The sequence below is a fragment of the Pseudopipra pipra genome, chromosome 1 (assembly GCF_036250125.1).
Source record: "Pseudopipra pipra isolate bDixPip1 chromosome 1, bDixPip1.hap1, whole genome shotgun sequence".
Lineage (NCBI taxonomy): Eukaryota > Metazoa > Chordata > Aves > Passeriformes > Pipridae > Pseudopipra > Pseudopipra pipra.
In genome coordinates this window covers 9,448,776-9,592,954 of record NC_087549.1, presented here as the reverse complement: position 1 = coordinate 9,592,954, position 144,179 = coordinate 9,448,776, and the positions used below count along the sequence as shown (strand labels likewise).

Here is a 144,179-nt window from a genome sequence, read left to right as displayed (position 1 = left end):
CCCAGCAGAGCTGTCTGAGGGTCATGCCTATCTTACTCTATTGACGACAGGTGGGCACTAAATGTGCAGATGGTCATGTTAGGTGGACTGAATTACATCCATACTTCTGACTTCAGAAGGCAATTTTCAATGGATGTGACAGTAAGGTTATTGAAATCCGCTTTATTGACTTACCTTGGCTCTGTACCAGAGCGAACAGGAGCTAAGAGCATGAAGAAGGATGCTTATCTTCTGTGAAACCTGTATCCTTCCCCGCCTTCATTGGTTATTGAAGGGGTCTAAAGATGCTCCTAAATGAGACACTTCACTTGAACGACTGAAATGAGGGAGCCTAAATCTTTGCCTTCCTGATGTTCTCTGCAGTTATTTTTTTGCAGCACTTGGATATGTCGTCTGCACGAATTCTACAGAACACATTCTGATCACAATCCTAGCTCTTTGCCTGCTTTTACAGATACATTCTCCCACTGCAAGCTGAAAGAGCACAGGCAACCATCAGGAATGTCACTCAAACTCACACCTTAAAGCTCCAAGTGTATTTTCTTCTTTATTCTCCTCCTTCAACTCACATTTAATCTTTTCCTCTCCTCTGACATTTTCTAAGTCTATGAATCATGAAGTTCCCATGCCTTACTCCTTCCCACTCTCTCCTTTACCATGCCTATAGGAGTTTGTATTAAAGATTGCAGCCCTGTTGTACTGTGGTCTGAGCCACGAGAGAGTCATAAGTCATGTTCTGTATAAAATACTCCCCTTTCCTAGAATTCACTCCCACTTTCTGCATTTGTTTGCAGAGAATCTTCTTTGGGAAGGTAGAAATAATTTTCCTTTTGTCCATACTGACTTAATACCGTGGTTGATAAAACCTACTAATTTCCTTTCTTCCTTTTAATAATATACCACATCTGGACCAAAGCAAGTTTCACCAAGAGGAAAGCTATCTTTCTGAAGCAGCTGAGAATACCCTGCACAGCATATCTGCCTTTACGTGTGACTTGCTTTATCAACTTTGTTCAACAGGAACAGGATGACTTCATCCTAAGGATGTTTTTGGGTACTTTTTTTTGTCTTGTTTGGGGATGAAAGCATAGTCTAATTACAAGCAATGATGAATTCTACCCAAAAAATATCCTTTATCCAAAGTTTATGTGAACAGACCTGGTCTTTGGGGGTTTTGTATTTGTCTACCATGGCTCCAACGCTCATCTCCAAAATAAAAGCCTCATCTGGAACCGTCATGTACTAAAAAGGAATTTGACATTCCCATATACTTTAACACAGGTTGTACAGGATGAGGATACACTGTTCACTGACATTGTCATCTCACGCATCTCTCCACTGCACAGCCTGCATGGATCCAAATTATTAAGCTGAAAACCTTTGAGGATATTTCCCTGAAGGATATCTGTGTGTGAAATCCATTTCCCTGCTGCAGACTCATCACTGGAATCAGCAATGCCTTCCCATCCTGTTTTCCAGAGGCAAACTATGGTCTCTCCACCATCCCACTCCACAAACCTGGGACATTGCCAAGGGTATCTGCAGCCAAAGGAGGGGAATGCAGTTTCCTACCACAAGAAACTGAGCTGCCTGTGCAGATGTTTAGTGTGTACTCTTCTCTGCAGATGGGGGTATTCACATCAGAAGAACTGATGTGAACTTTCATCTACAAGTCTCAGATATACTGGTCTGAGAAGCATGGGGAAATGCAGGCCAGAAGCAAACACCCTGGCGTTGGACACAGCTTTGTGTTACTCCAGTGCTCACACTGCTTGCTACTTACACCATCCTGTATATGCCATTTCAAGGATTGCCTTAAAACTAATGCTAAAACATTATAGAACAAGAGTAACATGGAGAATATAATTCATGCATGCACTAGAGAAGCTTAATTCCACAGCCCGAGATATAAGACACCAACAGTGGTTTGCTTGCAGTGCAAGTTACCAGCAACACCTTCTACAGCAAGGCTAAGGTACAAATTCCTGTGACGTGCTCCACAATTCAGCCTCTTCCTCTTTAAAAGCAATCATAAAGGTAAACAGTGCTCCCACTCTTTGCAGCACATATTCCTGTATTTCAATTTAAATTCACTCACTGAGATGATTGACTGCTTCTTTTAGTCATACACTATGTCTATGAGTTCATGTGACACCTGTAGCTTATAAAGTAACACTTTCCAAGCTGCTGTGACATTCATCTGTTTGATGAGTGCAAAAAACCTCTGTTCGTTTATTCATAAAAGTCTCAGTTTGGGGCTCCAAACTTCTGGTCACAATTACTCACAAAAAGCACATCAAGAAGTCAGGGAGAGTCCAGACTGATCTCTAGTTTAGCAAATCAGATAGAAATGGAAATTTTTTCTTTTCAGGTGTCCAAATCAGGTGTTCTCACCTTTTATACATATACAGTCTCATGCCATAAGACAACCTTTCTGAAAATATTAATAAACACTTTAGATCGTATATGGGTATAACTGAGACCAACACTTGTTGCCTTCTGCTCAGATTTTAGACCTTAAAAACAAGGAACAAATGTCCCAAAGCAGCCCAGCTAAGTTTAGTGAAGGTTCATTAATTAGATACTTTATGCCCATTGAACCAAATTTTCAGAAGCATACATAAAGATGAATTGCCAACAAAGAAATTTTTTAGAAATCCTTACAATTTGGGCTTGTGTAATCACTCTTTCTTGCAGAGCACATACTTAATTCACATTCCAGTGCCCTCTCATGCTGAGGAACCAGAACTCCTTTGAGTATCTCATTTTTTTTCTGTTAATTTTGCATCATGCCTCAAGTTTTAGATAGTCAATCCTCACTATCACACCCTGCTGACTCTCACTTCTATACATGGAGAGTAGATGTAAAATTTTTCTGAAGCATAAAAATTGTCCTTCTGCATAGAATTTGTCCTTCTACCATCATACCCCATCCTCTTCCCACCAGCCCTGGATGCAAACGACCATGCAAATAATTAATACACTTGCCTCCCTTTTGGTTGACTGGTAAAATGGAATCAGACAAATGAATTTTTGGTCCCCATTGATCTTTCAGTACACTGTGTTATGACAGGGTGTGAGGTGACATGTCAGATAATGTATAGTGTCACACTCCCCAACTATTTGATGCCATTTAATGTAATGCATCCTGGCATGTCGTGATGGGATGACACGAAATGAGAAAGAAGCCAAACTGGAAATACCAATTACCCACTCTTAACCCTGAGGCAGTGGGGGAAAAATATGCCTGTGTCTGGGTGACCCTTGCTCTGCTTATTGCCTAAGCTTCATAATTCAGGGAGTTTGTTTCGGGTACTCCTCAGTTCGAGGTCATTACCATTCAGATGGTCAAAGTGTCTGTAACCCTCCACTTCATTGGAAACCCAGGAGAAGCAGCAGAGAAATCAACAGAAAAAATGTAAATCGCAGTTCCCAGAGTGTCAAGTTGAGCTGATATTTTGTGTCTAATGAGCTGCAAAGTCACAAGAGTATAAGGAATAAAGACAAGGCAGGAGAGAGCAGGGAGAACGGAGAGTGTGCTGGCAGATGAGTCAAAGATCAGGCTTGCATCCAAAGACTGCACAGACAGACAGGGTTGAGGCCTCTGAGCTGTCTAGCAGAGTGGAAACAAGCAGGACATAGGAGTAACACAGACAGTTCTGTTGCAGGTCAGCCTTGGAGAATGTTACTCTCCCAGCCTACCCTGAGGAGGTCACCATCACTTTTTTCTCCATCGGAAGTCAACTCTCCTCTGTTCTACCAATAACCTGTTTGGGTATTTGCTGCCTAAACTGGTCTCCTCAAAAGGTCTGAGTCCAAGCATTGCTCCCTGTTTGACGATTCAAACTCAGAGTGAGGGTACACTTTCCCACATGGGTATTTTGGCAGAGTGGAGGGAAAGCCAACACCCCAGCAGACAGGCAGAGGTGATCCCATGGGATCCCATGTCTCTCTGCTGTACCACAACACCCCCTATGGCCAGCATGAATTAAAGTGCCAAAATACTCCTGGCTAGTGGCACAAATAGGTCTATACAGAGTGACGGTTTCATAACAGCTGAGCTTAATACAACAGACAAGGCAGAAGTCAGCCAGGTTTCAGCAGTATTTCTTCTCAAAATCACCTTTCAACTTCACATCTTCTTGCACCCTCACTACATAGTTCTAAAAGCAAACATTTCCATCCACCTGATTTTAAAATCCCAAGATTTCAAATACATCATACCAGGAATGAGTTCAAATCAAGGAGACAGTTTTCACTTGATTAAAATCTAGAGTACCTCATTTCATAAGTCTGTATGAGGCTGTCCTCTCCAAATATTCATCTGCCAATCTCAATGGTTAGTCCTTTCTCATCACAGCAGTGTTTTTTGCCCCCATAACTAGTTCTTGTAACCCTCCCAGTAACTGTGCAGTCCTAATGCCTGTTTATTCAAGCATCAGTGTGAATATCTACATATGGTTGCATATGCCTTGCTGCTATTGGATCATCACTTTCCCAAAACCCACTATAATGGGTTGGCTGAAGACACTTGATTCTTCAGATTTTTAAATGGCATTAAAAGAACTCAAACGTTTTGGTGTGATACAAAACACTTGTCATACAAATCCTGCCCTCATCAGGTACTGGGTTGAAACCCCTAAAAGAAAATTTCTATTTGTGAACTTATTCATAATACTCTTTTAAAAAAAAATCCTTACCAGAATTCAAACCAAAATTATGTCATAAATATATGAAACATGCATTCTAAATATCTGTCAAAGGCTCCCTTGGTCTGCTCCCAAGCAGGTTTGTAGCACTGTGGAAACAAACTGATGGTCTATTTTCATTAATTTTTTCTATGATTGAAGAAACATTATCCTACCTATTGCAAAATATTTTAAGGATATTGTGAGAAAGATGGGGAAATGTTCCAGAGTGCTTTCTGATAGACACAACAATGAGCACATCTTCTTATAGCATTTAACAGCTAACAACTATGAATATGATATGATGAGTCATAGCTACACTGGACTTAAGTAGGGACTAACAAATTCCACATTGTTCACAAAATTGGGAGACTCCTTATGGGAAAGCTGAAGGAAATACAGTTTTACTGAAGGAAGAGTTAATTTTGTTGGGCTGTATACTATAGTTTGTTTTATCTACTTCATTTGAACTTCTTTTTTAAATATAAGCCCCCTGTTCGTAAAAGAGAAAAAGCTCAGCCAGTCTCCAACAGAGTGACAAAACTGAAAAAATTGTAAAATCATACCATGTAACTGCCAGAAGAAAAGTGCTAAAAGGATGCAATCAAGTTCCAAAGGATGGAATACTGGAAAAAAAAAAAAAAGAAAAAAAGAAAAATCAAACATCCGAAACTGTTACACCAAATCAGTGTGGCAACTGCAGGGTTTAAGTGAGGTCTCTGTGTGAGGTCCTAAACAAATGATTGTGAGCAGGAATTCAGACATGAAACACTCTGTTCAGACAGACACACGATAAGCCCCGTGTGTGACACGGCTCAAAGCTGTAGAATTTTTCAGACTTGATGATGACAGGGTGGTTTTTTTTGAAACACACTGTATTCAACACCTATTCAATCCTTGAGACAGTCCTAACAAAATCAAAATACATTTAGAATCACAATGGAGGCTAATGGAGAAACTAGGAAATTGATTGGGCAGCCTTGGGGTAATCAGCAAGATTCACCTTCATCCAAAATTAAGAGTATGGAGTTGAACTGGTCCTTCCGGCCTCCAGTAAGCCATATCTCTGCAGCAAATGATAAACAACTTCATTCAACACTGTCTCATTTCTGACTCCTCATCCCGTAGTCCATCTGCAAAAAACACGAGCATAGCCCAAGCAATCAGTGGAGAATTGTTTTTCTGTTCAAGAATGGGTGTATCAGTAGAAATGTGGATATATTAGCATATACACACATGACCAAGTCTCTATAAATAGAATATATAGGTGAAACAAGCCTCATCTACTTCCCAATGCATGTTTAATATATTTATGAGTATTTCTAGTTCATTTTTCCTTTTGACTCCAGATCTGCCTGTGCTGCAATCCTCCTACAGTTTAAGTAGCTTGTGTTCAATACTTAAATTTCACACTTTGTGGGCTATAAAAAATACAGTTAAACCTTAAAGGACAGCCTCCATAAGAACAAGAATAGTCATAAAGATTCCACAGGAGCCTCTCAATTGCCTTAATTCCTTACTTTATTGCAGAAAAACTTCGCATGTTTGAGTCATTCCAACCTCAACAAATTGCAAACTGCAGGTAAACAAAATGCTTAAACCATTTGGACAGTGACCAAAATCTCAATCCAGTCAATGATTACATGTCTGTTAGAGAAGTGTTGGTGCACTCTGAAACTAAAACTCTGCCATTTCGAAGGTCAAGCATAAAAGCAAAGAAAAGGCATTTGCTGGTTAGTTGATGAACCCATAAGCATTATAATATGGCAATTATTCTTATGAGCATTTTTGTTCCTTGAAAACTCTTTCCTCTATTGTTCAGCACTTCATTAATTGACATAGAAAAGATCCATCAACATCCAGCTCAAAAAACTAATACTGGACTCTGCAGTAACACTTCCTACAGGAGTTATACTGAACTTTGCTCACAGAGTATCTTGTGCATTTAGTGGGAAGGAGATGCCAAATGTGGTCTCAATGCCTGTGGCCAGAATGACTCTTACCAGAGCACGACACCCGTGTGTTTGTGTTTGTGATAGCACTGCCCCTGGGGCTTCAGCAGCAAGGAACAGACAAGTTAGAGTAGGAGACCCACAGTCTAATCCAAGGCCTTTTCCAGTCTGTAGTTTTGTGTCACTAATCCAATATCTACTTCCAAGTTTTCTGTTCGTAGAACAGAAAGGTTTGTATTTCTTTTAAACCAACTAATATTCCTCATGGTTTAAATCAGGAGCACCTTTAGCAGGTATTATGTCAGCCATTCACCAGACATTACAGCTGAAAGGGTCTAAGACACTTGGTTAGGAAAATCTAATCCCAAAGTTTATATTTCTTTCTAACTAGGCTCCTTAAATATATAAGGCTTAGGATAATGATATCTTCAGTCAGACAATCCTTCACCAATAGCTTGAAGGTGTCAATGAACATCAACGGAATGTGGCAAAGGAATGGCAACCTCAGAGATGCTGCAGAGTTTTTCTGGATACCAGTAGCTGAGTAGGGGAACAATGCTTATTAATGACAGCAAGGTCAATGTGCAGAAATTTGTTTTAGATACAAAGAATCCATACAAATGGTACCTCTCATGCCCACCGATAGACAAGCACATAAGAAACTAGATTTCTTAAGTTCTACTGCTCACAGTGCTTCCTTCTCTGCATCAGACAGTAGACAATACTTAGACCAAGAGCCAAACTCTGTTTCTTAACCCAAAGCAGAACATCTCCCTTTACAACTAAATTTTTTAAATAGAGGAAAAACAACATCAAGATGATAAGGCCCTTATTCACACTGACAAGCAGCTGTTAAGACATGACTTTATGTGACATTGCAGCTCATTCACATCTGACTGAAGGGAACAGTGCATCCTCTGGAATAAGGTACTACTCTATACTCAGTCAGGTATCAGGTGCTAACCCATAAACTATGCCATCACCATCATGAGGTTTATACAGGCATAAATTTAAAGTAGTTCTAAATGAAGTCTTGTGCACTGTAGTCATCAGACTTGATAATTCCTGTATTACTTGCCATTAGGAGCATTTTTATTTCAGAACAGTAAACAAACAGTCTTTATCTAGCTAATCATCACCGAAAGAACAAATTATCCAATCCAAATTAAGAAACAGTAGACACAAAATATTATTATTCAAGGCAAGATTTCTATAGGTAATCCCACCTGAATAATTAGCAGCGCCATCTCTGTCCCTCAGGGTATATATGGGGGTATATGTATCACCCTCTGACCACCCATTTTGCAAAACTAATAACTTGGTCAAGTAATACACTGGCAGAAGTTGAGGGGCTCTGGGAAAAATGGTGGAACACCAAGTCAAAAAGAACATTCAATACTCTGATAAGATTCCCTAATTATAGCCTCCTGAGAGAATGGTCTTTCTTACACTTGCAAAGGGCTTGGGGTACTAAGTTACTTCAATACTCCTTATAGAGACATATCTGATGACAGGTTCTGTTGTTGGATTGTTGCTTTTACTTTCACTGAAACATTGGGAGCCAGTCTGGGAAATGATTCTGTAATATTCCAGGAAGAAATGCAAGAAAAGGAGAATCTTCCTTTTATCCCCTGTAAAGCAATTCACAAATTGTGTCACAGAGGATTAAGTCCTGAAGTCCTGGAGACCTGTGGTCAGCCTCGAGAGGCATTTTCCCAGCTGAGAAGTGCTGTCTGTCCCTTTCAGCTCACCTGCGACCTTCCTCTATACAGAGATTTTGGGAGCATTTTGAGAAGTCAGAAAAAGTGTTCTGCTTCTCAGCTGACATAAAATGTAATCGAAGTATGCCAGGAAAAGCCCAGGAAAAACAGCTGAAAGAAACTATGACCCAGTGGAGCAAAAATCCAAACAGATCAGCCATGCAGTTTTCCTCACTTTAAGGCACCTGCAGAGGAAAGATTTGGCAGAGAGGGTGTGACTAGGAGTTTTCCTATACAATGAACCTCCTGATACACTCAAGAAAAAAATAATCACATGAGGGTACAGGGATCCTCTGAAGCACACCGAGTTCGAGTGAGAAAGGATAAAAAAATCAAATATTAAAAAAAAAAAAAAATCTTTGTTTTAAACCAATCCTTTCAGTATGAGCTAAGAACTAGCATGGTGTTTTGTTCTGTTTATTTGTACATCAGTAGGTCATAGACATCTCCAAGAACAAGGTTCTTTGTGTTAGTTTCCTCACATTGTGAGAGATACTACCTGTCAAAAAATCTTTCTAAATAGACATGACAAATATGGGGAGAAAGCATAATACTGAGGAGTGAAAAAGAAATTAAACTAAACATGCCCCAGGACACTGCAGAAATCTCTATCAAGATACTCATTATCAATGATCCTAGCTCCTTGGTCACAGTCACTAGCAAATACAGGAATCACCTGACCTCACACATTAACCACATGTGTGAGGTCCCTAACTACAACTCAATCTCATAGTCCTGTAATGCTTGTAAAAATGGAAGGTAAAGTACATTACAGAGCACTTTAAAAAATCTGATTTTTTTTGATTATGAACATTTAAAAAAAAAAATTAAGAAAAGCTGCCACTTAGTTCTAATAAAACCCATTTTAGTATGTTCTCAGACATCTTCTTAATTCCTCATCCTAAGATTCCTGATTTCCTTTGACTATGGGCCTTTAACTTCTCACAATTTATTCCTGCTTACTCCAAACACTTCTGTCCCTTACCTAAAGCCTGAGGAATCTGTTCACCTTTTTCAGGTGACTGGTGCCAATGCAGTGTCAAGACTGGCTTGTCTGAAGAAAGCAAGCAGAATTACACCCTTGAAATACACTTTTCAAAAGACAATAAGAGATCATGATGAGGACATCCAAGTATTGGAACAGGCCCCTCAGAGAGGTTATGCTCTCTCCAGTCTTAGAGGATTTGAAAGCCTGATGGGATGAAGCTCCAATCTCACAGCTGACCCTTCTTTGAGTAGGAGGTTGGGCAAAAAATGTTCTGAGGTCCTTTCCAACCTGGATATATTCCATGATCTCATGATCTTACTGTGCGAGACAGATTCTCAGCAGCATGGGAAGTGGATTCTTAATTTAAAGATGTTCCAAATTCTGTAATATGATTCAGTTTAAATTGTGTCTCACTAGAAGAAACAGAAATAACAGTATCTCTCCAGTCTACATGGATTTGATATTAAACACAAAAAAGTAATTTGTGTCATCAATACCAGCAGTGGTTTTTCCAACAGCAGTCAGAAAGGCTAAACACTTTCTAACATTGACCTCAAGTCTATAATTGTCGCTAGAAAATCTGATAGCACTGTGATAAATGAGTTATTGAAACCTGATCTCCTGGCCCATCCTGAATCTTGTGCTCCCCTCTCTGTCTATCTGCTATAACAACTCACACCACCCAGCAGAACCACTGGAAGCAAAGTTCTTTGCACTGTGCATGTGTCCAAGCATACAGGCCTCAGACAATTTGCTGAATAAACTTGAACTGCAAAACACATGATCAATAGGGACCCAGTTGCATCTTCTCAATGAGCAGTCAGGGCTGGGCAAGGCGCCAGGATACAAACCCATAGCAGAAGGTAGCATTGGTGTCTTACCTTACATAATGTCATGTGGGGCAGACCGACTTTGTCCTCTCTCTATATTTTTAAAAAACACCTATTATAAAGGGTCTTACTTTTTAACTAGGAATACTCATTAATATTCAACACATCCCAGGAGCACTTAGAAGTTCTTAATCTGCAAAATTATTTTTCTTGCTTGTTACTGGAAGTCTACAAGTTATATTTGTTCAGATTGCAGCATATTATTTGACTCTGAACACTTTGATTCTGTTGTGACTGTCTTCCCAAAATTATATGCCCCAGTTGCATGGCATGTTTGATTGATTCAGTATTTGCTAGATGGCGTGCTATGAGCTGTGACACAAGAGTTTATAGCATATACTCTGGTTGGGTTCATTACTTACACTGTTGGTTTGAGACTTCAGAACTGACTCAGATCCTTCCACAAAACTTTGATTTCAGTTTGCTGAAATGTGAAACTGTCATCCTTTCCACTGGCACAGTTTAATCTGATGCTGCTGTATAATCATTCTGCAGCACGTTAAAAGAGAGAACATGGGCTACCACTGTGACAGCCTTAAGGTTTTACCACTTCACAGAAGCCAGTAGCCCTATCTGGTATTAGTATCACCAAGGACTTGGCACACACAGTTGAGAAACAGTGGCTTCACTGGTTATCACTGATCAGCTGAATGGTGGAGACTGTCCAGATGAGTGCTTATCTCCAGGTATGTGGAAGTATAATGCAACTTTAATGGTCTTTATCAAAGTTTAAGATAAAAGACTTGACCTCATCATCAGGTCAAAAGCTTATGCTCTGAGGGTTGTGGAGAGCTACATCAGCCCAGTCCCTACGCTCTGTAAGTTTGATTGCCACATCTCTGTTGCATGTTTGAGCCTTAGGTATGCTTGATTTAAGCTGATTGACACCATTTTCTGAGATCCCCATGCAATGCGGAGATCGAGACCTCCACAACTTCTAGCACACCTGTTAAAACAAAAAAAACCAAAACACACCAACAGCAAAGGAACCTGTAAATATATCTGAAGAAAAACCTGGGACATTCCAATAAAATCATATTGTGCAACTACTTAAAACTAATGACGGTATACAGTCAAGGATCTGCAAAAAGTGTAACAGTAATTAGAGCCACCGCTCCCCTGAGCACCAGAAAACACATCAGATACGCAGCAACAGTTATGTAATAGGGAGCAATAATTTCCGGCAATTTCCACATCAGCATATTATATAATGAACACATTGATGTGGAGCAGACCAACGACCAAGCCACAGGAGGATGGAACATTGGCAAGAAGATTTATAACTCTTAAAAAAAAAAAAAAAAAGCGGAGGAAAGAAAAAAAAAAGATATCAGCTCCAGTGCCATGCTTTATCAACTGGGAATCTTCCAGGAACTCTACAAACTTCGTGCAACATAGTTCCACAGAGCTTCCAGAAGGATGCTGAATGGGTACAAGTGCCTCTATTTTGTATCTCTGTAAAGTAAAGGCAGGATGAGAAGTTGTAAGGAAATAGAATGAGACTGTGGGAATTTGGATTCCCATGTTGGTCCAAACAGAAATACACAACAAGAAACTAGGAAAACTACTTAAGGCCAAAATAGGTATTTTTAAAAAATCGTTGTCCAAACAAAACTTTAAGTACACTCTAGCTGGACATTTTTGATTTTATGCGAAGTCAGTGTGAAATTTTTCATGAATCTTTGAAATAAAAAAACCCTGGCGCCTCTTGAATCTGGTACTGGTGATTAGCCCTGGAGAATATATGTGTGCTTTGTGTTATATTAATGTGTAAGCTTGTGCTTAGACCTTTCTGAAAACTAGAGTTGCTAATATTATCTTCTCATGCATTTTCCTGTTTAGAAGCTTTCTGGAACAAAGACAGTCAGTAACCTACATTTTATTGGCTGACAGAGTCTCTTGGGAGGCACTCCTGAACAACAAAGGAGCCCAGGAAGGCTGGAAATTTTTCAAGAAGGAAATTTTACAGGAGCAGGAGTAGGTCAACCCCATGTGCCAAAAGATGAGCCAGCAGGGAAGACTGGCCTGACTTAACAGATAGTTTTGTCTGGAACTTAGGAAAAATAGAGAGTTTATGACCTTTGGAAGAAGGGCAGGCATCTCAAGAGAACTACAAGGATGTCATGAGGTTATGCAGAGAGAAAATTAGAAGGGCTAAAGTCCAGTTAGAACTTAATCTGTCTACTACCATATAAGACAACAAAAATATTTCTATAAATACATTAACAAGAAAAAGAAAGTGAAAAAGAACCTCCATCCTTTATTGAATGAGGGGGGAAACACAGTAACAAAGGATAAGGCTGAGGTACTTAACACCTTCTTTGCCTCTGTTTTTAAGACTAATATCAGTTGTTCTTGGGCTACCCAGCCACCTGAGTTGGAAGACAGGGACAGAGAGAAGAATGAATCCCCCATAATCCAAGGGAAATGGTCAGTGGCCTGCTATAGCACTTAGGCACCCACAGGTCTATGGGGCCAGAGGGGATCCACCCGAGGTTACTGGGGGAGCTGGTGGAAGAGCTCACCAAGCAACTCTCCATCATTTACCAGCAGTCCTGGCTAACTGTGGAGGCCCCAGTCGACTGGAGGTCATCAAGAAGGGCTGGAAGGAGGACCCAGGGAACTACAATTCTGTCAGCCTGACCTCAGTGCCTGAGAACGTTATAGAGCAGATGACCTTGAGTGTCATCATGCAGGACAACTAGGGGATAAGGTCCAACCAGCATGAGGTTATGAAAGGTACGTCCAGCTTGACCAACCTGTTCTCCTTCTATAACAAGGTGACCAGCTTGGAGGATAAGGGAAAAGCTGGACATGTCTACCTGGACTTTACTAAAGCCTTTGACACCATTTTCCACAGCATTCTCCTGGAGAAACTGGCTTCCCATACTTGGAAAGGTGTGCTCTTTGTTGCATAAAATCTGGCTGGATTGTCAGGCCCAGAGAGTGGTAGTGAATGGAGTTAAATCCAGCTGGTGGCTGGTCACACGTGGTGTTCTCCAGGGCTTAGTATTGGGGGCAATTCTATTTAATATCTTTATCAATGATCTGGATGAGGGGATTGAGGGCACCCTCAGTCAGTTTACAGACAACACTAAGTTGGGTGGGAGTGCTCTGCAGAAGGATCTGGACAGGCTGGATCAATGGGCCAAGGCCAATGGTATGAGGTTCAACAAGGCCAAATGCCAGGTCCTGCACTTGGGTCACAACAACCCCTGCAGTACCACAGGCTCCGGGCAGAGTGGCTGCAGAGCTGCCGGTGGAACATGAGCCAGCGTGTGCCCAGGTGGCCATGAAAACCAATGGCTTCCTGGCTTGTATCAGGAACAGTGTGACCAGAAGGACCAGTGCAGTGATTATCCCTCTTTACTCGGCACTGGTGAGGCCACATCTCAAGTCCTGTGTTCAGTTTTGGGCCCCTCACTTCAAGAAAGACATTGAGGTGCTGGAGTGTGTCCACAGAAGGGCAACGGAGCTGGGGAAGAGGGTCTGGAGCACAAGTCTTATGAAGATCACCTGAGGGAGCTGGGATTGTTTAGCCTGGAGAAAAGAGGCTGAGGGGAGACCTTATCATGCTACAACCACATGAAAGGAGGTTGTAGTGAGGTGGAGGATCGATCTCTTCTCCCAGGCAACAAGCATCAGAACCAGAGGAAATGGCCTCAGGTTGTGCCAGGATTGTTTAGATTGGACATTAGGAAAAATTTTTCACCCACAGTGTAATCAAACATAGGAACAGGCTCCTCAGGGATTGAGTCACCATCTCTGGAGGGATTTAAAAGATGTGCAGATCTGGCATTTAGGGATAGGTTTAGTGGTGAACTTGGTAGTGTTGAGTTAACAGTTGGACTAGTGATCTGAAAGGTATTTTACGCTCTAAACAATTCTATATTCATTCCATGCTTAAAACAAACTAACAAAGTAATAACAATACTATGAAAAATTACTAATAATATAATAATGAAGCAATATTAAAAAGTAATCTTAAAAGGGACAAACTCAACTATGCTTATGCTCCAGCTCAGGCCATCACAACTTTCCTAAGGTGAAAGAAGGCTTGATTTAAAACAAGATTAAGGTTCATATATATTCCCTTAACTGTCTGGGATAGGAACACTTCTCAGGACATACCATAGGAAGCCACAATCTTTGTAACCTCAGTCTTGTATAAAGTACAGTTTACTGTGACTGATTAACACATTCAAGGGTCACAGTACTTCGTCTGGGAAAATCAGTGGAAGTTTTGCACAAACATCAGCAAGAAAGCACCTGTGGCCCAAGTAAAAAACCATCATTAGCCCTGCGGGTTTTTTTTTCCAGCAGTGAAGTCCACAGTCATGGCATGATGAGCAGAAATATCAACATATTACTATCTATTCAGAAATGGAAGCATTGGGTTTGACAAGTGACAGACTGAATGCAACAAAGTTCTTGATTCTGGCAGACAGTTTCTTTCCAGAGTCCCAAAGGTTATGTAGAATAGGAGACAAATGTTTTTATATTCAGTCTGCAGAGTCAGGACTCCAGGGAAATTGTTTTGCTTTACTTTAAAGTCTTTGGAACATTACATTTTACAGACATGGAATCACATCTGGTTCCACACTTCTAAGATATTTACAGGTGATCCGACCTCTTTCTGGCCTCATTAGACTCACCAAATAATTGCAAGCAAACAATTAGACCCCTCTGAAGGAGAAAATCATCCAGACTGTGCAAGTAGGATGCACTCTTAATTGGCAAATCCATGCACCACTGAGTATTGCTTGGCTCATTGCTGCTGTGTGATTTAACGCAGTAGTCTGCACTTCCCCCTGTGTCTGATAGTAACGTGACAAGGGATTTTAAAATGTATGCGTCTGGGAAACATAATAAAGTAAAAATACTGGGGAGAAACCAAGGGAGCAGCTGTATATTTATAGTAGGTTTTGAACAAACAGTGCCAAATCACAGTTCTACCAAAGTTTGAAGTTGGGGAGAAAGTGCTGTAAAGGGGGATTTGGATAAAAGTACATGGCAAAACAGTAACAACCTGTGGATGCTTGGACTCACTGAAAATCATAGAATTATAGAGTGGTTTGGGTTTTTTTGGGGGGGACTTTTAAAGGTCATTTAGTCCTACCTCCCCGCCGTGGACAGGGACATCTTCCACTAGATTAGGTTGCTCAAAGCCCCGTACAACAAGTCTTTAAATAATTCCAGGGAAATAAAACCTAAGTGTCTCCAATAGAGAACCTAAAATAGAGGAATACAAAAACTGAATCTCCTTGAAGAAAAACACAGATAGTTCATTGGCTGAAAGTTGACATGGCCACAAGGATTTGCACAAAAAGGTGAAATCCAGGGACTTGTAAGTGTTCCAGTTTAAGCCAGTAATGTTTTTATAGTCGTGTTTCACTCCCATGTCATACATAGCTCAGGAGGTGATATCAAAGGCAGCACTGTGCCAGTTCTTGATTTCTTCATTTTTTCTGACCTCCAAAGCATCCATCACATTTCTCGAAGGAACAAGAAAGAGCTTAAAGAAGTGACACCTGAGCAGTCAAGAAGCACTCTATGAAAGTAAGTGTTGGCAGTGCCTCTCCTCTCACTATGATTCATGGCCATATTGACCAAGGGAAGAATCTGCTCAAATTATTTCAATTATCCAAACTTTCTCCCTCTTCTAAGAATTTTTCATCTGTTCATTAAACAGGCCTTGGTGGCAGTGCCTGAACAAAATGCTTAGTGTGATAGAGTAGTAAATTATTTTTCCTCTGGCACAAATGTTGATTTAAAAAGTTTTTTACAGTGGGCTCACATTTCAGAAGTGATCCAAAAGAAAAAAAATAGATCGTGTTTTGTGGGAACTAAAGGCACAGGGAATACTCTGGGAAAATCTAGTTATACTATTGTGCAATATGAGTTTACACTTTTTTTTTTTTAAGTGCTCATGTACAAGTTGCACATGTTGCACTTGGTTTTTTAGGTGTTTTGAGATGTCTCTAGAAAATGAAGCTCAGCTATTTAAGGAACAAACGTACCTTTAACTTTTCCCCCAAGTAATTAACAAAGAATGTTGATTACCCACAAAACTGGCGCAACAAAACTGCATTTAATTTCTGCCCCCAGAAACACTACAGTGGGTGAAGGAGATCAATTTCCACAATCAAGACACATCAAGGTCTCTGTTGAAAATACAAGCAATGCTGCTAATGTAGCTCCACAGGACTGTTGTACCCTAGAGTGAAAACAAGTGTGATCACTGAAAGGTGAGCAAACTCCACCATCTCATTCCACTTTCCATGAGAAAATTTGACCACTGCCTGGAAGGGATTAGTGCAGGTTGGAAATAAAGAGATATCCATCAAATTCTAGTCCTTTGTGTCAGCTTGCTCAGGAGTCACCTGTGAGATGGCAGGGACATCTCTGCACTTATGGACACCAGCATCAACCAGGAGCAGTTCTCCAGGAGGATCAGCAGTCCAGTGTTGCAAAAAAGAATGGAAACCTGAGCAATCTGAGGTCATTGTAACAAAGCTCTTGAATGCCCTGGAGTGTACATCCCCACATATCTCAAAATTTCCTTCCACTCTCATTGGCACAAAGGAAGTCAACAGTAAGATTCTGGGCAGCCCACACCCAGCGCTTGGAGTTTCAACAGCTTCTAGCTTGGAGCAATAGGAAGATAGAAAAAGCTTTCTCTGTTTCACATGGATAGGAGGATGAGGAACACTTAATCCAAGGCAAGATCCTGTGTCCTATCTTGGACAGCAGCCAGAAGCTGTAGTCTCAGAAGACACCAGGAGAACCAAACTGGTCCATGGATGTGGATTAACATGATCTTCCACTTTCTCACAGCAACTGCACTGCAAATCATACCCCATATCCCTAGAGCAGCGTGACTTGTTCTTGAGTCAACCTCACCTTTTTTTCCTGATATTATTTCTAATTTTTCAGGGGATTTGGAGCAGAGTTAATAATGTGTTTTATTTTCTCTTTTTTCAAAGAAAAATATCCAAATATCACTGAAGTCAGAAGGAGGTTTTAGCCCTTTATGGAATCTGGACAGCAAGCAACAGAGAAAAGCTCTATTTCAGGGGAGATCCAGCAGACACTTAGTGACAGTGATCAATGGGTCCCAAAGCAGAGAAGAGGGAAGACTGGGAACATTGATCTCATTTGGCATGCAGACAGCATCTCCAGTTCCCTGCATGTCCAGCTCAGTGGCAGAGCGATGAGTAAAGGTCGCCCTGGTGACCCCAGTCTGGGTAATGTCCCCATATGGTGCACTGACACACAGACCCATACAATGAGCTGTCAGAGGACAAAGGACTGGACACTTCTTCACATTCAAATTGCACTGTCAAAAACTCAAGACAGAAACATATATTTTCTGTCTTAAATCACACTGCTCAGCAGATACTGAAAAAAGTGGGTGCTTGGAAGGCTTTTCAGAGTCTTCTTTCAGCAAAACAACAAGGAACTCTGAACCAACTCCTCCATTAAAAAAATCATAGCTGATACAGTAAGATTAATTGGGTGAGATTATGCAGAGGCATAACATCATTTATAAAGATTACTCTTAATAACTATGGAGTTGCTTCAAGAATATGATCCTTAGTAGGGGTTGCTGAAATCATCCTGGAGAAGTCAATAACAATACAAATATCAACTTTTCAGTCACGTAGCATAGTCAACAGAACACTGCAGACATTAAAAGCGCTCTCCTTGGCTGCTGGAGAAGGCTCCAATGATTCCCTTGGTGGAAGTTGTTCGTGATCTTTCGATCTGATAGGCCAGGTCTGAGAGAGAGTGGAGATTTTCCAGACTGCCTAGATTGTACCAAAAGGGCCATGAAAACTGTTTGGATCAGCAGGACCTGAAAAAATACCTAGTGCCTGTTTCTTCTGGGGAACTTCATCCCATCTCGAAGTCCTGTCTGGCAGACACAGGCATGGCGGAAGCAGTGTATCTGCCTCCCATGGGCTGGAGTAGAGCTGCTGTCCTGGTGGCACCAGCCAGGAAGTTTCTGCTGGGAGAGGTACTCATAGTACATTGCACCCAGGAGGGGCTAAGGATGAGCAGCAGCTACCAGTCTCCCACACACAGGTACCTAAAACATTCTGTAAAATGTGACTAACCTGCATCAAATTCACCTGCTGGCACACAAGGAAGATGGTACCTTACATGTCTTTCTAAACCACTGGCAAAGGCTCTCTGCAAACTGGACCACAGCACCCTCCTTGGAAGAGCAGGCTGGAGACACTTGCTCTATATGTTCACTCTTCATCATGATTAACTCCTCCGTCACAGAGAGGGACACAAGCATCCGTCTCTGCTCAGCCAACTGGAATCACTGGCCAGTACATCCCATGCCATTTATCACCAGCATTTACGTGGGAGAGGAAGACAGCAGGTGCCATTTGTGTCAGCATCCCTGTGTGAGTGGACTGATTAATTAAAGCCACACAGCCCCCAAGCTGCCAGGAGGACAACAAGGAGCAGGAGGGATTGTCTGTTAGCTCTGCCTGAGCCCTCGCTGTGTCCTTCAAAGGCCCTTTGAGCAAATGAACAAAAATCCCATGGCACCCTTGGGCATGGAGATGGGAAAGGTGACCTCCCTGGGGAATATCTCTTGAAGGTCACTGTTGGTGGAGGTCTATACTCCAGGAATGAGCATGAGGGCTCCATGGATTCACTCCATCTACTAGAACCTTGTTTTTAAACATACTGCTTTAAAAGATGGGACAAAAAAAGGAAAAATGCCAGCAAACACTGAGATAATTAAAAAATTGTCCCACATGCTGTAAACAAGTAATCTCTATTATTCATGGAGCAGAGCCGATGGATGCAATACCATTTCTTTTTGTTCTCAAATTACAATTGCATCCATCCAGTTCCACCAGCCCTCACATGACCCCCAGTTCAACAAATTCCAGTAAGTTTGGACAGATATTGATGTAAGTGAGACCAACACCCGACCCTGTCATGCAAGTCCCTAAGCTGCTACAGAAGGGTTGCAATGACAGACTCCAGAGTGCTCCTTGCCCATGTTCAGCCAGGCTGACTTTTGTAACTGTGTGAATCTCAGTGACATGACATGCCATTTAAGGGTTGCCCCAGGGAAATTCGAGTATGAAGCAGGTCTGATTCACAGGGGATGAGGCTACACATTGCATTGGAACAGCCATTTGGGATTGTCATCCATCCCTGGTACAGAGATGCCAACCTACTTCCTACAGCACTGCCATTGCTCATTCATCCACAGTCAGGCATTTTTTGTTACTGTTCTGGGATGAAAACCTCTTCCTGATCCTGTTCACTGGCCAAAACCCTTTCCCATACTTTGAGACTAGGAAGTAGAAGAGGAATTTCACTGTGGGGAGATATCAGACAGGGCCCTTCTACTTTTCAACGCTTGCTTACATCTTGCTGGAGCAAAGGGCATTGGTTTCTCTATTATGTATTACAATGGAAATAAATAAAATTCATGAACTTTTAGCACCCTAGAGGTATTGCCTATTTCCCATACTCAAAATAGCCACTTGGCACAGTTAAAAGGTGGCTTGCACTCAGATTTTTAGCCTGCCAAGTAACGTTACTTCAGTGAACAGCACTGGAGCCTCTCTCTCCCCAGCAGTTATGCACACCCCCTGCCCTAGTCTTACATTATTCCAAGATAGAAGGAGTCTAAAGGAAAAGATACAAGGTAATTTTGCAGAAGATTGAATGTGGATCTTTCACCGGACTGTCCAAGAGGAAAATATAGCTTTTCATATCATCAAATACACATGTGGCCCCCTGATCAGTTTTCTAGGGCATTGCAATTGAGAGCTCAGGAAAGAGTTTGTAAGGTAGCAGTTGTGTGGGTAAATTCCCTCTTCTCTCCAGCAGTGCCAGGGACACCATGGTCAGGGTCAGGCTAAAAGGCCAACACCTGAGTTCACTTAAGAGATCTGGATGTATTCCCCTGTACTTGTATCTCTCAACACTGTGTTTAAACCATCAGATGTCTCACAGCTTGGTTACCCTGAAGGGAAGGGTTAGTATGGGGTTAATGCACCGAAACTGCCCCACCGGTCGGGAGAGCCAGCAGAGTTTGCCCCTAAACCAGGATGGGCATTGAAGTCTTGTGCAGCCTCACATGCCAGATGTGACACACCGATCATTAGCCCCAGCTCCATTAGGAACCCCATCATTTCTAGGAGTAAACTCCAGAGTACCCACCCACTGGCTCTTTGACTGAGAAGACAAGGGTCAAGCAGCCACAGAGGCTGAGACACTGCAGAGGCAAGTCAGTGGAGACTCCATAACTTCCATCCAAAACCAAAATGTTAATATCTGTGTATCCAGTTGGGCACTATAATTGAAACTGGGGGAAAAAAATGTTGCTTAATAACCATCAAAACACAGCAGCACAACAGGTGATCTGATGTGCCTCCTCCACTGCCCCCTCCTGAGCAGTGGACAGGTCCCTGGGCAGTGGACAGGTCCCTTTGCACGTGGGGAGGAAGCAGAGCCCTCTGGCCATTGCGTGCAGCACCAGCCTCGGACACGGGTCGAGAGAGAGGCTGACAGCAGCAAAGCACAGGTGGGATTTGGACAGCCTGGATAGGGCAGCCAAATACAACGCAGAGGGCTCTCCTCTCCCCTCCTGTCACACTCCTCCTGTCTACAGGACAGATCCCCTCCAACGTCTTCTTCTGAGCCCTAACAGTGGAGTGAGCACCCTTCCCCTTCCCACTGCCATGCACAGCTCAAGACATCGTGCATTCACCCACTGCCTCTGCGGGAGCCCATGAAGCCAGCTCTGACTGTGCCTTCCCATCCCGCAGCCTTTGCTGCCATCTACAGCCCCAGGGGGACGGGATGGGGACTGGCATGGAATGCCCATCCCAGAGGAACCCACCCGAGAGCCATGGCAAATGCTGGCCTCTGCCTGTCCTCCTGCAGATCTCCCCACGGGGGGCTGAATAATGCATGGGCAGTAGTTTCATTCAGGCAATTCGCCCTTTTTTTTTCTGCAGGTTTAATCATTGGGAGATAAATCACTTGCATCCCTGGCTTCCCGGACGAGGAATCGTTAGGGGCCAGACCCGCAATTTATTTTATTTTGGCAGAGAGAAGCTTTAAACGCTCTGGGGTGGGGTGAGGAATGAAGGAGCTCTCACAAAGACCATGAATTAATGCTGTTAAATACTCACCTTTAATCACACACATTCATAGGCAGAATGATTGCTTTTATTTGATGAACAAGGAGAAAGTGAGGCAGTGGGAACTTGCATGAGACCCTGCACAGTCAAGATCAGGCATCCCCTGTAACACTCCATACTGCAAATAGGTGCATTCCCACATCATTCTCTCTTCCCTCGGTACCCAGAAACACCTTTTCACAGCACCACCCCAATATAAAAATAACAAACATTAATTCTTATAGAATGGATTTTCTCAGTAAGTTTCCATGTGTTCCAAGATAGCAGCAACTATTGTAAATAAGAAGTCAGAGAAAAAAAATCCCATTTCTTTTTAACATTTTTTATCTCCCCTTTCCTTTCCTTTACCCTTTCCTTTTCTCCTTCTGTTCCCTATTTTTCCATCTTCCTCTCCCCTTCCCTTTTTCTGGATGATGCCTATTTAAGTTGGGTATCAAGACAAATCAGGGGTGAAAAGAAAATACATCTCTATGCCAAGATTCCCAGCACATCCTACAACATTAAAACACAGCAAGACTGGCACATTTCACCACTTGATTCCACCACAGGACTCACCAACTTGGCAAAAAAAAATAAAATTAAAACACAGTTAGTCATAGAATCAGAAAATCTCTTCACAGGAAAGTTCTTGCCCACTTAAAGGGGCTTTAGATCCCAACTTCATGAACAGTCTTTTCAATGATTTTGCCATGGAGTTTTTGGAAAACTTTTCACGAAAGCACTGCAAAGATGTCAACAAAATGTATTTAGCAAGCAGATCGAACAAAGCAGAGAGCTGGGGAAACTACATGCACCAGGTACATGCAAACATATTTAACCCAAAGTGATGCTGAAGAAATGTAAAACCAAACAGGTGAGTGTGTGTTAGAGAGGGAGGAGATTACACTGCTGATACCTACAGCATGAAATGAATGCAACCCAGTCTTGTTGCCCCAGATGCCCATGGTCGTCAGAGCTTCACCACATTGACAGGACTGTCAACAGCTTTTGTTATTTCTGACCCAGAAAAAAAATGAAGCCAGGATGAGAAAGAAAGAGGTAACTGAAGGACAAAAACTTAACCAAGTGTATAAGTCTTGGGCTACACAGAAAAGCCAACAAAATTGTGCTCAGCAGTGCACTCCAGGATATCTGAGTTTGTGCATAGGCCTCTCAGCAGCAAATGGACTCAGAAAGCAAACACTGTCCCTTCATGACCTCGTTTTTTATGTACTGCTGGTGACTTCACTGGAGGATACCTTCTGTCTGCATGGTCCTTGTTGATTGTCTAGGCTCTGTCCCAACATGACTGTGTCTCCTCTGGGTAATGATAGCCATCCACTGCTGTCACAGCTGTCTGCACTGGGATAACACTTCCACAAAGGCTTTTGGTTAAAAATCTGCAGAAGGCAGTAATAGCGAGGGAGCAACAGCCTCCTCTGGGAAAATCTGTTCACAAGCTAACTGCTCCTCTAGGAATCTCTCCTAGAGCAGCTCTTTCTGAAAGAAATTAACATTTTCATTTCCAGTCTAAGCTTTTTCCTGGACCATTTGCATCACTTGTTACTCTCCAAACTGGTCCCTGAATTATAATTCTCTTACCTAACTCCTCTAAACCCATGCCTATGAATCCAGAAAACGCTTTCTATATACTCCCCTTCAGAAAAGGGTCTGTTTCTTCAGTATGAAGCTGAACAATCTTCTCTAGATCTCCAGCCAAGATTGCAAAGGCTTGTGCAGCCATTTGATCTTGTAAGAAATCCACCACTGGCAGCCAAACTCCAGTGAGAACAATCTAGATCTGAGCTCAACCCTTACCCTGATTTGGCCCAAGCTGGGCTCCTGATCCAGGTTTTTGCTCATGCCTGTTTTTCCTCCACTGACAAACATAAGAGGAGGAAAATTTCTTTCCAGGCCCTCCCAATGTCTCTTTATGGCAGTCAACAAGGCACTCATTCCCATCTGATCCAACAAACTCCATCTTGTTCATTTTGGTCTCTCAGGTGCCAGCAGGAGTTTCTCATCTTTGTCAAAAAAAGAGGAGTTTCTAGTTTCTTAGAGTGCCTTAGAGAGAAGGTAAGTGGGTGTTTTCTGTGGATGCAGAGTGTATTTCAAAGGACATATCACACTCCAAGTTCTGTTTGTGTGAATTAACTCCAGTGCCCTTCACCACACTTGCCTCAGAGCCCGACCACTGTCAACACAAACCACCATATCACCGAGCATTGTCACCAGTGAGGTGGGCTGATGAGCCCCACATGAGCCAAACAAGGCTTGGGGCATGGCCAAGGAAGCTGAAGAATTCAAGGTTAAAGGAAAAAAAAAAGGATACTTAGTTCTGAGTTATTTCATGGCAGCAAAGAATTAAAAATAAGGAACACCTGGCATTTAGAGAGAACAGAAAGGTAATTCCTAGCACAGGGCAGTCATGTTAAGTTCAGATCAAGGTCAGATCTAGGTGCTAAGAGAACAGAGGAGCACTGAAAGGATGCAGCTTTGGGCTGAAGCCAGCAGTCAACACCCACCTTTACTAGAGATCTAGTTGCTTTTCTCTCAAATCTGTCATTTCTACTGTTTACAGTAGGGGGTTTGCACACACACAGAGCAAACACCCAGCATCAGGAGTGCTTCTCCGAGGGAGGTTAACAGCAGCCCTTTTGAACAGATATGTAGGTCTTACTTTTGATTGCTCCTAGGTAGCTGAAAATGTAAAAAACAAATGAAAAAGCTACCTCATCTCCCACTGTCCTATGAAATAATGATGAATAGTGACTTTCCAATTGAATGTGAGTCTACAAATTCAGTAGCCAGGATGTGGGTTTGGGAAACAGGCTGTAATAAGCAGTTTCACTCTTATATCCATTCCAGTTACCTGTTGAGGTAGAAGCAGCTTTCGTATCTGTTTCAGAGACGAAGAGTTTGATACAGCAAAACAAAGTTCATCAGTTCTCAGTCTTTCTGTCTCTTAAACCACTAATCCAAAGCAAAAATAAAAAGCTCAAATCTTTTTTTTTTTTTTCTGAACAGTAGAGACTTGGTCCTTTTTTGTTATTGCACATTTGGGTATTATATCAGCATCATTTTAGAATCAAGAAATAGTCTATGTCTGGACCCAGAGTGAGGACTTCCCAGGGACACAAAAACACATCACAAAATCTAAGTATGTTCTTCCTTTAGCAAGAACTTGAACATAGGCACCAATTTAGAATGATTGCAATGCTTGACAGTCCTGCCTTCTGCCCAAAATCCATGTTCATTATTGCTGAGTATATATTTTAGGAATGTTATTTCAGGATTTCCTGAGTAGGTTCACAAGGACTGCACAGGTTCTTCAAGGTCTCATTTAGCTAAAGTGAAATAAAGACTTCAAGGTCAGTGAGGAAAAAGAGGAGTGTTCCTTGGCCCATTTGGCCCTGTGCATATTGGCATTTGAGACCTGACTACTCTGTGTAGTAGATGCAAAGAGAGAAGAGGAAAGCTTTTCATACCTTTTCACACCTTTTCACACCTTTTCACTGCACACAATGGAAACCTGCTGTGGAAGCCCCCTATATTTCTTAGATCACCAATTAGCATGATCACAATTTTTGCTCATGTAATTATTTTTCCTTACTAGAGGAACAAAATAAGCATATTTTGAACTAAAGAGGGGAAAATATCTCTCTTTCATCCTTATTCTCTACCAGCTTAACTGTAAAGTGACAGAATTAAGACTTCAAGCCTTGGATTATCAATAACGCTTGGTATTTATGGAACTATAAATACTTTGAATTCAGTAGTAAGTCTGTGTGTAAAATACTGTGATAAATCCTTTGCTGATGTAAATTTTCATCACTTTATTAATTCCATGTTAAAAAAGGATTGGCTGATTTTCCCTAAGAAGAATGACTGGCCATAACTGCTGGAAAGCTGGTAGGTCAATTGTAGGAAATTTTTCATGCCAGATAATAAGAATGGAGAAGTTAGGAAGGCAGAGAAAAGCTTTCTGCACCTGCAGTAACACTTTAGTCTGTTCTGTAATTTAATTAATCTATAATAGCAGAGAATCTATTTTTTTTACAACATCTAGGAATTATAGGAAAAAAAATTATTTCGAGAAGCAGATCTGAGACTTAAAGAAATAAAACCCCAATATTTTAAAGTGTGTGTAGGGGGAAATCTATCAGTCAGGGAAGAAAAATGTTTATATAACATTATGTAATCCTATTCATATTTTCCAATTCATATAAGGGCAAATCAAAGCATATGTTGCTTTGGTTCTGTAGAATACTCTCCCACAAATATAAGAGCAAAGGTTCCTATTGAAAAGGCTGTTTAAGACACAGCCACATCCCCTTCAGCATTTTGGAGACAGTCTACACAGAAGCCTCACAGCTGCAGGTGACAGGGCCAAATATCTCAGCCAAATATTTTAACTCGGGTACGGGTTTTTGAACTTGTCTCATGTCTTGCTGAGGATATCAGGCCAGACCTTCATTTTGTGTGCACTTGTCTATAAAAAAACCACAGTAAAACCAGAGCAATCTCATTACTGCTATAGCATCTAAAAGTCTTCGTTATAAACCAGAAAAATACTGGGCAAGTTTCCACTACATGGGAAAAAAAAAAAAAAAAGGAAAAGAAATCGACTTCCTTTCCTAAGTTTTGTTTTCTACAGAGAAAAAGGGCTTTTTCATTTCAAAACCTAAAGGGTTTCTGTACAGGTTGTTACACCTGCTCAGTGGGAATTGCTGTGATTTACAGGAACAGAGTGATGCTTTCAAGGAGCCATGCAATATAAGGAATAGGAAGGGACCGATCAGTGTCCCCTGGAAAATAATAAATTCTACAGAACATTGTGGAAACAATAAATCCATTTTCATGTCCAATGCACGTGCATTTTCCACCACTAGCATTTAGTAAGAAGATGCAAGTCAACAGCTGCTGCTCTCACACATAGTCCTGCCCTGGCTAAAAAACATATACCTACAGCAAAACCAGAGAGGAGGAGTGTTGTTATCATCGTGGACTAATTAAGAGTGTGCTATTTCTTTCCCACAGCTGTTACAGGTGTCGATAGCAAGTGTTTAGCTCTTGCTGGGAAGCTCTTGATTGCATCTTTGCATTTTGAGAAGTTAAAGGACCAGCCTCTGCCAGTCTCAGTGATGTGAGGTGCCACACACCCCACACTTCTTCCAGATCTTCATCCAGAGATTTCCAGCGTGACTGCTCTTGGTTCAGACCTCCGGCAGCCCACGGACCAAACCACCCCACCCAGTCATCTTTGAATCAAGCCCATCATTTCTGGGTTTGCTCAAGCACACGCGTACATATGAGTAGAGGAATGCTGGGGTGGTTAGCACCTCCCTCCACACGCGCTCAGCCACCAAGAGGGAATGACACAAGTTTGCGTCACTGGAGGAAATAAGCTGTGGCTTGGACCACAACAAACACTCGCAGTCTGGCATCTCGTTGGAGATCTTGTGACTCTGGGAGTCCCCACAAGACAAGAGCCCCCTTCTTGTACGTCTGCCCCATGCTGCAGCGGGGGCCCGAGGCCTTGTTCAAAGGCTTGACATCAGTGACACAAGTGCAAAATAAAAGCCAGAGCTGGCTGCGCTCCAAGGATTCATTCTGCTGGTGTCTCAGCTGTGCCAACTGGAGTTAGTTATGGAAGAAGAGCAGAAACTTCCACAAGTGCTGAAGGGATTGGGAATGTCATGTATGGCGTAAATGGGAACTGCAGAGTCATGACAGGACCTGCTTGATCTTTGTGGTGTGGGAGAAGACATGATGTGGTTTGCTTCAGCATGGTCTTCCTCTCCCTGAGTCCAGAAGGGAACACTCAGAGACTGCTAATGCAGATAGAGCAAGAGCAAAAACTAAGGCCTTTCTAAAATATCGGATGGAATTGCTGTCTCCTGGCAAAATGGACAGGTTTGTTTCCACTTATATTCTCTCTGACCTAGACCAGCTCTTTGTACCTTAGCCTGGTTCCATGGGCAAGGACAACACCCCAGGTTTGGGGCTCTCCCTTGCCCTCCACAGTTGCAACAACTAACCTGAAATCACACAAGGGAAGAGGAGATCCTGCCAACTACAGGATCAGTCACAAAATTATTTTGGGATCTCAGACCCATGTTAACCCCATCTCCAGGAGCTGCCTGCAATGAGCAGCTTCTTCATGGGATGCAGACTGCCCTACAATTGGACAACTCTTTGATGTCTAGAGCTACTGCAAGCTCAGTCAGAGTCTTTTTTAAAGGGGCAATTGATATAAGCAGGATAATATATTCTATATCCTCCCCTATGACATATTCACGTGTCTTCGTTAGAGGTGCTTCCAGCACAGATAAACAGTTTTTTAATTTCCTCATGTCCCATTCACTGCAGCATTAATATACTCCAAGGAACCAACCTGCCCAAAGGGGCAGGCGAGACACAGCTCTCAGACAACTTCTGCAGCCTTCCTTCATTACCCCAAACAAGTACTCTGCAGATCCTGACAGGGCTTGTGTGCCCAGAAAATCACCAGGAATCACAAGATAACATGAAACAGGAACACACTGACCTGTATGCTTTAAACTCTGGTCAGCACTGGAGAGAAAACATGTAAGTCAAAAATATGACTTTTTGGGAGACCTAGGATGAAACAGAGTAAAATGCACCATTTAAGTCCAACAGTTGTTACCAAACCCCTCACTTCTCTCCTTACCTCCCTGCCACTGATTTATGAATCAGATGCCTCATCCGCTGGACAGGCACACACATGTTTCACATTGACACAGGTTTTCTTTCCCACACATTTCTGCTGTGTAAAGTGACCATTTGAACTCATTAATTCACCATACAAAGCAAATATGTTCCCTTAGCTGGCGTCCTACAGAGCTCAGGTCAAGGGCAAGAGAGTGAAAAGGGTTCCTGGTTTGGGGAAAGGACAAGACGAGGGAAGAGAGCACGTGAAAAGGCTGTACTTTAAACCCAGCAAAACTTGCCTTCTCTTCACCCACAGCATATGGTGTGCACATGATTTGAATGCAGCAAAATAGCTCATTACTTCACACAAATCAAGCCAAGCATATATGTAACTCTGGTGGGTCCCAAATCAACCTGAGCTTGGAGAGGCAGCTGCAGCTTTTTCATACCAAACATACCTGTAGATCTCCCAGCTCTGATACTTTTCACTGTCTCAAACCCTCAGTTGAAATAGTGCTGGCTCAGATCAACCAGGTGAGAGAGGCTGAAGTAAAGCAGATTTCCCTTGCCCTCACCCTCTGCCTGACCTCATCTGAGGGCATCATCTGCCCAAGTTTGGGACATCCCATGTGTGGGACACCAGCAGTTTGAGAGAAATAAATGAGTCTTCTTTGCTCTTCCCTTTAACAGCACACGTTTTGGTATGAAAGAGGTGAGAACTTGTCACTGGGCTAAAGTGTGATACAGCCCTGTAGGTAAAGCGTAGATCCTGGTATCTTAGCCACTACAGCTCCCTGCTCCATACCTATGTGTTCAAACCCCACCTGTGCTCCATCACTGTGGTACCTGGGCCCACAAAAGGTAAAGGACGCTCAGCTTATGTGGAACATTCTCTATTCCTTCTCCCAAATAAATCAGTAATAATCTGCCAAGTTTGCACAAAATTCAGACTTACCCTTGCATATCACTAATGTTAGAGTTTGGGAATGAGTCTGTTTGTGGCAAGCAAAAAAACTGAGGGGAGGAAGCAGCAAAAGATAATTGGTAGGTGGATGTCTTTCAGGAAATAAATACATGGTTAAAAGTAATTCCATGGTCAAGAAATATATTTTTCCAGGAACTTTAGGGAACATGATATGCACATGAAAAAATTGAGAAAGAGAAGGGGGAAAAAAAATTAAGAAATTGCACGCACACATGTATATATTTACTTTGTTAAAACTCCTAATGCAAAAAGGGTCCTCCCATCTCCCACAGAACTTTGGGGTTCTTTGTAATATTTCACAAAACAACATCTCTCACTTGAAATTGTGATGAATTACTTGCTTTAAGATGCTTAGTACTCCTGACTCCCACCGACAGATATTGCAACTGCCTGAAAGGCCCATAATTAGTAGCCATACGCCATGGATGGAAAAAATCCATGCCAAATATTGCTAGAATGCAGTAACATTATTTCCAAAGGTTTTTGAGATGCATCCAGAGCAAGGGAGACCTGACTCATTTCTTTTAGTTCACTTTTGGCAGGAAGAAGTGGGGAAAAGGGATTAGACTGAAACTGCCAAGTAGTGAAAGAAAATGATAAAACTGCCATGCAGAAGTTGGACACAGAGGGTCAGTCACTATAAGGCATGTGGGGGAACCATTTGGGCCCCCTCCTCACCACTTCACAATGCCAAAAACCTCAGTTGATATAAATTATTGTTCCCCCTTTAACCTCAGTGGCACAGTGCCAGTTTGTAGCAGCTGAGGATGTGACATAACAGTTTTCACTCACTGTGAACGTCAACAAAGTTATGCAAAAATACAAGAATATAAGAATTTGAGATCTAACATCCTGCTGGGCTAATACCACTGATGGTCCTGGTATTTACATGAGCCTATAAAATAGGCTTTTTAATCTTTCTTTGTCCTGACCTTGTGCTTAAGGTATAACAAATGTGGGTGATAAACAAGCAAATAAATTCTTACGGCCAACAAGCAAAGGATCATCACTGCCACATTGCTCCTGAGCTTGAGTATTATCTCAGGCAATCAAAACTTTAAAGAGAAAAAAGTCAGCTGCAGCAAAACCACCAGCTGTGTGTCCTTGCATCCATATGGCTGCAGCATGCCGAGAGGGGAAATGCCTGAAGCCACTGACACCAGCCCACAAGGGGCCAATTCTCCTGGTACAGCACTGAATTAGCAGGAAAGAAATGTGTCCTGCACAGCTCAGCACTATTTCCTTCACAAATGGAAAATCCTCCCCTGGAGAGAGGGGTTAATCCCACAGGACTCATGCAGATGAGCTCCCTCAGCACAGTGCTGGCTGGAGGATCTACCATCCCCATCCTGAGGAGTTACCATCTGTCTCAGGTCCCATGGCCCATCATTCTTCCAAAACTGAGGTGCTCTTGCAGCGATGCTCCAGGAAATGCTCTTTCTTCAGGCAGACACCCTTACAAACATGAAGTTGAACCCAGCAAACCTAGATGAACCTTGCCATTAAATCACATCAGGAATTGAGTGACAATGACTTTATGCCATATCTTTGACTGCCTGCAAGTGAATACACTCTTCCTAACACCCACAATTTTTAATCCTTCCACTGGAAGCAAAGGTAAAGGAAATATGGCCAATGTCCTGGGACAGTGACAGGCAAGGACACAGGCACAGGCCAGACAACGTAAATCGTCCTTCTCCTACTGTCCCACCAGTTCAGCCTGCTTCCTTCAGCTCACAGCACAAGGGGAATTCCTGTTGCAGCAACAAAATTAACTGGAGCTCAGAGAAGTTTAGTGTAACAGGCAAGATAACATTAAAAATTCCAAGGGAAATAAAAGCTGGGAGTCCTGCCTTCCCACTGTCAATATAAAGGGCACTCTTCATTTTACTTCTGCAGAATCCTTATAAGGTTGCAAAGCAATCCTATGAAAACAATAAAACCCAAGACACAAATTTCAGCATGGTTTGTTTTTTCATGTGTTAGCAACATCAAAGGTCTTGCCCTAACCTGGGAGATGGTGGTAAGCTCTGACTTTCTGTCTTTGCACTTAACCTGAAGCAAACATGTATGTATAAACACACACTCACACACACACACATATATATACACACGCAGACTACTTATGCAGAAGGAAACCTCTAATAATTTGTCTTACCAAACATCCCCAGTGGCTTTTATTACACCACTGCAAGTTTCCTAATGCTTTATGTCCTCAGATCCTAAAGGGAACTATTAAAGAGCCGATGTGTGATCCAGCATCCATTTGTGGATGAAGAATGCTAACGGCCGGCACTGCCGTGGAGGTGGGGGGGGGGGGGTGGGATGCAGGTCCTGAACGACCTCCAGACACAAGGCAGTTCAAAACACTGCTGCAGGGATGTTAATCCCATCTCAGCCTGCAGTAAAAGCTCCCTGTGCCGTTTTGCAATGCAGCAACTGTTCTCCCTCCTAAGAGCAGCAATTTCTTCTCCTCTCAGCTTTCCCTTACTGCATTTAACATCAGTGCCAAGGCTCCTTCTCCAAAATCTCTTAGACACAGCCCAACTACTTGCCAGATGTCTGAGGGAGCCACTGAATTAATACAGTGAATACACAGAAAAAGCTCTGCCTTTTAAAAAGAATATATAAATTCCTTAGGACTTCTCCCCTCCCCCTCCCACCCCCCACAAAGAAACAACTGTCAGCTATGTGATATCGCAGCTGGACAAAACCCATAAAGCTGGGGCAAAGCTGCTCGGCACAGGAGTTTTCTGTGCAAAACCACAACTCTGAGGGGCAGCACGAGAAAGGATCTGGTGGTCCAAGGGGGCAGTTTGATCCATAGGTTTTCATTTCAGAGTTACGTACGATCGCCTCCACTCTGGAGTCTGAATCCTCAGCCAGCAGATGCTTACTTAACTCATGGCAAGATCTTGGCAGGAAGTCTGACATTTTCAGAAGATAACTGCAGTTAATAGCACAGATCTACTTAATCACTTCAGTCAGGACAGAATGACCCAGTGTCATCTTCTGATCTATGAAATGATGGCATCAAATAGGATGAAGCAGTGCTGGCTGCTACAACACTGGCTGCTACAGTGTTGACAAAATGATGTTCCTACAGTGTTCAAACACATGGTTTTGGGGAAAGGAAGAAGGAGAGCAAATGAAGCTGTAGAGACAGAGGGTCACATCTTCCTCAAGGACCCCAGCCTGGCATGTTAGCATCCCAAGAAACTACAGCTGAAACACGTTTTTTCCCACAAGTCAAAATTTTGGCTTGGAAACCTGCATAATCCCCCTAAAAGAGAGTCTGGAAGTGAAAAGAAATCAGTAAAAGCAGATATGCCATTGTTATTTCCAGTCCCTCCTTCCTTCTAATTCTCTTTAGCTACTGTCCCATCTCACCAGGGAGGCCACCACCCCTACAGAGCTCAGCACACCATCACAACACTGACAGTCAATAAACAGACCAGGATCCTTACCACAACCCCTCCATGGTCACTTTCAGGCCAGCTCCTTCAAAGGAATCACCTCATAATTTACCCCCACCCATAGGATGCATTAGTCCAATCCCCAAATATCTGCTAAAACAGTGGTTTGCAGCCTGTAAGCATGGACCAGCCAGTGATGGGCTGGAATTGGTCTGTGAAGTGCTTCAAGACTCACATGTGGCTTTTAAAAAAACCCAACCAACCAACAAATCAAAAAATGATCATTCTTACTGGATTTTTCTGAAAGAAACAATGTACTATTTCTAAGTACTTAGAGGAATTCAAAGGCCACAATCAACAGGAAATTATCTAAATGAAGTTCTGAATAATGAGGATCGTATCACGTCAGCCACCACTATTAATGAAATGAAAGGTAGAGCAGTAAAAATAGTTTTTGCCACAGTAAAAATAACACCCTAAATGGGGAATGACCTTTTTTGTGTTCTTGTTGCTGAATCTTCATGAAAAACCATGTGAAAAGGACCCTACACAAGATGCCAGGCATTTCCGGCAAATCATACCAACCGCAGTATCATTAATTTAATCTTCCACTACTCAACTCTTCTCCTCACTGAAAAATCAATGCTAATAAGGAGCTTTGGGAAAAGACTGTGTTGATGCCTCATCTTGTATGGACTAGTTTTAACCTGCTATCAAATGACTAAGTGGCTTTAAAGAACCTATAAACCGAACAAAGAGATTTTTAAATGTCTCTTTCCCAAACGGTGCTCTCTGCTGATGAAGACATCTAAATGCATGAGGATGGGTTTATGTGCTACCTCAGCCTCTCTGTCAGGAATGCTGGGGACGGAGGCCAAAGCCTTGTACTTCAACTGCATCAGCCCCTACATTTGTGTGCAGGAAAGCACCAGGCAATGAATCCACCAAAGAGCAATTTCAAGGAGTTGGAGACACTAATAGGGTCTGAATCTGTTGTAACTGAAGGAAAAGAGTGTGGTGCTATTTGCTTATTCGGATAAACTGCTGCTAGAATAATAACCAAAGCCTGAAGAACAAGTGTGATCTTAAGCAGTGGTTAAGATAGGATAAAACCATCACCATGAACAGCCTCAGCTTCACTCCTAAGAGTTCCCTCCAGAGCTGATCTAAGGTGTCTCTCTTTACCTTAAGATCTTTGGGGAGACAGGCCAGGTCATGAGGCATCTGGGAGATCATTCCTCACCTCTGTGAGCTGTGAGACTTGGACTGTTTTGAGTCACACAGCTTTTTTCCACTTTTTGGCAAACTTCCCACCAAAATTTGCTACATGGCCACCACATTGCCCTACTTTAAATCATGTCATCTGGAAACCACTAAGTCATGAATTAGAATAATGTCTTTTCTGAAAAATTTTCTTTTATGACTAGTCAGTTCTTTGAGTTCATATGTCTCTTCCATTTCATATTTTATTCGAATGTATAACCACTAATCATGTTGATCTGATCATCAGAGTAGCAACTCTCCTATCTCTTACCTCTTTCTACATCTCCTAGAACTGTGACAGCTCGATCTTTAAATCAAAGGTCCTGAGGTAACTTCAGCTGCACTCAAATACAAATAAACACACCAATATTGTTAGTAGATTTTTAGGAATATGCTTTGCTTTTTGAAGATTCATCTACCAACATTGGAAACTACTTCTGAATCTTATGAATGCAAGGTTGCCTCTATAGTGAATAGATTATTTACTGAATACTCATTCACCTTCCAAAGGCAGTTTAAATTTGTTTTGCTTTCTATTCAGCAGCTTCGACCATGAAGGGAGGGATGGGAAAGGATGTATCTAAGATTAAATATTCACTCAGTCTGAGCAGAAGCTGCCTCCCTCTTACAAGAGAGACTGAGAGACCCTTGAATGCCTGCTTCACATTTCCCTCTTCAACATACTCATACATTTATAATAATGCCTGCTATTAATGCAAATGAGAGGGAAAAAAAGCAGAGTATTTATCCCAGCTAAACATCACTGTCTTATCACTGTGATAGGAGTGGGAAGGAAACCAAACTCCACTACATCAAACCAGCTTTTAACACTGAGATTCATCCTGATAATATCACGGCAGATAGTTTATCAGCAGGATCTCATTCATCACTAACTCCAAATAGGGAGTCTGTGATGAGGTTATCATCCCACCAGAGCCCTATTCCATTCCCCAGTGCCTTGCTTTCATCCCAGTATCAGCATGCCTGGCAGAGACACCAACCCAGCCCCCCCAGGGCTAATCCCAGAGGGACCAAGGTGTCTCAGAAGAGCTCTGTGCTCTAATGAGTTGGCAGCTGCAGTGAACCACCATCACTTCATACCTTGAGGCTGTAATGAGGTCGCTCTCCTCTGTCACACAGTGCCCCAGCCTATGGCTCACAGGAAACTCAGACACGGCCGTGGGCTGTTTGGGTACCATGTATCAGCAGAAGGATGACATTTGGCTAAAAATGGCCAAAAAAGAACTGCTAGATGCATGCATGCAGATAAATTCCACATCCCCAGGCACACTGGATGTGTCCAGCCCACCATGCATCTGAATGAAGCTGACCTCTGTGTCTGACTCTGCTTCTCCTCTATGTCAAAGGTGGCTACGACTCTCACCAGGGCAACATCTGTCTCTGTGCTGGAATGACTTACCTGCCTCAGATAACAGAGGTTCCACAGCATGCTGTGCCCAGGCTCTCCAAAATCCTATGTACCCACACATCTCTGTGCCTGGGTCATCAGCGGTCCCTTTGTCTTGTCCCTGAAGGGCATTATTTGCAGCTCAGTCCTCGAGCACTGCCCTCAGTGCATGGGAAGGATGAAGAAGGGGCTGCTTCAGGTGAGGTCTTGGACCCCAGTACCTGAGATGACTCTTAACCAGCAGCACATTTCAGCTCCCATCAGGAGGGGCCAGCTCTGGGCAACATGCTTTGGGATTGCCACCAACATAGAGTTATCAGGGTGAAAAAAAATCCCAAAATGTGTTGTTGTGCTTTTGTGCTCTGCTACAGCACGTTACATGAAGTGGAAAAAACATATACCATTCTTTATTTGGTCATTCTACAGATTACTGCTCTCACTCATCCTTAGATCATCATGCAGCAGGAAAATGGGATGAAGCTGAAAGCTAACAAAGCCCTGGCAAGACTCCCACCATGATTAGACATTTTGATGAATAACGAGCATGACCAGAGTTACAGCAATAAATATTTAAAGTTATTTTTGAAATGAAGTCTCAGGAAAGATGTAAACTCCTATGATTTGAGAGGCATTAGCTAACCTCTAATTACAGAGGGAAGGGGAGGAATGGAAACTTTTCTGAGATAAGGGATAACCTAACTGCTTGTTGCAGGGTTTCTTGGAACAACCTTGGTCAGCCCTGTTCTGGTCATTGTCAAAATCCTGGGCTAGAAGACTTGCAGGTCTGAGGGAGATTTGCAGCTCCTAAATTCCTAGAAAAACAACTGTAACTTATACTTTGCCTGCTACAAACATCTGATTTTCTACACTAATTATAGAAATATATTATTATCTAAAATCAGATGTTTTGTTACAAGCAAAACATTACCATAGATACCCCCCCCCCCCAAGAGCTGCAATTAATACTTCGTCCATTACAAATATCTGGGATTTATTTATATTTTTTATATATATATATATATATATACACACACATATATACACACAATTTAGGTGCTGTAAATCATTTGTTAAAGTGTTTTTCTGGCACATGAGAAAGTTGGAATGAGAAAACAGCTTCCCACTGCAAGAGACCCAAGCTCAAACACTTTTACAGATAAACTGTTAAAAAAAATAAGGGAAGACCATAGCATTGGTATAAATCAATGAGACCACTCACTGATATAAAATATGATCAATTCACCGAAATTTTAATTATTATGTGCAGCCTGCTTAACTTCTCTTTCCTCTATACAGTGTTGGATCCATTCATTGTTTCTTTTTTTGAAAACTCTCTTTCACCGCCCATTTTTTAAGGAGTACCCAAAGCAGTAGCCTCCAACCTTGATTGTGTCCCTCAAGACAAAGATCTCATGATATACATCATTATGTGTGCTCGGGTTACCATCCCTTCTGCTTCCACTGTGTCAAGGCAGGAATTTTGGAGTGGTTTGTTGTGGAAGTGGCTGGGTTTTGGTGTTATACAGAGGAGAGCCAAGAGATGCTTCTTACAGCTGTAAAGGTTGATCGCTGTCCTCGGATCCACAACCTCAACGCAGGAATATTTCACCTCCTGCCCAAATGTGGGTTTTTTGCTGTAACAGATCACCAAAGGAAATCAGTGGTAAACCCCAACCTTCTGTCTCCAGCACATAGTGATATCTTGTATATTATAGGCTCAGGCACACCAATGCCCTGGAGAAGGTAGAAGCTGAAGAATGCTGTAGGAATGCAGAGAGGTGTCCAGAGAGCCTTTGGACTCCCCGTCCCTGAAGGTGTTCAGGCTGGATGGGGCTCTGAGCAATCTGGTCTACTGAAAGGTGTCCCTGCCCATGGCAGTTGGGTTGAACTAGATGACCTTTAAGGTCCCTTCCAATCGAAACCATTCTATGATTCTATAATAAAGCAGCATTCCAGGGCAGGAACCACAACAGATGTACTGAAGCAACCAGAGCTGGTCCAGAGACACACAGCACCATTTTGGACTAGTGAGATCCCCCCATGTGCTGCAGGCTGTGCCAGATTTACCCCACAGCTTTAGTCTCACCAAGGGTGGGTCTGTTCTTTCTGCAAGGAGGAGGTACAGAAATACCCCAGGTGTACAGGTCAGCTTGTGTTGACACAGGGAGCAGGTGACCCTCAGCAAGGATGCCCAGTCAAATGTGCCTGTTTGGAATCCTTCTGGGGCCCTGCTGAGCCACAGCTGAACTGGAGGTGAACAAGAGTGGACAGGTTTCTTTGGGATGTGCCAAGTCCCTGGAGCTGATCAAAGCATGGAAAGCAAAGCACTCTAGGCAGTGTCATGACCAACAAACCAGGGGGGTGCAGTGGCAGCACCAACAAATATTGACGATGCCACCGTCTCCAGAGCACTGGTGTCAGCCAGCTGGGGCTGCACACACCTAATCACAAGCCAAAATGCTGGGAGCAATGGTCAGTCTTTGGTACAGACCACGCAACACAACACAAAACCATCGCAGCCCCTCCGCTCGGATGAGCCCACCTAACGAGCTTCTCAAGTGGCTGCATACGACAGCAAAATAAAAAAGTGAGAAGAGGGTGATTCCTGTGGAACTTGGCAAATTGAGCAACACCAGTCCTGAGCAACTCATCTGGTGCTGCTGTTCACTGTGTGAGCCTCCCTGTGAAAAATTCAAAGTATTTTTGTGCATTTTCCTGAATCATCCTTCCTCTGCGAGTCGGCACCTAATGGTCAACAGCGCTAATAGACACTGATGGGGTGGGAAGCAACATTTATTCTGTGTCCTGATTGGTTTTGATTTTCCAGTAATGCTACTACGGAGTTACGAGCCCCTTCTCCTGGCCCAAATCCAAAACTGGTGCTTGAAACCTGAGGTTCAGCAAGCACTGATGTTGTTTGCTGGCTGAGGAATGGGTATTTCTGGCAAGAAGCTGCTGATTAGAAGGGGTGACAGGAATGCTGAGTGGCTGAATCAGTCCTGAAGAAAAAACACAATTCAGTTAGCATCCCCAGAAACTCCCGCAATGGAAATTTGTCTGCTTTCCCCATTCACAGCCCACACCGTGCCCATCAGCATATACATTATCCTTGCAAAAAAATCTTTTAAAAGTTGTTCCAAATCTGTGAGTTGGTCCCACAGACATCGTTTGAAGTCCAGAGCCCTGCTCCTTGATGCTCATGTGTTGCTTGTTTTATCAAAGCATCAGGCTGCATCTGAAGCAGGGCTCAACGTGCCTGCTGCCTGCTGCCACTCCTCCAGCACATCCCGAAAACCCAGCCCAGTGCTCAGCTCCGGGCAGCCCTCCTCCATCTCCAACGCCTTGCTGAGGAGGAAGCGGAGCAGACTGACCAAATTCCGATCCCCTTACACAGCCCCTCAGAGTTGCTCTCTGGACGTCTCGGCACAGCCTTGGCCGCTTGCTCAGACCTGAAAATAAAGTGAAGATTCAGAGAGCCAAAGTCTTCCTTTACAGGAGAAATCAAGTGTGGGATATTCCTAGCCTCAGGCTAATCAGACCCCAGAAACTTCCCTGCATTGGATGTGGTCTCAAGCTGCGTCTGTTGTTACTCACATTATTTAAAAAAAAAAAACAACAACAAAAAACCCCCCCAAAAAATAACAAAACAAGCAGCTAAAAAAACCCCCAACCTAACAGTTTTGGGGAAGAAAAATGCAGCCAAAGCCCCAGCCCAGGGGTGGGAGGGAGATGCAGCAGTCTGAAGAAATCCCTGCAGTGCCCAGTATCAGCTCCTCCCTTACCTGCAGCAAAGGTTTAATTGTAACCTTACAGCACTGACAGTAGCAATGCAGAAGGTGATGAGAGATGCACAGAGTACTTCATAGCAATAGCTGCAAATGCTGATCTAGGTTCAGACCACAGAAATTTCCCATGGTTTGATCTCCAGCTCTCCCAGACTGCAGAAGAAATCTATCCCCAGAGCAGCTGGGGTGGGCTTGGTCTCCATTGGATCTGTCTTTTAAGGGTTTCCACACCCAAGCCTCAGATGAGCCATCTCTGTGCTGGGGAGCTGTTTGGGGCTGCAGAGACCAGGGCTCAGACCCGAAGAGAAAATTTGAGTCCAAAGCGTGGGAGGGGCTGTGAGCTGGCCAAGCGTGGAGCAACATTAGTCTGGACGAAAGCTGCTCCTGCAAACAGCATCATTTCCAAAGCCTCACTGAGGAGAGACAGCTCTCTGATAAAGAGGGACAAACACTGAAGATGATAATGGCTGTGAGGCTGAAGGTCCTTCAGCAAAACAACTCACTGAAATCCTCCCACTCTCTTCTATCTGCTCTGCTCCGCGAGCAAGAGCTTCCCATGACAAAGACCTAGACTGAGCCTTTCATAACCAAACCCACCCTGTAAAAACTAATTAAAACATTTAATTAGCTTTTGATTAACAGCATATTTCAAAATCCTTTAGAGACCTGCAGATCAGCAGAGGCACAACTTTGGAGTCCGGGGCTGTTCAGTTTTGAAACACGTTCCCTCCTTGAGAGCAGACATGCAATTACGGCGCTACACTAATTGCTCCTCATTTGCAAAGCCAGAGCATGAAGCAAGTTGTGTTAATGTGTCGAAATGGGGGGAGAAATAAGGAGAGCAATGGATCACTGAGTCTTTGAAGGGAAAAGTAATATTGCAGTAATTTATAGAAGGGAGAGTTTGTGGGTATGACAGTCGCTCTCAAAGAACAGCAGCGCTTGGCCAGTAAATATGGTTTGTTTGAGAAGAGCATCACTGCCACCTTCAGGACAGTCACTTTCTCTTTCCCAACATACAGTAGCTTTCTTGAGAGCATTTTTTGGTTTATGCAATACAAAGGAAAGTTTTCTACAAACTGCCGAAGTTCTATTTTTAGTTATTACTGATGCTCTGCGGAGTATTCTTTGGTCCAATGCCTCCCCGCTTCTGGATTTTGACGCCTCAAACTGCCTATGCAGGAAAACCTCATAAACATCACTTGCAGTGCATCCTTCAGTTTAAGACCTGTCAGTCAGTCTGCCCCATTTCAGTTCAGTAACATTTCCTAATGGACATATCTGGCCCTTTATGCAGTGTAGATGAAATTTCTCTAAGGAGCCACCCTCTTCCACTTCTTTTGCAAGATATTTACATTAGCGTAAGAGAAGCGTTAGGAAAGTCCTTGTGACATCAGCCAATGGTATTAAACCATCATCCCTCTATCCAGGACACAGTCAATCAGCTGCCACACACAGAAAGCATCTCTATCCTGGGCCTCGAAGCAGCATTTCACTCTCAAGCACTACGAGCCATTTCAAAGACAGTGCTGAACATAGAGTCTCTCATCTTAAAAACAATAGGATACTAAAGGGAAGTGCTTTAAAGCTAGGAAATAGCTCAGTTAGAATGCCCACATTACTGAAGGCCACGTCTTTCAGCAATGCACTCCTGCACTGTGTTTAATTACACCAATGCTGATCAGGGGTCACATAGCTGGTTATGGGGACATCAGTTTTATACTGCAACATCTCCCTCCACCCCGGAATTGGACACGTCTCATGTGCCCCTTCACACAATGGATGTGTTTCCAGCCCATGGGATGAGCTGGATGTGCACATATACTCCTTTCCCAAGCCTGGACACTGGCCCGTCATTTGGCCAATGTTCAAGCATCACTTTGACACAACGGGCACATGTGAAATCACAATGTAAAAATATGGGGCGGCCACAATAAAATAAACAGCTCCGTTTCTTCTTAGCCTGCATCCAAGGAAGAGGTAGGCCAGGCCACAGATCAGGCCAGAGAGATGCTCCTGCCAGGCCAGCTCTGACTTGGGGTTGCCTTAGACTCCTATGACCATAGAGGCCACCTCTTCTCTGCTCCAGTCAGTTCACAGTGTATGTGGTTACCAGCAAAAAACAAAGCCATGAAGGACATACAGATGTCACCTGCAGCAGGAGCTCTCCCTGCTTCTGAAGATGAGGATATCAGTGATACACCCTGAATGGCAAGGAAGGGGAGAACATGCAGAAGCACTCCTCCAGAGACCTTGGGATCAAAAGGGATTTGCCGTCTCTAACGAGGGAATCCCATGGCAGGAAGCAGGACAGGGCACAGCTCTTGTATGTCCCATTTTACTATCGTGGTCATTAGGTGCTTGTAACTCCTCACCTCAATTACTGGACACCTCTGGCTTCTGGACAGGGCTCAAGCATGAGCAGAGAACACAGGGCTCAAGGGCAACCTCAGTAAGTATATTCATGACACACCAGGTCCCCGTAACTTGTTGCCAGCCTACCATGCACTTAAGCATTTGCTGGTGAAATAACTGCAGCACTTGGAAAGCTCGATTCTACTTAGCCAATTCTTGTAATTTGTAACACCCCTGCAGTAACTAGATAACTTTACCACTGCCCCATACAACCCCAAAACCACCCATTTCACGCTGCTATAGCTGTGATGCAAAGGTCCACAATATTGCACAGATGCAAGAGACAGGGTCAGCTTATACCTGGTTAGATTTGCTCACCAGGTACAGCCCTTCTTGTGTTGTAACCTTGACAGAACAGGTAATCCTGTCCAGGCACCTTTTTAACATGACAGTAATAAAACTGAAGGATGAGACAAGCCTGAAAGAGTCATTAGCACGTGGGGAAGCAAATCACTGTCCAGATCCAGAGCAGCGAGTTGGTTGCAATCATCTGGTCTTTAACTACCCCATGTGATAGCAATTCATTACAAAATTCATATGAAAATTGATACCCTGAACTTTATACTGGGATTGCTTTAGTCCTTGCCCCATTGTCCCCAGATGGGGAGCTGCTACTATTGACCAGCCCCCAGGCATTACACCGGGCTTGGGAAAAGGGATGAGAAAACTTGGCTTAGGCCACTAAAGTGACCAAAGGGCAAGGAAGAGCCAGTAACCTGGTAATTCAGAGCTAGTTCTCTGTTTTGATACAAGAAGCCACTTCACAGAGGTATTTCAGAATTTTGAGAAAAAAGCAACCCCATCACTACAGCCAGGACAGGCACCCTCAAGGGTGGCTCCCACCTCAAACAGGACTTGGGATTACTTGTGTCTGCAGCACCCAGGGAACATCACAGTGACCTTCTACACTGACACACGCTTGAAATGCCACAACTAACTATAAACCCGCAACGACTGCATACACTACTTCGTTAGTTATTTCACAAGTCTAGGTGTTTTCAGGGACAGAAAGACAACACTGAGAAGAAAACCCAAAGAAAAGCAGGATGAATATCCTTCTAATGAAGCAGCAGTCTAAAGAGTAATCATGTTCCTGCTGCGGAAGACAAGCCATTTCAGGGCCTGCTCCAAACATTATAAAACTAAACAGAGACAGGCAGCATTTCTGGCAAAGTGAAACTCTGATGTGGTTTATAAGCAGAAGACATGGACAGGAAAGTACGCTTTTTTAGGAGAAACATTTCCATAATTTACTTTTTATGTGAAATTTAAAGAACCATATCAACACCACTCAAGTAGGCTGCTACTAAAGAACTGCAGAAACATTCCAGAGCTTGGGAGTGGCACACATTGTTAGCCATGCAGCCTCTATACTCTCTGTGACACACATCACACACACCACTGTGGATCTGTTTCCCCCAGAGACATCTGTGCCCAGAATTTGAGACTCACAAGAAAGGAGTAACAGCATTTACACTCAGAGACACAGCACCATGAGGAGAAGGCCTTCCACCCACAACAGCCACAGGGTGGTTACACCAACTCACAGCACAGGGAGGATGGCCAATTTGAGCAGAGCATTTATTTAAACCATTAAGTGCCACCCAGCCCAGCATCCCAAGTCTCCAGGTATCACATACACTAGGGTGGTGCCATCCAAACAGCACAGTTTTTCCCCCAAAACTTACACAGAAGCTGTTTGGTGGCCAATACTTAGTGCTGGGCCTCACAGTTGCTCTCCTGCCCACTGTCACATATAAGTGCTAAAACAAAGGGGATAAGATTAAAGAGTGGGTTTGCAAGGAACAAGCACCAAAGCTTGAACAGGAACATGCAGCAGTTTCAGTTCAAAACTGCAAACAGCTCATGCCTGGTACACTTGGAGGGCCTGTTTTCTTCTCTTGGAAAGCTCATGAGGGGGGAAGCTTGTGGAGCTGTGGGCCAGCCAACTCCAGGCAGGCCAGCTCTAATCTCCCTTCCCAGCTGCCTACACAAAGAAACTTCAGAACACAAATACTAGAGGAAAAAAAGGAAAGTTCCAATTATCCTTAGACCACAAGAACAATGTTTAAAAGCAAAGATGCTGGCAGGGCAGCAGAAAGGAAGAGCTGTCCAAAACAGTCGACTGAAGAAATTGTGTTTAGTCGGCAGCCACTGGGGCAACACAAAGAAGAAATCTGCTGTATGGCTGGTTCTTCCCAGGCTGGATTTACTGTTTCAAGTGTTTTCTAATGAGATCAGAAGTAAAAACTGTCAACTACACAAGCTGTGCTTAAAACCCATTCTCTGTAACTCAGGTTTCCTTTAGAAAGCTCTATTTCCAAAAAGTAACACTGGACAGGAGAATGGTTTGCTCCTCCTGGGATTATTATTCCTTAACTGTATTCACAGTAACAAGGCTGACACTAAATTGTTGTTTTTTTCTCAGGGTAATGAACTGATGAGGACAGTTTCCCTTTCAGATCCATGCAGAAGGGTCAGTTGTATACAGTCTGTAATATTCATACGATTCCAGGAAAGATTTTTTTTTCTTTTTAAAAAGAACTAAACAAATCTAGTTCTGTCCTTCCTCAGATTGATAAAACTATGATATTGCCAAAAAGACTAGAGAGCAGTATCATGTCAAAGAAAGAGTATTTTATTCCTGCTGCAAGCCTCGCACTTGGGTTGGTTTCTCTGTGGCAGAGACCGTGGCTAAGTATCTTTGTCAGGAAAGAAAAAAATATCCAGGTGAGATGGACATACAGGTACCCACAATACATACATCTCCTTCAAACTCTTCAAGTGTCCTGATTCACAATTTTGCAGATCTCTTCTTTCAAAAACCAAACAAATAAAAGACAAGAAGAATAATATTTCTTGGTGGTGTAGAAGGGGTATCCACAGGAAATCCAGCATGATCGCACTAATATCTTGTATTGGAACCATTGTGCTATGTAAAGTTATAAAACATTAGTCCAGCAAATAAAGCTGAGGGGCTCACACTTGCCTGGGGGTTTCAAGTCTCCTTTCCAGAACTCACGTTAGGCATAATCACAACAGCACCACGCACACGAGGTGCACTAATGTTTGCCCTTCGAGGTAAACCATGCCATTTCCCAGAGATGTTCCCTAGTAATTCTCAATTCGTTTTCACAAAATCCCAGAATGGGTCAGGTTGGAAGGGACCACAGTGAGTCAATCTGGTCCAACCTCCCTGCTCAAGCAGGGTTATCCTAAAGCACATGGCACAGGATTGCTTACAGACACTTTTTCAACATCTTCAGTGAGGAAGACTCCACAACCAATCTGGGCAATCTGTTCCAATGCTTTGCCACCCAAACAGTAAAGTTCTTCCTCATATTCAGGTGGAACCTCCTGTACATCAGTTTCTGCCTGTTGCCTCTTGCCCTATTGCTCGGCATCACCAAGAAGAAACTGCCTCTGTCCTCTTGACATCACCCCTTCAGATACTTATAGACATCAATGAGGTCCCTTCTCAGTTGTCTCTTCTCCAGGCTGAAACAAGCCCATCTCCCTCAGCCTTTCCTCATAAGAAAGATGGCCCAGTCCCTTAGTCATCTTTGCTGCCTTCAGCTGGACCTGTTCTAGGTGCTCCACATCCCTCTTGCACTGAGGAGCTCAGAACTGCACACAGCACTCCAGGTGAGGCCTCACCAGAGCTAAGTAGAGGGGCAGGATCACCTCTCTCGACCTGCTGGCAATGATTTTTCTAATGCACCCCAAGATACCACTGGTTCTCTTGGCCACAAGGGCACTGCTGGCTCATGGACAACCCCCAGCCTGTACTGGTGCCTGGGGTTATTCCTCCCCAGGTGCAGGACCCTGCACTTGCCCTGGCTTGAATTTCAGTTGGCTCTTCTCTGCCCAACTTTCCAACCAGCTGAGGTCCTTCCAAAGAGCTGCACATTTTCCCCTTTAATTCTTCTCCTCCCAAAAGAACTTTAATTTCTTCACCAATCTATTTAACACTTGTTGCTCTAAAATGCCACACAAAGAAGAAACATTATTTAGTATACTGGGATTATTCAGATTTCACACAGTTCAAGTATCTAGATCAACAAGTGTACACACCAGTATACACCCCACCACTGGTAAGCAAAGAGCCTAATCTAGAATGCCATTTCTGATGACCATACTGAGTCAGCATGGGTAGCCAAGATGCAAGTTAATCAGCAACATCCACAGAGATCTATATGGATTGCAAAAAGTTCCTTTCCACAAACTCCATCTGAGTAATACTTCTGGGGACAGGAATGCAGCACAGAGTGGAGAGCAAGAACCCTAAAACATACTGGGCTTAAATCAGTGGATTAGGCTGGTGGTTACTGGTAATGAAACAGCAGAGTTTTCACTATATAAAATTTATAAATTTATTTTTTTTGTAAAAATCCAAAGAGCACGAAGACATCTCACTCAAAATACTGGTAAATCAAACCACACTTAGAAAAATGAAAGCTGATTTTATTATCTTATCCACAGCCAATCATTTGACATGAACATGCATACGTAATTTTGCTACGCACACACCACAGTTTAACGTTAGTTATTAAAGGTTAAACATACAACATACATCCTTACAAAAATGAGTCAAAATGCAAACGTAACTTTTAAACAAAACAGTTTTTACTCATTTAAAAAAACTTTTGTGTTGGGTACCATTTTGTACAAACACAGTTAATTTAAACAAATCTGCTTTTAGTTTCCTCATGGTTGCACATGAAAATAAGCTGCAATAGAAAATGAAGTCATCAAGGGATTTTTAAATAGCAGAAGTAGGCAGTCTTGCCATGCAGAAGAAGCAATATTAAATATTAGTTTTTCAAAAAAAGAAAAAAACCACAAGTTTAAAAATATTTAGTTCAAGTCACAAATCTTTCCCCAGTACAGAGAAATCCAAATGCAACGCATAATTAGCTGCCACTTAGGATGGCTATTCTGAAAAGTAGAAATACTTTCCAGAATTGATAAATTTCTTTGATTTGGCACAGAAAAGAAGTCTGAGCTTACTTAGGAACAAGAAAGTGATTAAAAAAAAAAGGGTAAACAGGAAGAGAGAAAATAAAAAGCAAGAATGAACGAGATAGTAGTTGCAATCACTAAAAAAAAATAAATCTGTGCATCTCAGTCATTGCAGAATACTGTCTACAGCAGGTGCGAATTCCAGGTAATTGTTATTGCAACATGGATTTAATTTGCTTGGAGGTAGTCTCATCATTCAAATGCTTTGTTGTGTACCTAAACACAGAAATAAAAGTTGAGATGAGCATAGATGCTATTGCACTTTGACTTAACAAATATGTAATTTCTTTGTTTATGGTTCAACCAGACTGTACCAGAGCAAAACCCTCAGCCATCGATCATCACCCAATCCATGGTTACCCAGAGCACAAATCAGACATTCTGATCAGAAAATGCTGTTATCAATCAGAATTATAACCCAGCAGCCTTGCATGAAGGGGAATTCAAAAGAAGCCTCAGCTGGACATTGGCTTCTGTGCTCATAGTTCATTTCATAGTAAACTCATATTATCACTTGTGACAGACTAACATCAGACTAACTCTGAGGTCTCTGCCCACAGGAAACATCTTGAAATAAAACAGCATCAGAAACTTCTCTTCAAAACTTCGAGTGATCAAACTTTCCTAAGATCCCTCGATGACAATGGATTTAATAATTTTTCAGCCTAATTTCAGCCTAATTTCCTGCTTAGTTAAATGACTGCTGCTAAAACTAGAGAACATACGTGCTTATTTCAGCCCCTTTCCCCTTCAAAATTCTCTAGGACAATAGCACATTTTTAAATCCCTAAAAAATGCTTAGTTACCTCTATTTTTAAAAGGGAGTAATGTATATCCTTAATACTGGCTTCTTTGTATGATTAATTTCCCTGATCTCCCTTCCTAACTAATCTAAAAGCAAATAAAAACTTATTCTGTAATTTAACATGTTAAATTAGCACTTCCATTGTTATCCACAACTGCAGTGATATTTACTTGTTCACTTGAAGAATATATAATGACTTTTTAGTTTGGAAATTAATATCAATGTAGATTTCTGCACTCTTTGGTAATTTATATTTTCCACAAACAAGCAGTCTAAGGTTTTCTGAAATCCTGAAAAGTTACCATACTTGGTATTCTGCCCATGTGAAAAAGCTGAACATGACTACAATGCCCATATGAATTTCAAATTACAAACAGCTGATCTCCTTCCAAAATCCTTACCACCTTCGATTTGCTTTTGAAACATATTATCTCTCTCTTGAGGAAACATGAGGACTTCTAACACTCCTCCAGAATCAAACACTCAGATTTGGACTTAACTTGCATGACATCATCTTGAACCTGCTTTCATCACACAGCAGCTCACCCCCACATCTCTTCCTAACATTGCCAAATGTGATTTAAAAAAACATTTGAACATCCTAGCCAAATGACTAATCAAGTGTATGAAACCAAGATTGTTGAAGCATCCATGGATGGAAAGGGTTGGTGCAGGGAAAGGTCAGAGTCAGCACGGACTGAATTTACACTGCTAACCACAAAGTGAGTGAGCAAGAACCCGAACTATACCTTCCATGTACTTTACGAGTGTCAACAAAGATGGGAAAAATGAGGTACCCGTAAAGACTGGTGTTCATTTTTAACTGCAATCACAACAAACTAGTCAGAAAATAAATGCTAATGCAGTCTTCTCCCTCCAGAAGCTTGTGATTTTACTGATCACCATCTCAAAGGCTGATCAAGTAAGGAAGTTCAGAAACAATCAACAACATCATTTTAGCATAGAAATACTCACATGAAGTCTCAAATTAAGTGTAGATTTTTTTTCATTTAATTAATAATCTGAAACAACTTTGCAAATGAATCCACTTACACCACCACATCATTTCACTTCTTACCATATCATAACACAAAAAAATAAAGAGAGGGCAAATGAAATTAAAGCAGTTTCACTATAGATAAGAAAAAGCAATCACAAATGCATGCACACTTTCAGGCAAGACAAACTAAAGCTTCCACATTCCAAAGCAAGCACATGAGTAACAACATCCAGTTACACTTATCTGTTACCAAAGTAATATGATACTTTTCCAAGTAAGGACAAGAACCTTTTTGCCTGTAACATTTTGGCATCTTTTGCCACTCCTCCAGTCCTGGACACCCACGCAAAGAACATGTTTCTGACTATAGATACAGCTTTATGACCCAAATTAGAAGGTTTTAGATTAATACACTGAATTATTAACTTTTCCTTACTTCTTCAATTAGTATGGCAAATTTTTGTCTCATCTATTCTAAAGCAAAAGCATTGAGATTTGTGCCTTAAGTACTTTCTGAAAGAGGAACAATTTATAGTTACTTGCCACACCATACTGACTCATTCTTAGCCTGCATGCAGGTATGTACACAAAAAGCTATCTTAGAATGACAACTTCAAGTTTACAACCCAGCTGTTAGAACTGGCTTCCTCATGCACTCTCATCCCAAGACAATTGGAAGACAAGCCTGCAATAATCACATTCACCTTTCCCTGTAACAGTGACTGATTACTCTGCTGCTGAAGAAAATGGCCTGGACAATTCATGAAATTTCATATCAAAATATTAACAAAATCTAAACCAAAAAAAGAGTACCTGAGAGCATTTAGAAGGCCTTCTACACTGTTAGGAGGCTGGTCTTTAAGAACTTTGATGCATCCTTTCATCTAGGAGTTAAAATAAGATACAGTTTTTTTCATGCTAGTACCTTCTGAGTTTACAGAAATGTTTTATATTCAGTTTATCAAAAAGAAAAAAATAAGTATTTAAAAACAGCAGCACCGTAAAGACATTTTCTGGATATTAGAAAGTAATTAAGCTTTCAGTATTATATTTTCCTATGGCAGACTGGCTTAGCTACTTAAAAAGCTGCATTCTGAGTGCACCCTCAGCAAAGTTTGCTGATGACACCAGGCTCTGTGGTGCAGTCAACACGCTGGAGGGAAGGGATGGCATCCAGAGGGACATGGACATGCTTGAGAAGCGGACCTGTGTGAACCTCATGAAGCTCAACAAGTCCAGGTGCAAGATCCTGCACCTGGGACAGGGAAATCCCAAGCACAAATACAGGCTGGGCAGAGAATGGATTAGGAGCTGCCCTTAAGAGAAAGACCTGGGGGTGTTGGTGGACAAACAGTTCAACATGACTCTGCAAAAAAACCAAAAAGCCAAACATGTCCTGGGCTGCATGGGCAGCAGGTCCAGGGAGGCAATTCTCCCCCTCTGGACCCAGCTCTGGGGTCCCCAATTCGCCCTGCTGGAGCGAGTCCAGAGGAGGCCATGAAGATGCTTCCAAGGCTGGAGAACCCCTCCTTTGAAGACAGGCTGGGAGAGTTGGGGCTGTTCCGCCTGGAGAAGGGAAGGCTCTGGGGAGACCTTATAGCACCTTCCAGTACCTAAAGGGGGCTACAAAAGAGTTGGAAAGAGACTTTTTACACAGGCTTGGAGTGATAGCATGAGGGAGAATGGCTTTAGACTGCTACTCCATCCCTGGAAGTGTTCAAGGCCAGGCTGGACAGGGCCTTAAGCAACCTGGTCTGGAGGAAGGTGTCCCTGCTCATGGCAGGGGGGTTGGCACTAGGTGATCCTTAAGGTCCCTTCCAACCCAAGCCATTCTATGACAACTTCAGACAATGCGACTTTCATGTCAAGCTCTGCTTTATTGACCTTAAGAAAAAAAGAAGGGAACTGTAAACAAAAATACCTGTTTAAAATACCTTTAAGAAATACTACATTCAGTCAGTGAAATAATGACCAACTCTAGTTACTACAATAGGATAACAGACCATTTTAAACAACCATGAAGCCACATACAATAACAGCATGTATTCCACAGACTTATGAACTAGCAGCAGAAAGTTAAACATTTGAAAGCTGGTGGATTATGAACCGAGCTATTTACCAGGCAGTGAGGAACAAGCCAGATGCCGTTGTTGTTTTCAGTCATTCTGATTTGGATCTCTCAGCACAACCACTATTTACAAGTATTTTAAGACACTACCTGAATTCCATAAAAACAGATTTTTCATGTCTAAACCCGATCATTTACATGACTGAAGGCCTAGCTTGTATTTCTCACTACTTAAATATATATTTTTGCTCACAGTTACCACTACCCATTTAGCATCAATCCAACTTATCCAATCCAACATCTGCTACTAGAACTTGAAAGACAGAAAAGGAACCTACACACTTTACACAATTTAAATACTCAAGAGATTATTTAGCAACAATAAACTTACATCAATTTTTGAAGTTTTGGCAAAAGCGCCCACTGGATGCACGTGGTCATAGAGTATGATGACACCCACCATTACCCTCAGACAGAATGATACTGTTTCCTCATTTGTAAACCTGCTTCTATATTCACTGTAATTTAAAAACACAGGTTATTATCTATGAAACACAGGATAAGAGTACATACTAGTAACACCCAAAATAAGATTAAAGAGAAAAATTCTACTATAAGTCCTCAGAGAACAAAAAGAATCCCCTGTCAAAAAAATCCAAATCCACCAACCCCAAGCTTTTGGTAGTTTTCTTTTTTCCTTTCAAATCAGACAACAGCTTAGAAAGAGCTACCTGAAGATTAAAAAAGATTCTCAAACCTAAAAGAGGACCCGGCTGCTAAAAAGATTAACTTTGCTTTCCTACACTTTTCCCTGCCACCCTATAATACACCCCCAAACTTCTGACTCAGGGAAAAAAAAAAAGTAAAGAAAGAAAGCTAATGAACAACATTTAACTACTTTCTTGAATGGAACAGTCCGTTCCTAAGAAGGGTAAGAATATAAATGTTTGGAGCTCTTAAAGTACTTCAAAACATACATGCTGTGGTATTTGGACAGAAAATTATTTAAATAAGACACAGCTCACGTGCAAGTAATTTTACCAGTGCAAAACTATTTAGAACACAAAGAAACAGATAAAATAAAAAACCGAGCCAAAACAACAACAAAAAACTCCAAACCAACCAACCAAAAAAAACCCCAAAATCAAAACCCAAAGTTTACTCTGACTTTTTGATCATACTCCCAGTGCCTCTCAAATGTATAGTAGACAACAGACTGCCTTCATGCCTAGAAATCGCCTCTTAATTCCCCAGACAGGGGCACTGTCATTTTGTTACAGCCATCAGCTGGGCCAGCCCACAAGGACATACCATCTAGCACATTGCCCACAGCCCCTCTTTCAGGAGGCCCTAGGCAATCATGCTCAAATAGTCTATTTCTCTGAATTATACATGAGAAAACCACTTATAAAGAGTGCCAAGAGGCTGTCTAGCTTCCATAGCCATGCTATTTTTAAATATTAATACGTTCAGAAAAGTAGACCGCATGATTTGCATGGCTAGCAAAATGAGACAATGTAGTTTCATGTCAAGGTAAACAACTAGGTTGGTAAAAAGAAAACACCATAGTTCCTAATTACCTCAATTATATTTCTTTCACCTTATGCATCACAAGTCACGGCTGAGATACAGACATGACTCAGACCCAGTACAAGCACTGTTTATACTCACGGGGTTTCCAGCATGACCCTGCACACACTGGCCATGGTGCTTAAGCAATCTGTTGTATTCTCTATTGGTAAATTTTTATTCTGCAAAAGAAGATTAACAGTTTCCAATTCAATTATTGTGAAATATTGTGCTACAAAACCTAAATCAAATCAGTGATCTGCTGGCATGGCAACATGGGGGAATTAAAAACATCAATACAACTATGGTAAGTCAGGTAGTCTTGCACTGGTTTTTTTTAAATGTTACCATATAGGTTAGCAACTTCCAGAACAAAGTCTAACACACAGGTTTTGCTTGCTTAGTGCAGTCAAAGAACTACACTATTGAGATTACAGAATTTTGGTAAATTTTAAAGGACTCATCTAACTTGCTCCTTCAAGACAAATTTCTATAGTCAAATATATTCATCTGCTGTAATAGTGAAAAATCGCAGCAGACGAACATCACAAAGAAATATAAAACAAGACGTCAATTTTCTTGAGGCATTTCAAGTATAAAGTGGAACTTAGAAAAAATATTAAAAGACAAATGTATCTTTGCATTAATCATGTAACATACAATTATTTTTAATTAAGAAATAGTGTGCATTCTTTGCATGTGAGCCAAAAATCATCACAGTTACCAGAAGGCAAGCACAATACTTGCAGTGACTGGATTTTACTACCAATATTTATCTAGGTAATTAAGCATAAATAGTGTCAAAATGTTGGAATACTTTTCCCATTCAGGATCCTCCTGTTTTGCAATAATGTAGTATACTTGACTTTACACAGTGTAACCTTCTCTCGGGAAGGAGAAAAGGAAGCTACATTTCAATTCCATTCCTTATTTCAAGCACACAGAATCAAACTGTTTCACTTTCAATTTTCTGTAATTTCTGCTCTAAACCACCACCAAAATGGAGGCAAAATACTTACCTGTCCCCCTCCCTCTTTGAGGAAAGGTATCAGCACTGATGTGACACTATGCACTAACTTTTGGTGACACAAAAAGTGGTTGAAGTCGCTAACTTCTACAGCATCTGGGAAAAGACACTTCACATTTCTTGAAGCTTCAAAAAAAACCAAGTTTGGTTTCTAGATGTCAAATTAAGCCTAGTAGAAGTTTTGTGTTCCAAATAATGCCTGGCCCTGTGGTGCTCTGAAGCACACTATCTAGGACACACATTTACACTCTTACCTCTGACACAAACTTTGTGGTAGCATCACTTAAGGTTTTCAGCATTGGCGTTGCTTCAGCGTAAAATAAAGACATTCTGTTTGCCAACTCGTTATTTACTTCATTTTCTCCCTCTGCCTACAAAACAGAAGGAAAAAAAAAATTAGTTGTTCTGTACATGAAGAAGAGGGGTGGTAGCATAAGATTATATGTCATCTCCTCCAAGGGTTACCTACTGGGACATTGTTAATCCTCATACGGCTCAGAGTTCTTCTATAGTAGCTGAAGTCATTCTGTATAGCAGGATTTGTCATCTATATAGATATGGAAGCAAGAGAGTTGTAACAAATTCGAGAAAAATAAGGACAAGTGTTCATAAAATATAATACTCCAAATAAGAAAATATTTGGCTTCCTCAAGTAAAAAGGCCTGTGACGTTTTGGGAACTGATAACCACAAAGTAAAGCCTTCTGGTTAGTTTCTCAGATTTTGCAAAACAAGATCTAACAGGAAAAAGAAAAGGAGCAGGAGACAGAAATTAGCAGGCTGAAAAAAAATTGCTTTCCTAGTTTGACTCCAAGGATCAGACCAGCAAATTAATAATCATTTCATCTTAGTTCTTTGCACATTAGCAAGAAAATAGCTGGACTATGCATGTGCACAAACTAAGAGTAGCAGCAGTATCCCAAGAGATATGCCAAATTTGGATGAAGAAACATGATTAATATGAACTGAAATATAACAAGTGCCTAAAGCAAATATGTTATTTCATCTCTTTCCAGTCTAATCTAACTCTAGGTCATGCAAGCAAGCCAAGTACACTAGATCTTTGAGTATGTACTGCACACTCTGTTCTAGAAGAGAACACAACCTGGATTGTTTCAGTAAACACTTGGCTTCTTTTTGCCAGCCTTTGTGCTTACAAAACTACGAGTTCTTACCTTGAGCTCATCAAATCGGAGTGTAAAGTGAAGAATTTCTGCAAACTGCTTGGCGAGAGCCTGCTCTCGCTCCAGGTGCTGCGTTGGGGAATAGGGAGTGCTCGTCAGGGCTCCCAGCAGGCCTCGCAATCCTGCCTCTAAAACGACAGGACAGTATTTTGCCGTATACAACTGCATCTGCTTCTTGTATCTCTACTGGCTGATATCCTGCATGCTAGACTTAAAATATACATCTGCCAAAATACCTGCTGGTTAATATAAGCAATTAATTGCTTATTTATGTGTCACTGTTGTCATATTTACTTACAAACTGCTCTACAGACTAAGTCACACTGGCACTGAGAGCCACAAAAAAAAAGTTCTTGAAAAGCTTCATCTGCAACATTTGTGTAGGACATATTTCAATAACCTGTGTTAGCAGACTTAAGCCTTTAAGATAACACAGAATTCAAGAGGCACATAACTATAAGCAGAAGTCATGTCTTAAGATAAACTCATAATCCACTTCCTGTTCATCTTCTTGAGAAAAATGCCTCACCTCTTTAACAAAGCAGAACTTGTCTGCAAAAAGTTTCCATGTTTTGAACTCATTTTTTTCATGAGCTATGCTAATAACTCTGATTAAAAGTGAGATAACAACAGATAGTTTGTGAAAAAACAAGTCTAATAGGTTTAATCAGCTTAGCCACCACATCAGTCAAGTTGGTTTCATAAGAGGTATGAAGCACCATCTTAAGTATTGCAACTGTGTGAACCAAGATCAGGTATTTCCACAGACCAAATTATTTCTGGTGTTTAGGGACAAATTATACAGACATTTTTAAATTCTCTTGGTACGAGAAACATTAACAGGACTAATTCCCGGATTATTTAGTCCACTAATTTTCAAACAATCAGCTGGTTACTGCTTTCTGGAGTTACTAAAGGAGTAGGGAAGGAGGATGACAAGCATGTTCCCATTCTCTCTCTCCTTTCAGGTACCCACTGAAGCAAGTCTGCTGTTGCATGCAAGAAGGTAGTACACAGATATAAATAAGATCCAATCCAGTGTATAGAAGGAATCTATGCAACATAACCTTTTTTCTATTAAGGAGCTGACCTAGATGTCATCACATATGCCAAATATACTAATTAATGAAGACAAAAAACACATGTTAATACCTTTCTACTTACCTAGTCTTTGAGAAAATTCATAGAATTTCTTTAGTTTGCCTACTAGTGGCACAACTGCACCCCATGCCTTCTCTTGCAGCTTCTCATCATTGGGATGCTGTATTGCCTTAAATTAGACAAGGAGAGGAAAACAGTATGCTTAGATTAAGAATAACTGATGCACTGCTGACTAAAAAAAATATTAAAAAACCTACGCAGGACATTTGTTTGAAGATCTAATAACTAAAAATTCTACCTACTGAGAGGTTTTCCAGTTGAGAGACAAGCCTGTACTAACCCAAGTCTGTTCCAAAAAGGTCTAAGTAATTGTGTTGAAAGTAAGTATCCTGAACAGGAAAACAACGTGGAGAGAGTAGAAAGAAATTGTTAAAAATAAAGCTACTCAGATAAGAAAATTTACATAACCAGACCTCATTAATTAAAATCAACAATTTCACTGTGGTTCCTCCCAGCAAAAAAGTTTAGTAATTAAAGCCTCATCCTAATGTTGGTATCTATCACCAACTCCTGAATTTGTGCAGGAAAAAGAAATCAACAACTTTGCTGTGAAATTCAGGCTAAATATTACAGTAGGAGCATTTAAGCATAATCAACAACATAAAGCACCACCAGGACATGGTGTGCACCAGATCTTTGAGGTATATATGCATAGATCTTGTTTTTACAGTAAACTTCCCAAACAGAATACTTTAAATTCAACCTCTCTAGGTTTTTAAGATAGAAACTCGACTACTTAGCAACTGAAAATATACTAAGAAAAGAGAAATAAAAATGTTCATAACTCTCCTGCTGCATTTTCAATGTCAACTCCTTGATTCTGAAATATGTTTTGGTCAATCCTGGGCTGTGAGTTGCATCACACTCCTCTCTGGTCCCTAGAAAGATTCCTGCCTGAGATGTCTCCCTCCTCTCAGGAGTGCCTCTCTTTTCTCCAAGAGAGCTGCAGGCTTCCTCACTGAGCCACAAATTCCTGGCTGATCCTACAACCTCTCCCTGATCCTGCTCCTTCCTTGAAGAACAAGGAAGTCATCTCCCCTCCTAAGGTTTTTTGTGTGACACAGTTACCCTTCTTAAACCTACTTGATGAATTCAATGGAGAAAAAAACTCTCAAAACTGAATGTCTATGAGTATCTCAATGTTGTCTGGAGAGAGCAGAGAGCCCTCCTATCTAATACTATTTCTTAAGGGTATGTTACAGTGAGTAACTCCTCACTTCAGGATTAGAGCAGCCCCCATTGCTGCATGTGAGGAAGAAAGAACGGAGGTTGGGAAAGGATTTATCTCACCCTTTTTTAAACATAAAGAAAAAAATGGAGTGACATTCTGTACAGAAACTTTGCTTCTCCAAAAGTCTACTGCAGTAAATAAAAGCCAACTAAAAGGGATTGAAAATGAGATGTCTTTTGTGTTAGGATTACCACACCAGACTTCTCCAGTTACTGCACAAGAAGATGTCAGCACTACTCAGTATTGCACTGTAGTCACACCACATTCTTTCTAAATTCACTACTAACTCAAGAAGAGCTCATGTGGGAACACAAAGAAAAATCAATAGCAACAATTGCCTGAAAAGTTTGAGAGGCATCATTTGCTATTACACATGTGGATTAATACGACTGAAACAAGCGACATCTGTTTCGCTGTTAAAAAGAAACATTCCAGAGCAGAAATTCAAGATAGTGATTTTAATAGACAACATGCTCTGCCAAAACAGCTCCTGCAAGCAAAGTTAAAACCCAGCAGTATTTGGTTAGGATCAGACAATGAACAACCACAGGTTGTGCACAATTGTAAGGCTCTAGCTCACCTCTCGTATTTCATGGCCAGCTCCTCTATATGACTGCAAGTCTTCCAGTATTCCTTCTGCATCCTTTAACACTACATTCACCTGATTATAAATTTCCTTTTCAGATTCTGTAGGTTGGGCATCTAAACAGCAGAACATATTACATGCATATATATATATTTAACAACAATAAGGAATTCAATAGGCACACCATCACCTATGGGAAAATTCTTCATGCAGCAACTCATCAAGAATTTCCATTCCCTGAAGAGCTACTACAATGTATGAGGAACTCCAGGAGAGTAATTTTATTCATTCTAGTAGTCTCTTAGCTTCATTTACCATCCCAAAAACCCACCTGGAATCTATCCTTCCTGACTTATTTAAAACTGAGTTAGGAGAAGAAATCCTGATGAGTTGTCTTCATGACTATGATATAATTTCACCTTGGGGTACAGTACAGGCTCACTGGAAGAGATTTAGGTAAGCACTCAGACACGCTCACTGCAGATAGCAGAGGTGTCCATGTCCATTGTTATCTAGAAACATTGCATCAGGTCATTTCCCATCTTCTCTGCCTCATCTTTAACTAGCTGGGAAAGGAGCCATATCTTTTACTTCTAAATATAATTAATTCTCAAAACATATTCTTTATTGCACTCATTGCACAGAGTTGAGAACAAAAAGATCTCGTGCGAGCTTGTGGGTTTTTTGTCCCGTCTTTAAAGATATATGCTGTGTCTCAGGTTTTGTATAATTAATAAGGACTTCCCAAATGCACGTTTGATCATAATTTCAAAAAGCTACACATATACTTTTAAAGAAAGGCAAATCTGTAAAAAGGATGTTTTGAGAAGAATCAACAAAAGGCTTTACCCTTTAAAAAGAATCACCTAGTACAAATATCTTGAACATGGTTTACCTGAAATGAAATACTTTTTTTTTTTAAACTTTGATGGAATCTACAAGGTTAGTTCCTTTTAGACTAATATTTAAAAAATAATTGTTAGTTACTGAAGCTTTTGTAAGAAAAAAAAACCAAACAACAAGAAACCCCCACTTTTCTCTTTACATGGGGAAAATATGTTATGAAATAAATATCATTGTATTTCAGTTCACTATTTCCAATGCCAAAAATCAGGGTATTAACAATAGATTCTTTTTTATAGGGACAAACAAAAGCTATCTAAGGACAATATATTCTCATGACTTTGTGCAGTTTAAGGAGTCTGGAAAATGTCTTTTTAATAGTGCTTTTTCCATGACCCATATGTACAATTTCCTATGGAAGTTAGGTAAATCTTTACATTTGAAATAAAACCACCACAGTATTCTAGTGTTTCACACTAGAAAAACACAAGAGAAAATGAAGTTTGTATTAGGAGAAAACAAATTCCACATGCATTGCCTGTATGGATTTTTCTGTAATTTTTGCACAATACTTCTTATTTTTATGGTTTATTGCATAGACAGTCTGTGTTATTGGCAAATATGCCTACATATAGACCTTGCAACAGTTTAACTGATATTTTGAGAAACATCAAGAATTAGCACAGGTTAAAAAAAAGATGGTCACTCCTTTAAAATAAATAAATAAAAGAGCACCACATTGATTAGGCATTGAGTAAAAGTGGCCAGTGCTTTTCAGATCATCACAAAGGTCACATAATTTTGAAAGCTGCTGAAGACTGCTGTAAGAAATGAAGACAAAAAATGAGGGAAAAGAGCAGACAGGGAAGCACCAGTTGACTGGCAGCAGTTCATGCACGAACATGAAATGCTACAGTGAAATACAGACTAAAACGTGAAGCTCTGTAGCATTCCAGATTGTGTTATTAAATAATGCAATCAAGACTTGTCACTTGGATTGTCTCACACTGAGTACATCTCCTGCCTACTTAATTTTTCATGCCATTTTTTCTTTACCCTGTGTAGTAAGGAGACCTCATTTTTCAACATTGGGAGGGCAGAGCAGAAGGGCCCACAAGAACTCCTGCTCCTCATTTCAAAACACACCAACAAGCAGAGCAGCTGCAGTTCTACGACCCTCCACAAAACAAAAACCATCTTCCAGATACAATTTTAGTGGTCTTCACTGAACAGCTGGCTAGGCAAGTCAACACCTTCATCACTCCTGATAGTATAGGATGTAATCAGCCAACTACTGCAATTCATTTCCCTAAAATGTTCCAGGAAACCTAAACCAATTGTTTATACTTAATTTGTTGGGGCAGTGGTTTTTTTGTTTGTTTGTTTGCTTGTTTGTTTTGACTATTACCAACTTCTAAATATCAAAATGTTTTAAAACCCAGTAGGTACTGAGTTATTTATTTTGGTATGTATTTCATCTTGGACCTTTCATTTGGTGGACCTAGTCCTCTCCAATAAAAGAAATCTGTAAACCTGATTTGTCCCAACTGATTTCCTCTGCCATCTGTAATTTTTATCCACCTAGAAGAGAGCTCAATTTTAAAAAGCAAACTTGAATTCTTTTATAATCCCTTCAGAATACATTTAAGATCTTATTAGGATAGAGATAAAAAGGATGATACAGAAAATCTTCAAGACCTAGTGATGGCTGACCCAGAGCAAATGGTTTATTTGCTTCTCAGTGCTGGTCAGGGCACTGTATTCTGAAAGCCCATCACAGGTGGAGAAAGAGGGTCCCTCTTCCTAAGCACAGTTGTCACCTTGACTAGATCAAGGTCCCAATCCCATATTATGGGAATAGCATCCCTCAGTATGTATCTGAGGACAGAACCTACGGGACTTTGGCTCGAGAATCACTAATTGTGGAACTCGTTTTCCTCAATGTGGAGGGCACAGAGCAGGAAAGGGAGTTGTACTTCTAGAGTTACTCTTGGCAACTAAGAAAAAGCAGCCAGCAATGCCAGGCGTCCAAACAGGAGGATGAAGGAGACAAAATGTCAGGGATTTCCCTTTTCCCCACATCCATTTGAGTTCCTGCTACAATGTTACAACAAGGCCGTGTCTTTACCCACCAATGCTTTTCCATTGGAAAACCAAATGGTTCTCCATTTTCTATGGACAACAGAAAGAACAAACACAGTAAGCACAGCACAGCTCACTGAGATGTCCTAAATCTTGATACTGTTGCCATGGGAGCTGACCACTGGTTATTCCGGGCAACTTTCCTATTTTCAATCCAGTAGTAAGAAAAGGGAAGACTGAGGTCCTGCAAGCAAGTGGGGAGTTCATCTCTAAATTAATTTTAAATTTAATCAGAATGTTACTGTGCTAAAAGCAATATACACTTAGCAGTTTAGAATGCTCACACCATTGAGTATTAAACACAGAAGACCAGACTTGCAACAATATACAAACGCTGTATATGTGAACTAAATACTACAAAAATATGACAACATATGGTATGAGGGGGAACACACACATTTAGTGACTATTTAAAAAAAAATGTGGCTAGCCTACAGAACTAGTAGGCAGCGAAATTTGGGGTTAAAAGTTTACACTGCACAGCAAACACTACTTAAACTGAGATTTTTCCCAGGGAAGAACACGTCATGTCATCTGAAACTGTCTGGGACAAAACTCAAAAACAAGGGAGAGAAAAATCCCAGACTGCTGGAGATGAAATAATTTATTCATCTCTATCAGCATTACTGTGGAGAACACTGTCTCTGTGGCTCCTCTGAAACCTGGCCAAGCTCTCTGGGGGTAATACAGAACACTGTCAGCCCTAGCTTGAAATCACCATCTGAAAGTACACTGTATTTTAGCTACTATTCAAATCACTAAATTTGGAAAGGATTTGCACTGTGACAGAAATGACTCTAATGTAAAAGTTGAGCTGTAAGTTTCCCACATTACAGGTGGCTGTTTCATGGGAACAATATCATCCTTGCAAAGCTGTGCACTTTGCTCACGTTCAACTGGCACTGCACAGACTTTAGTAGAATACTTAGGACAACTAATTGTTTCAAATAGGTAAGGTGGATGACCAAAGAAAGAATAAACCAGTGCTGGGGCAAAGGGAAGCCAATAGCCCATCATATCATTTATCAGAATGTTTTTTGCATGCATTCTGGTAGTCCATCACAGCAGTCACTAGAATCTAGCACCAAGACAAATATCTGGGGGAAAAATATTAGTCAGAAGCCAGTCTAAAATCTTTCTAGATTGGAAGTTTTTTAGCACTATAAAGCTTTACGGACATTGGTTTTTAGCTCTTTGTGGTACTACACAAGAAACATTTAACTAGTCTGCTGACCCCAAAGATATACATATATACAGGGATTTAAGAACAAAACAACAAAAGCCTTCCAACTGCCTATTATTGGGCCAGACGTAACACAGAATTGTCAAATTTGTATTTAATACAGAGCTTACTTGTCCTTCCACATAAAAACACAACATTAAGTATCACAAGATAAAGTGCCAAGTCTTGAAGAAAGATCTTGACTGTGTCAAAGCCAAGATCCTGTCAAGGCAAGCTATCTGAAACAGAGGAGAAAGAAGCATGGATACACAGTATAGCAGCAGAAACAAATGCAGGACAGGGTCCAAAATGAATAAAGAACAGTCTAACAATTCAGCCATAATATAAGTCACTTAATTTAACTGCGTATGTAAACATTTCATGTCAGCAACCTGCTTACTCTCATGCCAAATCTTGTTCATGCTCAAAACATGCATTTTAAAACAAAATTGACAGCTAAAAAATCTGTATTAAAAAAAAAACCAAAAAAACACAGCAATTTTTATTGCAATTTATTTAAGAATTATGCCTCTTCCATCCAGCTAACTTGAATTTCATTTACTCCAGTTAAATGTTCAACATTTGCAGATTAAGCTGGAACTTCACAGCTCAAAAATTCTCACTATGAGTTCTCCCTACTTCACTAACTTGTACCTATTCTGACAATATGCAAGATTTGGTCTTAAAGAAGCTTTGTTTCCTGATTTTTGAATACAGCCTTTGATTAATCTTCCCTTCATGAATGATTTGTATGATAATCATCTTCCAATAACAATATACTCATAAGAGACAACTGATAAATATCAACACTATAAGGTAAGGGTTTAGAGAAGTTGTAAGTTTAAATGTCATCGAAGCAAAACCATATTTCTCCAAGCATTCGCTTCCATATTATAACTAATATAAACAAGCTACTGTTTCATCAAACACAATTGAAAATAATTCAGGGGAAGAAAAGAAGATATAAAGCATCTCAAATTGTCCATATCACAATACTTCATTAATTTTTTTATTACACTATTTCATTGTATTTTATAACATGGTCAAAATGCACTTGAGAATTAATTTTCTTAGTTTTAAGCTTGTTGATGTACAGCTGGGTAAAGCAACAGTGCATACCAAAAGATAGTAATTAAACATGCATAGCAGAAGCCAGCAACACTTACCTGCCATTCTTAGGCTTTACTGTATCATGCAACAAAACTAAAAGCAGAAATATAGACAATATGTGAACCTTCTATAACACCTGGCATTGATCAGCCAAGTCACATCTCTTTTCAAAAGAAATTTTATTTTTATACACTCTGAGATCCCCTTTTAAGAAGGGATGAGGCTAAATTTCAGTGCCAAATCAAATAAGGTTCACATATACACATTTAACGTGATGATGCTGGAGCTATGAATAGCTGCTGAGCAAATCTGTATATGCAGCATTATTAAGTGGAAGTGATGAGAATCATGTTTCATTTTCAGTCCTTCCTTTAAGGTGCATCCATCTCCTTGCAAATTCAGCAAGTTTTCAAATAATTCCAATTCTTTTTAAAGTTTTGATTTAAAGCAGGCAGAATTTTAATTTAAGACATAAGAACCATATCAGGTTTCAACAGTAAAATATAATTTGAAAGCCCTCTCTGAAATAAAGATTTTACATTTTAGAACAGGTTATTGCTTTATATCAAAGTTTGCTGAACAATTATCCATAGCTCAGGCATACAAAGCAGTTAGAAAGATGGCAAAATGAAAACATACATTAAGTACATGACAAATGCAGTCTACTGCAGGCAAAGAGTAATAGATATATAAAATCATCTTCTCACTTTCAAAATCAAGGAAAAAATTTGGCCCCTGCTCAAGGTCTGTGCATGTCAAAACTTTTAGAAGGTTCCCCATGTTAAGGTACCTGCCAAGACAAGAATGAGAGAAAAGAAAATTTTCTTTTTATAAGAAGGAACAGCCCAAATGTAGTTGATTGAAGCAGTGGGGGGAAAGAAGACCAGAGAGTTCCATCAGGCACAAACCCATCCTTCAGGCTGCCGCCCCGATGGGTGAGGGGAGACCCCCACACCTCGAGGAGGTACAGCTGGTGGTCCCAGCCATGCAGCTTTCCTGTAAGAAGTGACCACGTCACCAACATCTTCACAGCTCCCCTTCTGGAAAGGGGCAGAATCCAAACACAGGCTTTGCCAGTGACTCATTCTGTCCCGGAACACCCTAGCACCAGTGTCCTGAGCAGGAGTACTGCCTTGAGGGCCAAGTACCATATTTGCAAGCATTAGCCATGCTACAGATTTTTACCTGATGGGACAACAGAAGGAAAGAGCTTTACTTTTGTCAGCCCTTATAATTTTGTCAGAAAGCCATCATAGATCATCAAGGTCACATCAAGATGAATCATTTCAGTGTGCAGAAAATGCTAACACAGGTATGCCACAGATCTTTTACACAAGGTGCCCAAAACATCTGTGAAGATCAGACAGTTTCACTTTGGACTTTCAGATGTTAAAAACGCACATTGACTGCACGATGAATGACCAAAGCAGGATCACTCTTGTCTCAGAGAGGATTACAGTGAACAACGGCTCAGCACAGATTACTATGGCATACTGACAGAATTTTCCATTTCATGATTACTTGATTTGCAGGCAGATGGATGGACATCAGTGACCACAGAAACCCAAAATGACTAAGCGCATGGAAAGAAAATTTACACAGCAGCATGATGGTGGCTTGGCTACTACTGGAGGTGAGAAAAAAAAAAAGAGAGGAACAGAAAAAACACATGCAACTCTTTCAAATTCCAGATTTGCAACTGAGTCCCCTGGCCTTCACTGCAGCAGGTATAAGCAACCCTACTGTTACCATCTGAAATGCACCAGCTGTGAAGGGCTGAGAGACTTACTTTCAAAATCCAAGAAAAAATGTGCTGCATTGTGGTCTATGTCCCTGGTTAGCACCTTAATGAGATTACCCATGCCAGCAAACCTAAAAATAAAAATGGCAAAATAATTTAGTTCCAATAACCATTTCCTATTTTAAGTACACGCCTGGGGCTCACTGGAGCAGGGCTCACACTGTGTTTTGCACACTGGACTTGTCAACTTCTGGTGGGAAGCAGAACACATGCACTGTGCAGTGCATTTCCATGCCTCTTCTTCTCAGGGATTCTCAAGGATTGTTGACAAAATGGAAAAATCATAAGCTTTGACAAAAATAAAGATTTGACCTCTTTTTCATCTTTGCTTAATACATTTAAAGAACATGTGACCTATGATGACTGAGCAATTGTTTTGCATAACTGCAGCACCCAGTGCCAAACAAATCCATTATTGCTTAGGACAAAAGCAACCTCAAATGGAACTGGTGTCATCATAAGCCTGTTTTTTTACTATCTCTCCATAATCCAAAACAGATTTCAGAAAGCCTCTTAGTAGTAGTCATCTGTGGCCAATGAACAGTTTTCCCATTAAATAACAAGTTAAACACAAGTTAGACTTTTCCAAAAGCAGGAGAAAATCAAGTTTCAACATTCTTCTTATGTTTGCTGTCACATTCCAGCTAAAAGAAATGAAAAGTGGAAGAAAAATTAAATAGTCGTTAGGTTACTTGAGAAAAGACAAATTATCAAAATAGCTTCAAATGTTACCATAAGTTTCAGAAATCAATACCTTCAGTAGGAGTATGAAAACTGCATTTCATAAGGCAGCCTTTTCAAGGATCCTCCCACATTTTACAGAAGCTGAAAATATACCTAAGAACAATTGCTCTGAAATAACAAGAGCTCACTAGAGTGAGCTGCAAGACAAACAAGACACCACCGAAAAATCTCACCTCAAATTATTTAAGAATAAGACATCAACAGTCTGACATTTGGATTAAAGCGTAAGATATAAAAAAATCAATTTTCAAATTAGTACAACTATACCAACCTATCATTATATGCTCCTTTTTTCCTGATCTTTACTTTTGCTGAAGACTCATGTTTACCTGGGGGGAGGTAGCATGACACTAAGAATCATTAATTTATTAGGAATCAAAGAAACTGAAGCAATGTGAACTCAAAACAAATTGTCTGGCAAATCAAATTTTCAGAACCTGTGTTCACAGATCTCTTGATTTCCGTAAGAAAAAGGCAACTGGTTTGTGAGGGGAAAAAGCAAACTAGGAACAGCACATGATTTATTTTTCCAGATCCGCAAGATTCAGCAACTCACACAACCAAGAAAAGCTACAGAAGTAAGGAGGAATTAATCCCAAATTGTTGAAAATTACTCAATCTTTGCTCCAACAGCTTCTACAGAATGACCAAATGACTGTTAAGAAATCTAGATTTTTACAACAGTGACTTTGAGTGTAACCCAGCTGATCACAGGTGATTCTGCACAGAGAACTTCATCAGCAGGCATATGCTCGTTTTTTTAAACGTTCAGCTTTCCCCTTGAAACTCAAGAAAATGCAAGACCTGCTTCCTAAGCATTTGAATTTAGTTCCTGGAAAGTCAGATCAGACTTCTGAGCCTGTAAGAAACATTCATTATTTCAGGGAATTCTTAAATTAGGGTGCCCAGTTTAGAGGCTCCTCTTAAAACAGAGCCATTAAAACATGTTTCTTCAAAGAGGCAGTTTTTCCAGAACCTTCTATTCCATAGCTTAGTAAACTCTTTAATTGCCACACATTGCACCAATGCTGTGTAAACACACAACAGCAGAAATCAGAGAAATTACTTTTCTGTATCTTGCAAGCGTGTTCTGCAACACGGGACTGAATAAGCCACTTTGTAATTCAGCCTTATCCAGATTATGAATGTTCTTCTTGTTGGGGAGTGGACAGAGCCATTCTTAAATATTTTCAACAGGGCCAGTAAAAAGCCAAAAGTAGAAGCTGCAATAATGGTGATCCAGTCTGAAGATTCAGATTTAAAACCCAAACCTTAATCTCAGAACAGCGTATTCCATATTTCAATTCCAACATTAACAAGCAGCAAACACATGGCAGTGAATAGTATTAAAGGCCTAAACAGAACTCCTATACATACAATTATGGCTGTGCTTCAGTTGCACCATCCCCTCCTCCACCAAAATATTTTCCATATCTCAAAAAAAAAAAAAAAGCTTCTGTGTAGGTTTTGCCTTTGTTTTGATATTAACCAGTCTCCTAAGAGTTTATAGGCTCATGAATGTGCTCTGAAGGTCAGAGTAGGGGCATACTTACAGGGTTGAAATATTTTGAAGCTAAGTTTACAGGAGAGCATATAGCCACTGCAGAGCAGATTGTTTCATTGAGCCCATACCACCTCCTAAAATGAGTAGGGGGTTGGGGACTCAGTTTGCAATACAAACACCTTAATTCCTCAGAAAGGTTTGCCAGGAAGAATATATGGTCCCTTTTCTGGGTGTTAAGTTTAACAAACAGAGAAGTACAATAAAAGGTTTGGCACTACAGTGGAACTGTCGATGTGATATTCAAGCAGAAGATGCAACTGACCTCAAGGTAAAAGCTCAGTGAAGAGCCTCCCTGAGCAGAGGAGAGAAATTGAGGATGATGACAACAGATTAATTCAACTACAGCAGCAACAAAATGACAAGATGGGATATAGGAATGTATTTCAATTTACATGAACAGAAACCTGCATGAACACTTGTTCATAATGAAGTTCCTAACAGACCTCTTCCCTCATGTGTTCAGTGTACTGAAAAAATCTTGATAAACTTTAGGCATAACAGAGCTTTGCACACAAGATGTGCAATCATATCTGCTTCCTTAGCCGCAAAACATTCATTATATATTCAATTTTTATGGAGTGCATGGAAATCTAGCAGAAGCTGAACAAACAGTATTTTTGAAACTTGAATCAAGGTGAACTGTAACAGTTATTCAAGGATCTCAAACATTCTTTAATACCAGTAAACCTACTGTGTTTTAAGAACTATAAAAATGACCAATTCTCCAAGTTGTATTCCAGAAAAACTTCAAGAAGCTTTAAAGACCTTGAAAACTCAAGTAAACAAGAAGATACTTCTCTAGCGTTTTTTAGGAGGATACTTCTAGCTTAGCATTCAAGGTAATGAATGAGAGAGCCAACAAGTGAGAATTTACTCTTCCATCCAGGCTAAACATTCCCTTCTTGAGCTCTGAAATGGCTTCTTAGAAACAAGACCATGGTGCCACCTGTGGAACTTCCCAGATCCATGGAAGCAGCATCAGGTCAACACGCCATGGCTAAGGTTAGATGGCTCTACACTTCTGTACATTATTTTCCTTCCAAAGGTACAGCTGAGCAGCAAGCAAAGCTGACCTGCTGCACTCAGGTGGAACACTACAGAGAGCAAAATGAAATCTGACCTTTCTGAGAAGCTGCTGTGTCAGCAGAATACCTGGATCAATCTAGAGTAAAGCAACCTAGCTCAGAGATACATCAGGCCCCTGACAGATAAGATAAAGATTTACTAGAGATTCTTGTTTTGTTCAAGATGGTTCATCATTTGCATTTCTTCTGGGCCCAAAACACATTACAGGACCACTACTGGCTCTAATATTAAAAATTATGACAATTTGCATGTAGCATGAGAAGCAATCTATAAAACCAGCCACTAGTTACCTTCAGCAACCTCTTATGCTATTTGATGTCCTGTAAAAGCATCATTAGCACGAAGACTTTGGTAATTCCATGAATTAACCTTGGTAATTAACCACCATAGTGGCATGCCCTGTCAATAGTACTTCAATTTCCTTTGAAGTCCACATCTTCAGCTGAAGTAAGTAGAATTACTGTTTTACAAAGTCAGATGTGGTTCCAGTTAGGTAGCCCTGACACTGAGCTACCATGGTCTAGTCAAGGATATATTACAGCAGTAACTGCATCCTTCTTGAGCACGTTGCTACATCAATCAGCTCTGATTCAAGAAAGACTTAAACCTGTAGGAAGACCAAAGCCAATAGCAAACACTACTACTGACTTTAATGTCCTGCAACTGGGCTTAATCTTGGAGCCAAATAGCTGGTTCAGAACACTGACTGGAGATGACTTCTGTGGGTGCTAACACACCTTTTGAGCCACAACTCTTCCAGCACAGCTTGGAAAAAAATCCACGCTGAAGCTGTGATCCTCATCAAGAAGAATTCTGCATATTGCAATCACTAACATCAAAATATTCACATGTCCAGCCTTACGTACACTTTAGGTTACTACCTATTTGTTCTTCCACAGTTTCAGGACTGTCAGCCTCTGTCCAATTTTACTTGGTTTTCTCATTCAGAATATATGCAATACACTGCCAACCAGTTTTACTCCCAGAGGTCTTATTGGTTTTAACATTTTATAGAGCAGTGTGCAGAAGGAACTCATTAGGTAAACTAAGACTCAGTAAAAGCACACATTAGACCGCTGAACTTTTCTCTTGCCACAAATCCAACATCACAAAAATCAGAGCAGAACAAAACCACTAGTTTCTGTCCAAAAACTGCCTGTCCCTGCGAGGCTGCTTAGAATCCCTGCTGGCATGCTCTGTACTCCACCACAATACTCGAGCCACGTGGAGCAGGTTATGGGAAATCGGAGCACGAGCCAAGAACATGGTTTAAACTTGACCTACTTGCAGAGGAAGACATACGGAATGCCACATTGGATTAGGATGATTCGGCCCATTCCAGCCTTATGGGGTTGTATGATGTTGCGTGTACTGTCATGATCAGACAAGCGGAAAGCAAAGGCATATTTTCAAAACAAGTCTTGCACGCATGCCCTTCCTGCTGAAAACATCCCTGACACACTTCAGCTCCCCCCACCCCCTCCAGGCTAAGCCCAGGGGAAATATAATAGAAAGACACGATGCAAGTAAATTCATCTGAGCACTAAAGAAATTTCCCGTCTCACACCTGAAAGAAAAAGTGTACATGAATGAGGATTTTGCTTGTGATTGGTGAGCAGCTGGAGAACTTACTCTCAAAGGTAAAAAGGCTATGAAGGTGTTCCTAAGTGAGATTTTTCATTTTGTTTTGTTCTATTGCAAGAATAGTATGCTTCCAAGCAAGTTTAAAAAACCAGATAAATTGATTAAAAAAATCTGTTTGTGACTGAAGAAAGCCTGCTTCAAGAAAACATCAGCTCACCTTTTGGAAAAGTGTACTCTATTCTCAGTACTAACATCCAGAGTATGAAAACTTTACTCCATGAAAACCTCGTATCCATAGCTCTGGAGTCCAGAGGCATAATGCCATATGGAAAGCACATCTAATGAAATAACAAACATTTTCTTCTCACAATTTGAGTTTTAAATTTTCATTTAGTCATGTGTGGCATAAACCTCCAATTCAGAGATATTTTGGTAAAAAAAAAAGCGAAAAACAATTATAGCATTAAAAGTCTAACATTATAGTGGAACACCACAGAGTTAAAACACCCACAGTGTTACCACATAAACAAAAACCTCGCTGAATGTCTCCCTGTACTATTTTTCTAGGATAATCCTATCAGCCTGGCAATTGTTTCATGGCTTACTGAACATTTTCTGCCTACAGTATCTGGCCATGAACAGGGAGAAAAAAAAAAAAATAAATAAAAGAGGCAGTGAATAGATGGCTGCTCACATCAGCTGAATCCAAGGCAGCCCTTAGCAACACATAGCATCACAGAGCTGACAGCCTATGGGATCCAGTGGCACTTTCTCTTCCAATGAAGCAGTTAAGCTTCACAGCCAGTAAGAATACATCTGCCCTCAGCCTTAAAAGCTAGAGACTGCTGTAGAGATGGAAATAAGCTTGTAAAATATACTGCAGGAATCACTCTTTTCAGGAAGATGTAACATTTTCCCTGGATACAAACACGTTTTTTCTAGTCTAATGCACATTCACTTCTCTTCTGAATATTGCTAGAGAAGTAGAGATGCTCTCTGACACATTCTAATTCCTACTACTGATATTAGTGGTGTTTAAAGCAAAAAAGATCTGTCATTATACAAAATCCTAAAGCAATAAAATACATTGTCTAGAAAATAAATAATTAGAGTCAATATTAAAAAACATAGCAGTTATCACTCAAGTTGTGGAAAAGTAACCAACACATGGAAGTTATCACCTTTAGATTTAGGAAGGAGAAGCTTGGGGCTACTAGCTTAAAACAAGTTACATATTGGATAATCTGTTTTCATTTTCAGGACTCATCACAGCTCTAGCAACATTACTAACATTAAAGGTAACAGTTCAGATCACGTCGCCCAAACGCTGAATCAAATGCATAAACAAAGTGCCAGAGCAGACACCAGTTGTGCATAAAACACACAATTTTATTCACCGATGGACAAGTTGTTCAAGCAAGTGTTAAGATTTCATTGGTTTTTATGGACACTTTTGGGACACAGTTCCCAGTCAAAACCATGCCCAGACCCGCTCATGGCTCTGCACTGCTGACACCCAGTGGCCACAAACCAGGGACTGCAAATCGACCACAATAAGAATAAAAATATGCAGGCCAAAAAACCTCCCAAAAACATGTACCACTGAATTTTTGGGACTTCAGTCATTAATATTTTATCTGAGGAGTGGAAAAACAAATTATACAGCCAGATAGAAAATGTTTTTGTACAGGAAGGTAAAGTATTTGGGCTACTGAAAAGCTGCTTAAAGTTGCCTCTGATGTCAGTTCATTTGGTGAAGCTGACTTTGATATAATAAACTGTTTTAGTTGAAACTGAAGTGGTGTGGTGTTTTTTGTTGTTGTTTTTTTTTTTTTTCAGATCACACATCATCAATAAAGTCTCCTTTCTGAACAAAACTGAATTCAAAACTTGTCATATCAGGAAGATGGAGGTCTGCCAGGGAAAACAGACCAATGAATAGACTCACATTCCTCAAAACCAGAATTGTAAAGTACGGTCAGGTCAGTGTTTATTCAGTCCATTTTTCCTCTAAGAGGAAATCAAAGGAAAGGCATTGAAGAATCCACAGTTCCTTTAGAAGAAGGAGTCTTAGAGCCTTGTTAATTTGGGAACATTTCAGTGGCACAGCTGACACTGAATAACGTATTTGACAGGAGCTACAATAAAACAACTAAGCATGCTCACACAAGTCTGGAATAAAACCAATTTGTCTGGAAGAATTACGCTTGTTTTTAAAACAGAACTTGTATTGAATAGGGGAGGGACTATGCTCCAAAAATCTGCTGTGAATTACCCTTCAACAAGTAACTGTACAGTTTTTCAAAGAGTGAATCTGGGGCTAAGAAATAATTAACTATTCTTTCCTCTTTCCAAATGACACAAGCTCAACATGCTTTAATTTAATTCTGCAAAACGCTCTTTTTAATTCCATTCCATTGCAACCATCAGGAAAACACACCTTTTTCAGATCAGGGACATTTCCACTGGAATGCAATTTACACTTTGCTTTCTCCCTTCAAAGTTTGAAAGCTGCAGAGCCTTCTGCAGTACCGTAATTCCTCCAACAGAGGCCGCTGCCCAACCGCTGGATCTTCCAGAGACAGGGAACTGGAACCGATGAGTCCAACGTATCTTAGAGCCCAACAGCTCAGAACCAGCAACGTCCCTCCAGCCCAAACGCTGTGTTTAGCAGTGTGACATTATCATGGAAACAGTGGCTGATCCTGAAGTCTGTCTTTTTTTTAAAGTAAGGTGAGAATGTTTTTATCAGGTATATAAAGATACAACACCCCCCCCCCCATTTAATAAGAGCTATGGTAGATTTACATATTGGGGTTTTATTCTTTCAGAGAAAAGCTGCTTAATCAACAAAAGATGACATGCCTATTAAAACTGTGCTACACTACCACATTACTAAGAAAGTTTCATATTTCAAGGATGTCAGCCCGTAATTTAACAACCCTCAAGCTCTTGTCTCCAAAAAAACCCCAAACCCAACAATAATTTGTTTACTAAGTCCTTCTCCTGCCAGCTTTTCACCTCAGTGTAAAGAAGAAAAAACAAACCCCAACCAAAAAAACCCAAAACAAACAAAAACCCCCCAAACCCACCAAATCTTCACATTTTAAATAAAGGCTAAAAAAAAAAAAAATCTTTTCAATTTCCAACTTCACTACAGTGTCTAGTTCAACTGATGTGCCACTTTTCAGTTGCTGTTTCACATGTGAAACAGCACTCCTCTTCAAGCCCAGTTTGACTTGAAAAATGTTTTCTTTCAGAGTACCTGAATTCTCATCTACCAGACTGTCACAATTTCAGTAGTGAGCTGAGGCTCCAACAGCCTTGGCAGTGCTGCCATCTAATGCACCAGGACAAGGAGTACAAGCATCTGCATTGCTCTACAACACTCAGGTAAAATGTTTTCTTCTAGATGGGCTCTGAAATTGTTGCACCCCTTCAGTGTCCTGGCTTGTAATCCTACACTAACGATATAATGACAAATTATCTAGTCATAAAGCTGATGGATATTAATAGTCATTGACACATTCCATCTCAAGGGACATTTTCGGGAATGCCACAGTGCTAAACCACAAACCCTGTATGTATGAGCGTGACACTGACTGTCCATCTGTGAACTCAGTTCAGTGACACACCAGCTCTGAAACACCAAGGAGGAAGGGAAGTCCTGTGGCCTTCAAACCACAAAGCTGGAAGGCTGGGTTTCCATATTTCAGGATAGCTTTCTGATCACCTCGTGGACTTTTCTTTTCCTGAGACACCAGTCAGACAAAGTATGTTTGCAGAATACAGAAGGCTAATGAAGCACATCAAGATGACGACGGAACAACAGAGGATGACTAGCAGGATGATGCTCCTTCCCATCCCATCTGTTTTCAGAAACAGTAACAAACAGACAGGCATCAGGCAGCATAGAAGGATAAAACTGGTCCCTACATGGTTTATTGATATGAAATTTCACAAGAGATTTCCTGCAAGATCAAGGCTCTACAACCATCTTTGTTACATTCAGTTACTTCTTCAGATCCCCTCATGAGACATAGCATCAACTTTTACTGAACCTGGATAGTTTTTCCTGTTAGAAAGTAAGTGTTAAAAAAATCCAACCTAAACAAAAAACCCCTGACTACATTGGTCCAGATTCCTCTAGCTGAATAAATATCAGATTTTTTATCTCATTTTCCATCCTTCCCAACATATCTCTTTCAATCTTAAAATCAAACTACTGGTGTCCTATAAGCCTAAGATATAAGATAATTTATTTTCATCCACCTGTTGGAAAAATGGAGGAACATTTGCTATTCTTCAGTGGTATTACACAACCTGCAATCCATTAAGATCAGTAACAAATATACAGAATATCATGCAGAGTTATGATTTCCTGCACTGTCCATCTGTGAATTCTCCAAGTACATCTCATCCCATCTCATGAGGAGTTTGCAGCAGTTCTTGGGGAAAACCAGGTATATATGCAGAACAGAAAGCAATTAAAGAATACTGAATACCTTTAATAATCCCATCTGGCTCTGAAAAATACTTGACCTTAAAATACTGACATCCTAGAAGAATCACATGGTCTCCTTGTTCCCATTCTTCCCTAGGCATCTGCTCACATATGAAGGCTCAGGTTTTACTGGATATTAAGCTTTTTTCAAGTTTTAACCTTATTCAGACAGCAACATCTACTTAGGTTTGCCCCATTCTTTGAAACTTAAACAAAGCATTCAGTACTCCCCAGTTATTTCTGGAGCTCAGTTACCTTACTAGCTAAGGTGATTTCAACAGATGGTTTCCTACTGAACATGTTGCTTGGGCAGGGCTTCTGCCAGTCCCTCCCAACCTTTCACACTGGTGATTCCCCAATGCTTTATGACGCTGTCAAACATTTGGCAGCTACTTTGTCCCAGCACAGCTGGAGAAGTTGAAAGCATCAGCAGTCTGACACCCAAACTTCTGCTGAAGTGGACACCATACCACCTTAATTTATAAACATTTTCCCTTCAATACCTGAAATACTGTTGATTCACAGTTTCTTCAAAGAAAACAGAAGTTATTTGCCATGTGCTGCAGTCATTTTCTGGACAGCATTCCTCTTCCTGCAGGCAGTACCATTCCCAGCAATGCTCCTTGACTTTTGCTAGCTTTTCTGGATCACTCTCACCTTTCTAAGCAGAAGTAGTTCAAGTAGAGGAGTAAGTGGAGGGTGTGAAAGGATGTGCAAAATCAAGTGTACACATGCAGAGGGCAGTAAGATGGTGATCCTGGAGCCTGTACTTGGCTAGATGGCCCATGGTCTGACTCAGTCTAGTGACTTTTACAATGTATCCTTTGCAAATGCACATGATGCTGTAAATTAAAAGTCTGCACCTAGTTCCAACTGCAGCTTTAACAACACACCCAAATGACTTTGCAAGTAAAAGCCACTCAATGAAAAAACTACTACTGCTACTGGCACTGGATGTTTTTCCATTAGTTTATTATAGATTTGGAAAATGTTGCTGTATGCTTGCCCAGTTCCTAGATTCACTCCATAACCCAGTGAGTCAAGACAGTAAAGCGAAAAGGACTGTGGGTCTGACACAGCAATATCATAAACTCTCCTAAGAATAACAAAAATCATCAAAACCAGAAATTCTGCAAAATATTTTAAAACATAAATTATACACTACAGTAAGTACGAGTACTTTAGTAATATTTATAGTGTCATATATTCTTAATTCTGAATGGAGAATTCAAATAATTTTGGACACAGCACTGGGAAATGTTTTCTACTCTTGTCAACAGAACTGAAGACAAATTGCATTGAGTTTGCGTGACAAGCTTGTGGTGGTGGGGGTATGACAGGGAGAACTTCTGTCAGCAGCTGCCAGAAGCTTCCCCCATGTCCGACAGAGCCAACGCTGGCTGGTTCCAGGACAGACCCACTGCTGGCCACGGCCGAGCCCATCAGTGACGGTGGCAGCACCTCTGGGATAACATATTCCAGAAGGAAAAAGAAAGTTATGGCACAGAAGTAATTGCGCCCAGAGAAGTGTGAATACGTGAGAGACACCAAGAATACAGGACAGACACCAAGGTCAGTGAGGAAGGAGGGGGAGGAGGTGCTCCAGATAGCAGAGCAGAGATTCCCCTGCAGCCCATGGTGCAGGTCACGGTGAGGCAGCTGTGCCCTTGCAGCCCATGGAGGTCCACAGGGGAGCAGAGATCCATCTGCAGCCCGTGGAGGACCCCACACCAGAGTAGGTGGATACCTGGAGAAGGCTGTTATCCCATGGGAAGCCTGTGCTGGAACAGGCTCCTCGCAGGGTCTGTGGAGAAGGTTTGTTGGCAGGACTTATGACCCCATGGGGGCCCACACTGGAGCAGCCTGTTCCTGAAGGACTGCACCTCATGGAAGGGACCAGTACTGGAGCAGTTTGTGAAGAACTGCAGGCCTTGGGAAGGACTCATGTTGGATAAGTTTGTGGAGGACTGTCTCCCATGGGAGGGACCTCACACTGGAGCAGGGTAAGGACTCCTCTCCCTGAGGAGGAAGAAGAGGCAGAAACAACATGTGATGAACTGACTGTAACCCCCGTTCCCCATCTCTCTATGCTGAGGCACAAAGAAGGAGGCAGAAAATTGCAAATAAAATTAAGCCTGGTAAGGAGGGAGGAGTGGGGGAAACGGTGTTTTAGGATTTGTTTTACTTCTCATTAACATGCTCTGATTTGATTGGTTATAAATTCAACAAATTTCCCTAAGTCAAGGCTGTTTTGCCATGACTGTAACTGATGAGTGATCTCTCCTTTTGTTCTATTTTCTCTCCCCTGCCCAGTTGAGGAGAGGAATGACAGAGCTGCTTTGGTGGGCACCTGGCATCCAGCCCAGGTCAACACAGCACACAAATCAGTTTCATCAAAGGGCTTTTTTATGATTAATCAAAAACAGAAGAAAAAAAATCCTACCTCACATTTGGTACCATTACCTTCCCAATTTGAGAGAAGACGGATAGTTATGCTGGCAAAGCACAATAAAAGTGAAGTATAACACAGATACTCTGTGCAGTAGCTCCAATAACAAGCAGCAGGTTAAAAAATTAAGAGCTAAAACCTTCACATGAGCATATGCTACCTCTTCAGTCTTACAAGCTGGTTCAGAGTACTGGTTTCTGGCATAAGGCATCTGGTTCAGGAGTAAAGTTACACAGTAGTTTTACTGAAGAGACTTACAAAGAAAAACCACCAAAACATTCTCTATTCATTCATAACTCTCAAGAAGTTGCATAATCTTCCAAGATATGTTCACAAATGTGGCCAAACCCTGTGCACACCAAAAATACCTCCCTTGAAACAATGGGACTTCACACTGCTATGGTGCAGAGTTTTCAAAATCATTACCAGGCTGTCGTGAGGTGCTGCACAAGCAAAAACCAAACCCTCGCAGCCTGGTTTAGCAACTTTAATCAGAGAGGCATAAATTCAGCTAGAGATCAGGACTTCCTAGTGAACACCACAGAATTTCAAAAGTTATAGAAGGAAATGAGGGGAAATGAGTTCCTGAAGAGAAAATTGTTAATATGCAAACAGTCACATTTTCTGCCCTTTAACATATTACAATTTTGCTTATTTTTCAGGAGTGTTTTCACCAAGGTTAAGTTTCAATTCTTACCTACTGCCAGTGCTGCACTCTGTTCTTGGCCTCCAGTCTGTTTTAAAAGAAAAGAGAGATTATGAAAATTTATTCTTTTGCACCAGGAGTCTTAAATGCAATGTTATTTAACCTTGGAAAAGCAAACACACATCTGGTTCCTGACATACTGTTTTTGTGGATCTACTTCATAATCATAGTTCTGGATCTATACACCACTGTGACTTTGGAAAAATATGTTACAAAAAATAGAATGCAGAGCTGTGTTTTATCTCTAGGCATACAGATAAATAGGGAACACCATTATTTGGCAACAAATGTGTTTTCAGGGAAAAGGGCTGCCACGTTAGATGATCCATTAGCACACATAATTTTAAGTACTAAAGAGTCAAAGCTGCAATAAAATACCAGTGGCAAATGGTATTTTAAAGCATTTCACTTTGCTTTAACAAGAAAAATCACACAAGACTCTAATTAAACCACACAAATGTGCGCATGAAAAAAAATTCAAGTCATGCATGCTGACCCCCAGAAAAGGCATTTTCAAGTGACCACTGAAAACCATTTGCTTAACAAAGAAAACTAGTGTTCTTGGACAGCCTCAGCGTGCTGTACATTTCATTAGCCACTGTCTTAAGGCCGAAATAATGACGTTAATAGTACAGATTAAAGGAGAAGATATGGAGTATTACAGTATCTCATAAAGCTCCACAGGAAAAAATAGTGCAGCATTATCAAGGGAAGGCTCTGAAGACCTACAGCACCACAGGTAGGAAGCAGAGTGGAGAATGTAGTGAGACCAACTCTTCACAGCCCAGAGAAGTGATCACGAGCAAAAAGGTGACTGTCAGACACTGTTAGAACCGCAGAAATTTAACTCTCCATTCTTTCCAGTGCATGCATTCCTCTCAGAGCAGCTTTCCCCTTGAGCAAGGTTCTTTAAGTTTGAGTAGCATCTGCTTTTGCCTTTGCCAGTTGACTCACAGCTTCCCTTCACTCTCTCAGCAGTAACTACCCAGTACTTCAGGACAAAAAGATGGGTAACAGCACTGTCTCTGTAAGAGCTGCCGCAATTCCCTAAAACTCACCCACTCAGGCATATTTTAAATATGGCTGGTTTTTTTCCTTTCTCATGACATCAAATTGGTCAATTTGTGCTTTGAGATAAAGTAATAAAAAAAAAAAAAAAAAAGCAAACACAGGATGAAAAGCAGTGATCCCCTGAAGGTAAGGACTGAACATGACTAACATCGCAAAAAGAGAAACCGAAACCAAAGTTAGACCCATCGCTACAGCAAAAAGCTAATTTCCTGAAAAAGAGTGCAAGAAAAATAATATAGGACAAAGTGTTTAAGAACACTTAAAAAATTCTACCTGTAAATAATATTTTTGAGGTAGTCAAGAGCTCTGGTTAAGATTATTTTGAGTGAAAGTCCAACTTAATTCACTGAGCTATAAACAACAATGACAAGTCTAAATTCATTAGAATGAGCGGACAATAGAAATAAATATTAAAATGAGAAAAAAAATCCCACTGCAGCAGCAAAACTAGGGACTTTTAAAAAGTGTGTCCTAACACTACTAGTTCATTACTAAATAAATATATACACATTTCTAATTGATAAAATTACTACAAAAGAGACAAGCAATGCTTAGCTCTTCCCATCTTTCTGGACACAATACTGGACAGGGACACAGGCACTTACCACCTGCAAGAACAGTGTGCTGATGCTCAGGTAGCTTGTCCTGAAGGCTTCAATGAATGAGTAAAAGTTAATTATTAACAAAGTCTTACAGGACTCTTGTGGTAATGAAGGCACGAGGAGAGAAGAGACCAAGCAGAACCATTAGGCAAAAAGGAAGCAGACAGGAAAGCTGAGAATTATAGGTCAGTTGGACTATCATCAATAACAGGCAGAGAGACGTTAGCACAGGAATCCATTAACTGGATTCCTATCTTTTAGTACCCATGAGCATCATGCAAAACAGATCAGACTAAGCACAGCTGATGCTTGGCTTGATTGGCTTGGTTTATACTGGCACTCTGATAGGTATTTGATTTCTTTTTTTTGCACAGTGTGACTTCACATCACATGGTATTTTAAATTTAGAGCTTAGCACTAAGCAATATAATAAAGCACTTTTATAAATGGGTAAGAAATTGACTTGCAGATCCCTAGCAGTCAGTAGGGAATGCCAGTAAAGATGCATTAAAAACGGCCAGATGTGAAATTAATGGTGTGATGGATTCTTCACACAATTAATTTTTGCACTTTGGATGCACCTTAATTCAGACGCAGGAATATCTAAATGAACAACTGTCTACTGTCAGATTCAGAGTGCACGACTTGGGTTCTCCCTCTGAGCTTCCTTCTGACTGATTCTCAAGGTTTGGATCTGCAGATTAATACAGAACTACTGCCAACAGGCACAAGATGAGACATGTACACTATATAAACTAATAGGTAGTGAAAATTGAGTAATACAGACCCAGCATTTTTCAACTGCTTGCAATTCTGAGGCAGTCAAGCATTTAATGTTACATTACAGAGAAGAGCAGCTCTGGGCAGGAAAATTACCTTTATTCAATGGGTTAACAGCTCATGGATTTTGTTTAGGATTTTGTTTTTTGAGTTCCCCCCTCCTCCTTTTTTAAACTACCTGATAGAGTCAAACAGAAGAAAGATAATACATCCCATCCTAGGGATCTCATTTACACGCATCTGCACTCCCCTTGACTTGCAGCCCAACTTCACCACAGCAGAAACAGGCCACAGTACATGCCAATATCTCAGGCCAATTACAATAGCTATTCAAGAATTGCCACAGCAGTTGGAGAACAAAAATGGGAAAATGTCTATAGCCATCAGAGAGGGCCAGTGAATCATCTGAACTGCAGCTATTAGTTTTCAGAACAAACCCAAGCATCATTCAGTTTGCCAGAGGAAAAGCCCGAAGTTGACACAACTCAAATGGTACCCAAATCTAAAAGATGCATTAAGTAAGCTTGAAACCATCGTGGATAATGAAATTTGGGAAGAAAAAAAAAAAACCAAAAAAAACCTGGCTAACCACTGAATAAGCCCTGTGTTTTGGGCATCCACCAGCAGTGACGCTGCTTAACTCAGCAGCATACGAAAACAGATTTCAGATGAGAACAGCTAATCATTAACTTCCAGTATGAAACCAATATCTTCTTCCCGACCCTGACTGAACTAATTAAGATGCCTCTACACTCAAGCATAGACTTGTCAGTGATTGTCAGTCAAGATTTGCTACATGAACAGTGATTTCTCAGGCTTTCTAACACTCAGGTTCTTCTGTCTATTAAGAATTAAAACACTGAGTAGTAAGAAATAATTGAAAACAACTTTGTACTAAGAATCTAAATAACTTTCTGTGTACTTAATGGGTACCTCAGCTCATCAGGGAACTTCAGAAATAATTACTTCCCAAAGCTGACTTATTAGTGAAAGCTTGCACAGGATTCACATACTCTGTGCGAAATATTGGGCACCCAGGCTAAAGTAATCTTCAAAATATAACCCACTGCTGCTTTCACAGAGCAAATGTTTAAATAGCTTGTTTGGAGTTCAAGCTTGCACTAGAATTCTCCTCAGTAAGCATTATCAACTTGAAATCCATGTGAACCAGAGATGGATGATGGAACAGATGTTCTCAGTCCATGGATACTGCTGAACAGAACAGGACCCAGCTCAAAGACTACCTGGTCTGGCAATTTTTAGATGCTCCTGCTCTCTTGCTTCAGTTACAGACTCGAATTCAGTGTGAGGAAACCACTCAAAAAAACCCTAATACCCTTAGAAGCACAAATTAAAACATAAAACCCAAGCCCAGTCCAAAACAGAACCGCAAGTCAAATACATCCTATATCATGTTGGTAATAAAAAGAGAAAGTTAAGAAATATTTAGTAATAAAACTTGATTTTTACTTCAGTAACAATAACAGATGGCTAAGCTATAAAAGCAATAAATCATAGCAAAGATCATATTTCAAAGGAAGTTTCAGGGCATCTGCAGATGAGCCCACGGTTCAATGCTAAATGGATGCAAACTCCGATGTTAACATTAGTGATTCTAAACAAAGATTTTTCTATATCTGTATGGCAATCATAGATTAGATTAAGATAAGCAAAGGTAGTCTATCACTACTGCAAAGTGACCTCAGTTCTTTATAAAGAGCAAAAGTACTGGTTGGTTGCTATAAAACCACTTTTTTGGCTTCTGGTTATAAAGCCTCAGCTCAAATCCAGCCATTTTCATTTGTCCTTCTGAAGCTAAGTTGTATATTCAAACTTCATGAGTTATAATAAGTCTTTCCCTATCCTATATAATTTCTCAGTGCTGTCACAGTACCTCATTAATTGCTATACTCAAACTCATGTTTTAAATTTAAAATTTAATGATAGAAATTGTCTGTGAATGTATCAAAGCACCTACTGTTCCATCATAATTTTCATAATTCATTTTACAACATACATTCTCTCTAAACTGCTAGCATTGCATAGCAGCTTTGTTTTATGTGATCTTAATTACAAGATTTTTTTTCAATCCCTTTTGCAGTTAATGTATTGGCTTATATTACTGTGGACTTGGCAGTGCTGGGTTAATGCCTGGACTTGAAGATCTTCCAGATCTGCTCCAACCTAAATGATTCCTTGAAAGCTTTCTTGTAGTTCTTAACCTGTGCTAGACACCTGCCAAAAGCACACATTATGCTGTCTGTCCTTTATGCACAGATTAAGATCCATTTATGCCAATATAAATCATATTGTACACAGCACTGTTCCAGTTTCTCTAAAGTTTCATTTGGAGATTTGGCTACAAGAGGAACATGGCAAAGAACAGTCAGGTTTGCTCTGAAAAAAGTATTTCAAATGAGTTTAGACACTGGATTATAGGCTAACAAAAAGGGGACAAGGTTATATACATATACTCCTTTTACCAATTAAAAAACAAAAAGGGAAAACTAAAAAGATACTTGAGAAGCTCCTATGGCATAAGAGGATATCCACACATACACAAGATTAGTATTCAGCATGAAAATTTATATTTCATCCACTTACAGATATGTTTTCCATAACAAACCATTACTTTCGCTTAGTGAAAATAGTAAAATAAACTATCATAACCCTCATCTTTGCATCTCAAAGCCCTGCATAACAAGAAAAGGAGTTGCAAGTTGAACATCAAGTACAAGAGATTTTTTAACCAACTCAAAAAGTTAATTTAAATATGTCCAAATAAACTTTTTCACTTCTCAAAGCAAGTTGAGAATATTAAATGTTATATTAAATATTAAATGGGTAATCAGAAGACAAATAAGGAATTTTAGTCAGAGATGAGACTCCTCAGACTGTTTAATTAAGAGTTCGGGTTTCTTGTTTGTGATGGTTGCTTTTTTTGATAATGGAGTAGAGGGTAGAACGGTGGTATTTTAGTCCAAGCTACACAACTTCTGGTTTTACTGCAAGTACAAAAATACTAAAAAAGCCTGCAAAAATTATTAAAGCAAATCCTGTGTCTAATAGTCCATTATTCAAACAACTGAACTTGCTATTTTTGGTAGCATATTATCTCCCATATTTCTTTTGAACCTTCATAAATCCAAATCCTGAATTTAGTACCGGGTATATAACACAAGCAGAATTTTTAAGAACTCTCTAGAATTCAGGCTTTCAATTCTCAAAAAAAGTACTGCAGTATCCCTAAACGAGGAAGAGATATGGGATATCTTTACATCTTTAAATGATATCGCCATTTGCTCCCCATTGCATGTTTAAGTTTCCCATGACTACCTGGCATTTTCCACAGTCCATACTTCTTTTTGTTATGATGCTGTTAACACCCAGCTGGGAAGTGTTCCTGAATACCAACTAAGTGATTCATCAGCTTCCTTATTTAAGCTATAAAAATGATATAATTTATTAGGAATATGGCAGTTTAACACAGAGTTCTGACTCAGTATCAGCATAACAGAAACGAAACTATGCCCTGTCCCAGGAAGTTTGCAGCAATAATCATCCACTTGTGCAACAAATACAGTAAGGCAAGGAAAGGTCAGCAGAGCTTTCCCATTCAACATTATTAGTGGTGTATTAGCAGCTCTGAGCAACCCCAAGACCCACAGTCCTATTCACCAGCACTTGAACAGAGGAGTCCTTATTTCTTATAATCTAGATTTTCTACACTCAGGGTAAATCACTCTTCTCAGGACTATACTAGGTCATATGAACAGCTACAAACTTTTATCATGAAAGGAAACCAAACAAAGAAAAGTAACATTAATGTACCAGCTAAAAATCTTTTCCCTGGTTTTAGCAAGTTCTAACCATCAGCTGTTCCTCAACAGTATGAAAAATTGAGAGCTGAACCCCTAGTTTCCACTTTGATAGGTAAAACTCTAAGATGAACTTAGACCTAAGCTGATTATGCTATAGCTATGGAAGTACCCCAGGCAGCATCTCTGCTGTTCAGAGACAATGGATTTGTATATTCCAGATTTCAAGGAACACAAATCAGATTTTTAAAAGCCCAAAAAGCCCTTCCTGCGGAAACCAGCAGCACTAACTTTTGCCACATGCTCCTCTCAGACTCAGGGCTGAGCAGGTTCTAAGAGATACCCAAGCAGTTCACTTTAAGTCCTTCCCCCAGGGTCCCTAGTGCTGCCCCACTAAGCAAGGCTCAGCAGAGGCAGCTTCTCCGAGGTGTAACTCATCCACAAGCCAAGAAACACCACTTTCTAAACACAGAGGAACTGTCACATAGCACCATGGAAGCACCTCCAGCTTGCCCAGCTAGAGGGAGGTAAATTGCATCAGAGGAACTTCCAATGGGACACTAGGAAAAGTTTCTTCACTGAAGCGGTGGTTGGTCACTGGAACAGGCTCCCCAGGGAAATGATCATGGCACCAAGTCTGTCAGAGTTCAAGGAACATCTGGACAGTGCTATTAGTTATACAGTTTAGTGGCAGTGCTGCCAGGAGCAGGGAGATGGACTTGATGATCCCTGTGGGTCCTTCCAACTTGAGATATTCTATGATTCTAAATAATAAAGCTGCAGTTATGTGGTCAAGCAATAAGCTGAATACTAAGCAGATCTGAAGGACTGCATGTTTACAGTTCAAGTCCCTACAGAGTTAAACCAACAACCTTTCCTCCACAAAACCTAGAATTATCATTTAACTATCATTTAAGAATCTTTCCTCAAGTCAGGAAGTGAAATAAGTAATATCTGACATTAACGTAATAGGACAGACCACATAACACTTAATACGAAAGTCCAGTCACCTGTCTCAACAAGCTTTTCAGGTCAAATGTCTTTCTGATGAGAAAAGTTTACATATTTTGCTGGTCTGTTTAAAAGTGACTTTTCAAAAAGTCAAAACAATCCTTAAATTAATGCCTTTGATTTGAAGACTCATCAGACAAACAGAATTAAACAGTTCACGTTGTCCTGAGCTACTATTTACAGGTAGAGAAAAATAGCAGCTTTACCTTCATAAACAAATCCACATGGCTGAAGTCTCAAGGAGAATACAGTTTACTAAATGAGACTTTAAACCAAATTCAGAGCTCACGTCTTTTTAAACTTACTCCGCTAACTGTTGCAGTAGGACTACTACATGTAAAAAAAGGATATTTTGGAAGAGGTGTACACTGAAATCTGCCTGGTTATAGTAAAAAAACCCTGTCATTGATTGTTTGTAGATTAATATAATCTTTATTCAAGGTTTTAAGTAATTTTACATCTACCGTGGGAGAAAAGATACCACATTAAGTTGCCTCAGCACAGGCAGATTATTTACACTGATAATACACACTGTTAGACTTTAAAAAAACACAGAATTGCATAAAAGCTTTTAGCCCCTCAATCTATTCCTGTGCTATTGCAGTGAGCCATATAAAACAAGCTCCAAGATAAAATAAAGCAAATAAGTAGAAGATACTTCAGTTCAGCCTAAAAGAACCTCTTCCTTACCTTAGATACTGGCACTAATACAAAATAAATGCATGCTGGTAGAATATCAGTAACATGATCAGAATTTCTACCACAATGTTTTGAGTGTCAAAGACGCAAGAAGTACTTGAACTCCATGTACTAAGAACCATTTCCACAAATCCACTTTCACATGGGTGACAAATCAATTCAAGAGGCTCTGCTCAATTTACAGGCAAGCCAACAACAATATATTTAGAGCAACGCCACCAAAGGAGATTGTTTTTAAGTACTGGCACAAATGGGAAGTAAAAGTGGTTTCAGTTGTCAGAAAGACATCAATTTTTCTTTATGTATATACAGTCTATAACCTCATTGTTGTGGATTACTAGTTGTCTCAGTTTGAAGAGACTGTAATGTTTGCTAAAGAGGATGCGTTATGAGACAAACCAAACTCCTCTCTCTCAGCAATTCTAAATTCAAAATTAAGGGGTTTTAATCGAGGAAGTGTGGAAAAAACAGAGGCACTGTTGGATCACTGGAGGTGCAGAGCCTGCAGTTCTCTGTGGTGACCTGCATGGGGCACTGTTGGGCTCTGGCGGTCACCACACAGGGAGGGGGGTCTAGGGGGTGGTCTCGGGTCATGGGAGAAGCCGAAAAGAAAATGGAGACCCTTCCCCCAATGGAAGAAGGGGGAAAGGAAAGCAGTCCACCCCCACAGAACTCACTGTTGTCCTCAGATGACGGTGTCTCAAGGCTCCTCCTTTTTCTCCCAGTGAGCACAAAAACTCTCCGATGAAAATGCAGCAGGTCCGAGCTGGAGACAAAGACGGCTACCCTGTCTCTGTCCCAGAGATCATCATCATCATCATGGCCAGTCTTCGCGAACGAAGATTTGGGAAAGGTCTCTACCCACGTTTGCTACAAGTGCGCTGGTGATACAGGGCTTTGCAAATGTGGGTAAGGCCTTCAAGCCTGCGCAGTGGATTTTTTAGGTGAGACAGTGTGCACTGAACTGAGGCCACCCTCTAATCCTAAAGTTCATCTGCCGGGATCGAGCGAGCTTGGACGGTGGCAGCAAGGTCCTCAGGACGTAGGTTTGTTTAGAGTGACCTTCTCTTAGATGGATGGCCTTACAGGGCTGATGAGCTCCATCTGCCCGGGTTTAGAGTTGTCCTTCTCTTCTGTGTGTTCCGGGGCTCCCCTCTCATCTCCCACGATGGCACTGTCCGCACAGGTGAAGCTCCCACTCTCTCGCTCCTTTCCGCACCTGGGGCCGGGCCCATCCCAGAGAGAGAACCCAGCAAACTGACTTCTCCCTTCTGAGGAGAGCCAGCAACCCCCCCCAAAACTCCTCCCTTCTCCCCCCAGCCTCAGATGGGCCATCCCTTACGAATGCCGTTCGGCCAGCTAGGTTCTTCTGTAAAGCTAATCGCCCCCCCTTTCCATTCAAACTCCATCTTTCCTACAGTGGGGGAAGGGGGAAGAAAAATTCTCCCCTCGGATTTCTAACCTATAACATTCTTTTACCCCCATGTTCCCATATTACTCTGCTGTTGCTATCTGGTAGACTCTGCACTGAAAGCTTTTCAAGTTGCTCAGAAGCATTTGTAACTTCGCCACTTTCTATGTTGGTTCCATATGTTTCCCAGAAAAAAAAAAAAGTCCTTCTGAAAGCACCCATTAAAAGCTGCACATTTATAACACCTATTTCCTTGTTTAACATTTAGCACTGAGCAAAACAAAACAGAACCTTGCTTTATATTTTTTGCAGCACATTTGACTTTACATAAACTTCCCCAACAGTCAAAGCCATACAGAAGACTGTAAACACATGCAATAAGGCCTCACTCAATACAGCATCTATTCTGAATGAGATCCTTCACTTCTAACCTTTTTCAGGCACACAGTTAAGGGTACAACAAGCTTTTCTGCTCTTTTTAAATTCAACACATATGAAGGGCTTTGCACTAAAAGACTCACATTGTTACTGAAGAGATTTTAAAGATTCTTCCCAAGACGAAACAAAACATTTAAAGATGTGTCAGCCAGACAAATGCTACTTTTATGAGAGCTACACAAGCCACAACAAAGAGTTCTCAAAATTAATAAAGTGACAGGTATGCATTTGCTTCCACTTTGCAAACATAATACTGAAGGTGTTTTCATATTTACTAAAATTAGCATAAATGCAAAACCTGTTAATCCACCAAGAGTAAAATATTAGTCCTTGAACAAAGACTCCACAACATGTTAATCAGTTTGCTCAAAACATCTCCCTATCATCATTACAGGGGAACAATTCTAAGTTGTGTGGAAAGATTTTTAAATCTTCAAGGATGCAGACAAGTTCAAGCTGCATATAAGAGATAACGCTATAAAATGAGAGTGAATAATTATCAGAGATTATACGTCAAAGCAGGAGACAATTATCAAGATCTTTTCTGAATGACTGATACTCTGGAAAATAATCCCATACAAGTAAGTTAGCATAATGAAAAAGAACAGCTAATACATGAAAAATAGGGCAAACACTAAAATTTTATATGTTCTTCAGTGTCTGTGATTATGGACAGTTGAAACATCCTAACCAGAAGAAATACCACCCAGATAAGATGGGCATGCATGTCTCACACGCACTTGGGATAGTCTGCACCACTTCAAGGACCAGACACACTCTGCCCCAAGGGATGCAGCATCTGTGTGTCACATTCTCTTTTCAGCACGTTCCCAGAGTTGGGGGCCTGAGCTGAGACCTGCGTCAGGTCTAAAATGCAGTAGAGCTCAGAAGGCTCTCAACTCCTGTCTTCCCAGATCAAAGTTAATGCTGGAGACAGTGAAATCAAGTTTGTGCAGCACAAACTAAGCTGAATTAAGACAACTACTTTACCACAGTTGCAGACAAAGAACTATAGAACTACCCAGTTTAGTCAGCATGGCCATCCTGTTAAATTTCTCTCTCTGAGAGAAATGGGGAGATGATGAGGTGGGAAGGAAGCCAAAGCAGGGAAAAGGACAGAGGGTCCTTTGCTTCTAGGCTAATGGGCTTTTCAGTCTTCTGTACGGGGCAAGCTATGAACCCAAACTTAGTGACAGACACACATTATTTATTCACATCATATACCATCAAAATAATCTAAAGTAATAACCTAAAAATTACTATCAGATAATTATAACATGGTTCAAAACTTATGTTGGCTATGCAGTGTTTTGGTACCTCAAATGCCAACACACTACACACCACAGTTTTTTTCTCCTGTAAGTTTAAGGACATGCACTCTCAAACTAAGTACTTGGAAAGGAATCTCATATGCATTTTACCTTCAGGAGCTGCAACTTTACATGGCCAACAAAGCCGTTGAAATTACCACTCACAAAGAGCTGTACTATGCAAGTCATCTTTATATATATATAAAAAAAAGACTAAAAAGTCAGACATTGTTTTTACTATGTCACTTCTAACATGCACATTATTGACCACTATAAGCCTTCAAAACTTTCCTATCATTAATCTAGGTTTGGCAGAGTAACAGAACACAGTAGTTTAATATTCTCTGCAATAGCCACACAACACTTCATGAAGTCATCCTCAATTGCTTACAAAATTTAGGCAAATTAACTGGTAAGTGAAGATTAATAAAGCATCTGTAAATGCATAAGTGATAAAAGCTCAATGTTTTCTTACTGGCTAGGATACTGCTTCTTTCCATGTTCATCCTTGAACCCAGCTGCATCACCCCATTCTGGGCTGAGAACCCTCTTGACACAAGTTTACTAAGCCCTGGAGCTCAAGTGGTAGAAATAAACAGAAAGGTAGGATTCAAGTTTCATAGAAAGTAGATAGTAAGGTATAATTACAGAGGAAAACTGCTACTTCATGCATAACATTAATTATTTGAAAAGTGAGCTGTAAATCTGGTACCCACTATCAACACCAAGACATACTCAAATGTCCTGAATCCTCATGTTTTCTTGTGATTGCTTGTAATAGCCTAGCTCAACAAATTAGCTTATGGGCTGGCAAACTGCTGTTAAGTGGTCATAGCTCTTTACTGATGATCCTTTTACCACTCTGAACCTACAGGCAGCCTGCACACGACTTTAAATGCCTGGAAATTACGAGACATCCTTAGTTTTATTATATTATTTTCAGTGAAAATTATGCTTCACCAAACAGCCATTGAACAATTACAAGCACATTAATGGCATCTTCCAAAGCATCTGAACTTCTGCTAAAGCTTCCTTTCTTCTCTCTCCAGATTCTGAAGCATCAGATTTGAAGTTTCACTGTTTGCACTATCACACTTCAAACAATATTTATATAGGACAGGGTACAGATGCATTGTATTTGTCTCAGCTAAAAAGGCAAATAGACAATGTTTAATGTGCCAATACAGGGAAAAAAAACCAGTCTTACTTCTCCTACAGAGAGAACAGGAATCTAATCAATTTGTATTCCAGTTTAAATACCCACATGTTATCCATTGCTACTGAGTCTTTTGTCTGGTAAGCTACAGACAGTTAGAAAGAAAAAATATTGCATGAGCTACTTTTTGCTTTCAATAGATTCAAAATATATACAAAAATACTTTGTACTTCTTGGCCTAAAATATTATGGAAAACTAAGAAACATTCTACAAGAAAAGAAACCTAAGGAAATGTTTACCAGCTGGTAGTCTCTTCTTGCAGTCTTAACAGAGACTTCTTCAGATAATCAATGCAGCAGCTCGTCTTCAGATCTGAAAAAACAGAAGAATCCCATTAAACACAAATAATATATAGCATTTCCATCACATAAGTCAGTGCCAGGGGTAAATCAAAGTTGATCCTGCAGTGCCAAGGAACCTACATAATTCCTCAGGAATGCAAATAAAACACATCAATTTCAAAAACACTTGTTATTTTATGGAAGTGACATTACAAGTGAATGGAGAGGCATCCTTAAAAACCCTCAGTCAGTAAGGCCATTAGCCAGCCATGATCACAAGCATCAGAAATAGAGCATTGCATCTCAGCATTACCGAGTTAAGTTACATATAGTTACAGCACAAAAAATAGAGCATTACATCTCTGCATTACGGAGCCAAGTTACACATAATTGCAGCAGAAAAAAAGTAGGTCTCTGTTCAAGCTTTATTTACAGTGTTATATATATACATATTGCACACAGGAAAAAAATGCTTCATTGCTACAGTTTTCATCAGTTAAAGAAAAATGGAGCCAGTGAAAGTTTTTACCTTTCTGAACTTTCTGTATGTTAACCAGGATTTCCTGCTTCAAAACTAATCTTCTAGTTTAGAAAAAAAAACATTATTTGTATGGTCAGACAAAACAGCATTTCCTATGGAAATGCAGCACAGATTCCACTGCAAGCATTCGAAGGGTGTTTAAGTTAATTTGGAGCAGATTTCTATAGCAGTCTACCTTTTTTAGTACAGTAACTGGATGATGAACTGGTCAAAACTGGCACCTTTCTATTGTGGTGAAGGGTTCATAAACCTTATCCCTTTGAGGTTTTGTAGGCTGCTTCTGTTTGAGGGATTTCAGCTAATTTAAATACTTGAGCGTTGCCACTTAACCTGTCTCCAGTAAAACCACTGCTGCTCCTACTTCGGGTGTTCCTGGTACCAGAATCCACCCTTCTAATATGTCACATCTCAAGGTTTCTTTCAAAAAGTGATCTTCTCATTTTGCACTCCAATTCTCTTTTTGCTTCTACAGCAAAGTCAGGCAGATTCTGCAATGCATCTGTTTTTAGCACAAACTTGTTTTAGAAATATAAAATCCCTGTCTTGTCATTTCAAATCCAGCTGAAGAGGCATGAAAAATTCAGTGTTAATTTGTATTTAATCAGCTATCAGCAGTTCCTCTTTCATCAGGTAATCCTGATTAACAAGCATTTGACAAAAAATACGTTGCTTTGCAGTGAATTTTCCAATCACAAAGGCCATAACATCACTGATATGTCCCAGCTTGGGAAGCACGGAGGAAAGGGGAAGAGCTATGAAGTATCAAGGCTGGGGAATGATTTTAGTCACAGTGAAAACCACCATCAAAAGATACCACCCATTGCCTCCTGCCCTCTCCACAAAGGAAAAACTTGCAACCTGAAAAGCACAGCTCAGAAGAACAAGTACTCTGAGATACTACGCAAAATTTAATTGACAAATAAAATCAAGGGATCCTATTCACAGCTACACTGAAGCAAACAGTTGCAACAGACAGTTGAAAAGCAAAAAAAAAAAAAAAAAAAGAGAAAAATGTTAAAAAACAATAACTTCTGCCAATTTGTATCAAGGCAGCACCTGAGATAAGCAAGTGCCTGCCAAACTAATGCGGTCGTTTCTTTTTTTTTTTCTGTAAATGTCGTAATAAGCACTATTTCTCTCTCCAGCAGAAGGAGAAATCTAAAAAACACCCAAAACACCTTATTCACTCTGTTAAAAGCATAGGCTTTTTTTAACAATTGTTTTACCACCCAATTTCAATCCCTTTCATTTACGGTCCCCTTCCCAGGCAAGTGTATAAAGTTAACAATTCCCTTAAAAACTTCTGAATGGAAGCCATAAGGTCCTTCCACTCATGCTGCTTGGCAAGAGCTGAGCAGACCAGTTCTGTCACTTCCTACATCCTGTAACAGGATTGAAAGTCCTGCTGCCTGAGTGACCATTTATGCAATGCCGCATGTGCAAGTTCCTTCAACATATTCCACAGAAACACCTCCTTCTACCCTGTTACACTACAGTATGAAAAGCTTCCTATTCAGTACCACAAAATGGATTTTTTTTCCAAGCATGACTGATCATTTTGTTTAACAGAAATTTTGTTATGTTTCCACTGGACCAACGCACACAGAATCATGTTGCCAAATTCAAATAGTTCAGTCTCTGAGATTTTAACTACCTGAAGACACATGCAGGAGTTTGTTTTACTGAAAGCAATACCTAAGCCTGCTGGAGACTCTTCTGCCTCTCCAGTCCTGCACTGACCCCACTCCTGGCTGCTCAGCATTTCCCATGCTGTAGTTCCTTCTCCCTGGCAACCCATTCCTGCAGACTGGCCTTTAGGTGAGAAAGGGAAGCAAGTGGCAGCAGCAACAGCTGTGGAGCAATTCCGGATGGGAAAACTCAACCTGCAAAACAGCTGTAGGTAACAGTGGACTGGAGGGATCATGGAAACATCCATGAGCAGTGGAACTACATCATCTGCCAGTGCTGGGCAAAGAATAAAGCCTGGTGTGACAGGAGGAACTGGAGAGGTAAGAGGCTGCTGCACAGGAGCAGCACTGCATGTGGGAAACACAGAGGTGCTGGAGTGGGATCACACAGAGAAAGCTGCAGACAGGTGATCCCTTTGGAAGATCTCTACAGCTTTCAAGGTAACAATTTCTTATACATGATCTAGATTAATCCAGTTCAGTCCATAAAACCTGTCAGGAGAGCTTTTTTTTTTTTTAAACAACAGATGCCCAAACTATAATCGATGGCAAAAATAACACAGCTGAGAAAAATCAAATTAGGTGCCATCTTAGTTTTCAGATAAAATTTGTTCACGAACTAATTTTCTCAACTTCAGTAGACCTTTGTGGAGCAAATTAACACAGTTTCTTTGACAGGCTAATGAGAATAGCAGGTGAACAACAAAAGAGTAAGCTCATTCCCAGGAGATATCCTTGCTTGCCCTCTACACACTGTGTTGGCATAACTTTATAGGATGATGAGTTCAAAAGAAGGAAGCAGACAATAAACCCACTTGTTACTGCTAAATTAGGGAGACTTCATCTATTCATTTAAGTGACCATCCCTTATTTCATTAGTTCTGTCACTTAAGGGGAAGGTGGAATTAAACTCTGAAGTACAGCACCTGATTAAATCTCGTGCTTTATATAAAATTCATGCTCAAGAAAACCATTAACCATGAAGATGCAAAGAGCCTTCTGTGAATCTCAGTGTTCGCTTTTCTCGGGTGTACATGTTCCAACAGGCAGAGTCACAGCCACTGATTCTCAGGCCTCCAAGTTTTGCACTCATTTAAGCTATAAGGAAGAAGACTTCTGAGAAATTTATTAATGGTTGTGTCCTCAGGAGAGAAGGGCAAAGCCACTAACATATGAGGTAATGGGTTATACTAAGAAATTCAGGGTACTCCATACAAGAGTTTACTGAAATACTGTGGCAAAACAGGCAGTTACCATCAGATACAGCAGCTTCTATGCAGGGGTTTGAAGTTAACATAAATAATTTTGCAGCCTTTGCCACCATTAAAGCAAGACTGTCACTCACAGCCCAGGTAAGCCCTGTGTCAGAGCTGGCTACAAGTCTTCACAAGCAGGTTACAGGGATGACTCAGGGCTAAGATGCAGAGGGAAACAGGTCAAAATCTGTCCTGAAATTCTGCCCAAACCCTCAACTGCTGACCCAATAACACACACTCCTGGTCTCTGCCTTGTTCCAGTTGGATACTTCTCCTCCCAAGGACACTACTGAAGTGACCATCTGGGGTGGCCTGAGATGCCATTTCACTTCCTCTGTTATTGGTAACCTACACGGCGCCTCTTCAAAGGCCCAGACAAATTTAGATTTCACAACTTAACATGCAGATTATTTCAACTCAAAAGCTTTGTCTGAAGTACATTTAGGAGTAACTCCACCTCTCCAAGTAGCCTGTATGCCCAACACTGTTGTATAGACATGAACCACGGTTAAAAACCTCATTACATACATCCTCTTTGCCTGTGCTTGATTTTGCTTAGCTCAAAGCATAGGATGCATAGAAGAGACAGCAATGTGGATTCAAGGTGATGTATCCTCCCTGACACAAGATCACAACAGACGGCTAGAGACAACAGCCCATGATAAGAGATATCTGAAAAGCAGAGTATACAAAATGAGTTAAAGAAAAAAAATAAGCCATAAAGATAACTAAGTGTCAGAAGGCTTATGGTAGTTTACAAACAATTCTGTTGTCAGACATAACACAGTACATACATTGAGCAGTCAAAATAATCCCTGCAGAGCTTTTGGCAGGCTACTCTTCATAATAAGGCAGCTACAAAAGAAGAGGCAGAAAGCAACATAATCAGTGTCCTACAAAAATAGGAACACCTACAAATACTAGAATTCACAAATCGTTCCATGACAAGCAAAACTCGAGAATTTTATAGCTCACTAAAATGATACAGACTACTTTTTCCCTTACAAACACATATTGCCAAAACTTTAATTTTCAGTTGAAAGAGGAAATTCTCCTGTGATCTGAAGAATTGGTAGTCAGAGAACTATGAAAAAAATCTCCAAATTTACTTCTACACAGCTGAAAAAGTAAGTTCTCATTCCTTTATTTCCAGGACAGAAATGAAACCAAGTGTTTAAGATCAAAGTAATTACACTAAAACTCAATAGTCTGAGCTTCACCTGTACATCATACAGTTAATAACCCTGATGCTAAGACACATTCCAAAGTTAAGACTATCTGCCTCTGGAAGACTGTAGCTCTGCTTCCATGTAACACCATAGCACTCTAGTGACACCCTGACCATTTTTAACATCAAATTATTACTTTTCTTCATTCACCAGAACAGCATCAGTTACAGGATTTAAGCATGCTATTCCTTATAGGTTTGATCTACAAAACAACAAAACATATTAACGTACCAGTAGCTAATTTTGTGTGTAAATGAAGATCGTCCAGTTCATTAAGAGTTGCAAAGACACAAAGGGAAAAGACACACATAACCTTCCTTTGTCCCACAGCAAACATTTGTCACAGGTTTAAAGAATTATCAGCCCAACACAATGCATTCATTGAAGTATAATTTACCAACAGAGCACTGACCAGTTTTTCCTCTGATAATTATTCCAAAGTCATAGAAAGGATTTCCATCTGTAAATACTGTCTCCTGTCGTATTGCAGCTTTCAAATACTGGACTTGATATTTCAAGTTCAGTACTGTGGCATGGTTTAGCAACTTCCCTTAAAAACACAGGTTTTTTAAAATAACTCTAAGTACTACAGAAGGACTGAATCCTAGCAGGTGACTACCCTTATCACCTTTTTTTTAAATTATTTATTAATTACAATTGGGAATAGTGCATGCTTCAGTTCCAGTAGAGTTTGCTCACACTGCAGAAGTTCTATCACCAGACTTACCTTCAAGCCCTTATTCACTCAGCTTCTTGGAGCTCAGGAACCTATGCCTATATTTACTGTAAATGCAGCAATAAGAAGGTAGCTCTTATGTAAAAAAACAACCAAACTGAAATTGCTAAATACCTATTCCATTTAGCCATATAATGAGCCTATTCCTCTGTTTCAAAGACAAATGTGGAAGTGGAGCTGTAATGATGCCAATCAGCTGAATACTCTTATAGAGGCCAGGTTTAAAGTTTAACTATGGGCAGAGAAGAATATATTTGATGCTTGACTAGAAAAAACATGATGAGTATTTTCTCCAGATCCCTTTTAAAACAGAGCTACTCCTTAGAGAGTGACTAAAGCCCTTAGAGTGACTCAACTTAGAGATGAAGAGGCAGCACACAGACGACATGTTCTCCAGATTAGTTACGGAGCAGGTTTCCATAGCAGGCTGAAAAGGGCACATACATACAGTTACACAGAGACTGAAACAGGACCAATCTTTTCCTACTCCCAATGAGAGAATGTTCTTGATACAATACAAAGGAGGAAGACAATCAAGTTCAGATCATGTAACTCATACAAACTTAGTCAGAAATGTCAGGAGCAAGTTACTTTTTGTCATACAGAGAACAGGCACAACCCGGAATGCTTCTTCCCTCTCAAGTACAGGCACCACGTATCTTTTGACCCCAGATCTCAGTTAATGTATGTTTTCTCCTTGGATACACAACACTCAACCAAGGCACTGAATTATGTTGCAGCAGAAACCAGGAATTACCCCATGGAATCAGCATCAGACCAGTCCTAATTCTTCTGCTATCCACAATAAAAGGTCCCTGTGTGACCAGAATCAGCAGACCAGGAGCTCTGCTTTCTAAGAGCTTTAGCTGTTAAAGTTGTGAGCAAGCTACGCAAACCCTTCAGTAAGTTAAAGCTCGTAACCATAGGATAGAAGCTGCGTATCCCAACTCCAAGCACAGTTTAAGATTTACATTGGACAGAGATCTATTGTAAGCAAAGACTACACACAAAAGACTTTCCCCCACTTCACAAAATTCCTTCTCATGAGGCTCTGCTGTGCTTAGTCTTTCCTGGATGCACACCTTAAATCCCTATTCATAACACGTCCCAGCTTCAGCATCCTTCCTATTTTTACTCATAAAGTGTCCCAGTCTCAGCTGGAAGAGAGGCACCAGCCTGGCTCACAGGTAGACAATGAATTAAAGACTCCTCAAATACAGGGTAGAGTGAAGTGTCCCTTATGCTACCATCAGTAGGTTATTATGTCTACCATTTAAAACCTCTGAAGAGGAGGGAAGGGCAGAGGAAAGATGCTATGAATCCCCAGCTCTGGACAGTTGGTCAATACATCCTTTTTTTTCCCCTCCTGTTTCCTATTCCTCTGGATTTAGACAAGCTTGTTATCTACTCTACAGAGAGGCAGGAATTAGTTCCAGCTCTTAGTGATGTTTACAGTACCTAACTTTATCTGATGTGTAAATAGTTTAAGCTCTTAGCTTAAGCAGTCTGAATGATCTTTTTAGGAACCAATATTTGCTTAAAAAAAAAAAAAAATACTGCAAAGCTTATGTTTCGAGACCTTGGAGTAGGACGCTTTACCCCCAGAAGGTTGTCTGCAGGCTGTCTCAGCTTTTACATCCGCTTCTCACTAGCGAGACATTAAAAGCAACTGGACTCCTGTTTCTGCACAGGAAATCTGATGAATTTTAAGCCATTCTTACGCTCTCACATCCTCCTATTTAGGTCTGCACTGAGAGAGCACAACAATTTTTCTATATTACCCTGTATTTGGAGTAACAGAGGAAGCATTTAAGAACAAGTCTACATTTTTCTGCTTAAGTGAAATAACAAACACCAACACTCAAATAGTCACATGTTCTAGAGACTGCAACAAGGGAATCAGTTCATGCTTTTCAACTCAAACTTTATCCTGGAACAGAGGTCAAATAAAAAAAAAATTATTTTTATTTAGAGACTTGTCACACTACAAAGCTTTTTTGCTACAATAAGGCTAGAAAGACTTACCTGAAGACTAATGGATTTTGACATAGAGTTTTTTACGAAGAAATGCAGCCATAAAACTCAATTAAATACACACAAGAAGCAAAGGAACTGTATCACATAAAATTGGGGAATCATGGCCAGCATAATTCTGGTAGAAACGAAGTTGCTGTACATAAGTAAAACTCCAACAGCAGACATGCATATATAGCAGCTTCCCTTCACCTCTTAACCATTAATTTGCAAGTGGATAAACACACAACAAGAGTATCATTAGTACAAGGACTTCAGGCATCACAAAAAAGTCCTAGGACCACCAGGTTCAAGAGTACCACTGAATAACAGGGATAAATTGTACTAATAAGCGTAACCAGACTTGAAATCAAGGTGCCTGGCTTTTGCAGTCTCCAAATTTAGATCAGGGACTCCATCAAACCACACGATGAGAGAGTTGCTCTACAGGCGGATCGTGCTTCAGGCTGCTCCTTCAGGAGAAACCCACAGGGCCCTTCCCACACCGTGCAATCAGAGCATGGGCAGCGCCACGTATGAGGTTAATGTCCAACCAAATGGAAGGCAGAGGCTCCTGAGCTCTTCAGAGACACGGTAACCGGAAAAGTGTGACGAGAGTTGTGTAACAGAAGCCCAGGAGGAAACTCCAGCTTGGCGAGAGGTATAAATGAAAGCGCGTGCACACGCACCATCGATGCCTTCTAGGAAGAAACTGGATCTGTCACGTGGTGCTGTAGTACTCATCTGTTCAAGGACTATGATTCAGTGCCTACAGGGCGTGTTGGATGGCGTACAGATGCACAGATTAATTGCACACCATATACGTGTCTGGCTGCTGACAGGAAAAGGCTACACACACACACAGAGTTAAGAGCACTCAGAGAAGTTAAATCATCTGCTGTAACAGGACTGACTGAAGCCTTGCTGGCTTCAACTACAGAAAGCTTCCATATCATCTGTGTGGGAAGGAGTCTCAGAATAAATGAGGCTAGTTAACTTTCACAATAGACAGGGTTTAGTGTGAGGGTCGCTGTGCCCAGCATGAGCTAGAACAAACATTACCTACTATGGAATTATTTGCATTGCTATACATGAACTTACACAATTTATCAGGGACATCTCATGTGGCAAAGACAGTGCCAAAGAACTGGATGATTTATGGGTGTTCTTATAGCAGAACCTCCTGTAGCAGGAACTTTCCAACACAGCAGACATTTTCCAGCAATCTCTGAATACTGGAATATGACAAAAACAAGACAGAGGAAGTGAGAAGACTTACATAACAATAAATCTCATTAATAAAGATATGCTTGTCACCTTGGCTAAACTATAAAATTACTTTTGCCTTATGGTACTGCCATAAGCATCACAGAAAGCACAATAACAAAGGGAGGCTGACTCCATAAAGAGCAATGCAAAACCCCTTTGGCTGATCAAGAGGTTTCCTGTAGCTTTTCTGTCTTTCAATAAAAATTAGTCTGGTTTTTAAAGATTAAGACAAGACAAACATTAACTTATTCATTATTTTACCACTCAAATCAAGAGATGGATGTTGGCCTTCTCAGCCCCCATCTCTCATATTTTTGTGGAAAATTAGTTATTTGCTTAAAAATACAAGTATCAGCAAAAATAGTATAAAAAAACCAAAAAAACAAATCCATCAACAATGACTAAGATCTTGCAGATCTGAAAGAATGAAAGGTTTTCACTTGGATGTACTTTCAGTTAACGTATCACTGTAGAGAAATTAAAAGAGTTCCACAGGCTATTACTAACCTTGCTTCTATCTTATAAAGATGTTTTATTAGGAATCATTCAGATACAGAATCTCAGTCTAACATTGCAGTTAACAGGGAAACGCATTTCATCCCTGTTTTTACTACAGACTTCCTATTTCCTTCCAGGTAATTAACGTTGCTGTGCCCCAGTTTCTTATCTTATCTTTCTTAGTGATGAGGCAAAACATCCAACACTGAGCAGAGCAGGACTTTAGCCAGGTGTGCAGTCTTTGAATTCTGCTACACCAAGAGTTACTAAGGGCAGCAATGAATGAATCTTGAAGGGGGTAACCACAGAGGAGGCTATTTAGTGACCCTTAAGACAGTCAGTGAGGATACACTGGGTAAGGCACACATGCAGAACACCTCCAAAATCTCTGCACTACATCATGTTACAGACAGAAGTTGCTGAAGCAGTACAGACTCCAAAAATCAGACACTGCATTCCTATCTAACAGAGATATTCTTGTTAAACTCTCATCCATCAACCTCAAAAATAATGGAAGTTACTGCTTTACTGCTGAATACTTGAGCTTCTTAAGCCTTTAAGATAAGGCCCTACAGACAGTAAGAAGTTAACTAGTCACTTGAGACAGTCCAGTCTAATCCTGGACATAACAAACAGTAACTTCACTTCAGTATGTACATTATAGTTCTGCCCCCCAAAAAATCTTTTATTAAGACTACTTTGAATAATAATTAAAAAAAAATCATGCAAATCTTCCAAACCGCTGATCAAACCGTCTTTTTACAGAGATTACAAATAAAAACAATTTTAAAACCCCGAAAAGATGCACATGCTAAAAACAATGTGCTTGAGGGGGGGAAATGTTTCATCCAGGTCAACCAACTGCAACGCTGGTTACTGCTGGATTATTACAGAAGAATGTCCTAAAGTGTCTTGTACTTAGAACAAACTTATTAAAAACAATGCTGAACCTACACTGGGACAACTTTCTAAGATGAAAATTGAGTGTAAGAGTATAATTTGCATTCTACTAGGTGTATTTAAAACAAATTTATAGAAAAAGCTGCTCCCATGGAAGGAGCCTTAGAGTCAAAGATAAATTTGTGCTCAAACCATTATCAGGATCCAAAAATTCTATCCTCCTCTCATATAACAATAATCTGAAAAATAAACCACACTTAGAAAAGTAAAACGGCCTTCTTGGTTTGTTCCTCAGACAGAGTATCCTCCATGATCAAGAACACCACAGTTATCACAGAAGTTATTAAGCAGTTCATGAGAATGTGAAAAAAGTTCAAGAAATCAGGCAGAGAAACAATGGTAGTTCACAGAGGTGGCATCTCTAACTCTGGTTCCATGTCACATTCTTAACAGATAGCAGAGGGCACAAGCAGCTACAGTTTCTTTACCAACACTGAAACCTCCAAATAAAATGTACCACTGCCACGAGAAGTGGAATCAAAACCTGTAACTTCAGGCACAGACTTGTCACATCCTGCTAATGCTTGAACACAACATTTATGAGAACTAATTCACGGTAGTTGTGAGAAACCCCATATTTGTAAGGCAGTTTCTGGAGCCTCACGTGCTGCCTTGGTGCACATACGCAGCACCACGAGAGCAATGCATGGTAGGAAACTAAACTCCAAGGAAGGAACAGCTGCTTCCTAACCTTAAACTCCTGTAGATACTGCCAAAGTTTTGATAATCATAACAAATTATCAAACAGCATTTTACAGACATTTAGTTTCTTCCACTGAGCACTCTGCCTGTAATGGGAAAGAGCTGCTTCAGCACTCACTTATGTCAAGGGATCACTGTTCCAAAAAGGTACATTGGGGTAGTGCCAAGCCACTGAAGCAGATTTATTTCAGAAAACACAGCTATAACTTTTCTGCTAGCCAATAAAACTTACTACCTAAAGGCAGAGACTCTCAACAGCCTTCCAACTGCAGCTCTTTCTAGTTTATTGTCATAAGCCCATATCCGTAAGACCAAAGGTAGAACACTTCACTTCCCTGGATATGTACATCTGCAAGAGCAGGGGAATGGCAAACAGGATCATTCCCCAGTATATAAACTCAAGTAGGATTAAGTCACACTTACACAGAATGACATGAAAGTTTAAAAGACACACAAGGTGAAAAGCAGCTTAAGACCAGATAGTAACACAAAAGGGGTGGTGGAGAGGGGCAGAAAGAGAAACACAGACAGAAACCAGCCCACTGATGGATATACCTGATCCATCCTACTCATCTGAATGCTTCTGTTGATGGGAAGTTTTTTAATATAGTCACTATACTCTAAAGTACCTTAGGCTCCCACAAAGCTGCTGTCTCACACCCACAAAAGAAGTGTAGCTTTGGAATTTCTGGTTTAAATTGAATTAATATTTCATGCCATCAATTTTATGAATGCCAGGTTCCATTAGGTGTCCTAGTGAGTAAACAAAATGCTTAAATATCGGATATGCATTTCACATCTTATACCATTTTAGGTATTTCCAATGGAAAAAAAGAAGGGAGGTAGTGAGCCCTAAACATCTCACTCTTTGCACAAAAAGTACTCTAAATTTCACTCAGCCACATCAGCATCCTTCACAATTTGACAGTTAGAAACATGCTCTACAAAAGAACAATGTAATAGTTTAGTGGTTTAATCTGAACTTATTGCTACATTTCATCAGAAATCAGAGTTCCCCTGAAGTTTTCTTAACTATGAAACATTTTGAAAGCCTAAGTATTAACAAAGTTTTTAATAAGTTATATTATCTGTGCCACTGTTGCTGATTTTGAATCTGCCATCAAGCTGCATGCTTCCTCACCCTCAGCAGGCTTTTATGGTTTGGAAGCACTGTTATCAGAAATATTCAAATCAGTAAAGCACTCAAGAGTTGCAACACAGTTCAAAGTCACCACCATAAACGCCAATCCCAACATGCAAATTCATAGCTTTCAGCCTTCTCCTCGGTGTGCAGCTCTGTGCTGAAGGATAAAAAAATTTCTTTCTGGTCTGTTTACTCTTTAAAAATGTCTAACTGTGTATTTTAAGGGAAAACAAGTATTTCTGAAGAGGTCGAGCTTCAAGATTTTGGTTCTGCTTTCAAAAATTCTAACCAAGTCTACTTTTCCCTATTTACAGAATAGATACTCAGAGACTAAAACAGACTCTATTCTAAGTTAAAGAAACCAAAACCTGTCCACGTGCATAGGCATTTTTTTTCCATTTCTGAAGGCAAAGAGGAAGCAGTTCCAGAGCCTCAGCTTAGTTAGGAAGGACAAAAAAACTGTCCTACAAGTATTTGAGGATAAGAGACCAGGCCAAAATAGTACAAGTCTGGGAGAAATCTCTGTATATGGAAGTAAGTCCCTAGACAAATTATTCAAATATGAGGTCGTCTTTGAACTTATCTGAGGGGATAATGAAGTATCTGCAGCTACCAGCCTTGTTCTTATAAATCTCTCAATTCAGAACTACTCAAAACATTAATTTATACAGCTGTACTGTATCACAGTTAAGTGCAGGCAGACTTTCAGCCTACCACTGTTACTTGACTAAAAGGAGAACTTAAGCAAGACCCAATAGCTGTTCAGTCAGTCTAGACTAATGTACTTTCAGTTTTAAAACATTCTTTAATTTACACTGTCTCTCTACAGCCATAACCACAAAGAAATGCATTCTCGAAGTATTCTTCATTGGCAAAGAAGCCTTGGCAATTTATTCCTTTCCTTGGCAGAAAGGAGATAAAAAAATCACGGAATATCATTCCTTGCTTTCAGTGAGGAGATAGCATACAATCTGCAAAAACAATTTTGTTGTACATATATGAACAAGTATCTGCAAAGAGAAAGGGTGAATTCAATACCTTCTTGTAGGTTGAGTGTCCCATTATATTCTAAAGTACATATAAAATTAATATTAAAATAACACAACTATACAGAATTCAAAGGCAGGCATCAGGGCAATCAATCCCATGTTACTCCTGACAATCAATCCCATGTTACTCCACTGACAGTGGAGATTGCTTATGACAAAGATCACAGGATTAAATTTATCTCCAAACTTTTATTTAAAGCATTTGCCTTCACAACTTTGATGGGAGGACATCCTTTAAGAGGTATCTGCAAGACAGTAAGTGGTTCCTAGCTTAAAGATTTGCTCTATCATCAGACCTGAAAATGTCCATTTGTCCTCCCAACAAAAAATAAGATCAGTTGGCCTGAATTATCAGCTTTTTTTTTTTCCTTAAAAAAACCCCACATCTAAAAGCACTAAGGATGATGGAATTTCATAAGACATAACCCTTTCAGGTCCCCCTTACAAGTAACTTGTCAGTGACAACAGTTTATTGAAATTGGATTATTAAGAATTATTGCCACTTCTTTACAAGGCTGATACTGTGAGAGGAAAAGCCCTGAGATATAAGACTTTCAGACTTAAAAACCTGAAATTGAAAATGAATGTAATGAACTATAAATGCCAAACAGAACTGCTACAAATTTATTTAAGCTTAGAAGGAGCTACTAGATAGAGGCAGTGGTAGGAGGCAATATTAACCACTTTATCACCTGCTCCCATTATCTCCCAGGGGACACAAGAAGACAGATCTTTTATTGCTGTACAGCACAGAAAGGTTAGCTCTGAGAAAGCAGGAAATTAAAAAAAAACAACATTATAAAAATTGGGCAGGGGGAGAAGGCCATCATGCCAGGAACACAGTTAAAGCCATGCTGTAATTGAGAAGAAAATTGCAACTAGTTCCAAGAAAGCAGCTGTAGTTATGTAGCAGCTTGTCTTTTCACCAAAGTCAAACTTCCATCAATGTCTGTGTTACAAGAGAGAAATTCTGCCTGTCAAGTACTTGTAGGATTTAATATCTGTATACACTTACATTTTCCCTCCATCTAACCATTAAAAACAATGTCAACTTTCTTGTTTGCAGATTGGAGTCAAAACTGCAACTTTTCATCAACCACCTTTTATTCCAAAGGTGTTGCCATTCACACTAATTCACACTTCAGCCTAATTCCAATCCCAAGCACACACAGCCCTCAACACAAAATGCATGACAGTCAGTCAACACCTTACTGTTATGGACTCAAACAGATTTTGGTTGTACTTTGCATGTTTATTCAACACAATTCCTCCCAACTTCTAAGAATAAACCAAGATTTCTCTCCCATTTGCTTTACTCTTTAGACTGCAACAGCATCAAGATTGTCAAATACTCAGAAGTTCCCCAGAAAACTCAGCTCTGCCACCATGAGCACTATGCTTTTGTAGCGAGACCATCTTGCCTTCTGAGTTTAAAAACCAGAGCTTTATTATCAGTTGAGTTTTGGTTTGGTTTCTTTCCTTTTTTTTTCTAACCTTTCATGCTATCCTTCATACAGCTGAGCCAAGTCCTTCTACTTAACACCACTTTCAGCGGTATCATGGGATGAAAAATTCTCTCCATTCTCGTGAGATAGTGTTCCATGTAGCCATTTAAAGTCAGATCTAACCAAATGGTGTTTAACGAATGCTGAGATGTAAAAGGAAAAGGTACTTTGTCCATGTACAACAGAGATAACAGTAAAAAGAACTTGCTGGAATGTGTAAAATTTTTTTTCATTTCCCCGGATACCCTTTATAGGACTAAGCCAGTTACTTTAACAGTAGCCACAAAATGATCTGCCATGTGTCATTTCCTGCTCATCTTTACACACGTGCACAAAAAGCTGCTGCTCGGCTGGTAAGCTGAAAAGAAGTCACTAAAAAATACTTTTTTTTGCCAAATTATCATTCCATGTACATACACAGTTTATGTCAGTTTTATACTAAGATACATTTTCAAATTTGGGTTTCTTTGTGAATATGACGCCACTACAAAGATGGTGGTTTCCAATTTTCTTTAAAAAGAATAGTCTGTCAGAACTATCTGGGGAGGCCAGTACTTGAAACTCAAGTTTGCTTTGAGGCAACAGGTTAGTAAACCATGGTCTTAAATAATGACCGTAATGCAGAGACACATCACATTTTGAATATACTTCTGAAAAGATCAGAAGTACAACACTAGTTTGAAAGAAATCTGAACATGGAAGGATGTCCTCCTTAACTTCTCGGTAGGGCTTACATTTACCATGAAATGCAAATCAATAAAATCTTGGATCTTTGGGATATTCCACCAACTGCCAGCATTACATCCACCTGTAGTTTCCCAGACTACTTTCCCTAGCAGCACAGTGTCACAAGAAAATATAAATCACAATTAGTACCTGAGGGTGAGTAAATTCTACCTTTCCTCAACAGTGTTATTGACTGCCTTTGGATAGACTTCAGATTAGGACAAACTGTTCATTGGTTTTAGCCAGGAAAAAAGTTAAATTCATTTCAATTTTGCTGGTTGAGAATGTTCAGCTATGTATTTGTGCAACTGCTGCTTCTTTACTAATAGTAAAGGACAGTAAAAGCTGCACAACAGATCAAAACATTCACAAGTCCAAAAATTAACTTGCTTTAAGTTGTTCTGATTCTGATGAACTACTCACCTCACCCTTAACACAACAAGACCAAACAGGCAACTCAGACCATGAATGCATAATGCAAAATCAACACACATCACCAGACCAGGGAAACATCTCAAAACAGATTTTCCCAACACATCACTGCCGAGAAGCACAGAATCAGAATGGTTTGGGTTGGAAGGGACCTGTAAAGGTCATCTAGTCCAACCCCCTGCCACGGCAAGGGACATTTTCAAATCGATCAGGTTGCTCAGACCTGACTCTCAATGCTTTCAGGGATGGGGCATCTACCACCTCTCTCAACCTGTACCAGTGTTTCACTATTCTCATTGCAAAATTTTCTTCCTTATATCTAGTCTCAATCTGGCCTCAGTTGTGCTATTGCAACAGGCCCATGTAAAAAGTCTGTCCCCATCTGTCTTATAATCCCCATTTTGATACTGGGAGGTGCTCTAAGGTCTCCCCAAAGCCTTCTCTTCTCCAGGCTGAACCACTCCAGTTCTTTTCACCTGCCTTCATAGGTGCTCCATCCCTCTAATTGTTTTTGCGAGCCTCTTCTGGACTCACTCCAACAGGTCCATGCCTTTGCTGTGCTGAGGACTCCTGAGCTGGACACTACTCCAGATGAGGTCTCATGAAAGTGGATGTCTCAACCTGCTGCTCCCCCTGCTTTCAATGCCCAGGACACAGTTGGCTTTCCAGGATACAAGCACATATTGACAGCTCATGTTGAGCTTTTCATCCACCAACACCTCCAAGTCCTTCTCCTCAGGGCTGCTCTGAATTCTCTCATCCCCCCAAACTACTGATACCACGGCTTGCCTGGACCCAGGTTCCAAACCTTGCAGGTGGCCTTGCTGAACCTCAACATCCTCAGCCACTGTGCTGCCCACAACATCCAAGCTATTGGGGACCCAGCAGGACACCTGACACTGCCCAGTGGGATGATACTGGACGTGGTCAGCCAGGATGGTCCCAGCAACACCCCTGTGCCTAGGGATCCTGGTGGCACCAGCAGAGGCATCTCCCACTACAGCTCTGCCTTGGTCTCACTGCCCATGGAGCTGCCCATCTCCGACTGTGACATCCCTCCAACACCGTTCTGAGTCTCGAGCAACTCAACACTATCAGGACAGGACCCCCAGAGCTCTGATGGAATATAGGGACAGCCTTCCCACTAGCCCAGCCTGGCAGGCTTGAAAAGTGGGGGAAAAAGCATAGAAGCACCTTTCCAAACCTATCCAGCAGGTGCAAGGCTCTCTCAGTCAGCACTAGGGTGATGGAATTAAACCTGCAACAGGGATAAAATGGAGATTGGGGTGCTGGGAGTGGGTAGGAAGCCATGGTGTAGTTGAAGTTGCTTGTGTTACTTTATTTAAGTTCTTGTTGCACCTTCACTCTTGCTTTTTTTCAGGTAGCATGCCAAATGATACACAGGCTATCATCTTCAGAAAAAGCAACACCACCAAAATGGTTACAAAAAAATCAGTTTACACAGTATTTTAGTACAAACAGGAATCACTGTAACTAAAAAACAACTATATCTGCTAGCAGAAAAGTCCCACTTTCAAGCAGTAAAACCCATCAAGTTCAAGTTTCGTGCAGACCATTATCAACAATTCAGTTTTTACATCATTCTCATAAAGGGAAAAAAACCCACCACTAGCACAAAAAAGTAACCACACAATAAATACAGCACTATCCTTAAGCAGAACTGTACAATTCCATGCTAAACAAGACTGTCCAACAAGGTAAGTGCAATTCTCTTTGCAAACTACAGTAGCTGTTAATCAGCAAGTATTTTCTTCCTGCCCTTCCTTCTCCCCACTTTTAACACCACGGGTAGCTTCAAAGAAAAAGAGGGAGAACTTGTTTCTTAGCAATTCAGCAGGTTAACTTGTTTCTCCTGCCGGACATAGTAGCCGAAAAGACTCCAACTTAAGCTTACCTCCATCACAAAATTCGAATTTGCAGAGCAAGAAATGCTAACAAGTAGATTGATGCAAATGATGGGGGGTTATTTAACAAAAGCCCCACATCAGCAGATTTAGAAAGTCACCTTCCACACCAAATCATGATACAGGAATAATCATTCAGCATCTTTTATAACCAAGACTACCACAGGAAGGACATGAAATCCTGACTTATGACTACTTCAGAAACATCTCTCAAGGTACAGGATTTTCTATCTAGAGGCCTCAAATAACATAAATTGATTAGCTTCTCTCCCCCCCTATTCTTTGGTGTCAAAAAATCTTACAATCAGTATCACAACCAGCACTACCACTACCTTTAAATACATTGATTTCCAGCACTGATACAAGAATAAGTACAGACATGTTTCTATTTTTACGGAAGTTATAAACTCAAGCATGACTTAAAGCTGAATATCCTCCTTTTAACAGAAAGTTTTTTTTCATTAAATATCTTTTCATTGTCTTTATACTTCCTAAAAATCCAGAGATGAAGAAAAGTCCTGACTTTTCTCCTTAAAAGTTAAAGCATCTTGACACTGAATGTAAACTATTACCCCTTTACAGTCTGATTTATTAAATGCAAATGGGTGTTTTTTGACAAGGAATGAACAGCCAAGTGCTCACCTAGGTCAACAGCAGGTATTTATTTAGGGAAGTATCCTCAGGACCCCTTTAGAGATAGTGCAAAGACTGCCTGAACTACAAGTCATCTCTGCCTGTTTGATATGCACATCTTCAGCCCCTCCAGCCAGTAGTGACAGCAAATGTCACAGTCCAATTAGGTACTCTGTGAGGGGAAAAAAAAAACCTGATTTATTTTACACTGATTTTACCCGATAACTGGGTGCCAACTTCAGATCATTAAGAAAAGTTACTCATTTTGTCAGCCTGTGGTATATATCTTATTCCATATACCTTTATCACATCACCTTTTGATTTCCTTAAAGTCAAGGCCTAAGATATTTAGGTTAGCAAACTACCTTTATATTCTAAGATTTTCAATCACCTTACACATCAGTTTGGTCTATGACCAGATTTTATAGAAAGCAGATATGCATATTAGTTTGCTACCCAAGAAACTAGGTCAACCACCTTCTGAAATCCATTCAATCTCTGCAAACAAGCAGGAAAAACCAACAATGGTACGGTGGGGTTTTGCTTGGATCATTTGAATTCTTCAGCCTTTATTAGAAGGCTGTTCTGCAGTAGCTTCATGTATTTTCTTTAATCTAATCCTAAAGTTCAGTGCCCTGGACGACAGTACTCTTTGAGTGGCACCTGAACAGATCATTAATCCGATACCAAGCCCACAAGGCTGCAGCTGTAACAAAGTCCATCCTCTGCCAACTGTTCTCTTCCCATTTCTGCTCTCCTGAAGTTTTCCCCTTCGTTACTTACCCTAGGAGTCAAATTCTAGATTCTCAAGCAGCACAACAAATCAAGACCAATCCTATAGTGCAGAAATCCTGGATCAGCCATCAACCCCAAGTCTCAATCACATCCCAACCTTTTGTTCCTACTCCCAAAGTACTGGGAATTGCCACTTCCTCAGCTTTCAGGAGAGCTGCTTGCACAGCTGTACAAGGCTTTCCCTTGGCTCAGAGGTACCACCAGTTATGATATGCAGGGGTTTTTTGGAGTTTGTTTGGGTTTCTTCTTGGTTTTTTTTACTTATAAAACTGTACTTCAGTACATTGTACATCCTCCAGTGTGGGGAAAACAAAACCACAGTTACAGTATTGACATGAAGAAGATACCATTCCTAGGACTACATACAAGCTGTATAAAAAACAGAATAAAGACATCATCTGTTCCATAGCTAGTACACTATTTTTAGACAAAGAAGACTACCATAAACCAAGAAGTTTAATATTTATGCTCGCCACCTGGGCTTATAAATTTGTATTGAATACAAATTCATTTTGGAACAACAGATGACAGAATAATCGTATTCAGATTTTTAAGTGACAAAATGATTCAAGTATCTAAAGAAATGGAGAACCAGCAGAATTATTGTCCCCCTACCCACACTTCTCATTTGCACACCAGTGTCAGTAAACCTGAATCCACTACCTCGAACTCTCATACCAACAAGGATACAGAGCATTTTGTTCCCACATCCTAAGAAAGGTGGGGAAGGAACAATGGGATTTTATACTCTTTTGGACTGAAATTGTTTAAATTAGGAGGTAGGTTGTTTTTGTCTTACTGAGATGCACAATGTCACTAAATGCAATGTCTTTTCCATAAAGCCAGGAACACTTACACCGTCCTGCTTTCCCTGCCGTGCCCAGTACAGCTGTTCTACATTTACTTAGCAACAATGCAGAGCCCTCTGCAAAGGTTTGCTGTAAGTTCAGAACAGGAGAACAGCCTACATTTCATGTTTCCTTCCTTCTGCAAGGTTGAGTCACATCCTTAGGTCTCCTTTTAGAAAGCTAACAAGCCATGGTAGAAGGAAAAAAAAGTCCTTAATGGAGAAGCCTTGCCTTCAAGAGAACATACAGCACTGACAGAGGCCACAGTTCAATTCTTTGGCTCATCTTCTGCAGTGACACAGACAAGAGAACTGCACACCTTTTTTCCTCTTAGAAGCAAAACCTGATGCTCCTCACAGCCAGACAACTTCATCAAAGGACTTCCAAGATAAATGAAAGGCGCTAACATTAATGAGTGAATAATGCAGACAAATTCCTTGAAATTACTGTATGAAAAAAAAAAAACAACCACCCTCACATGGGAGAAAGCAGAAAGTTCAACCAGCTTTAAAGACAATGTCTTTCTACACAGCAAGTTCAAAAGTATAAAATTAAGATCTGTATTTGTTTCCTTTGGTCTCTCTAGCACTTCAAATAAAATAAAGCTTTATCCTATTATACCTTAAGCCACGACTGCCAGGAGATGAAATAGTTCTTGCCTCATTTCCTCTGTTCTACCAACTGGAACAGTGCTGGGTAAGTTCACTACTTAAAACTCCTACAACCCCACAAGCTGTTTGTTTGAAGTCTGGACCAGTTTCACAAGCCTGTTCTGTGTGGCCCAACCAGCACACAGGCGGGGCAAGTAAAACTGTTACCTTGAATCAAATAAGTCCAACCATTAGACCAACTTCTGTTTATGCAATATATAACTACAGTTCATTTCATCACACTGAAACAGAGGGACCTCTTCAAACCACCTACCCTGCACACCTGTACGATCAAAACAATTAGACAACCGGGATTGGAGCACCTCAACAAAGACAATGAAATCACATCCAAGATCAGCTGGTACAGTTGTTTATGTCAGCTTAACTTTTGACTGCACACTCCATCTATTGGATTCTGAAACAATTATTCACATATCACAGTATTTCATATTGTAGTTTAAATATATATTTTATATTGACTTATTATAAATAATATGCTTATAAGTATTAAGCAATAGAATACGCATTTCTATCCAAACCTTCCAGTGAGTGAGAAGCTGGGCAAGGAGACAAATGCAAATGTAGTAATTTTCTTATAAACATGATAAGCAGACAGAACTGATTCCCTGTTACCAGGCAAATAGATTAGATAACACACTTTCACCTCTTCTGCTCTGGATAAGCCAAAGGTCCCAGTATACTGTTTCAATCTTCATATGTGCTGTAGTTTGCTACAAACACAGGTTTAGACAAAATACATGTAAGTCAATAATAAAAGGTGCAAGTCTCATTAAGCATGAGATAGTTACGAGGCTGTACCTTTCACAAATGTTTTCCAAAATAATTTCTTTGAAGTCTAGCTAGCTACTAAAACAATGCAGCATGTCTAAGAAAAGAATATCACCTTTTTCAAACTTGTTCAAGACAAACTAGAAAAGCCCAGCTAGATTTTCAGAATTACTCCCATATAACTAAGAAATGTATAAATGTATTCCATTACAAACTCTCGGGCAGTACCAGACACTGATACATGAGAGTTGTATCTTTCAATAGGTATTATTTGCAGCCTACGATAAACACTACTCATCCCAGTTAAGAAAAAACAAAACAAAATAGGAGATACTAAATTTAGTTCTTCTCAACTGATACTACAGAAACTTGAACTATCGATCTTGAAGGTAGGTTTCACTGCCAAAGTAAGAATTATTTTTTTTTTCTGGAACCATTGTTTCAGGAAAAAGTAGTGGCTCATGGCTCTTCACAAAGAAGAGAAGTTTGCTTCTACACTCTAAACTTTACTAGGACCCAAAAGGAAATTTGTCAAAAATGCAAACCAGATACTACAGTCTGCCCCAATTACAAGTATTGAGAAACCCTGAGAACCACAGCATAAAGGGAAAAAAAAAAAAAAAAGGCCATATCCTATTCAACAAGCCATTCCTGATTCCAAAGCACCATTCAAACAAAACCTGTCTGGACTTCTGGCCTGACTGTCCCTGCACTCAGAGCTAATTAACAGACTACAAGGAGCATGATCTCAGAATCCCTGAACCTGCTCCATCAGGAGGAGGGGTAGGAGGCTTGGAACTAGGTGATCTTTAAGGTCCCTTCCAACCCAATCCATTCTATGAAAAAAAGGAAAATTCAGAGACAAAATTCAAACTATTTCCTTTTCAGGCAGTTTTAGCCTCAGCTTTGCAGAGACGATTACAAGTGTTAATGATGCCGAATGAAACAAGCAGTAGGATAACAACCAGGCCTGTTGTACTATTCAGATTCTACTAGTTGCAGTTACTCTAAAATTTTTGGTTTAGGAGCATTCAGGGGAGCACAAAGCACAGAAAAGTATGGCTGGTAAGAGCAAAAGAAAACACAAAGAATGTTATCTATGTCAGATATTTCCTGAAGTACAAGTAAGAAGAGCTTTCTACACGAATGCCAAATAAAAGAGGATTAGAAAGGACAGAGCAGTAAGAGTGAAACTATCTGACCAGAGGTAAAACCAGAGCATGAACCCCACCTTGCAGTTACTTCCATTGCAGCACTGCAGGCAGGACACAGCCTCCACGTTTCTGCTGCAAGCCAGTCCTGTAACAGCAGCCTCAGCAATTTCTGAAGCAGAGCACAGCTGAGAGCAGTGAGGGAGAGATGATGTTACACACAATAACCAGCTGATAAGAGAAAAAATACTTTTACGAGGTGCCCTCCTTCAGTGAAGGGCAGCAGATGAAGTGTAGAAATTCATACTCTGGGACTGCCTAAGATAAGGAGGGGGAAAAAGACTACCTTAACTAAATCAGCTCTAAATCAAGTAAAAAATTGACCAAAAGCACAAGTACTTTAAAGAATTAGGGTATTTATAAAGTACTATGATGACTATTCAGACATATCTAACAAGGCTTTCACTCACTGTCTTCAATTTTTTTCCTGTCTCTGAACTCCCCAAAGTTGTAACATTAGTTCAAATTAAGACTGAACACTGGTTATGAAAAGAGATACACTGAAGTACCAACAAAAAATAGTTTATCTTTCTTATGATTATGTTATTAAGAAATATTTTGAACCGTTAAATGAAATTTGTGCTCATTTACAACACATGATAAAAATGAAACACCCAATCCTTTTGCAGAGGACAACATTTTACCAGGGCTAAAGTAAATAATTTAGTTGTTTTTTGTTGGTTTGTTTTCTTGGGGTTTTTTCAAACATTGACTCAGAACCAGGAAATAGACCAATTCTAAGCACAAAAATTGTGCTTTTCATTTTAAAGAAAGCATTTGACCTGCAATATTTTTTTTAACAAGCTAAAATGCTAAGACCAAAGCTGACATGTTCTCTGAGGAAGTGATAGCTACACAACCGTGGAAGCTAAACACAAATTACTTGAACTTAGTAAGTGATTTTTAGTTCTTTTACTGAAGCTATTGCATATACATTAAAACCACAAAATTATGCAGTACTGAATCATTCTGGCAGTGTTATATATGCAACACATTGTGAAAAATCGAACTATATTGTACTTGGTATTTTTTATTTCCTGACAACTGCCAGTGACACACAGCATGCCCTGATGAGTGAGTGTATGAATGCCTGTCCCCAGGCAGGGACGACCTGCCCTCAACAGATGGAACAAGAGCACAAGCAAAGCCTGTATCAATGGTACACCAAAATAGAGGCTTAAAAATCACTGAAGTATTTTGGCCAGCAATTAAAATATTGCTTTGGATACAAACTGCCCTGTTTGGGTACTGTACTGAGACATGATATAGACAACTACATGCACAGTTTGTGGACACACATGCAAGTACATGGGTGCACATGTGGTTTTTATATATGTACACACACACACACACACACATATATATATATACACACACCCCTACAAAAATCTATACACATGAGAGCAACTAAGATACAAACTTTCTTGAGTCCCATTCTCTGGAGACTGTTGATTTGCTTTTGGTTTTTTTTTTTCCTTTTTAAATAAAAGTTTTAACATGACTGTACTTCCTTTTCTTTTTAGTGCTGCTACTCCAGCTCTCTCCTGACTCACCCACACGTAGCTGTGCTTCAGCATGCTGCACTTGGTGTTCTTTTATAAAGTGTCACTACGATTCCTACTTGAACTGAAGAGACTTAAACTGAATAAATCCGCCCACAGAGGTAAAGGTGGGTAGAACTGATAGATCATATAACTAAACACACAAAAAGCCTACATAAGGCCAGAAACAGCACCCAAGGTTCTAATTGTTTAAAGTCTTTGTTTATGTGTCCCTTTCCACATAAAAGCACCTCAGGTTTGAACACCAATGTTTGTCACATTCCAAATATCACATCAGAAGCCAGCTGTGCTTCTAAGAAACCCAGACCAACTTCTGAGATCAAAAGCACTCCTGTGATCATTCCCTTCCCTAGTAGGGGATAAAAATCTCTACCTTAAGACCGAAGAGAGATTTGCTACCAATGAATGCCAGGCTTTCAAGAGAAAGCAAGTTTCTACCAAATTTAATCTACAGGAGAAGTGTTTCTAGTCCTCCTAGATGCAAAGTTGAACAGCCAAATATTATCTGAACCTAAGCCAACACAGAAGGTCTAGTAAGAAAAGGCAAAAAATCACAGCTCCACCAGCAGAGGCTGCTGGTCTTTTCTTCAGCCAGGAGGAAACACTTGTTCCTTTTTTTTTTTTTAAACACTATACAGTTTTCTAACCAGCATAAACCTAATTCATAGTATTTTTCTTAAGAAAGAAGCTTAAAAGAAAAACTGAGTCATACACCTGATTCAAAAAAACCCCAAAAAACAACAAAACCACAAAGTCAAGAAATCCAACAGGGTAGTAAAGGTTTTACCCTTTGTTCTACTGACAGAAGGAACAGCAGCTTTATACTTCTTACCTTGGTTGTTTCTCTTCTACAGGGAAACACCAGAAGCCACGAGACTCTACAAAACAAAGAACTTATGGGTTCTCCCCTCCAGTGGCTACAGCAGGACAGAACTATCTGTCAAATCAAACAGCTAAACAGACCAATGTGGACGACAGAGTCACAACTGAAAAATAAAAACCAGCTCATTCCTCCTCCCTTCAGCATAAAGGAGAAAGGAATCCATTGCCCAATATTCTGCTAATAAAGTTGTAGCATCACTTTAACTTTTCTATAATATTTGAATGCTAAAAGTAGGTGTCTTTTTACAGCACATGCCAGTTTGGCCCTAAAGCTGTGTGAATACAGTACTGCTAAGGAATGCATCAATACCAAATGTTTACAGGAGCTACTAACACCAAGAGTGCGAGTTCTTGAGAGTCACACAATGCCAGAATTAATACTTCCTCATTTCTCTATTCTCATGTCTCAAGCAACATTTTTACACAAGAAGAAACTAGAAACAACTTTGCCTTTTTGAATGGCCATGTGCTGCTGCTGCTATAACCAGCACAACTTCGAGCGCTGCCGTGTTCTCCGGTTCCATTACGGAAGCTAAATGTCAAAAGGGACTACAAACAAACACAAGGAACAACTGTGAAGTTAGAATTTAGTATCAAAACGGAACCATAGCAAGAGAAAAGCAGCAAGTTCGATGGGGATATGGCTGCAACATGTAAACTATTCTATAAAGAGTCAGGTTACAGTCATTTCTAATCATGCAAAACTAACTGAACTTCTCTGTGCCTTCGCTCCTCCGGTAAAATAGGAAGTAAACTACTTCCTCATCTCACTAGACCATTCTGATAATAAATAACTTTACAGAAAGCAGTACCAGACTACCCATGAGGAAATTAACTGCATCTCTGGAGCAATCTAGCAAGAGCATGGCACAGTCTAAAGCAATGAAGACATACTATTGAGCACTTGCTCACTAAACTAGCACCAGCCACCTCATGGGGGTGAATGAAGTAAGGGTCCTAATGTAAGAAATAGCCTACAATTATGTATTCATGGCTGCTTCCTTTCTGCAGTGTCTTGACTTTTGAGCACTGTTTCGCAGCCTAACAGGGAAAACCCAGTACAAGCTCTTAACCAGGAGATGAGCCCAGACAATTCATCCTCACAGTTACAAGACAAGAATTAGAACCATTTGCTCACACTACCATTTTTTACCACTGACAGTTACATATTAAGATAAAGTAGTGAAGACATGTAGGCCAATAATGGCAATGGAGGAAACTCTATGTTTTATTTCACTGTAGTACCTTCCTCACAGATTTTCAGACTCTACCATAGCAGGTTTCTTGTCCAACAGACCTATCTGCCTTCTTCACAAAATCCCAGCTTCTACTCTTACTCCTCCATCTTTCCCCACCCATCAGCTCTCTTTTACATATTTTCTTTGTCCAGCAAGTCCCTATTCCCCTTGATGTCCCCAGGATGCTGGGTGAGGGGCAGCATCATTCCCACATGCTCCCTGGGTATGACCCACACTTTCCACACAGCCAGCAAGCTCACAACCCAATCTCTCCACTTTTTTTTTTAACAACTTGGGCTCAACTCAGTCCTACATTCTAATTAATATTCTTCCCCTCTTTCAGCTCAAAGTAAGCTGTTCCTCCTCCTAGTTAATTGCCATCAGCCCTCACCTCAGCAGTCCTCTCTATCCAGACCCATTTCTTCTCCCATGCTGCCTGCCTGGATACATGTTTATTAGAGCATGAGTTTTCACAGGACTGTAATGGGGTCATACTGAGGCCCATCCTGGACTAGGAACAGGGGAAAAAGCAAAGCAAGAGGCATCAGCCCTGCAAAAATGCTCTGCTGTAAAGCTGACACACACTAGAGCTATTTGAAGAGCTGTCAAATTTAAGACTCCTGTTACAACATCTGTTCCCAAGCTTCACTTTTGGCAGCTACCGAAGTAGTTTGACTGAAATTCCTTTGAAAACCTGACAAAATATTAACATCAATATTATATAACACTATTTGCTCAAGTATTAGGTCTTAATCAATAGTCTCCTACACTGCCATTTACTCAACTTTACTGCCAGTCCCACATACAGTAAGTTCCCTACTGGGATACGATTCTACCCCATGTTTATTAAGAAGCAAGAATTACAGAATAATGGATAGTTTCTTCATAACAACTTTGAACACTGATAAACCCAGAAACTTCAGAAAAGGTAAGAAAACAGCTTGGGTTTTGTTAGGCTAGTTGAAAGCTCCTGTAGAATCGTCCTCCAAACTTCAAGGTTGGAGGTATCAACTAGATTATGTTATTCTGTTCTTCCCGCTAAGAAATTAATCCAGCTCTGAACTCTGAGATGCAAGTGTAAGAACAGGCAAAGCATCTACTCTTTTAGTGCTCGGGAGTACATGACATTAGCCAGTTACACGTGAGAAGAAGCAGCAAGTAATTTTCTACAAGTAGTAGCCATAGCAAAAAATTTCAAAACTATCATTACAATTCAACTGCCCGTTCAGCTGACAAATCCACATCTCCCCACATACGGCTTCTACACATAAGCAAATCAATTAACTGCTTCCATAAGCAATCCTTACACAATGCTCTCTCTTGTCTGTATGATCTTCATTTATATAAAAGGTCAGCAATTTTATCTGTGAGATGAAGCCTCATGAAGCCTGGTGGTTACATATTTCACTTCCACCTTAGGAAGGAACAGTTTCAAGTAACTGTATGTCTCAGCACATAAAAGGTGCAAATACAACAAGAAATGAACTGGCTTTTCATGCCCAGAATACACTTTGCCTGAGAATTTTCACTTTCAGGGACACTAAACAGGAAGGTTTGGTTGTTTTTTTTTTTTAAAAAAAACAGCTATAAATATATTTCTTATTAATTCTTACAGCTGTTATGTGCATCAGAGGCTGAAACAAACACCTTTGTTGATAACTGAAAAAGGCAAGAATTCCATCTCCGTAAGGATGTTACCCTCAAGACTGCTATAATAGAAAGGAGAACCAGCCATCATCCAGTGCCACACCTGACTGGAAGAATACACAATTAGATGTAACTTTTGAAGTTATAGAACTGCTACAGCCACTAGTCACAGAAACGGGGCTTTCCAGTCAGCTAATTTACAACTAGGGCTCCAGGAACTCATCTATTACCTTGTGTAGTACACCAGAAAAAGTTACTCACATTAACACTCCATTTAATTTAATCATCTAGTACTGAAGGAGAACCAGAATTGCCTCATGGCTGAATTTAAGAGTCTTTTGAACTACGCCAGTTAAACAGAATTTGCTCACAGAACAGCCTCCTGCTACCGGGGAACAGTTAAGCCCTGTAGTCTGAAGTAAAAAGAGCTTTTAAAAATGTATCTAGGACAGTGTTCTGCTGCACTTTCTTACATATAAAGTGATTCCCGATACAAGATTTCTTTTTTGCCTGGTGGACACCCATTTCAGGTAAAGCATTTGCTGATGGAATCAGCCTCCCAGACAAACGTATTAACTGCCTACAGGATCAAGCTTTAGGTTTTGGTGTGGGTGGCAGACAGAAGGCCTGTTTTGCAAGGCACGCTATTTTTGTAACTACAGCCACACCAAACTGAATGCACTCAATCTCACAAGCTAAACTGTCCCAGACCAATCACACTGCTTGTACAGGGACCACCTGGGAATCCCAAGTACTATAGATACAAGCCAGAGAATAGGTCGAACACTTGAGTAATCAAGACCACAAACCATACAGCACCCTAAGCAGGAGTAAAAGAATAAAAATATATCCTCCCATACAAGCATTATTAGAGGAAATTAGTTTTATACGCTTGAAAATTGTACATAAGTACAATCTATATGTTTCAGAGGTATTTAGTCCCCAGTTTTTCCTACAGTTCCACTATGATTTCATGTAGTAGGGAAAAATGGTGGATTTGATCAGTCATATACCATTCTCCAAATGCCATATTAGAACTTCAGTGCAAATAAGGCAAACAGTCTTTCCCAAGACACACAAATTAGTCAATACTTGTCTAGGTACTAGAAACATAAAAATTCTTTTTCTAGGTTCTGAAAAAGTAACACTAAAGAACACTCAAAACCAATAAGTCTAGTACCAAAAGTTCTTTACAAATCAATTTAATGGCCATTTTCAGAGTTAGCCAGAAATAAATTACTCAATATTTCATCAGTACCACCCGACTCAGTAGCAACAGTAAAAGAAGAGGGCAGCACAACCAGATGATAAAGGCTGTAACAGTAGATTTGAGTTCACAAGCCACATACACACTGAGAGGGACACTGTCAGCCCTTACCTCACAACTATGACTGTCTTACAAGTACCCTGAAATTCAAATGATCATGAGTCAAAGGCGAAAGAATGCAGCATTTTGCCTGCACCTTTCAATGTGCTTTGCCTGTAACTAGTTTCACTGTTTCCACAGTGAAGGTATTCTCTGTGCATCAGACCTTCACGTGACAGAGAGGACAAAATGCCATTTCTAAAATGTAGAATGAAATTAAAACCACAAGGGATGAGGAACACAGGAGAAAGTGCTGTAACTAAAAATACTTTCAGTGTTACCTACCTAGTCAATTCTAAAACTGTTCATTGTTTGTTGTTAGTTTCTGTCAAGCTCTGCTGTTTACATAATTGCAACACACGTATCTCCAGTAAGCGCTGGAACTGCAAATGTAAAACAGCGCCTATGTAAGAGCCTATTGCTCTCAGCAAATTTTAGAGAGTTGGAAACACTCTGCCAGCTGCAGCAGCCAACTTGTGGCACTAGAGAGAACATTCCTGAATCACAGATGGGGGGAAACTGAGGTGATTTTATAAGAGATCCTGAAATTAAAAGTGAACAAATAAGCCCCTTTCTTCATAAACTTGCAGAGAAATGCAGACTTCTCTACATTTGGTTAGAGGTGTTATATTTTCCACAATCACAAGGAAGAAAATAAATACTAGTACTCCTAAGTTTATACGACCATAGATTAATAATAAAGGACAACTTACAAGGTATGCAAAAGGACCATCAATTTATTTAAAATTGTTCTTGATATACAGAAACAAATGGGATTAGAAAAGACGTCAAATGGAACATACAAGTGGCCATCATTTGCAGCTGGAAAACTGTTTGAAACAATTCTTACCCTGCCTTAGTGATGTATGCATTTCAGGTGCCACAGTTAGAATGTGGTGCACACGCTTCACAGTCCTAGCCCTTAACTCTTTCCAATCCAAGCACAGTTTCCTTCATATCCTCAATCCCCACACTCTCATCCCCTCTTGAAGCCATGTTGATAGACTGGAGGGATTCAGTTGGACCAAAATGACTACCAGGATGACTCTCTGCATCCTGGTACTAAGCACAGGAGTTGGCACTGACATTCAAGCCTTGTGTGGATTCAGCACATATATTCACATACAAGCTGCATGCCTTGCCTGTAGCACATTTGCTTGACAGCTGATAATCCACAAGATGCAATTTGACAACACTCAAAATATTTCAGCTTTGAAGATATATTTTCAAACATTTTTAAGATGAGTATGTCTCAAAAAATTGATTTATAATATACTTCAGGGTAGTTAACATTACCTTAATGAACAGGAGGCATTCTTCTCAACTTATGCCCATCTACATCAATGACAAAAACTCTTGGTATAATTAAAGAGAATAAGCCTTTAGGAAGAACAAAGGCAAAGGTGATAACCTTGACTTATATTAGTGCCATTATTTCCTAAAGAAAACCCCAAAACCCTAAAACAGCCACACATAAACATGCTTAAGAAACAAATCCAACTCCTTGCAGGAAAGCTTTAATTTTGCCCGTCTCCACTATAGGATATGTGTTGGTTCCATCTATGCCCCCAGCTGGCAGCCAGACACAGAAAAGAAGGGGACTTCAGGCTGTTTGTGTGTCTGTATTCTCCAAGATATACAGCAAGGGGAAAAAAACCCTCATTTATGTTTACCATGCCAAAGCAGCTACAGAAATCCAAAGCGGCCCCTACTTATGCTTTCCCAAATGACAGAGCCAATTTCTGTTACTGTATTACTCAATAATTCAGTAGTTTGCAATACAAATATTCCCCACCCTTCTGTCTCTTTACAGTACTAATTCCAAGTGTTTAGTAAGCACCATTAGAAGTCTGCTGACAGACACCTTAAGGTCCTCCCCTTAAACCATTGTGTTCAATTAATTTCAAAATCAATTACTTCGCAAAGACATATAACTACTGAGAGACACAACAAAAAACTGTTTCTTTTTTTCTCTTTACCCAGACATTAAGACTCCCGCAAAGCTCAGATAAGGGGACAGGACAGTTTTGTATGCAAGAACAGAACTGGCTGACACCAGGTTTCCACAGCCAGCGAGGTTCTCACAGGGAAGAGGCAGAAACTTTCAGAAGACAATCTCTTCAATAATCTGTCCCCTCAGGTGGCCCCAGCTAAACTGCAAACAAGGAAGAAAATCTAGAGCACCTGATGACAAATGGAAGTTGTATAACAGATGGGATCAAATTCATTCCTCACTTTCATACAACCGTGGTAAATCTTGACAGGGGTATTTTAAAACAGATTCTGGGATCACTTCTTTCTACAGCCCCTGCTCTCTGACAGCCAGTATATGCAGTAAGAAATCTGACAGTCTGACTGGGATAAAAAGATATCTGCTCTCCTACTGAAAGCTTCTGTTTCAACAATGGAACACTCTCTGTATTGCCAGGCAAGAAACACTCCAACTTCATGGAACAGCAATATCTTATTCATGGGGTTTAGGGTTTTGCTGCTAAAACTTGCCACACAGAAGTGAAGATACATTCTGCAAAACAATGCACCTTGCTGAACAAAGATATTTGTCAGGTGGAACCTTTTAAGTTTGGATCCATGTTCCAACCTTGACAACAGTAACCTCAGGCTAATTACTGTATGTCTCCTCTCCAACACCCATATCTGCCACAACCTACTATAGAAAATGCTCATCAACTTAAAGCTGCATTTAAGGTCCAAGCAGTCAGAGCACAAAGAAAGAAAACTCTGTGTCAGCGAGGGGGGAGAGAATTTGAGCAAAACAGACTTTGCAATTTTATTTGCATCAAAAACAGTAATAAGGAAGAACACAGATTATTAGACCAATCTAGAAAAGGTTTTACTGGTTTGAGGATTAACATGCACGCTAATCAACACTTATATCTCCATACTATGTTATCAGAAACTCAGAATGACAGATTTTAAATGTTCCTGAGACTCCACTATCACAGCAGTATGACAGCTGTCACACTTGCTGACATTTGGATCCAGGATGCTGATGCTATGGAACAGCTAAAGGAAAAAAAGAACACTTAAAAAAGCTTCATAACACACAGTCTCTTGATTTCTTTGGTATCTGAAATGTTTCTGTGAAGAAACTGCTCGTATTTTATTGCCACGCAAGACACGACACCAGACTAAAAAGTAACACAAGAAAATTAAGTTGCATACATCTTATTCTTGAATTGCATGGGGGAAAAATTATAATGGAATTAAAATATGATTTTATCGCTTATTTAATGAGCAGATCAGAAACAACACCCTTCTGCTACAGACTCCAAATTCACCTTAACCCCACCTGGAATTACAGTCCCAGCATCACAGCACTGCAGGATACACCCTAACCACGGCAAATTCGCAACGATTTCTGTATATTCTGCTTAACCCGCCGCATGTTTCAGCCACACTCCGAGAGGCTGCAGCCGCCCCCTCCAGAGGTTTCCCCCTCCCGCCGCTCCCGTTATCCGTTAACACCGTCACCGCATCCCCGCATCCCACGGCACCACCTGCATCCCGGGGGGAGCCGCACCGGGAGCAACCTGGATCCTGTGCTCAGGACCGGGGGCAAAGAGCCGCCGGGGAAGCCCCGGGGAGGGCGGTCCGGCCCCGGCGACCCGCGTGGTTGCCCCGGGCAGGGAGCGGCGGCCGCGGGGCAAGGAGGGGCCGCGGAACGGGAGAAGTTGCGGAGGGGCCGTGGGGGAGCGGGGAGAGCAACAGCCGGAGCCGGGCGGGGAATGGGGGGGGCCCGCGGGGACGGGGCGGGGGTCGCGGGATGCGGGAATGCGCGGGGGATGCGGCGGCGGCAGAGGCGGCAGCGAGCGCCCCGCCCGCCTTGGGCACTCACCGAGCCGGGAGCGGGATCCGGAGCGGGACACTGGGAGCGGGATCGGGATACGGAGCGGGAGCGGGATCCGCCGCCTCCCCCGCTCGGCCGGAGTAGCGTCGGGACGGGACGGGGCGGGCGCGCGCGCGGGCGGCGGCGGGGGCGCGCCGGGAGCGCGCGCGGGCGGGCGGCGGGAGCGCGCGCGGGGAGGGGGGAGCGGGGGGAGGGGGGGGAGCGGCCGCGCAGCACCGCGGGCACCGGCCGTGCGGGCGGGCGTGCGCTGACCCGGATGTACCGGGGGGGGCGGGGGGGCGGCCAGCAGCAGGTGAGTGCGCAGGCGCGCCGGGCCGGCCGGCGCACTGCGCGTGCGCCTGCTTCGACTCCCAGTGTCTCGGGCAGGGCCGGGGGAGCCAAAGAGAGGCGGGCGGGCGGGCGAGGCGGAGAGCGGGGCAGCCCCCTTAAAGGGGCCGCCATCTTCCCGCAGCCCCCGTGATTAACGCCACTCAATTAAACATGAGTGATCGTTGCTTGAGCCGGTTGTGAGGGTTTGCTGGGTTTTTTTGTTTGTTCGTTTTTTTAAGGGGCTTTAAATGTTTGTAGTTGGCAAAGCCAGGTTGGGAAGGGAGGTGAGGTGCTCCTCCTCTGCGAAAAGCGGGGCTGGAAGCCGTGCTTGAATGTCTGCCCAGGTGGATCGTGTTGTGAGATCAAAGTAAAAAGAAAAAAAAAAAAAAAGAAAGTTCCGTCTTTCAGTAAGCGCTGCCACAGCCTTGTCCCACCGCCCTCACGGCTCGTCCTGCACTGCTCTCCATCCCCATCTCCCCGAAAACGCTAAAATACGCAAAAATGGGTTAAAAACCACATGGGGTTATGGGGGTGTTCTGCCTGGAGAAGAGGAGGCTCGGGGGAGACCTTATCGCTCTCTACAACTCCCTGAAAGGACAAGTGTCAGGATGAGAGGAAATGGCCTCAAGATGCACCAGGGGAGGTTTAGGTTGGATTTAGGGAAAAATTCTTCACAGAAGGGGTTGCCAAGCACTGGAACAAGCTGCCCAGGGAAGTGGTGGAGTCACCACACCTGGAAGTGTTTAACAGATGAGTAGATGTGGCACTGAGGGTCATGGTTTAGTGGTGGATTTGGCAGTGAGTTTACAGATGGGCTCAGTGATCTGAAAGGTCTTTTTCAACATACATGATTCTAAATTACTCTAAACACAAAAACATATTAAGGACATTTCATGGACTTAAATGTTTTCCTCTCTGTGTATGCATCCCATTTATGAAGGTTTCACCTTTTCTTTGCCCATATCACAACCCGGATTTTGTTGTCTTAACACTGGGACAGTGCAGACCCTGAACTGCTTCTACTTCTGCCATGGGTAAATTGCCAAAGCAGAGGGATGGCACAAATACCTTGTTGTGGGACTTGCTGTTTTAGTAAAACTACACATAGACATACTGAGAAAGAAAAAATTCTTATTGTTTGTTTGTTTTTTCTTAAAGTAACCTGGAATCGAGACAATGCTTTTCAAAATTTTGCCGTGAAGTCTCACCTGACCTTCCTGGTGAGTTGTTCTGATGCCAAGGGAAGCTCACACTGTGTCAGGCTGCACTGGGAGCAGTTCAGAGATCGAGTGGGACAGCCAGGCAGTAGCATGCAGATACTGCCAAGACAAAACTTGCAGCCTCAAAGAGTAAAGTATTATCAGTAGAGCAATAATCAGATGTGATTATTCAATCTGAAAGAGGCAATCCAACCACCTCAAAGTTTTACCACTTCTGCTACTTTTTTTTCAGAAGCCTGATAGCAGTTTGTTAACTACCAAATATTAATGAATACCAGGTACCCCCAAACCCACTTTGAGAAAGAAAAAAAAAATGAAAGTGTCTCTGAGATTGTATTATATGTCAATGTATTTCTCTTTTTATCTTCCTACTTACATATAGGTTGACTTAAACTGATAAACTTAGTTCCTCTTGTAACTTGTTAGGATTCAAGATATATAGATTTGCTGTACTAATAACTTTAAAGTATTCTATCTAAAAGAGTATCCTGGGATATAAAGGAAGCCATTTGTGAGTGTAGTTCAGCTGCAAAACCTGCTTGGTGAACTCAAAGGAAATCACCACACTTGAGTTTTGGGCCTTGGGGAACAGTCAGGCAAGAAAGTCCAAGGCTGGTGCACCACATACCTGCCTGCTGCCTTCACCTAAGCAGGGAAAAGGGAGTATTCAGGCAAGCCCTGGAGTCTCCGAGAAGTTTGTACAGACTGGAGTAAACAGAAGAGATGTCCAAGAAGAAATGAAAGAGGATTTTCACAGAAGCACCTTAAGCAGAGTGACAGAAGTCCCAGTTCTGCTTGTGTGTGATTTGTGTAAGTGGCTGAACTTAGTGCTTGACGTGACTTTTCACTTCTGCTACAGAAAGAATTTTTTGCAATGAGTGGATACAAATTTTGAGGTGTAGATCAATGCCCCCTCTTCCTGAGATTATGGGAGGTCACTACCACATCCTCATCTTCTCTGAATCCCACTGACCTTTGAAAGTCCACGTGCCAGGCAGCAAGCAATTCAGGTCCCACTGAATTGAATTGAAGGGAAGCAGAATCAAGCTCTGAATTAATGTTGGACTTGTTACCATGGGGGCTTAATAGAAAGCCGGGGTCTTATCTGTCACATTACAGAACTTTGTCCTGCTACACAGAGCTAAAGAAACCACATAACCAGCCTCAGAGATGGATGATTTTTGTTCCTTGTAGCATTATAAACCACTTGGGGCTTGGTAGGGTGGGGTTAGATAAGGAAAATTTCCTACTGAAACCATGAGCAGGTTTATAATTATATTTATTCCTTGGGGCTCTCTAAAGTTGTATGATACCTTTGATTTTACCTTTGATTTATTTTTTTTTTTTCTCCCAGGCAACTAACGATAGGATAAGAGGACACAGTCTTAAGCTGCACCAGGAGAGGTTTAGGTTGGACATTAGGAAGAGGTTCTTCCCAGAAAGGGTGATTGGGCATTGGAATGGGCTGCCCAGGGAGGTGGTGGAGTCACTGTCCCTGGAGGTTTTTAAGAAAAGACTGGATGTGGCACTTAGTGCCATGGTCTAGTTGACATGGTGGTGTTGGGTCATAGGTTGGACTCAATGATCTTAGAGGTCTTTTCCAACCTAAATGGTTCTGTGATTCTGTGATTTGGATCTCACATCTTGCAAAAGTGCAAGAATGCCCACACCCTGAGCATCACTGATGCTTTAACAGCAGCTGCACACTAAGACATCCACATCCCACATAATAATTGAAGCATAAAAAATTATTGAACACTGTGGAAAATGCTGCATGACTAAACAACCCAGCAATTTTCTATTAGTTCTGCCCTCACTTTTAATTTCTTAATTGCTTCTTCTGAATACAAAATTATTTTACCAGGCTATTACTGCAATAAATATTTAAAAAAAAATCCACAACAAAATTAAAGATTATATTTGCCAACTAGTATCATAAAATAAAAGACTGGTAACAAAACATAACTGCTCCAATGCTGCTAAATACCTGAGGATTGTGTTGTTAGTAGGAATGTTGGTGCCAGGCAGGTATGGCTGACCGGAAAGAAAAGAGGTCAGAGCGTTTTCATCAAGAAAAGATTAATAAGCTCCAAATATACAATTGGATGTATATGTATTGTTTATATGTGTGTACATGCCAGTGACAAAAGATGACTTTATTTTATGTATGGATGGCCAGATACGTAAATAAAACCAAAGGAGCGAACCTGCCCTTAGGTGCCCTGCAGTGTTTGGATACTTGGGCTGCTTTTCAGCCTAATGGTAGCCCAGGGGAGAGAGTCCAAAGGGAAAAGGAAGTCACAGCCACCCTCTGCCCTGTGCACTCAGCAGGGACAATAGAGTGCTCTGGCCACTGACAGCAGCCTTGTTTGTCTTGGGGGGTTGAACACCAACAACTTTTCCATTACATGGATGAATATAGAAATAGAAAGTAAGCATCCTATTCCCAAAGATTATTCTTTTTTAAAAAAATGAAGAGATGAAATTTCTTACAGAAAACATCAAGAATGGAAGAAAGGCAGCTTTGCAGAGCTCCCTTGTTACACCGTGGTGATTCAAAGCACCTTTCAGTTTGGATAAAGCAGTCACATTCACACTACAGAGTCCTTTAGGGCTTTCATTTTGGATAGTACAAATCCTCTGATATAAATGTCGCTTTTCAGGAATATAAACAGTTGCAATAAAACAGGAACAATCTACATAAATTTTGAAAAGCGCAGACAAAACAAAAAGCCAAGGTCAAATCACTGGATGCTCACAAGGATCCCTAAAGTGCTTCCAGATACTGTAATACCAAACAATTACAATGTTTTATACTTTCATGGAGACAGACAAGCGCAGTCTCAGAATGCCTTTCCCCCCTCAAAAAAAGGTCATTTTGATTTTTAGGTAGCAAGTGGGGAAACAGAGGAGTTCAGTTTTTTTACCCTGACAGACCTGGTGAAAAGCCTGTCATCTCCTCTTGCTGTGCCCCAGTCACTTCACATGACTAATTACATCAGTCATATCTCTTCTTCTGCCATTACAAAGTCTGAAATTATTTCCAAGATCACTCATCTGGTGATGTAGTGGCTCCCTACAAATGATTAGCACAGCCTCTTCGTATGGGGAGCCTCAGCTAACATATACAGCACACACTCAATCAATGAACACTTCTTTAAGTCAAATGACACAAGAGAGTTCAGTGTGGGACTGAGATCAAGAATAATGGGGATTGTACAATATAAAGCTCTTTTGTTTTCACATTTTGCTGCCTTTCCTCAAAAGTACAGTTTACCTGTATGAAACAGGGAAGCAAAAAGAGGAATAAAGAGAAAATGTCAGGTGTTAAGCCTGCACTGTAAGAAAACTGCAGACCAGTAAGCACAGGGGAAGATGGAAAGAGGAACTGCAGCTATTTTAATCATGTTTTATCTCTACTGGAAAATAGATGAATTAGATTAGTAGACTGTTACAGAACAGAGCAGAACACAGTATTAGACACCAAGATCTTTAAGCTGCTTATAACAATTTGTGAAATACAGAATTTCTTCAGTGTTCACTGCATGGACACCATTGCACTGCCACGTACTTTGAGTAGTTGCAGTGGTGAACCTACACCAGTAGCAAACAGGCAAGAGAAGAGGCCTGCTAAGTAATTGAGATAACCCAGCCCTACCATGTTTAGGAGCATGGCCCCAGGCTGTGCTTACAAATTTATGGCACTCAAGTAGAGGAAAAATCCAAGATGCACCCATTCTTCTGCAGAAGTGGAAAAGCTACAATCACCTTTGCTCATATGAAAGGCACCTTTCTCCAGCAAAGCTCCTAAATGTCACTGGATTTATTCACTCTGGGTAGCAGTCAGTGCCTTTAAGTAAAGGCTTCACCGAGTCACAGGAGGCTGTGAATCAGGGGTGATGTAGAGTGGCAGAGTTTCACTTGACCTCCCATTAGCCTCAGTCAAGCCAGTTTATTTTACAAAGTAAACCACCAGGACCACAGGAGGAAATAAACCATATATCTGAACTGGAACTTTCTCATAAACAAATTTTCTTTTTTTCTCTTCCCCACAAAATGTTTCAGATCAATCAGCAGCATTATAGTATTCCAGTTAATGGACAGAATCAATGTTTTAGAGAACAGGGAAGGCAATATCTAAGAGGGCTAGACTGTCTCATTATTCTCTGGAAGAGAATCCAGTTTTTTGTTTTGAATTGGTTTGGGGTTTTTGACCAAACACAATTGTGCTGCCCTGATGGAAACAAATATTCATTGATTCAGTAAGATTTCTGTCTACCTCAGGAGCATAACACTGGTATTTTACTTTGATCACATCCTTTGTAGTGATGTAATCGTTGTAGGGGTTTTGTTTATTGCTTGCAGCTTGGTTTTTTGGGGTTTCCCCTCCCTCACCCCTCCAAAGTGCTTAATTCATTTCTTATTAGAAGCCCTCAGAATAACTTTTGGCTCGTAAGTGATTTTTGGGCTGTCTCTAGGTGTTACCAAGGGACATTGTGAAGAGACCATTTCACTTTGCCTCAGCTGTTCCTTTTGCTGTAGCTGTACTTAGTTTCCTCTTCACATCACAGTGGAAGTTGCAATCTTCTGTTGGGGAAGTAGGTAACCTAACTAAAGCACCTCAGAGAAGGGCTCTGGAGACCATCAATCTCAGGGGACAATTTCAAAATTCAGTGAACAGGGACTTCACAAAATAACAGTCTTAGGTACTGCTGGGCAAGACATAAGCAAGAACAAGCATCTCAGGCTGCATCCAATAGGATGTGTTCCTTGACCTCCAGTAACATGACCACAAGCTCAGGGTGCTCAGCACCCCACAGGACTGCAGTGTCACTGTTGCCACTGTTCTTCCCTTCCACCACTAATTTGCTTTGAAAGGACCTGGCTGTTTAGTCCCGTCTGAAAAGTAAAATTCAACTTAGTTGATCAAAACCTGAACTGGTTTTGCAACATTCACTTGAACTACTATAAACCAAATTTATCTTTAGTGTGTGATCTAAGCGATACTGAGGACAAGGCTACTGAATAATGAGAGAAAAAAAATTATGATTTTGTTATTAGCTCACCAACTACATCTACCTCATTAAAATAACACTGTTATGATGCAGTCATCTGCTGTATCCCATTATACTGCTACTTCATGCAATTCCATCAATATGCTCCAAAGAGCAGCAGACATTAAAATCATATTAGTGTACCCAATGTCTGAATGTAAAAAACTTTGAAGAAACCTTTTTCCCATCAGTACACACATTTTCTTGTAGGCTTTTCTGTGACCTCGTATGAAGTGGTTACTCTTTCTGTGGGATGAGAAATTCCCAGTCATCCATCACCCGCATGGTAGGTGTATTTGGGTTACAAAGTGAAGTCTTTGAGAGCAATTGTTTTAAGAAGCCTTGATAGAAATAGAACCCCTTACTGCTCACTGTCCAAGTGCAAGGAAGAGTTTGTTAGGAGAGGAAGTGGAAAGCCAGGACTTTCCCCCGTGCTGTAATCTGTGAGGGACAGACTGGGTGCAGATGAAAGCTGCCATGAAACAAAGCGTTTAGACCGCGCTTAAACACTTCCTTTGCTGAGCAACTGTAACACTGCACAGCAGACGTCTTTCTCTTCCTTTTTCCTGAGCATGAATATGGCACTCGGGGCTAAATCGAGCACCAAGTACAGCTGTTTAATATTCAGTTAGCAAGAAAAGAGAGTAAAGCTGATATTGCATATTGCAATTGCTTAAACTTATTCTGACTTTTCCCAATTGATTAAAAGATAATATTTTTTATGTCCAGCTGATAAACCCCACGCATGAGCTGGGAAACATTCTGTGCCTGTTTATAGCAATCTAGATACAGTCCCATCTGAGACATCTGGGTTCCTGGAGTCAGAGCTTAGGTGCCTATTAAGTTAATGATCAGACTAGAACAAGAAGCTTTTCCCCATGACCACACCACCTCTGCAGGATTGCATCACAAACCAGCAGGATTTTCTAAATACAGGGTCATATTCTCCTGAATCTAAATGAGTCCCATCTCAGGCAGTGAACAAGCTAAAAAGTGGAAAGAAGCAAAATAGTCTTCTCTTGTGAGGTATTAGGCTGTAGCCATTCTCCTTGTCCCAGGACATACAGCCTGCACTGCTCTGGAAATCTGGTTTATGATGCTGGACACTCAGCAGCATGTGTATACTGCCAAGTCAACCTGCACATGTCATCTCCTGCCCAGCTGGCGAGATGTAAGAGAGAGACTGGAGGAGATGCTAGCAAAGGCACTGCGAACATTGCAGGGAAGAGGAGAGGTGGAAACAGAGGAACCTGGAAATTTTGCATTGAGAAAGCTCCAGTGGGAAATGTAGGGCACACAAAACCCATATCAGGAGAAAATTACCATTCATTAGTTACACTGTTCACAGGACTTTTTATGTTTCAATTATTTTTTCTTCTCTTCCAAGAAAAGGCAAGTGGTACCTGCTTCTTCATGCTCCCATTATGTTCCCATTCTTATTTTAATCTTAATTGTTTATCCATTGATTTTTACTTTAAAAGGCTGGTAAGGGCAGATGTAGAGAATATAACATTTCTGTGATTTGCTCAAAGAAGACCAGCTTAAACAGAGATGTGAGAGGGCCTGGGGAACCATGTGAGAGCAGGGAGCAGAGTAAGTGCACCGAGACATTCGTAAGTGTGCTTGCTTCTAAATGGTATTAATGGGGTCACTCCTGTCCTAAGGCACAATACGCTGCTGCTCGGATGACAGACTCTGCCCCTGAGCTTCTGAAAGGTTTTGCAGCTGAGTGTGACAAGCTTGGGTTTAGTGCAGAGGGGGCTGCACTCAGGACTTGAATGTGGCCAGATGGCAAAGGGGGCATGTGTCCCCAGTGGAAGACTGAAGGGCTACCAAGAAATAAGGCTGACAGTAGAAGACCATGGTGCAGAAAAAAACCTCATGTCATGCTGAGGCTTGGACAAAGGTTTCAGAAGAAATGGATGTTTTGGGAAAGGTTGAAATGGGGCGACATTACAACATAATGCCTGTCAGTGAAAAGGAATGGCTGCAGGTTTATTCTGCAATAAGCCTTAAATTTGTTCAATGAAGAACGTTTCAAAACCTTCCTCATCCTGCACAAGTACAGCCATTCGCCCAATGACTCTGTTTTCTCTTTTCAATGCTATATTCTTCTGTTATTGCAGAGAAATAGAAGATATACTTTTAAATTAAGAAACTGTAATTAAGTAGGCAATAAACAACATGGGGTGATCCAAATATGTAGCAGTTTGGAACTCTCCTTGTTTATGGCCTTTCTTACGAAAACATTTGTTGAAGCCTGGTCTCTCTTCACTATAGTCCATCCCTGCCACAAGGTATCACAGGCAGCCCTGGGAGAATTTTGTTAGAATTAATCACTTATCAAATTCTTATAAAGGATTTATTTAATTCTGAAAGGTGCTAAGGGAAAAGCACACACATACACATGTGCATCCAGAGCTTTAGGATAAAAGAAGTAAAAATATGGTCATATGATTTTCTCTCTCAGGAAAAAGGATACAGGCATTTACTAGTCAGTAAGGGAGTTTTTTGTTTGTTTTTGTTTTGTGATCTTTAAAAATGCCTAATAGATTTCTTGTGAGCCGCCTGTTTCACTTTAATGCAGAGTTAACCCTTGCAATTCATTAATTGATTTTACATTGCATTAAATATTGCAATGAATTCAGCTTCATATTCTACACTTCTATCTCTGTTATAAAACAAAAGCTCTACTAGCTTTACTTGGCTCAAAACCAATACGGTGAACTACTCTTAATTATTAATAATCCGTTTCCCCTTCAATAAAACTTTTTGGACTTTTGCTACAGTAGGACGATATATTTATTTGGTGTGTGGGGTTCAGAGCAATACAGTGCACTCTCTCTGGGAAAGAATCCAAAAATAACTATCTACTTGATATCAACCCAAGGGATTTCCTAAGGGAATGGGAGTATCATTTCAGGGCAGATCATCAGTGGTTTAGGGGAATTAGACAAATTCATGTCTGGGGAACAGATGCCTCAGGGTTAGTAAATGTGTGAGAGAACCTTTCCCCCTCGGTCACCAGTTCAAGTCCATCCAGCACAGCAGTGACTGGAAGCTATTAAACATCTAATGAACTTCTGGGGCCTCCTGAAACAGGGAGTGAGATTCCTAACAGACACTTGCTTACATCTTGGAGCCGCTCCCACCCAAACTTGCAGTCTCAACAGCAATACATAGAAACAGAAACTGGAATAAGCATGGTGGAGTAAAGAACACATCTGCAAAATGCAGTAAGCAGGCTTCTGGGCTGGCAATCCAGCTTTAGATTTACTGCTGGCACTTTCCTATTCTTTCAAAGAAAGAAAATGATGTATTGCAAAGCACTGTGTTACATAACCTTTCTTCACAACCTCCATCCAAAGGGCCCAGAAACCTCACAAACCCACATTTACAATGTCTCAGACCTTGGGGAAGATAAAAGAGTAAAGAAGGATTTGATTTCATGCTTGGAGGACAGTTCTGGCAGTCCTGGGACTCCCAAACTGCTGCATGCTGCACATCCAGCTTTGGTGCAAGTCTGCTAGGAGAAAGGAGGGACAAATGCTGAGCATTACAACCACAAACCACAGCTGTTGATGGGAATTGGCAGGAGACCAGGGAATGCTGGGAAGCATAGATGGCCTGCAGCAGAAGGTAGGGCTGAGGAGGGCTCTCTGACACTTGAAGCTTTTTTTATTCATCTCCTGGTGCTTTTCCATCCTGGCATCTGGTTTCTGTGATAGCGCAAGGGAGGGACGGTATGGTGCAATTTTATGGTATGTTCTCCTAGGTTATGTTGGCACCTCCTCGGGTAAACATGTCTCAGCACAGGCTCAGGTTCGCTGTGCCCCTGGGTTCAGATTATTTGCAGTGCTTTATTTTGCTGATAGCTCAGCCCAGTTGCCTCTGTTTTTCATTTGAGGAGGAGGGGGTCGAGACTTGCCAACTGTCCTCCTGCTCCCTCAGGACAGAGCCACGCTGAGGGGCAGAGACAAGCTGTGGCACAGCCCTGTCCCTCAGCAGAGCTGCCACCAGAAGGGCATGTGATGGGGCTCGTAGGTCTGTGGTCCAGCGCAGGAACTGGTGAAGCTGGAGCTTTGTGCTACAAGACCCTGGATGTACCCTGGCGCTCTCATTTCCTCATGCCCTTTTGAGTGGAAGCTCTTCAGGGCTCTCTTTATCCACTCATATGGTACACGACTAAACTGTGCCCAAATTCTGCCATAGGCTTCTGAATAGCGCAATAGTATAAATTACAAAGAGTATGCAAGTTTTAATGGCTGAAAAATGAGGAGAGAGAAAAAAGAGGAAAGGTTTTCTGTAATGGGATCTGCTGCTTATCCACTTTTGTTACTAGCATGTGCAAATCTTGCTATTCTGGTCCATTATATTCAACAATCTTATACTCAGAGGCAGGTGAAATGTCATACCTCGGGGTAAATTTTCTCTGCAGTAGGCAGAGAATTTGTCCTTTAAACACCCTTAGTACTAATGAGACATTGATCCAGCAATTTAAAATCCAAGAGATACAGATGTCTCATGTGGGACCATTTTCAAATGTGTTGACATTTTGATTCACAAAATGAGACACTTTTAGAAACAAATGCAAATTCATTTCATTCTAGATTTGAGGTCAGCTGGATACTGGAAGAGAAATGTGCAATGAATGTTTAGTATGCTCATCAACTATCTTTTAATCTCTGTACACTCAAGGGATAAAAGTGACATCAGAGAGAGGAAGGACAATTTCTAGTTTTCTGTATTAACTAGTACATCCTCTCATGGGTCTGGAACCTAAATTCACCTATTGCACTTGCAATAATAGTGTCTAGGGCAAGAGGAGGCTTTGGGATAAGGGACAGAGTTTCAGTAACCTCTGAAAATATGTCTTTTGCACTATTGAATATGCTTCCATCTCTGAAAAGCTCTGATTCTGCTGAGCTCCACCTGGGGGAGTTTTCAGTGTTTTACCGATGTCAGTGAAATTCATGGTAGGACTGGAGCCCAACAGTGCAGGAAACAAAACAAAACAAAAAACACACCAAGGGAGGGTTGCTTAATTTGTTCCCAGGTCAATGCTCTGGCCACTCTTCCAGCTCAGAAATTATTCAGCACACTATGAGAAAGATGATCTAAACAAACATTTAGAACACATCCACAGCTGCCCGACAGATAATGAGTTCCTCGTAGGTCAAACCTTAGTGAAATCCAGCAAAGCCTGAGTGTTGGTCTGAGCTCTATCCTGCAGAAGAGGGTAAGGCAGATATGGGACAACTTTGGGGAAGGATCACTTGGCAAGTTGCTGGGTCTCAACTGGGTGTGAACTACCAGCACCTGCCCTTGGACCAAGGCCTGGGGGTCACTGCCATGGCTGCAGGCAGGGCACTGGGGGCAGAAACGTGGCTCATCTGCCTCCCGTCCCCCTGTACTTGAGCATCTCCCAACAGAGGGGACTGTCAGGCAGGGCCTGCAGGGGCTGGCTCTGGATTCCCCCAGCAGCAAGGACACCTCTGACTGCCTCTCAAAGTCTCCCAGCAGCAGGGCTGATGAGAGGCTGGGGCATGCTGGACACATGGGTACTAATGCGGATGGAGTCTGTGCTATTACTTCACAGGGGGATTTCACAGGAAGCCCGTGTCTCCTCTTGAGTGGACATGAGCATTCCCTGTTGCAGACACCCCAGCTGGTGAATGTCACATGACAGGGGGAGCATGAGGACTCGGATCATTTCATGCATGAGGAACTAGGGGAGGAGAAAAAACACAAGGCAAGTTCCTTGCCAAAGTCCCCCTGCAGAGCAGCCTCTGCCCTTCCCCTTCCTCAGCAGGGCTGGTGCAGAAGGGGTTGCATTTCTGGGAGCTGCTGCCCAGGGGAAGTTACACCAATTTGGTGCTGACTGAGAACACAACTTCCCTCGCAGACACACGTACAAGAGTGCCCAACAGAGTTAAGAGGAAAAGCCCAAATGCTGTGCAGTATACAAATGACTGTATCCAGCTCTATGAAAACAAATGCCCAGGACAACTCCGTGCAGCATTGGGCAAAGTGCTGATAAGCCACGATCTTTCTGGTGGCCTTGAATCAGATGGACCTCTCCAAGGGCTCTGGAAAGTGCTCTGGCCTGCCAGTTGGATCAGCAAGCACACAGGGTTATCAGGATCAGTCCTTTTCTACATGCTCACTCAAGCACAGTATTCTCCTTCTGGGCCCCTGCTCTCCTCTCTTGCTTCCTCAAACCGACTGACATGCTGCAGGAGTCTGCAGGGGGATGAATTTACTGGTCCTTTACCAGCTACATGATCTCTTGGAAGCCCTGTGCAAAGGCACGAGGGAGAGAAGAGTCATCACTCAGGTGGCATTTTCTCACCGAACAAGAGTTCTGAGTGTATCCACTGACTGCTTCTCACAACAGGTAGTTCATTTTTTAAGAAAATGATGACAGACCAAACAGAACCTCAACAACTTTAAAAGACCATTTTTTTTGTATGAACAGCAGCTAAAGGTCCCGGGTACATTCATACCTCAATACATAAATGTATTGTAGAGATGTTGTGAATCATGTTATGTCCAGGCACACAATGGGGCAGCAGGCCTGGAACAGGTACAAGTGGATCTAAAGCAAGTTTTGCTCCTAAATGCAATTATAGTAATGCCAGTAACCAGGATATATCAGCTGTGGATTCTGAGCACAAGAAGTCCTAGGATAAGATTTGCAACTTTGAGCCACTCCTAAAAGCATCTCCTTTCAAGGCAGTAATCCTGGAAAAGAAACTTGGTTCCAACCCTTACATAGAGATGGGAGTGGCTTCTTCATTCTCGTTTGATGGATTGCTGTAGGCCATTGCCAGTGGATATCTGTGATACTCAGAGAGCACTAACATGAGAACACTAACATACAGTAAATATTTCTTAGTGCCTCAACGTAAGCAAGATGCCAGACAGACCCACTAATGCACAAAAGATTGTATTTGGTGTTCAGCAAGTCCTTCAGCCGGAGTTAGGATTCACAGGCAGGAGCATCTGCTCTGCTCTGTTCTGGAACTGCCAGAACAGTCTTGGGAATAGGGCTCCTATTTTTTCCCTTTGAGTTTTGTTGACTGGTCCAGACCCACCACCATGACAACCCAAATCGTCCCTGGAGTTTGCAGACCACAGAGATACTCCCCTTGACACTACCCTGTGTGTCTGTGTCTCTGGTGAAACACTGAGTTGGAGGGAACATAAATCATCCATCACATAACTCTGTCCTGATGGCAGCAGCTGTCCACTTCCAGGAGCACGCTGCTGGATGAGGCTCACAGAGACAGGCTCCAGTTGTCCCTCCCTAGGGCAGTGCAGAAGAGATGAGACCCAGGGAAATAAGCCTCCTCCAGGTCCTTTGTGGGCTGCCGTGGTCCTCCAGAGAACAACCACACGTCCATTCCCATTTTGGGATGGTCCCTGCCGCTTGCCTGAAACGGCCCAGACACCTCACAAGCCTCCAGCCTCCCTGCTGGAGGCTTCTGGGCAGCAACGTGCCTGATGCAGTCCAGCTCTCGCTGCTCCGGTGGGAGGATGGTGTGAGGAGTGTGAATCCAGCCCTGCCACCCAGGATGAAGCTCTGCAGCCACTGCTGGCTGCTGACAGCCAAACCAGAGCCCTCTCTTGCTCTGTTTCACTGGAGGGAGGTCATCAGTTTAACCGCACTGGAGCAACGCCAGTCCTTTGAGTAAACTTTTCAAAGCTTCACTAAGGCATTGTTTAATTTTGATTTCCAAGTGACCTCCAATTCCTCTGGATATGCTAGGGGTGGAAGAACATTCTCTCCCAGGAGTTCAACTCTGGCAGTGGGCACAGGGCCTAGCAAGGCAGTTCCCAGGGAAAGGGGGAGAGAGGTGAAGGCTCTTGTTGTTCTCCCCTCCCTCAAACACATCACCTCCACCCCCAAATAGGAGCAGCCATGTATCACCTCCACCAGCAGAGCCAAATAACTCAACCACCCCTCCTGCAACTCCCTTCCCCAGCAACTCAAGATCCCTTTTTCATATCATTTTCCCTTCTCCCAGCAAATATCCACTGTTTCCCACCCAGTATATTGCAGATTTTAACTTGCACCAATAAACCTGTTTGCATAGGTCATGCTGCAAATGAAAACAACAGCAGGACATAAAATGAAAAATAGTCTGCAAAGAACCAAACCACCCAAGAGTTATTCTAGTGAGGTGAATAATTCAGTGACTGGTTTTTACTGCAGCCCCGTTAACAGCAACACAATTACAGTGGAGGAAAATAAACCACAGCTGGGGAGAGGAAACAAGTGTCTTGGGGGCTCCTATCTCACCGAGGAAACAGTGGGTGGATCCGGTCCCCAGCGTGGGACTCAGGCCACATCCAGGGCTCTGACAGCAAGTGACCTTAGCACGATGCTTCCAAGGCTGCATTCACAGCAGCTGAGCAAAGAAATTAAAGGAGTGTGGTAAAAAATGCTCTGGCTGTTGCTAGCACTTCAGAGTGCTGAAAGTAGCACTGGTATTGGCACAAGGTTAGTGGCATCTGCACATCTCTCTGCTAACTGCTGACTGAGCCCTTCAGGGAAGCGAAGCTGCAAGGACAGGAGTGGGACAAGGCGAGGGAAGTGTGAGCTGCAAACCTCTACTTGTCTTGCTTAGTATCAGATGAATGTTAATTCTCTGCTGGTTTGTACAGCCACAGACATGCCTGTTCCTACTAATTTTAGCTCTTGCCTAATTTAAAACTACAGACATGCTATTTTCATGGTGGGCTTTTTTTTCCTCTTTTTAACAGGTTGTAGGCTGCCAGATGCACTCCGTGTGGTTAAGAAATTGGTGCTGTCCAAGGGGAGGTGAGAAACCTTTTTTGTTAAAAATAAGAACAAAATTGTACATTCAAACTTGGAGCTGTTAAGCTCCAAGAGCAAGTCTTGGTGGCAGAGCAGCCTGCCTGTGCTGGGCTGAGGGAGGGAGCAGAGCCTCTGGCCTCGCTGCCTTGTGGTCTGGAGATGCACCTTCCTCAATCCTCAGACGTCCCATCCCTGCCATCTCTCAGCTGTGCACACACAGATGATGTGCTGTGCTCAGGAGCACAAATAAAACCATCTGCCCTCTCTACCTTCACTCTGTCCACCCATACACCCAACCCTGCTTACAAGCCCTTGCTTCTCCTGCTCCAAACTACACCTGCACTTAGACCCCTTCTCCCTGCCCCTGCGCCTTTCCTCCCACACGTGCAAGCACCTTCTCCTGCCTCTGCTCCTCCTCTGGCACATGAATCTGCCCCCCATCTCCTGCAAAGGTGAACAGTACATGAAGTGCTGAGCCTGCCCGCAGCGGGAGGCAACCCTGTGCTAGAAACGGGTGTGAAAAAGTGGTGAAGTGAGGAAACATTTGTGAGAGGAAGTGAGTGGGTGGAGGGAAAAGCCTGGAGTGAACAAAAATCAACAAATAACACATTGAAACTTGAGCTCTGAGTGCCCAGGGTGGATAAAAGGAACTGAAATACAAAAAAAGAACACAAAAATTACTATGGGAATGCAAGTATTCTATGGTAACATACACCAAATGTATGCTAGGGAACAAAGTACTGAAAACAAAGAGGAGGCTCAAAATGAAAAGTCTTGAGAGCAAATGCCTGAACAGCAGCACAGGTAGCTCCCATGAGGGTGAGCAGGGAAGGCATCAGACCATGCACATGCATCTTACTGGATCTAGGTTACTAAATCTCAAAATCCAAGTGGACTGAAGGTGTCTCACTAAACACAGACACAGATTTTAGCAGTTATTAATAGACTGCATGCCCCTGCACATTTTCATTTAGTACTTTCAAGTAAAGCACTTTAAAGATAATATTAAAAAAAAATTAAAAAGGAAGTGTTATTTCTAGAACAATCAAAATGGAAGCCCAGCTCTGCTGTTTCTCATAGAGCAGTAGTTCCTCGGTTAAGTTTTCTCCCTGACAGATGTAGCAGTGCACAGACTTAGGAATACAATTCCCAGCTTTTCAGACTATTACTTGTGTATTCCTGACCCGTAAACCTTTCCTTCCCTCTCTAGCCTTGCAGAGCAAGATTGGTGGTGCTATAAGTTTCAGTAACATACCACAGAAGATCTTGTTTTTCTCCTTAAAGGACAACAAACTTGACTCAAGGGCCTGTACCAGAAGCCAGCCAGTTTTGACCTCTGAGAATCAGCCCATGCAACCTCAGCTACCACTAGTGAGAAATTATTCAGACAAGTCACTCCTCTAACCACTCACCCAGTGAGTGGGTTGCATCCAAGTTGCTGCCATGGTCATGGGGAATGAGCAATGAACAGGTAAACAGCTATTATGGTGTGCACAGAAAAAACTATCCAGTTTTCATTGCATCTCATTTTCCTTCCCACGCGTTTCAAACCAGCCTGTTCCATAGGGATTGCCTGCAGAAGAGGAGGTTCACTTCCACACATAGGAAGACTGCCTATACCACTTTCATTTTAAGAGGATAAAAAAAGTGATCTGAGAGTTGTCTGTATATTATTCCCCAAATTTGTCAGTGGAGGAGCCCAAACATGCACACTCGGCATGACACCGCTCCCTCTGGGGCTACGGCGAGCAAGCGCTCTTGGAAAGCCGGCAGTGCATCCGTGCCACGGGTTACAGTGATCGCTACTGACAGGTTCTTCATGGTATCACAACAAATTAGGTCACAGATTAGATTTTCATAGCACAGATTACAACTTGTGTCTATATCTTTTTGTTAGAGAGGGTTGTGGCCAGGAGGTTTGACCTCAAGATTGGGAACAAGGCAGATGTTGGGGGCTGGGGAGGCCCTATTTCTGGCTGAGACAAAGAATATCTTAGTGAAACTCAGATAAAATGCCTAGTTTTCTGCTGTCATCAGAAGATTTGGTATTTTTCCCTTTCTATACAGCAAGCCTTTTGAGAAATAATGAGTTTGTCCACTAGATATCCTGGAGTAGATCTTACAGCATTGTTGCAAAAGAGAGAGCAAAACCAGCATTTTATACAAACTGCATTTTTGATGATAGAAAAGTAGCTTGCACCTTGTGAAAAACTGCTGGGAATGAAAACCAAAGCTACCTATTAGACTTATCCCACCTATTGCCATAAGGTCACGTGTACACTCAGTTTGAGCATCTCTGGTTTAGAAAGATCTTAAGGGAATAAATTCATATGTGCAGTGTTCAAAAACCAACCAAGAAAAAAAAGAAAAAACACTGGGTGGAAGAGTTTTAAAATATACCCAGCAAGGACAGTAATAGAACTCAGGCACCAAAAAAAATCTGAGCTATATCAAGCTCCACACAGAGCAGCGCAGAACAAAGGTTTCCAACAGCTGAGTAACTGCAGACACCGTGCAAAGTGCTTCCTACCCACTGTGAGATACAGCCCGGCTGCAGATTTGAAATCCTGCTCCAGCAGCTGGGTTCCAGCAGACTGCCAGGGCTGAGCTCTGCTCCCAGCCGCCTCCTCCCTCGGAGCTGAGCTGCTGCAGAGGAGAGAAGGCACCTGGGAGCCAGTGAGCTGGATTCAGCTCCCAGTGGAAACATGCAGGTCTGTGTGGGGGCAGCGATTCAGCTGATAAGCAAGCCCACAGCCATGGCAGGCACTAAAGGAAAACCTAACCCAGGCAGTTTATGGGGAGAGGTCTTGGACTGAGCTAACTCGGAGACAAGCCTTTCTAACTCAGGGTTGAGAGAGCACTGCGGGAACGACCTTCAGCTTACAGAAACAGTCCTGACACCCACGATGGGATCACATCTGTGCTTGGGCAGCCTGGAGACCCACACCGGGTCTCTGCTGAGCCTCTAGAGCATGTACTTAGTCAATTAGGGCAGTTCTGCTTATACCTGCTGGCAAACCAACCTGTAGTCTCTAATCAAGCTCTCAAGGCTGTCTGCAGGCAGAGGACACAGCCTCTCTTCCTGTTCCCAGGGCAGCAAGAGGAGCACATGATGCTGTGCCTGTTCCCTATCTGCAAGTTTAGACATGCTGGTGCTCAGTGACCTCCACTCTGCCTCACAGCAAGCCAGCCAGCCCCATCTCCAGGTGCCAGCACTGCTGGCCTGAGTCACTGTGGCTGTGCCTCCAGCTCTGAAAGGATCTCACACGTCACTTCAGCAGTTTTTCACAGGAAATATGCTTTTACTTTCAAAATACTCTGCCTTGTTCTCCACCAGCAAGCACAGGAAGTATCTCAAACACCAGTCTTTATTTTTGTTAGCCACAATTTATCCTCTGATACCTTTGAGTACTAAGAAATAGCAGTTGTGAGTGGCTGTGCCCTCCCACACTCAGAGGTGGAATTGAGCTTTTAACTATCTCCAGTGCATCAGCTTCTCCCTTCTCCACTGCCCTTGCTGGGCATGCTCATATTTAGAGGCACAGAATGAGGCCTAATAATTTTTCCTCAAGCCTGAGCTGTGCCTCGCAGATTATTGAAAATCCATTGCACGTGCTCCTTGCTGGGCAGTCTGAACTATCGATCTCAGTCAAAGAAATGGATGCTCTGGACTTTATTGGAATTGTCTTTAAAAGTCCATGACTATTCCTGCTGGATGCTGAGTGCTTCCTAGTCTCCCTGCAGAGCACTGCCTCAGACCTGCTCAGAAACTCCTTCATGGCAAGGGGGCTCCTCCTGCTAAGCCGTGGAGGGAACCACATCACTGATCCTGGGAGACCAAGTGGTGGCACCTGTCCAAGAACGGAATGACAAGGCCTCTGGCCCGAGCAGTGCTCAAAGCAGCAGGTAGGGACTGCTGCCTGCAACAGCAGCTGGAAAGCATCCCACTGCCTGGATAGGCACCAGCTCCCAGTCCCTGCTGAGCAGGAGCACAGGAGGAGCCATGCAGTGAAGTGCTGCCTCTCGCTAAGGCAAGATGACTCTGAGCAGCTCTTCCATGCAGCATGAAGCACCAAAGTGACCTGGAGTGCCTGTGTGCACCCGGGAGGGTCCCTCAGAGCGAACATTCCCCACTCTCCCTGCAGCAGTCAGTTCCGGCCTCCTTGACATAGAACAGGCAGCAGCCATTGCCAGGCTTGATTTCAGTCAAGCACTGAAACAAAGAGGATGTTGCACTTCCACCAAAATCCCACATCTCTTCAAAGCACTTCTCAGTTTGAGGTGCAGATGTGGGGTTTTCTTTGTTTGAATGAAAAAAGGGCCTTTCTACTCTTGTAATCGCACACCCAACAAAACACTGAATAAACATACTCATCAAGACTTTTGGGGTCATGTGTATTAGGGATAACAGTTCATTTTTAAATGGCACAAGGGTAAATCTGCTCTAAACCATATAGCCAGGTAATCTTTACAGTTTAGAGGCTGCTCTCTCTTATTTCCTCTGTTTCACCACTAACCCTTTTGAAATGCTATGGCTTGCTCAAGAGAGGGGTAATTTTCACACACAGTCATGATCTCAACCACACCACCATTCCTGCCCAGACGAGGAAGTACCAGATGCCCAAAGCAGAAGTGATCGCCTCCTCACCAGCCAGTCCAGCACTTTTCTGGCTGCTGGGCTGAACTTCGGGGTACAAGATTTGCATGAACGACGACGACTGTTAAGTTTCCAGCCTGGTACCTGTCTGAGCCTCAGACAGCAGCACAAGAAGCCTCCAGCCAAAGATGGTCACTGCTGCTCCCAGCCCGGACGGCCATGAGCAGCACGCCTTGTTCACAGAACCAAACCGTGGTTTCCTCTTGAGGCCAACCAGCCCAGGGTGCTGCTGTTCGGCTTCAACCCGGCAGCGGCTGAAGATGGTGCGGGTTAATGCCACACCGGTGGCACAGAGGACCCTCTCGCCCCTGGCCTGTCACCCCCTCGCAGACATGAGCAGATTCCCCCCCGGCCCCTGCTGACCCGGGCGGCCTCACAGTCCCGGTGCACCGAGGGAAGCAGAGCCCGGCCAGGGCTCCCTTCGGCCGCCCTTGTGCCGCCGCAGCTCTGCCCGCGGCCCCACAGACCTCTCGGCCCCGTGGGAGGCGGCGGGAAGGCGCTGTCCGGGAATTCTGAGCATCCTCCACTGGCCCCGCCGATCCGCGCCCTCCGGCCCGGGGCTGGGGAACAGCGGGGCGGGGGCTCCCCCGGGTCCTCCCCGCCCCGCGGCTCCCCACGGGTGCCCACCCCACGGCTCCGCTCAGGCTCCTCCCGGCTCCCTCGGGCGATCCCCATCTCCCTGTCGCTCCCTCCCCGCTCCTCCCGCCCGGGGGGCACGGGCAGCCCCTACCTGGGCGCGGGGCGAAGCCTCGTCCCTCCGGCTGTCGGCGGCGTCACGGCCGCAGGTTGTGGCTGCGGGCGGCGGTGCCGCATCGATATAAAAGGAAGCGGCGCGGGGGGAGGGAGAGGCGGCCCCGGCACCTTCGCCGCGCCCGGCCCCGATCCCCCCCCAGCCTCCCTCCCCGCCGCCCCGGGAGCAGCGGCTGCGGCTCCCCCCGGGCAGCCCCCGCGGGGCAGCGGCACTCGGGGGGTGTTTACTCCGTCGGGCCGGAGGTAAAGGATGGGGCTCAGGTCAGAGCCCTCCCCTCAGGCCCCGCATCCATCCGGGGGGTGAGGAGGGACCCTTCGTGAGGAGTCAGACACGGCCCTGCCCTCTGGGGGCACACACGACGCAGCAGAGCGCGGGCGAGGCTCTGCTGCCATGGGAAGGATCCAGCCACATGCCAGAGCACCTTGCAGACTCCAAATGTGTGTACACCAAACCCAGCCATCTCCACCAGTCTCCGTTGGAGCTACCCTGGCCCGGGAGGTACCTGGGGCTGTGGGTTTGTGCCCAGAGAAGGCACCTCAGTGACCGTCCTGGGGACAGGGCTATTGGCAACTCCAAATGCAGGTGTTGGTCCCTGCTGTGGTCAGGGCCTGGTTATCTGGCCTGGCAGTGAGATGTTGCCTGTGAGACCATCCCAAGCTAAAGAAAAAACTCACAAAGGCCAAATTTTTCTTTCAAACCCGAAGAGCTCCTTCAATCTCTAGAGCTACACTCAGAGCGCGGAGAAGTTTTGACATCTCTGA

General features: G+C 41.6%; 1 protein-coding gene across 8 annotated transcripts; it reads right to left on the bottom strand.

Annotated features, from left to right (window-relative positions):
* Window positions 1-45,755: 45,755 nt before the first annotated feature.
* CYRIB (CYFIP related Rac1 interactor B) lies at window positions 45,756-143,486 on the bottom strand. Of its 8 annotated transcripts, XM_064644786.1 has the most exons (14): window positions 122,592-122,731; window positions 89,400-89,472; window positions 76,795-76,831; window positions 64,155-64,237; window positions 63,073-63,155; window positions 57,043-57,164; window positions 55,235-55,340; window positions 54,062-54,198; window positions 53,357-53,434; window positions 53,142-53,258; window positions 51,963-52,042; window positions 50,683-50,809; window positions 49,037-49,107; window positions 45,756-46,634 (listed from the first exon to the last, which is right to left on the bottom strand). In XM_064644786.1, the coding sequence occupies exons 5-14, from the start codon at window positions 63,143-63,145 to the stop codon at window positions 46,571-46,573; spliced, it is 975 nt and encodes a 324-aa protein (XP_064500856.1). In that variant the 5' UTR covers window positions 63,146-63,155; window positions 64,155-64,237; window positions 76,795-76,831; window positions 89,400-89,472; window positions 122,592-122,731; the 3' UTR covers window positions 45,756-46,570. The 8 variants fall into 8 exon arrangements, with proteins under 8 accessions (XP_064500856.1, XP_064500836.1, XP_064500865.1 ...); XM_064644766.1 differs by lacking the exons at window positions 64,155-64,237; window positions 122,592-122,731 and adding an exon at window positions 143,398-143,486; XM_064644795.1 differs by lacking the exon at window positions 63,073-63,155.
* Window positions 143,487-144,179: the final 693 nt, after the last annotated feature.

What these genes read in the sequence shown, in the direction of transcription:
- CYRIB (XM_064644766.1), bottom strand. Translation starts at nt 63,145, where the DNA reads ATGGGGAACCTTCTAAAAGTTTTGACATGCACAGACCTTGAGCAGGGG. An exon ending in CTGGCCATGAAATACGAGAG is followed by an intron (nt 55,341 to 57,042) that starts GTGAGCTAGAGC and finishes GTCTAATTTAAG; the next exon opens with GCAATACAGCATCCCAATGA. An exon ending in TGAATTTTCTCAAAGACTAG is followed by an intron (nt 54,199 to 55,234) that starts GTAAGTAGAAAG and finishes CTGTCGTTTTAG; the next exon opens with AGGCAGGATTGCGAGGCCTG.